At 44.2% G+C, this 138,043-nt stretch overlaps 6 protein-coding genes across 12 annotated transcripts; 1 reads left to right on the top strand and 5 right to left on the bottom strand.

Annotated features, from left to right (window-relative positions):
• Positions 1-19,235: 19,235 nt before the first annotated feature.
• B3GAT3 (beta-1,3-glucuronyltransferase 3) lies at positions 19,236-30,395 on the bottom strand. 3 transcript variants are annotated; one of them, XM_060758255.2, is made up of 6 exons: positions 30,292-30,395; positions 27,068-27,157; positions 26,559-26,736; positions 25,979-26,309; positions 22,309-22,599; positions 19,236-20,064 (listed from the first exon to the last, which is right to left on the bottom strand). In XM_060758255.2, the coding sequence occupies exons 2-6, from the start codon at positions 27,150-27,152 to the stop codon at positions 19,966-19,968; spliced, it is 984 nt and encodes a 327-aa protein (XP_060614238.2). In that variant the 5' UTR covers positions 27,153-27,157; positions 30,292-30,395; the 3' UTR covers positions 19,236-19,965. The 3 variants fall into 3 exon arrangements, with proteins under 3 accessions (XP_060614238.2, XP_060614239.2, XP_060614240.1); XM_060758256.2 differs by lacking the exon at positions 30,292-30,395 and adding an exon at positions 30,193-30,250; XM_060758257.2 differs by lacking the exon at positions 27,068-27,157 and having other exon boundaries at positions 30,292-30,360.
• Positions 30,396-32,257: 1,862 nt separating this feature from the next.
• On the bottom strand, positions 32,258-70,572 carry GANAB (glucosidase II alpha subunit). Of its 2 annotated transcripts, XM_060758258.2 has the most exons (25): positions 70,489-70,572; positions 66,368-66,463; positions 65,951-66,059; positions 65,088-65,215; positions 63,960-64,139; positions 62,204-62,269; positions 59,673-59,772; positions 58,590-58,683; positions 58,358-58,454; positions 56,932-57,112; positions 55,538-55,691; positions 55,153-55,388; positions 53,214-53,340; positions 47,273-47,352; positions 46,781-46,924; positions 45,998-46,094; positions 44,718-44,819; positions 43,985-44,228; positions 40,896-40,960; positions 40,560-40,636; positions 36,945-37,019; positions 36,633-36,746; positions 36,239-36,351; positions 34,059-34,159; positions 32,258-33,866 (listed from the first exon to the last, which is right to left on the bottom strand). In XM_060758258.2, the coding sequence occupies exons 1-25, from the start codon at positions 70,512-70,514 to the stop codon at positions 33,757-33,759; spliced, it is 2,916 nt and encodes a 971-aa protein (XP_060614241.2). In that variant the 5' UTR covers positions 70,515-70,572; the 3' UTR covers positions 32,258-33,756. The 2 variants fall into 2 exon arrangements, with proteins under 2 accessions (XP_060614241.2, XP_060614242.2); XM_060758259.2 differs by lacking the exon at positions 62,204-62,269.
• A 582-nt stretch (positions 70,573-71,154) lies between these two features.
• Positions 71,155-80,425, bottom strand: INTS5 (integrator complex subunit 5). The gene is made up of 2 exons (XM_060758260.2): positions 80,230-80,425; positions 71,155-76,810 (listed from the first exon to the last, which is right to left on the bottom strand). Exons 1-2 carry the CDS (start codon positions 80,316-80,318, stop codon positions 74,008-74,010), a joined length of 2,892 nt encoding a protein of 963 aa, XP_060614243.2. The 5' UTR covers positions 80,319-80,425; the 3' UTR covers positions 71,155-74,007.
• A 1,897-nt stretch (positions 80,426-82,322) lies between these two features.
• C12H11orf98 (chromosome 12 C11orf98 homolog) lies at positions 82,323-88,933 on the bottom strand. The gene is made up of 4 exons (XM_060758262.2): positions 88,836-88,933; positions 86,747-86,871; positions 85,327-85,424; positions 82,323-83,490 (listed from the first exon to the last, which is right to left on the bottom strand). Exons 1-4 carry the CDS (start codon positions 88,869-88,871, stop codon positions 83,351-83,353), a joined length of 399 nt encoding a protein of 132 aa, XP_060614245.2. The 5' UTR covers positions 88,872-88,933; the 3' UTR covers positions 82,323-83,350.
• Positions 88,934-92,147: 3,214 nt separating this feature from the next.
• On the bottom strand, positions 92,148-107,323 carry POLR2G (RNA polymerase II subunit G). Its single transcript, XM_060758266.2, has 8 exons — positions 107,193-107,323; positions 104,980-105,089; positions 99,391-99,550; positions 98,863-98,913; positions 94,858-94,923; positions 94,453-94,524; positions 93,024-93,057; positions 92,148-92,323 (listed from the first exon to the last, which is right to left on the bottom strand). The coding sequence occupies exons 1-8, from the start codon at positions 107,202-107,204 to the stop codon at positions 92,310-92,312; spliced, it is 519 nt and encodes a 172-aa protein (XP_060614249.1). The 5' UTR covers positions 107,205-107,323; the 3' UTR covers positions 92,148-92,309.
• A 190-nt stretch (positions 107,324-107,513) lies between these two features.
• ZBTB3 (zinc finger and BTB domain containing 3) lies at positions 107,514-113,306 on the top strand. 4 transcript variants are annotated; one of them, XM_060758264.2, is made up of 3 exons: positions 107,514-107,596; positions 109,204-110,641; positions 112,926-113,306. In XM_060758264.2, the coding sequence occupies exon 2, from the start codon at positions 109,255-109,257 to the stop codon at positions 110,614-110,616; it is 1,362 nt and encodes a 453-aa protein (XP_060614247.2). In that variant the 5' UTR covers positions 107,514-107,596; positions 109,204-109,254; the 3' UTR covers positions 110,617-110,641; positions 112,926-113,306. The 4 variants fall into 4 exon arrangements, with proteins under 4 accessions (XP_060614247.2, XP_067328543.1, XP_060614246.2 ...); XM_067472442.1 differs by having other exon boundaries at positions 109,204-113,306; XM_060758263.2 differs by having other exon boundaries at positions 107,530-107,592; positions 109,204-113,306.
• Positions 113,307-138,043: the final 24,737 nt, after the last annotated feature.

The following is a 138,043-nucleotide window of genomic DNA, read 5'->3' on the forward strand; positions in this document are numbered from 1 at the left end:
AAAAGTTTGCAATTCCAATGTAAACTCAATGGGAAATGATCAAATAGGCAAAAACTGACATTTTTGCAGGTACTTTGCTGTCTGGGAAAAAGTTTGCAATTCCAATGTAAACTCAATGGGAAATGATCAAATAGGAGAAAACTGACATTTTTGCAGGTACTTTACTCTCTGGGAAAAAGTTTGCAATTCCAATGTAAACTCAATGGGAAATGATCAAATAGGCAAAAACTGACATTTTTGCAGGTACTTTACTCTCTGGGAAAAAGTTTGCAATTCCAATGTAAACTCAATGGGAAATGATCAAATAGGCAAAAACTGACATTTTTGCAGTTACTTTGCTGTCTGGGAAAAAGTTTGCAATTCCAATGTAAACTTAATGGGAAATGATCAAATAGGCGAAAACTGACATTTTTGCAGGTACTTTACTCTCTGGGAAAAAGTTTGCAATTCCAATGTAAACTCAATGGGAAATGATCAAATAGGCCAAAACTGACATTTTTGCAGGTACTTTGGTGTCTGGGAAAAAGTTTGCAATTCCAATGTAAACTCAATGGGAAATGATCAAATAGGCCAAAACTGACATTTTTGCAGGTACTTTGCTGTCTGGGAAAAAGTTTGCAATTCCAATTTAAACTCAATGGGAAATGATCAAATAGGCGAAAACTGACATTTTTGCAGGTACTTTACTCTCTGGGAAAAAGTTTGCAATTCCAATGTAAACTCAATGGGAAATGATCAAATAGGCAAAAACTGACATTTTTGCAGGTACTTTACTCTCTGGGAAAAAGTTTGCAATTCCAATGTAAACTCAATGGGAAATGATCAAATAGGCAAAAACTGACATTTTTGCAGGTACTTTGCTGTCTGGGAAAAAGTTTGCAATTCCAATTTAAACTCAATGGGAAATGATCAAATAGGCAAAAACTGACATTTTTGCAGGTACTTTACTCTCTGGGAAAAAGTTTGCAATTCCAATGTAAACTCAATGGGAAATGATCAAATAGGCAAAAACTGACATTTTTGCAGGTACTTTACTCTCTGGGAAAAAGTTTGCAATTCCAATGTAAACTCAATGGGAAATGATCAAATAGGCAAAAACTGACATTTTTGCAGGTACTTTACTCTCTGGGAAAAAGTTTGCAATTCCAATGTAAACTCAATGGGAAATGATCAAATAGGCAAAAACTGACATTTTTGCAGGTACTTTGCTGTCTGGGAAAAAGTTTGCAATTCCAATGTAAACTTAATGGGAAATGATCAAATAGGCAAAAACTGACATTTTTGCAGGTACTTTACTCTCTGGGAAAAAGTTTGCAATTCCAATGTAAACTCAATGGGAAATGATCAAATAGGCAAAAACTGACATTTTTGCAGGTACTTTGCTGTCTGGGAAAAAGTTTGCAATTCCAATGTAAACTTAATGGGAAATGATCAAACAGGCAAAAACTGACATTTTTGCAGGTACTTTACTCTCTGGGAAAAAGTTTGCAATTCCAATGTAAACTCAATGGGAAATGATCAAATAGGCAAAAACTGACATTTTTGCAGGTACTTTGCTGTCTGGGAAAAAGTTTGCAATTCCAATGTAAACTCAATGGGAAATGATCAAATAGGAGAAAACTGACATTTTTGCAGGTACTTTACTCTCTGGGAAAAAGTTTGCAATTCCAATGTAAACTCAATGGGAAATGATCAAATAGGCAAAAACTGACATTTTTGCAGGTACTTTACTCTCTGGGAAAAAGTTTGCAATTCCAATGTAAACTCAATGGGAAATGATCAAATAGGCAAAAACTGACATTTTTGCAGTTACTTTGCTGTCTGGGAAAAAGTTTGCAATTCCAATGTAAACTTAATGGGAAATGATCAAATAGGCGAAAACTGACATTTTTGCAGGTACTTTACTCTCTGGGAAAAAGTTTGCAATTCCAATGTAAACTCAATGGGAAATGATCAAATAGGCCAAAACTGACATTTTTGCAGGTACTTTGGTGTCTGGGAAAAAGTTTGCAATTCCAATGTAAACTCAATGGGAAATGATCAAATAGGCCAAAACTGACATTTTTGCAGGTACTTTGCTGTCTGGGAAAAAGTTTGCAATTCCAATTTAAACTCAATGGGAAATGATCAAATAGGCGAAAACTGACATTTTTGCAGGTACTTTACTCTCTGGGAAAAAGTTTGCAATTCCAATGTAAACTCAATGGGAAATGATCAAATAGGCAAAAACTGACATTTTTGCAGGTACTTTACTCTCTGGGAAAAAGTTTGCAATTCCAATGTAAACTCAATGGGAAATGATCAAATAGGCAAAAACTGACATTTTTGCAGGTACTTTACTCTCTGGGAAAAAGTTTGCAATTCCAATGTAAACTCAATGGGAAATGATCAAATAGGCAAAAACTGACATTTTTGCAGGTACTTTGCTGTCTGGGAAAAAGTTTGCAATTCCAATGTAAACTTAATGGGAAATGATCAAATAGGCAAAAACTGACATTTTTGCAGGTACTTTACTCTCTGGGAAAAAGTTTGCAATTCCAATGTAAACTCAATGGGAAATGATCAAATAGGCAAAAACTGACATTTTTGCAGGTACTTTGCTGTCTGGGAAAAAGTTTGCAATTCCAATGTAAACTTAATGGGAAATGATCAAACAGGCAAAAACTGACATTTTTGCAGGTACTTTACTCTCTGGGAAAAAGTTTGCAATTCCAATGTAAACTCAATGGGAAATGATCAAATAGGCAAAAACTGACATTTTTGCAGGTACTTTACTCTCTGGGAAAAAGTTTGCAATTCCAATGTAAACTCAATGGGAAATGATCAAATAGGCGAAAACTGACATTTTTGCAGGTACTTTACTCTCTGGGAAAAAGTTTGCAATTCCAATGTAAACTCAATGGGAAATGATCAAATAGGCGAAAACTGACATTTTTGCAGGTACTTTGGTGTCTGGGAAAAAGTTTGCAATTCCAATGTAAACTTAATGGGAAATGATCAAATAGGCGAAAACGGACATTTTTGCAGGTACTTTACTCTCTGGGAAAAAGTTTGCAATTCCAATGTAAACTCAATGGGAAATGATCAAATAGGCGAAAACTGACATTTTTGCAGGTACTTTACTCTCTGGGAAAAAGTTTGCAATTCCAATGTAAACTCAATGGGAAATGATCAAATAGGCCAAAACTGACATTTTTGCAGGTACTTTGCTGTCTGGGAAAAAGTTTGCAAAATGTCAGTTTTTGCCTATTTGATCATTTCCCATTAAGTTTACATTGGAATCGCAAACTGTTTCCCAGAGAGTCAAGTAACTGCAAAAATGTCAGTTTTTGCCTATTTGATCATTTCCCATTAAGTTTACATTGGAAACGCAAACTGTTTCCCAGAGAGTAAAGTACCTGCAAAAATGTCAGTTTCCCCCTATTTGATCATTTCCCATTAAGTTTACATTGGAAACGCAAACTTTTTCCCAGAGAGTCAAGTACCTGCAAAAATGTCAGTTTTTGCCTATTTGATCATTTCCCATTAAGTTTACATTGGAATCGCAAACTGTTTCCCAGAGAGTCAAGTAACTGCAAAAATGTCAGTTTTCGCCTATTTGATCATTTCCCATTAAGTTTACATTGGAAACGCAAACTGTTTCCCAGAGAGTCAAGTACCTGCAAAAATGTCAGTTTTTGCCTATTTGATCATTTCCCATTAAGTTTACATTGGAATCGCAAACTGTTTCCCAGAGAGTCAAGTAACTGCAAAAATGTCAGTTTTTGCCTATTTGATCATTTCCCATTAAGTTTACATTGGAATCGCAAACTGTTTCCCAGAGAGTAAAGTACCTGCAAAAATGCCAGTTTTCGCCTATTTGATCATTTCCCATTAAGTTTACATTGGAATCGCAAACTGTTTCCCAGAGAGTAAAGTAACTGCAAAAATGTCAGTTTTCGCCTATTTGATCATTTCCCATTAAGTTTACATTGGAATCGCAAACTGTTTCCCAGAGAGTCAAGTAACTGCAAAAATGTCAGTTTTTGCCTATTTGATCATTTCCCATTAAGTTTACATTGGAATCGCAAACTGTTTCCCAGAGAGTAAAGTACCTGCAAAAATGTCAGTTTTCGCCTATTTGATCATTTCCCATTAAGTTTACATTGGAATTGCAAACTGTTTCCCAGAGAGTAAAGTACCTGCAAAAATGTCAGTTTTTGCCTATTTGAACATTTCCCATTAAGTTTACATTGGAATCGCAAACTGTTTCCCAGAGAGTAAAGTACCTGCAAAAATGTCAGTTTTTGCCTATTTGATCATTTCCCATTAAGTTTACATTGGAATCGCAAACTGTTTCCCAGAGAGTAAAGTACCTGCAAAAATGTCAGTTTTCGCCTATTTGATCATTTCCCATTAAGTTTACATTGGAATCGCAAACTGTTTCCCAGAGAGTAAAGTAACTGCATAAATGTCAGTTTTCGCCTATTTGATCATTTCCCATTAAGTTTACATTGGAATCGCAAACTGTTTCCCAGAGAGTCAAGTAACTGCAAAAATGTCAGTTTTTGCCTATTTGATCATTTCCCATTAAGTTTACATTGGAAACGCAAACTGTTTCCCAGAGAGTAAAGTACCTGCAAAAATGTCAGTTTTCCCCTATTTGATCATTTCCCATTAAGTTTACATTGGAAACGCAAACTTTTTCCCAGAGAGTCAAGTACCTGCAAAAATGTCAGTTTTTGCCTATTTGATCATTTCCCATTAAGTTTACATTGGAATCGCAAACTGTTTCCCAGAGAGTAAAGTACCTGCAAAAATGTCAGTTTTCGCCTATTTGATCATTTCCCATTAAGTTTACATTGGAATCGCAAACTGTTTCCCAGAGAGTCAAGTAACTGCAAAAATGTCAGTTTTTGCCTATTTGATCATTTCCCATTAAGTTTACATTGGAATCGCAAACTGTTTCCCAGAGAGTCAAGTAACTGCAAAAATGTCAGTTTTTGCCTATTTGATCATTTCCCATTAAGTTTACACTGGAATCGCAAACTGTTTCCCAGAGAGTAAAGTACCTGCAAAAATGTCAGTTTTCGCCTATTTGATCATTTCCCATTAAGTTTACATTGGAATCGCAAACTGTTTCCCAGAGAGTCAAGTAACTGCAAAAATGTCAGTTTTCGCCTATTTGATCATTTCCCATTAAGTTTACATTGGAAACGCAAACTGTTTCCCAGAGAGTCAAGTAACTGCAAAAATGTCAGTTTTTGCCTATTTGATCATTTCCCATTAAGTTTACATTGGAATCGCAAACTGTTTCCCAGAGAGTCAAGTAACTGCAAAAATGTCAGTTTTTGCCTATTTGATCATTTCCCATTAAGTTTACATTGGAAACGCAAACTGTTTCCCAGAGAGTAAAGTACCTGCAAAAATGTCAGTTTTCCCCTATTTGATCATTTCCCATTAAGTTTACATTGGAAACGCAAACTTTTTCCCAGAGAGTCAAGTACCTGCAAAAATGTCAGTTTTTGCCTATTTGATCATTTCCCATTAAGTTTACATTGGAATCGCAAACTGTTTCCCAGAGAGTAAAGTACCTGCAAAAATGTCAGTTTTCGCCTATTTGATCATTTCCCATTAAGTTTACATTGGAATCGCAAACTGTTTCCCAGAGAGTCAAGTAACTGCAAAAATGTCAGTTTTTGCCTATTTGATCATTTCCCATTAAGTTTACATTGGAATCGCAAACTGTTTCCCAGAGAGTAAAGTAACTGCAAAAATGTCAGTTTTTGCCTATTTGATCATTTCCCATTAAGTTTACACTGGAATCGCAAACTGTTTCCCAGAGAGTAAAGTACCTGCAAAAATGTCAGTTTTTGCCTATTTGATCATTTCCCATTAAGTTTACATTGGAATCGCAAACTGTTTCCCAGAGAGTCAAGTAACTGCAAAAATGTCAGTTTTCGCCTATTTGATCATTTCCCATTAAGTTTACATTGGAAACGCAAACTGTTTCCCAGAGAGTCAAGTACCTGCAAAAATGTCAGTTTTTGCCTATTTGATCATTTCCCATTAAGTTTACATTGGAATCGCAAACTGTTTCCCAGAGAGTCAAGTAACTGCAAAAATGTCAGTTTTTGCCTATTTGATCATTTCCCATTAAGTTTACATTGGAATCGCAAACTGTTTCCCAGAGAGTCAAGTAACTGCAAAAATGTCAGTTTTTGCCTATTTGATCATTTCCCATTAAGTTTACATTGGAATCGCAAACTGTTTCCCAGAGAGTAAAGTACCTGCAAAAATGCCAGTTTTCGCCTATTTGATCATTTCCCATTAAGTTTACATTGGAATCGCAAACTGTTTCCCAGAGAGTAAAGTAACTGCAAAAATGTCAGTTTTCGCCTATTTGATCATTTCCCATTAAGTTTACATTGGAATCGCAAACTGTTTCCCAGAGAGTCAAGTAACTGCAAAAATGTCAGTTTTTGCCTATTTGATCATTTCCCATTAAGTTTACATTGGAATCGCAAACTGTTTCCCAGAGAGTAAAGTACCTGCAAAAATGTCAGTTTTCGCCTATTTGATCATTTCCCATTAAGTTTACATTGGAATTGCAAACTGTTTCCCAGAGAGTAAAGTACCTGCAAAAATGTCAGTTTTTGCCTATTTGAACATTTCCCATTAAGTTTACATTGGAATCGCAAACTGTTTCCCAGAGAGTAAAGTACCTGCAAAAATGTCAGTTTTTGCCTATTTGATCATTTCCCATTAAGTTTACATTGGAATCGCAAACTGTTTCCCAGAGAGTAAAGTACCTGCAAAAATGTCAGTTTTCGCCTATTTGATCATTTCCCATTAAGTTTACATTGGAATCGCAAACTGTTTCCCAGAGAGTAAAGTACCTGCAAAAATGTCAGTTTTCGCCTATTTCGCATTTTCCAGTATTTATTTATTCTTTCACACGACCACCACAGATGGTAAAACGTTCCCTCTTGTCGCTTACATTTCCAACATTTATTATCAACCTGTTTATTCATAATGCTTAATTTTTGTGGCATCATGTACTACCTGTGTAGCATTTTTAGCCAGTTTTCTTGTAGGTCTGATGCGTAGGTGTATTTCAATCTCTTTGTCCATATTTCTTCCCATTCGCTAAGTTGTTCTCCCAATATTTTTAGCCCATCGAATCTGAGTCTTTTATCACTTCCCTTTCTGTCTCCCATTCTAATAATTTGCTATAAAGTTTTGTAATTATCTTTTTCCCCCACTTTGTATTTTGTCCCAAAAGTCTTCTTTATCTCCAAATCCTTTTTTATTGTCTAAACTATATACGTCCTTCACTTGCCTATACTGAAACCATGATACATTTTAAAATTGTCCCATGATATCTTCCTGCGTTTTCAGTTCATAAGTATTACCTTTTTTGTACAACAAATCCTTGTACGTCGGCCAACATGTCCAACCCAAAAGTCTTCTTTGGTTTGCCTCTAAGGGCGAAATCCATTGGGGGGTTTTCCCAAATATGTGTTTTTTATATTGTTCCCAGACTTATCAGCGACGATCTAATAAAATGGTTTCCAAAGTTCTTTTCCTTTTGCATCCCTTCATACCACATGTATGAATGCCATCCTTTTCTCAGATCAAAACCCTCTAACGTCAAAATTTTAATTTTAGATAATTTGCTCCATTCTCTAACCCACATTAGGGCTGCTGCTTCATGATATAGTTTCAGGTTCAGTAGGCCAAAGCCTCCTTTTTCTTTGGGGGTACTCATTATTGTTGCATTGATTCTTGGTTTTTTGTTTTTCCAAACAAATTTCATAATGTCCTTATTCCATTCTTTAAAGTATTTGTTGTTCCTTATTATAGGGAGATTTTGAAAAAGATAAAGCATTCTTGGTAGAATGTTCATTTTGACAGCAGCAATTCTCCCTAACATGGATAATTTTAGCTTCTCCCAACTCTCCATTTCTTTTTTGATTTCTTTCAATTTACTTATATAATTATTTACAAGTAGTTGAAGATTTCTAGCAGTTAGCCAAATACCCAAATATTTAATTTTAGGTGGTTTTAATTCCAGCTATTTCTTGTAACCTTTTTTGGTTTTCGCGTGTGATATTCTTGGTCAACATCATTGTTTTGCTTTTGTTTATTTTTAAGCCTGCCACTTCTCCATATTCCTCTAATTTTTTAATCCACTTTGATATATTGTCTCTTGGGTTTTCAATTATACCTATAAGATCGTCGGCGAAGGGCCTGATTTTATATTCTTGTTTGTCAATTTTGATGCCTTTTAAAGAGTCATCTTTTCTAATATCTTTTAATAAAATTTCCAGAGCAAATATAAAAATTAGAGGTGATAAAGGGCACCCCTGTCTTGTTCCTTTTTCTATCCTTATCTCCTCTGTCATATTTCCATTGATTACCAATTTGGCTTTCTGTCCCTCATATATCGCTTCGATGGCATTTTGAAAATGAAAACCTATATCTATCTCTTGGAATAGGAATTTTTAAAAGTCCCAGTTCATGATGTCGAACGCTTTCTCTGCGTCGACAGTTAATAATGTCATTTCCTTTTGGTGATGGGTTTCAAAGTATTCCAAAGTATCTATAATAATTCTTACATTGTCTTTTATATTTCTATTCGGTAAAAAACAATTTTGGTCCTCCCCAATCCAGTCTTTTAGAAAGTCCTTAAATCTATTGGCTAATATACTCATAAAGATTTTATAGTCTGAGTTCAGTAACAATATAGGACGATAGTTCTTCATTTCTCCTATGCCTGTTCCTTCTTTGTTAATCAAGATAATGTTTGCTACTTTCCAAGAGTCTGGTATCTCTCGATTTGTAAGTGCTCTGTTCATTACCTTTTGTAAAGTTATTAAGATTTCCTCTTGCATTGATTTATAGAAGCTAGCTGAATATCCGTCTGGTCCAGGTGCTTGTTCTTCTGAGGTTCGCTCTAGCTTTTGTTTGTTCAAGTACTGCATAATTTTCTCTCTATCTATCTCTCCTTTAGTATAAAGTTGCTGAAAATAGTTTTAAAATTCTCTTATAATCTCTTTTTCTTTGGTTAATACCATATCTCCTAGTCTTATTTTGTTTATATTCTGTTCTTGTTTCTTTTTCCTTAATTTCCTTGCTAGCCACCTTCTAATCTTATTAGCGTTTTCAAAAGTTGTTTGTTTGATATATTTTAAATGTTTCGCCATGTCTTCTATCTCCATATTGTGTTTCTCTTTTTTGAGTAATTCTAAATCTTTATTGATTTCATTATTTCCTGGATCACTTTTTAGGTCTTGTTCTTTTATATATATTTTTCTTTGTACTTCCATAATTTTGGAACTTTTAACTTTATTTCTTATCATATTATGTTGAATCAGATGTCCTCTCATAACTGCTTTGTATGCATCCCATACCGTTTGAATTCTAATGTCCTCTTTATCGTTTAATTCAAAATATTCTCTCTATTTCGCCTTATACTTATCTATATCATCTTGAGTTTTTAGTAAGTTTTTGTTTAATCTCCACCTCCTTGTTGGTTTTTTATAGTTTATACCCATTGTTATTGGACAATGGTCCAATATGTCTCTTGGAAGTATTTTTATCTCATCTACCTTCGTTGTTAACGACCTCGCTGTCCATATCATATCGATTCTAGACCAGACTGCATGTCTGCTAGAATAATATGTAAAGTCTTTCTCCTGAAAATTGTGTAGTCTCCATGTATCATCCAGATCGAATTCTTCCTTTAATGTAAGAAAACTTTTGGGCAGGTTACCTTGATTCTCTTTATTATATCTTCCCTGATGTCTTGTTCTGTCTATCTGCGTATCCATTATACCATTAAAGTCTCCCATTATAATCAAATGGTTAATTTGTTGGTTTAACACATTTTCCTTGAGTGCCGGACTTCCAGTGCAGGGAAATGGCGGAGAGCAGCATACACTGAGCGCTCTGCAAAAGTGTGTGCACGATGGGGAGATCGGGTAGAGCAGCAGCTCCCTTCCCCCCTTGGATCGAATTGGGGGGAACAGCGAAACCAAAGGGGATCAACCGATGGTCCAAAAGGGGGTCTTCTCCTCAAGAGGAGACTCCTGAAGGACCCGGTACATGGTCCCCCAGGTACGGCGGGTCACCCTGATCGTGGCGGGCAAAAACCCGCAAATCTCCAGCTGACTGCACTTTTAATTGAAGAAGAAAGGAGGAGGTAAGGAGGAAAGAAGAAAGAACAATAGATTCTAAGAAAAGGAGGGGTTGGAAGGAGGACTTAAGGCTCTTCTCGGAGAGAAGGAGAAGTGAAGGCTAAGGATCTCCTTAGAAGGGAGAAGGAAAAGGGGAGAGAAGGATTGGGACGCGGAAGGGATATAATCAACATCAACATAAACCATCATCTACCAATAATACCGATTATACCAATAATAGAGAATAATAGAGAATAAAGGAATTAAGGATTAAAGGAATAAAGGAATAGATGAATAGCAGAACAAAAGAAGAAAAGAATATAAAGAATATAAAGGAATAAAGGAATATAAGGGAATATAAGGAAATAATATTCAAAATATCAAGGAAAAGCAAGAGAAGGAATAAAGGAAAAAGGAATAAAATAATGCAATAAAATAGTAAAGTCACAAAGAGGAATATATAGAAGTATACAGAAGTTCGGGGGATAAAGAGATAAAGAGCGAAAATCCACCGGGGGCTCAAGATCAAGGACTCTTTGTGTATGTCTGTCGTTCTCTTTTTTCTATTATTGTAATATTAAAACTTAATTTAAAAAAAAAGATCAAGGACCTTAACAACAAATGGCAATAACTAATATTTTAACAAATAATAATATTTAATACTTAATAAATAACAACTAACAAGACAAGAAAGAGGGAGGAGGGAGGCAAAGATAAATAGAAGGAGCGGACTGACCTTGAGCTGGTTTGTTTTGTCTACAAAGAGCGTGCGGTGGGGTGGTTAGGATGCAGCGAGGGGGAGAAGGCGGAGAGCGAAGACGCACGTGGAGGGAGAAAGACAGGAAGTTAGAAAGGCAGGAAGTGACGAAAGTAGGAAGCGAACGCCAAAAAGCGCTGGAAATATCGCAAGAAACCTAGAGACGCTAGGAGAAGGGGAAATCCCGTGAGAACTGAGAAGACTAAATAGTGCGAGAAGAGAGCGGGAGAGCAGGAGAACATGAGAAAATAAAAGGAGGAGATAATCCCGCGAGAGTTAGAATAAAAACAGGAAGGAGGGCAAAAGAATATACAGGAAGAAGGTCAAAACAGCGAGAAAGGAAGGCGGAAGAGTAGCGCAAGAAGGGAAAAATGAGCAGAATCAAAAATAAATAATAAGAAATAGACGAAACAGACAGAGGAGGAACGAAGAAGAGGGGAAGCTGAGACAAGAGGGTCACCAAAACAAAATAAAGTAAGTGCGGAGGAGAAGGGGAGAAGGTGAAATAGGGGAAAAAATAAGATAAATATTAATAAATAATAATAAACAAGAAATAATAAGAAAAATAAGAAAAAAATAAATTAAAAAGAGAAGGGATTTGAAAGCAAAAGGTGCATTTATATATAATGGGAGGTGCATAAGACATTTAAATGGAGGATTGGAGGATTGGAAACAAGCTGGGAACAAAATGCAAATATGACAGATATTTAAATGCTTTAATAAACAGAGACAAGGAAGCAGAAGAAAATAAGCGGAAGGAAAAAGACACCAATATACCAAAGAGTGGAGAACTGACAGTAATAGGGGGGGGGGGGGGGAAACAATACATGAGAGAGTGGTTGGGCATAAAGAGAATATTGAAGACCACAATGGCAGCCAACAAACTAAAAGGAGAGAAAGAGGTAAAGGAAGCAAAAGGGACACCAAGGAGAATGTCAGTGACAGAAGAGATGAATTTAAAGGAAATGATGAAGGAAATGATGACGGAAGTACTGACAGAAATACAGACAATGAAAACCGAGGTCCAAACAATAAAAGAAAGACAGGATATATATCAGAAAATTGCACAGGAACAGATGTCAGACCTGAAAAAGGATATAAGAGAGGAAATGAATATAGAAAGAAAAAATACAAGGATGGAGGCGAAACAGGAAGAATTAGAAGCAAAAGAAATGGAATTTCAACTGAGGCTAAGGAATATTCAAGAAGACATGAATGAGAATATAAGAGAAAAAGTAATAGAAATATTGGCAGAGCTAATGGAATGTATGGGACAAGAAATGCAGGAACGGACAGATAGAATATATAGAGTAAATACAAATTTGCGAGAAGAAACAAGACGGCACGAGACGTGATTGTACATTTTGTGAAGAAGACAACGAGAGATGATATTCTGAGACTAAACAACAGAAGAACGATATACAGGGTTAGTCAAAACGCATAGGCCAATAAGCCATTCAATTGAATGGCTTATTGGCCTATGCATTTTGACTAACCCTGTACTATAAAGGAAAGAAGATAGCCATCCTAAAGGAATTCCCGGGAATAGTGTTGAAAAGAAGGAGGAAATACGCGTTGCTGACGGAAGAACTAAAGAGTCAGAAGATACGGTTTAGATGGGAAAGAGAAGAAGGGCTGATGCTGACATATAAAGAACAAAGATTCTGGATTAAGAGTGAAGAACGAGCAAAAGAATTTTTAAACAGAATAAAGATGGAAAAAGAGAGAGAGAAAGGGGAGCACACAAAGGGAGGGACAAAGAAGAAGAAATGCACGGACTCGTTAGAAGAAGAAGAGACAGAAAAGGAAGAACTGAGAAGAATTTCGGAAGAAGGAGCTGGATTACTGGACCTGAGTGACCCAGAGGAGGAAGAAATCGAGGAAGAAGGAATAAGAGAGGAAGAAGAGGAAGAACGAATAGAAGAGGAGGAGCAGATAACAAGAGAAAAAGAGGAAGCAAGGACAACATGTTGAATGACTTGAGAATCTACTCTAACAATGTTAATGGGATGAACTCTCTGAATAAAAGAAATAAAATTTTAATGGATTAAAGAAAAAAGGGTATCATATTATTGCATTGCAAGAAACACATATCATGAGCAGACACACAAAACACTTGGAAAATAAAAAAATTGATCAAGCATTTTATGCAGCTATACAAGAAAAAAAGAGAGGGCTAGTGACATATATAGATAAAAATATAAAGGAGGAACTAGCCTTTAAGGATGAAGAAGGAAGATTTTGAGGGGTGAATATTTGGTTACGAAATAAAAAAATACTTATATGCAATATATATGCGCCGAACAATGTGAAGACAAAATTTGTAGAGAGGCCGAGGAAGAGTATAGAAGAACAAGAGTTTGAGCAAATGATAATGCTAGGAGACTTTAATGGTGTTTTAAACAAGGCTCTAGACAGAAGTATAACAAAGAAAAAAGGAGGGAAGAACAACAACGAAAAGGGAGATTTGCCAAAGTTAATGATAGATATGATGCAGAAACTATATCTGGTCGATATATGGAGAAGTAGAAATGAAAGGAAGAAAGATTATACATACTATTCACCAAGACATCAAAATTGGTCTAGAATAGACATGATTTGGATAACATCATCACTACAAATAAATGTCTCAAAAGTACTAATCTTGCCCAGGATGAATTCGGACCACTGTGCGATGGAATTGGAGATAAAAATAACGGAGAAAACAAGAAGATGGAGGCTGGATGATAATCTTTTGAAGAGAGAGGAAGATATAGAAAGAAACAGAAAATTATTAAAAGAATATTTTGACATCAATGACGGACCGGAAACACAAATTTTTACACTTTGGGAGGCTGTCATGAGAGGGAATTTTATACAGCAAATGATAAGAAAGAGCAAAGAAAAAGCTGGAAAAATGAAGGATTTATTCAAAGGAATTGAAGAAGAGGAAGGAAAATTAAAAGTTAACCCAAAGGACAATGAGGCAAAACAAAGACTACAACATTTACATAAACAGAGAGAATTTCTGGAAACAGAAGACAGGGAAAAGGAGTTAAGATATATAAGAACTACTTTATGAATGCGAATAAACCCGGACGCTGGCTGGCAGATAAAATAAGAAAAAGAAAGGAGACAACATACATTAAGAAATTGAAAGACAAGGAAAGGTCTGTAACTCAAGAAGAGGAGATAAGAGAACAGTTCTTTGAATTTTATAAGAAATTATATCAGGAGGAATATATAGAAGAAGAGATTTACCAATATTTAACTAATCATAAGATTCAAAGGATTTCAGAGAAACAAAGAGAAAGTTTAAATAAAGAAATATCAGAGAAAGAAATCAAAGAAGCAATAAACAAATTGAAACCAAACAAAGCTCCGGGACCGGATGGAATATTGGTAATCTACTACAAGACCTTTCAACAGGAACTCTCACCTTACTTAAAGGAAATGATGAACAGAATAAGAATTTATAAGGAAATCCCAGAATCATGGAAACAAGTGAATATCTGTTTGATAAACAAAGAAAATTCGGATGAAGAGCAAGTTAAGAATTATAGACCAATCTCACTGTTGAATGTAGATTACAAGATTTTTAGTTTAATAATGGCGGAAAGATTTAAGTGGGTACTTAAACAGGCACCAAAATGAAAATGTGAGGACAATCGTGGATTTGATCGAATATTATGAAAGTAAGCATCAAAATAAAGTAATGTTATTAGCGCTGGACGCGGAGAAAGCGTTTGATAAAGTGAATTGGATTTTTTTTTAATTATAATGAAAGAAATGGATTTGGGTTTCTACTTTCAAAATGCAATTGAGGCCATATATGAAGAACAAAAAGCAAAAATCTTGGTAAATGGGAAAGAAACAGAGAACATTGAGATAAGAAAGGGAACAAGACAGGGATGCCCCCTATCACCTTTAATCTTTATTCTAACTCTAGAAGTATTACTAAATAAGATAAGAGAAGAAAAAAAATGGTAGGAGCAAAGATACAAGGCCAGGAATATAAAATCCGTGCATACGCAGATGATAGATAATAGCTAAGTTAAAATATTTAGGGATAATACTGACATCTAGGAACTTTCATTTATTACAAAACAACTATATAGAAAAGTGGAAGGAGATAAAGAAGGACCTGGGAAAGTGGAAAAACATCAACTTATTGCTACTCGGTAGGATAGCAACAGTGAAAATGGCAGTACTCCCAAAACTGGTTTTTCTTTTCCAAAATTTATCAATTATAAGGAATAAGAAAATTTTAAAGGATTGGAACAAAGACATCAAAAGATTTATCTGGAAAAATAAGAAACCGAGAATCAGTTATGACAATCTGACGGAAAAAAAGGAAAAAGGAGGATGGGCGGCACCTGATTTAGAGCTATATTTGGAAGCGAATACATTAATTTGGGCCAAAGATTGGGCAAAATTGAAAAAGAAGAAATTATTAATACTGGAAGGGTCGGAGCTGCGAGAAGGTTGGCATACTTACGTCTGGTACAAGGGGGAAAAGAAAGAAAAAAATTGGTAATCATTTTATAAGGTCGACAATTCTGAATATATGGGAAAAGTATAAAAAGAAATTGTACAACAAAACTCCGATGTGGGTATCTCCCTTAGAAGTGGGACAAAGACGTTGTACAGGCTGGCATGATTGGTTAAAATATAAGGACCTGTTAAAAACCGAGAGAGGTTTTTGAATCACAAGAGGTTTTGAAATCACAAGAGGTTTTGAAATCACAAGAGGAACTAAACACAGTGGACCAGAAAGTGTCATGGTTAGAATATTGGACGATAAAAAAAAAGTATAAAAATGACAAGAAGATTGGTTTTAATCAGGTTAAAAAATTTGGGGATAATATAATGGAGTCAAAAAAGAATTTAATAACAAAGATATATAAAAAGTTGTTAGAGTGGAAATTGGAATCTAAAGGGGGGGGGGAATTACAGAGAGGTGGAATGAAAACATTAGAAGAAATATAAAGCAAAAGGAATGGGAAAAAATTTGGAGAGAAAAAATAAAATATAGCTATGCTACTGATCTGAAGGAAAATTGGCTGAAGGCTGCACATCGCTGGTATATGACATCGAAAAAATTAGGGAAAAGCAATAGAAGTACCAGCACAAAGTGCTGGAATTGTAAAGAAAAGGAAGGCTCATACTTTCACATCTGGTGGACCTGTAAAAAGGCAAAAGAATACTGGAAAGAGGTTCAGAAAGAACTACAAAAAATCTTACAGATCAAAATACCATGGAAGGCAGAATTATTTCTCCTAGGGATGCACGAACTGAAAATAGAAAAAAATACAGACAAAATTCTTTTCCTGATAACAACGGCAGCAAGGATTTGCTATGCCAGAAGGTGGAAGCAAAAGGAAATACCAGACGAAAATGAGAGATTGACAAAAATTTTGGAAGTTAAGAATATGGACAGACTTACCTTTTTAATAAAAAGAAGTAAAGGAATGAACATGAAAGAAATGAATTGGAAAAAAGTGATGGAATACTTCAAGCAAAGGAACAAAAAGATCCTGACATAATTAAGGATGAGAAGGAGGGAAGAAGAAGAGAAAGAATACGAGGAGAGAGGAAGAAGAAGAAGGAAAGAAGGTCAGAAGAGTGGTAGAGAAGACCTCGAGAAGACCCCAGGAAGTCAAATGCAAAGTTTACTCTTTTCTTTTTAAAACTGGCTTCGGGCTCTAAATCTATATTCTCTTTTCCCCCCTCTCTTTTACTTTCTTTTTTCTTCTTCTCTCTGTCTTTTTTCACACATCTTTTCCTTTTCCTTTTCGAGGATATACTACTTATACAACCCTATATTTTCTGGTAGCATCGGCTACATGTCTATATTTTAAATGTAAATTGGAAACTGAATAACGATTATTTAAAAAAAAAACAAATTTTCCCTGAGTATTTTAACAAATTTTGATTTCGGGCCATTTGGAGCATATATATTGCATATTAAAATGGACTCCGTACCTAAAGTTATTTTGACCGCTACGATTCTGCATTCCTGGTCTCTAAAAGCCAGTTCTGATGGGATTCACTCATCGATATATAATACAACTAGGAAAATTCTATTATTCTTCAGCAGCAGAAAAGAATTGCTGCTGAAGAATAATAGAATTTTCCTAGTTGTTTTTGTTCTAAATGGGATATATGTTTTTGCAAGATATGTGTTTCCTGTAAGGCAATAGCGTTATATTTACCACATTTTAATTGGTTGAATAATCTTTTCCTTTTATTAGGGGAATTTAATCCATTTACATTGTTTGAGTAACAATTTATTTGATATGTGAACTCTGCCATTTTATTCTTCTATTGGTGCTACCTCCGACTCTTCTCCCTCTTCTTCGTCATCACCGTCCTCATTCGTGGATTGCATATTTGCCGTGGCTCCTTTTAGCTCCGGGGACCTGGATCTTTTTCTTTTTGGTTTTTTGCCCTTTTCCGCTGATTTGGGTGTTGTTTTTATCAGTTTCTCTTTTTCCAGTCTTTTGTAGAACTCCCTGGCCTTTTCCTGTGACGTGATCCAAAATTTCTCTCCCTTGTATGTTGTCATGATTCCTTCATGCTTCTCCCACCTAAATCTTATGTTGAGTCGCTTGAGCTCATCTGTCAAGAAGAAGTACTTTCTGCGTTTGTTCAGGACCGTAAGTGGGTATTCTTTGAGAATCATTATTTTAGTGTCCTTAAAAAATATTGGTTTTAGAGTGCTTTGTTTCAAGATGTCATTTTGGGTCTTTTTCTTTACGAATTTTATGATAGTATCCTTGGGAACTTTGTTTTTCTTAGCATAGCTCGTTTGGATTCTGAAGACTCTGTCATAGCTTGTTCTGAACAATCTAGTATTTTAGCCGTTAATTTTATCATTATTTCTCTTATATTTTCATTTTCAGTTTCGATAACGTTCCTAAACCTTAGCTGGTACTCCATTTCATTTTGCTCTAATTTCTCCTGAAGTTTTTCTAATTTTGTATTTTTATTATCTAATTGGTCTACTTTTTTTTGTATTTTAATTTGAGTTTTCTCTATTTTTACTTTGTCTTTTTTTTAAATCATTAATTTCTTTGCTCGTTTTTCCCAATTGGTATAAAGTAAAAATGGATGGCCATCTTTTGGGAGTGTTTTGATTCTGCCTTCCTGGACAGGCTTTGCTAACTCACAGAGCATGCCTTTTTGTCCCTTCTTTGAATACTGGACTTCATTTCCCAGAATGCCTTCCCATAACTCAGTATGGGTGAAGTTTGTGGGCACACAATCCCTGTGAGTTCCCAGCAGCCCAGCAGAGGCAGCGAGGGAAGAAGAAAAGGAACTCTCTCTCTCTCCCTTCCTCCCTCCCCCTCTCTCTCAATCCTTTGGGAAGAGAGAGGCAGGGGGTAGGCAGAGGGATAGACCAGCCACCTTTCCCTCTCTCTCTCTCTCTCTCTCAGCGGTTGGGTTTTTTCCCCTCGTGCAGGAGCGAGGGGCGAGGGAGAGTGTTCTTTTAACACAGGCTCTAAATAGGCATTTAGCCTTGTGGGGGTAAGTTCTTTCCAGTTAATTATTGTTTATTTTTTTTGAGTGGAGAACATAAATTGGGTTGTTAGGTGTATTGTGTCCAAATTTGGTGTCAATTCCCCAAGTGGTTTTTGAGTTCTGATGGTAGCACAAACGAACATTACATTTTAATTTATATAGATTACGGTCAATGTAGTTCAACTGCATCCAGAGAAACTGTGACCCCTAACGACAATGGACTGGGACCAAACTTGGCACAGAGAAGCCCCATGACCAACTGAACATACCACAGGGTTTTGTGGGAATTTACCATTTTGGGAATTGTAGTTCACCTGCATCCCAAGAGCACTGAACCCAGCCGACATTGGATCTGGACCAAACTTGGCACATTGACCCAACATGGCCCACTGTACATACAGGCTTGGTTTGGGAAGGATTACCCCATGATTCTGGGAGTTGTAGTCACCCACATCATTATGTATTTTCAAATGGGAGCATTCATAAACAACGGAATCAAAGACTGGCTTTTTTTTCCTAATTGTGTTACTAATAAACTAAATGATATTATTGAACACCCCAAAACAAACAATGTCATTTTCAAATAACCCGGACATTGCCGGGTCCCCAAGCTAGTGATAAACTGAAAATAGGAGATGACATATTTGCCTGATTTGCAAACTGGAGTTCTCAGTGATGCCTGCGATTCACCAGTTGCCTCGCTCTAGACGCTATATGTGGATAGGCCAAATCACTATTACCGCCAAAGATCTTTATCCAGAGTTGCAAATTCGTCAGAGAGGCCACAAGTAACAAAAGGTCCTCAAACAAAGCAGTGGGAGCAAATATGTTTATTGACCAATTTGCATGCATGTATGTTGCTATAACAGCCACTGCGGCATGCAGCTGGGGCACAGGGCAACCAACTCAAAACATGCTCTCATGGTTCAGGAGGAGAGAAACCAGCTCCTCCCTGAAACTGGATCCTAACTTTGGCCAAATGGTAAGGAATGCAATGTTTTGAAGCTGGCAAAGAGATGGGGAGCAGTACTTTATCACAGTAATCAATAGTTTCCCCACATTTTGAGCTCAGGCTACTTCAATTATGCGTATTGGCACTGTGCAATGCCATCCTTAGTCACCGTTGGGAGATGGATTGACTGAAAGCTAATTTCCATGTATGGGGCCCTACTTTCTTTTCTCTCGGTCCTTATAACTCTGCATTTCAAGAGGCAGCAGTCAAGATCGTCTTGGAAGTGACAAGGAAATAAAAGCATGCCTTAACCAGCTTTAAAGACTGCAGCACTCAAAAAAATTTTTTTAAAGGATGCATGGTGGTAAAATGGCACAGAGGAGGCCCCAGCAAAAGAGGATAGCAGAAATTATAGAAAGTCCTGTCTTCTCAACCAACACATTGCTCCCCTGTGGGACAGGAAGGGGCTCAATAAATAAATAGAAAATGTTCCAGTGCACCACAGAAAGATCTGTGGGCGATTGCATGAGTTCTGTCCATCCTGCGCACCCCAGAGAGGCTGTATTATCCTTTGCCAAACGCAGGATCTCTTCCTACACTTCGATGCTGGGGTCGGAGCCCAGGCCCTGCTTCTGCAAGAGCTCCTCTTGCTTCATCTTGGGCTTCTCTGTTCGCGTGTGCCAGACCAGGACCTGCAACAAGCCAGATACAAGAGAGGTTCTGTTTATTTATCTCAATTTGAGCACAGAAAGCCTTTCCACAAAGGAGGGCCAGGGTCTGCAGTGTGGTTTACGGAAAGTGAGGAGATGAGAGGCTTGAGAGGAACAGCCTTAGGTCTAGAGAGATTCATAGAAACTGGGAAATATCCTTAAGAGGTTGTGAAGTCAGTTGGAAACTAGGCAAGTGAGGTTTATACATCTCTGGAATGTCCAAGGTGGAAGAAAGAACTCTTGTCTGCTTGAGGCAGGTATAAATGTTGCAATTTGTCACCTTGATTAGCATTGAATAGCTTTGCAACTTCAAAGCCTAGCTGGTTGCTGTCTGGGGGAATCCTCTGGATCTGATGGAGCCCCCGGTGGCACAGTGGGTTAAACCCCTGTGCCGGCAGGACTGAAGACCGACAGGTCGCAGGTTCAAATCTGGCGAGAGCGCGGATGAGCTCCCTCTATCAGCTCCAGCTCCTCATGCGGGGACATGAGAGAAGCCTCCCACAAGGATGGTAACATATCAAAACATCCGGGCGTCCCCTGGGCAACGTCCTTGCAGACGGCCAATTCTCTCACACCAGAAGCGATTTGCAGTTTCTCAAGTCGCTCCTGACACGACAAAAAAAGAAGAAGAAGCTGGATCTGATTGATTCGTGCTTGGAATTATTCTGGTTACTTTTAGTGTTGCTCTTTATTTATTGTCCTGATTTTAGAATTTTATTTAATACTGATAGCCAGATTTTGCTCATTTTCATGGTTTCCTCCTTTCTGTTGAAGGTGTCCACATGCTTGTGGATTTCAGTGGCTTCTCTGTATAGTTTGACATGGGGATTCCAGACAGGATACAGTCAGGGCCAGCTAACATCTCTCAACAAATGATTTCTCCAGGCAGGAAGCAGCCAGGCTTTGGGGGTGCAAGGCTATTCAATGCTACTCATGCTGGCCAATAGCAACATTCACACTTGCCTCAAACAGACAAGAGTTCTTTCTTCCACCCTGAACATCATTCCACAGATATATAAACCTCACTTGCCTAGTTTCCAGCAGACCTCACAACCTCTGAGGATGCCTGACAGATGTGGATAAAACGTCAGAAGAAAATGCTTCTGGAAAATGGCCAGACAGCCTGGAAAACTCACAGAAACCCAGTGATTCCAGTCATGAACGCCTTCAAAAACTCATTGGGAACAGCTGTTCAACAGCAGAAGATGCTGCCTTGGAGTTTCTTTCTCTGGTGGTTTTGAAGCAGAGGCTGGATGGCCATCTGTCGGGAGTGCTGTGATTGTGTCTTCTTGCATGGCAAGGTGTTGGACTGGATGGCCTTTGGGATCCCTTCCCACTGTAGGGTTCAATCATTAGCATCTTTGGAGGTCTTTAAGCAGAGGCTGGATTTATTTATTTATTTAGAGCATTTCTACCGCGCCCTTCTCAACCCCCTAAGGGGGACTCAGGGCAGCTTCCAGCCGGCACATATTTGATGCCTACATTTAAACACAATACAATACATATCACAGTAATTATAAATAGTTAAAACATTAAATTATTACAATAAAATCTCATAGAAAAAGCCAGCTTGGTGGCCATTGTTTCACCGAGTTCCATAATTGGTGAGCCATTCAGCTTATCATAGTCCATTTCCAAAGCTCATTGTCGTCATTTTCCTTGTCAATCTGCCAGATTACCTAAAGGCCTGGTCCCATATCCATGTTTTAATTTCCTTTTAAAAGAGAAGTGGGATGACGATGATCTAATTTCCCCGGAGAGTGAATTCCACAAGCGTGGGGCCACCACCGAGAAGGCCCTGTCCCTTGTCCCCGCCAGTCTCATTTGTGGCAAGGGCAGAGCCAAGAGCAGGGCCCCTCCAGAAGATCTTACATTTCTAGGCAGGACGTAGAAGGAGATACGTTCGGACAGGTATGTTGGGCCAGAGCCATCTGTCAGGAGTGTTTTGATTGTGTCTTCTTGCATGGCAGATTGGGGTTGGACTGGAGGGCCGTTGGGATCTCTTCCAACTCTATGATTCTCTTAAAGCATTTGGGATCACGTTTTCCAGCCAAATAACATTTTTTAAAGTTCCTTAAGCTGTCTCCCATTAAAAGAAAATGTTTCTTCAGAGAATAGTGTTCCTGCCCCCTTTATTTTGAGCCAAGTCCCAACGACATGTGCTTTCTCCCCCCCCCCCCCCCCCGCTTCCCCTCAGGTCCTGAACATTGCCCTTTTGCCACTTGCCTTGGTGCAATTGTCAGCTTTGGGCTCCAGCTCCTCAATGGACACAAGTGACTGCAGCAGGCTGCTCTCCAAGTAGCCGCGCTCGGCCAGCAAGTCAAAGCGTGCCTCCGGATTGGCCAGGAGCAGCTGAAGGGCCACCGCAAAGCCGGCCATGTCTACCGGGAAGGGCCGGTTCGGTTTCCACGCCGTGTAGAAGCCCACAACGTGGCTGTTCTCCACAAGCGGGCGCTCAAAGCGGAGGCCACCCACAAGGCCAACTGGCCAGACGGAGACGCGTTTGGTGGCACGGATCTGGAGGGAAGGAAGGAGATAAGTTAGGAAATGCCCAAGAATAATGGTCAAAGTAGATGATAGTATATTTAAGAAGAAACTATGTTCAAGATGCTAACATTGCAAAAGTAAATTATAGAAGGAATGCCACTTAAGCATTTTAAGCCTTGGAATTTCAGGATATGGAATTCGAAGCTGAGAAGGCTCTTTTGGAATTTTTGAAGACTACATTATGTAACGGAGCCCCCAGTGGATTAAACTGCTGAGCTGCTGAACTTGTTAACCGAAAAGTCAGTGGTTCGAATCCAGAGAGCGGAATGAGATCCTGCCTGTTAGCCCCAGCTTCTGCCAACCTAGCAGTTCGAAAACATACAAATGTGAGTAGATCAATAGGTACTACTTCTGTGGGAAGGTACCAGCGCTGCATGCAGTCATACTGGCCACATGACCTTGGAGTTGTCTATGGACAATGCCAGCTCTTCGGTATAGAAATGGAGATAAGCACCAACCCTCAGACTTGGACACGACTAGAATTAATGTCAAGAGGAAACCTTTACCTCACACTATGTAACAAAATTTGAAAAAAAATCTGTTCCTGGTTTGAAAGCATTATTTCCTATTTAATTGTGTGGTCCTTAGTTTGAAAGTGGTTGCTATGCTCCAGAAACTTCCTTTTTGTGGCTGTCACAAACTGTGTTTTATTGGTTGTGACTCTAGGAGAGATTCACTGAAAAACTAGAGCGAAATGTGTTGCAAGATTTTCTGCAAAAACAAAGTTTTTGGAGTTTAATAAACCTTTTCCGTGTTTTTATGATAACATCAATTAGGAAATGACATTTATAACCAAGGAACAAAAAATGTGTTACATAGTCATATATATCGTAAGCATTAATTCATATATATGTGCACTGTATGTATGTGTGTGTATATATGTGTGTCTGTGTGTGTGTTGCTGATGTTTATTGTAAGAGATGGCACAGAAACTATCTCAAACATATCTGTAACTGACTGATAAGTTGTGTACCTGCTGAACACATGAAGGTCATGAGTAAACCAAATATGTTATTTTTTTTCACCAAAGTCTACTTTGTTTTGTCTCATGAGTGCATACTATAAAACAAATTATTATATGGGAGAGTAGATATATTTTGGGCACTGAAAAACACTTCTGAAGAACGTCTATTTTTTTATGCATTGGCATATTCTCTGCTTCTTAACAGATCAGAGACAATAGGTTACTCAATCTAACAACTGAAGCCAATTGCCTTGCATAATTACATTTGGTTGTACAATGTTCCCTCATTTATTGCAGGGGTTCCCTCACTTATTGCAGGGACCACCCGTGATAAGTGAAAATCTGTGATGTAGGGAAGCCCAGGCCCTACATCAGGCCTGGGCTTCCCTACAACGGTGCCCATTGGCACTGGCGTTAATGGCGCTCAAGGGGCCTCCGAGGAAGAGGAGGAGGAAAAGGCAGAGGATGAGGGAGCGATTGGTGGGGATGAGAGAGAGGGCCTTCTCTGTGGTGGCCCCCCATCTCCGGAACGCCTTTCCAAGTTCCCTTCCAAGTAAGACAGGCCTCATCCCTCCCCTCCTTTCATAAGAGCTTGAAAACCTGGTGGTTTCACCAAGCCTTTGAAAATGGCCAGTTCTAACTCAGCCCCACACATTGTAAAATACGGCCTTATTCTTCCTACCGATTACCCAGATTCTTTCCTCTAATCGGCCTCAGAATGAACAGCCACGGACCTGTACCTAATATTATTGTTGCCTGCCATAGCATTGCACTTAATTCCCGGGCCACCTAGAATTTTTGGGCTTGCACAAATCTTGGCCAGGCCTTTTAAATTTTTAATTGCCTTGAACAGGCAGGATTACTCTTAATATATGTGCGTTATGGCAACAATTTTTGTTTATATTTTGTTTGTTGATCTTATGGTTATGTTGTTTTTACTCTGTATGTTTTGTGATATTACTTGGGAACCACTCTGAGTCCCCTCGGGGAGATGGAGCAGTATATAAATAAAGTTTTATTATTATTATTAGTTGCTGCTGCTGCGTTGTTGCCGCCTGCTACAAGTGCTCCGGGGCACTCTTCTTTTCCTTTTCCTTCACTCTTCTTCTAACAGTAAGCCTGGGCTTACCCTCTTCCTCCTCCTAGCCCGAATGGAGCAAGGCCTCCTGGGGCTCCGGCATTCTCCGATCCCACCATTTGCCAGCACTTGGCTCCCTCTTCCTCCTCCAAGCCGCGAGGGGGGAGGGAGAAAAATCCATGAAACAGTGAGTCCACAATAGGTGAACGGCGAACTAGTGGGGGAACACTGTATAACACTTGAGAAGATTCTACTCAAACAGATTTTTGGCTCTTCTCTAAAAGGTTATGACCTCTAAAAGGTCATGCTTTTCTTTAAAAAACCTCTCTAGGGAGCAACACAGGCATGGCAAGATCTGGGTACTCAAGCTTCATTACATATCATTGTAAGACATCACTGATTTATATTACTGCATTTCAATTGTGAAATGCACCCTAATTTCAATACTGCCACCAAAAATACATAAGATATACCTGCATTTCTAAAATTTGCCCCATTTTAGGGACATTTACATAGGGGAAAATACCATATATTCCAGGGTACTAGATGACTTTTTAGGCATGTAAAACCTTATAAAATTTTGGGGGTTGTCTAGTACTCTGGGTATAAAATTAAAATAATAAAATTACATACTATGGCTGCCTTGGCCTTGGGCTCCCCTCCTCCTCCTCCTCCGCCTTGGCTCATGGCGGCCTCCCGGGCAGGTTCCCCATCCACCCTCCCTTCCTGGCTGCCTTCCTTGCTCAGGCCCAGGCCACTCCTTTGTTGGCGGCCGGGCCCCTGGGCTGCTTCCCGCGCTGCTCAGGCCGCTCTCCTTCCTGTCCAGGCCTCACGAGAAGAGTCTCTTCTCCCGAGAGACAACATTGTCTCGCGGGAGAAGAGGTGCTTCGCGTGAGTCCTAGCCAGGAAGGAGAGCAGCCTGAGCAGCGCCGGAGGCCCTTCTGGAGGCGGTGCAGGAAGCAGCCCAGAGGCCCGAGGACAGAAACCATCTAGCTGGTTTGGGGAGCCGTCTTAAACAGTGAGTATATCCCCAACTCTGTATTTTGTATGTAAAAGTTGGGGGATCGTCTTAGAGCCCCAGTCATCTAGTACGGTAAGTGAATCTTAGAACGAATGAAATACAGTGTATTATGGATGTTATATCAGACCCAGTGTAGGATATTCATTTCCTACTCTTAAGTTATATCAGCGGCAACATTTGGAAATCTTAAACCCAAAGACCCTATCCCAGAGTGACTCTCCACTGCATTTATTCTTTTCTCCTCCCCATCTCTAATTCTGTCGCATTTCTTTTTCCCCACACTGACTTCGTCAAAGAGTCGGAGGCTGTAAGTGTTGTCGTCGTCCGCAAAGTACACCGTCCCCTTATAGTGGAGCTCACGGTTCTTCCGGAGCCACTGCAGGGCCAAGTTCCGCTGCTCCACGCCTCGGGGCTTCAGCCAGTTGGGGTCCCCCTCCTTCAGTTTGTGGTTTTTGGGGGTCTCCACATAGAGGTGGGTGAAGCGCAGGCTGCTCTGGGACAGCAGCTCCGAGACCAGTGGGGTCTTTGCGGGAGCATCCTCTACCACGATCCAGTGCAAGTTCTTGACGTGCATGAGTGTCTGCGAGAGGCGCACGAGCTCGGCCTTTTGTACCAACCTATGGAGACAAGGAAAGAATCTATCACCAAAGGATCTATCACCAAAGGATCTATCACCAAAGATGGTGACAACATTTTACTATTGGTTTTCTGATTTAGAGAAATGCCTGAAGGCTTTTAAATAGAGGCCAGATGACCATCTTTTGGGCAGGCTTTGATTGTGCCTGGGTGAATGGGGTTGGACTAATTATATGGATCATTGAGTGAGAGCTAGGCAATCTCCAGTTACAGGGAATCGGCCAATATACCTTGCATATGTTGGGGTAATCACATAGATAAAAGGCACGGCTGGCTCTGCCGGCTCTGGTGCTTTTTCTCGTCCTTGCATCCGCTTCAGTTCATTCTGCATTTGGGAGAGCTTCTTCTCCTTGTCATGGATCAGGTTGTTGGCTGACTTCAGGTGCTGGGTGCAGTCACAGGGCTGTCCTGAGAGCAGAGAGAAGCAGCAAAGTATTGCAACAATAATATTCATGTACATAAGCTTTTCCCCATCCTGGGTCTTTGGATGCTGCAACTCTTGCCATTGCTAGCCATTAGCCATGATGGTTAATCATTAAGCTAGGACAGGTTGAAGCTATAATCAGAATACAGTTGTTAGATGCTGTTAGGGAGACTGTGTCCTGCCTTTAGCACTGTAAACATAAGATTATCCCAGGTGAAGTCTGACCAAAAACAGAGGAGAGTGGGATTATGACTTCCTACGATAGGGACACAATATATTCTTAACACAGCCAAAAATTGCCTTGTTAACACTCACCCAACTGCAGCAGTGCATACATCAGGCCGGACAGAGACACCAAGAAGTAGACGACAAAAACATTTTTCAACTTCACCTTCATCATGGCATCTAGGGAAATAAGGGGCTGCATAAAAACACTGCCCTAATAATGATTTAGGTGGCTTGAAGGTGGGCTCAGTGACACAAAAACATAGAATCCTAGAGTTGGATGAGACCCCAAGGGCCATTCAGTCCACCCCCTTCTGCCAGGCAGAGAGTCACCATCAAAGCCTCCCCCCCCCCCCCCCGCCCCCGGACAGATGACAATCGATCATCTAGACTCAGCTTAGAAGCCCCCGAGGAGACTCCACCACCATCATTATCATGAATGATAATTATTATTACTGCTATTATTATCAAATCCTAGAGTTGGAATAGCCCTCCTGATGAACAACCATCCAGCCTAGGCTTAAAAGCCCCTGAGAAGGAGACCCTGCTACCACCATCATCATGAATGATTATTATGGTTATTATGGAGCTTTGTTGGGCAAGAGAGACCCTGGGGCCTGAGTATTGCCATCTAGCTGACCCAGCAGCCTCCAAGGAGAGAACATAAAAGGTCTGACCTAGAGGCCTGGAAGAGCTTTGTTGGGCAAGAGGGACCCTGGGGCCTGAGTATTGCCATCCAGCTTTGCTGCCAGCTCAGCCCTGGGCTTACCCACGAGGATACCTACAGCCACACCCTCATTCCAGCCAGCTGACCCAGCAGGGAGGGAACATGGCCCCTGCAGCCTTGCCACGCTGCTACTTTAATGGCCGCGCCACCCATTGCCCGGCTGCCGGAACACCTGCGAAGGGGGGCCTCCATGGCCACGCTGCCCATCATTTGGACATTGGAACACCTGTGTGGGTGCTTGTTTTCCAGGTTCTCCTGCCTCTCCTGTTGCTTCTGACTACACATTGGACTAGGAAACTAGGAAACTATTCCAATGTGGGCTAGGCAAAACTACGGTGAGGTGGATCTGTAATTGGTTAAGTGGACGAACACAGAGAGTGCTCACTAATGCTTCCTCTTCATCCTGGAAAGAAGTGACAAGTGGAGTGCCGCAGGGTTCCGTCCTGGGCCCGGTCCTGTTCAACATCTTTATTAATGACTTAGATGAAGGGCTAGAAGGCAGGATCATCAAGTTTGCAGACGACACCAAATTGGGAGGGATAGCCAATAGTCCAGAGGACAGGAGCAGAATTCAAAACGATCTTGACAGACTAGAGAGATGGGCCAAAACTAACAAAATGAAGTTCAACAGTGACAAATGCAAGATACTCCACTTTGGCAGAAAAAATGAAATGCAAAGATACAGAATGGGGGACAATGCCTGGCTCAAGAGCAGTACGTGTGAAAAAGATCTTGGAGTCCTCGTGGACCACAAGTTAAACATGAGCCAACAATGTGATGTGGCGGCAAAAAAAGCCAATGGGATTTTGGCCTGCATCAAGAGGAGCATAGTGTCTAGATCTAAGGAAGTCATGCTCCCCATGCTCTATTCCGCTTTGGTTAGACCACACCTGGAATATTGTGTCCAATTCTGGGCACCACAATTCAAGAGAGATATTGACAAGCTGGAATGTGTCCAGAGGAGGGCGACTAAAATGATCAAGGGTCTGGAGAACAAGCCCTATGAGGAGCGGCTTAGGGAACTGGGCATGTTTAGCCTGAAGAAGAGAAGGCTGAGAGGAGATATGATAGCCATGTATAAATATGTGAGAGGAAGCCACAGGGAGGAGGGAGCAAGCTTGTTTTCTGCTTCCTTGGAGACTAGGACGTGGAACAATGGCTTCAAACTACATGAGAGGAGATTCCATCTGAACATTAGGAAGAACTTCCTGACGGTGAGAGCCGTTCAGCAGTGGAACTCTCTGCCCCGGAGTGTGGTGGAGGCTCCTTCTTTGGAAGCTTTTAAGCAGAGGCTGGATGGCCATCTGTCAGGGGTGATTTAAATGCAATATTCCTGCTTCTTGGCAGGATGGGGTTGGACTGGATGGCCCATGAGGTCTCTTCCAACTCTTTGATTCTATGATTCTACTTATTCCATCAGCCCACTTTGGATGGAATTGAATGTTTACTTCTAAGCTTTTTAATATTTATATTTGAATTACTTCTAAGCTTTTTATTGTATTTTTATTCAAATTATTATGTCATGTTTATTATTGTATGTTTGGATTGATATGTTAATTGTTTAAATTGATATGTTTATTATTATGTGTGTAATGCGGCATTGTATGCCATGGATTGTAAGCTGCCCTGAGTCCCCCACTGGGGTGAGAAGGGCGGGATATAAATGTAATAATAATACTTTATTTATACCCCACTACCATCTCCCCAAGGGACTTGGTGTGGCTTACATGAGGCCAAGCCCACAGCACATCAATAAACAAAGGCAATAACAAATAATCAATACAAGCAGTTAAAATAAAACTCAAAAACAAAAACACACAATAAGCAATAACAATAACATACAGCATTTAAAAACCTATGGCCGGGCCAAATGTAGTAATTAAAATTTAAAATGCTGGGCATGAACAAGAGAGGGGAAACTAGGGTAGGGTTTTCAAAGAAAGAGGAGGGCGCGCAGACAATCCTAATCAATATTAAAGTGCATTTGAGGACATATTGCTAAGAGTTTTCCTTATTCTGGGAAGGCACACTGAAAAAAACCACATAATAATATTATCGAATCCTAGAGTTGGAAGGCAGGAAGACACCTACAAAGCCCTCCCGACTGATGACCATCCAGCCTCGGCTTAAAAGCCCCTGAGAAGGAGACTCCACTGCCACCACCACCACCATTATTATTATTATCTAAGAGTATTATTATACATTTGCAGGGAGACCCCCATCATCATCATCATCAATGTGGAAGGTTATTAGAAGAGAATCCTGGAGCTGGAAGAGCCCCCAAGGGCCATCGCGCCCTTCTGCCAGGTAGGAAGACCCCGCCCAAGCCCTCCCACAGACGGCCAAGCCAGCCAGCAGGCCTCCTCTGCGGGGACGAGGCGGAGAGAGAGGCAGGGGCGCCCCTTCCTCGCCTTGGAGGCCAAGCCGGCTCCTCTCCCCGCTTTTCACGGCCCGAACCTAAAGCGGGGAGGCGGGGCGACGCTGTTACCGTGGGGACGGCGCCGGGGCCAATGCCTGCCGCCCTCTCCGCGACCCCGGCCGGGCCCTTCCCCCTCCCCCTCCCTCCCTCCCCCCCGTCCTGACCCACCCGGGCTCCGCGCAGCAGCGCCTCTTTCCCGCGATGCCAGCCATCGCGTCACTTCCGGTCCCTTGGCTTTCGCACTCCTCCCGCTGTCCCTCTTCTTAGGAGCGACTTCCGGTCTGGGCTGCTTCCCCTATTGCCGGTGGCTTGACTACAGGCACGAGCAAACTTGAGCCCTCCAGGTGTTTCGGACTTCAACTCCCACAATTCCTAACAGCCTCAGGCCGCTTAAGCTGAGGGAAAGGAAGGGGCCCGAGGGTGTTAGGAATTTTGGGAGTTGAAGTCCAAAACACTGGAGGGCCCAAGTTGGCCCATGCCTGCTTTAGAATGGACTACCATTCCTTCAACACTATTATTTCTTTTGCATGGACAAGGGAAGGATGGAAACTATAGAGACACCAAAGGCCACTCAGCCCAACCCCTTTCCTGCCATCAAGGAATAAACAGTTCAAGCCCTCCCGACAGATGGCCACCCAGCCTCTGCATACAAACTTCCAGAGAAGGAAACATTCCATCACCAAACAGCTCTTACCATCAGGAACTTCCTAATTTAAAGGGGGAACCTCCTCTTCCTACAATTTGAATCTATTGCACACTAGAGTCCTATTCATGCAACCTAGAATCACAAAAACCTAGATGTGAGAGCTGGACCATAGGGAAGGCTGAGCAAAGGAAGAGAGATGCTTTTGAACTGTGGTGCTGGAGGAAAGTTCTGAGAGTGCCTTGGACCGCGAGAAGATCCAACCAGTCCATACTTCAAGAAATAAAGCCTGACTGCTCATTGGAGGGAAGGAGAGTAGAGGCCAAGATGAAGTACTTTGGTCACATCATGAGAAGACAGGAAAGCTTAGAGAAGACAATGGTGCTGGGGAAAATGGAAGGAAAAAAGGAGAGGGGCCGACCAAGGGCAAGTTGGATGGTATCCTTGAAGTGACTGGATTGACCTTGAAGGAGCTGGGGGTGGTGACGACCGACTGGGAGCTCTGGCATGAAGTCCATGAAGTCACGAAGAGTCCGAAACGACTGAACAAATGAACAACAGAATCACATTGGTCTTTTTAGCTGCGGCATCACACTATTGCCTCATGTTCAGCTTGCAGCAAACTAAGATTTCTATATCCCTTTCATGTAGACTGTTCACAAGCTCAGTGTCCCCAATCTTATATCATTTTTATTTCCAAAGTTTCCTTTTATTTCCAAATACATTTATCCCAGTTGAAGTTCACTTTAATATGTAACTTTTTGAATTCTGATCCTGTCCTCCCAATCCGGTGTCATACTGGATCAGCTTGTGCTGGCAGGACTGTTGGCTGAAAGGTCGGTGACCCGAATCTGGGGAACGGTGTGAGTTCCTGTCTGTCAGCTAGTTTCGCATGCGGGGACATGAGAGTAGCTTCCCACATTCAACCATCCCCTGGCAATGGCCAATTCTCTCACACCAGAAGCAACTTGCAGTTTTTCAAGTCACTCAACACACACATGCATACAAAAAGAAACAAATGAAAAATTCTACATTTAGGTCACAAAAAACTGATATACGAGGGGCGCTCATTAAAGATTTCCCCTGACCCACTTCCTGTGGACTGAGAGCAATGAAACTTGGCAGTGATTAGTCCTTCTCTTCATCGGTACCACCGAGGGACACACACTTCTCCCATCTTTTAAAGTAGCTGTAAACACCACGCTTGGAGAAGTCAAAAGGTTGCTCCGAAAGCCATGTTGTGACTTTGGAAAGCAGTCTCATCATCTGAAAAATGCTGGTCCTTGCATCTGTAAAATCAAGACTGTTATCAGTTCTGAATTGTAAATTGGCACATAACTTATATGATTACACATGTGCAGTTTCAGCATCCTGTAATAAATAGAAGAGGGTCAGGGAAAATCTTTAATGAACACCCCTCATAGGACACATGACAAAACAAAGCAACCACCCTGCCTCTGATATTAGGAATATGCGCATTCAACAAGACACTTTTGTAGGGTTTTCTTTCTTTTTTATTCTTGTCCATCATTTATTTATCAAAACATTAAATCAGTAAAAGCTTTACCTGCAAATGAAGTAACAAACAATGAAGTGTGTGAAGGAGGAAGGTTGACTTTTAAAAATGCTGCCAAAAACATAAGGGAAAACCAGCCAGAAACAGGAATGTTAATTGGTGGACACATAAAAGATGGCCAAAAGAGCCACACAGCAATGAGAAATAGAAGCAGGAGGGAGGAGGGCAGAGGAAGTACTGCAACAGGGAAGTTTTTAAAAACAATCAAGCTAGTTATCCTTCCAGGATGGGCTTCCTCCTCCTTTTTTTCTAAGGAGAGGGGCAATTTACATAGCAGCTTGCTTCCTCCTTCACCGTGTTTTGTTTTTGGCTCTTTATAGAAATAACAACAACTTCAGTTCATCCCGATTAGAAAACCAAGCACAAACCTTTAAATCCTCACATGATTTCTGTTGTCCTGCATCAATTATATATAGAAGTGACAGTGATTCACTGACACCATGAAACCAAACCATTTTTCAAAATGAACAGAATATGGGATGAAGTGGTGAGAAAAAGAATGTTGGCTATAAAGTAAATCTTGGAGGCAGTGAGCAAAGAGATGATATGAGGGACATGATCAAACTATGGAATGGAGAAGGGCAAGCGACAACAACAAAAAATGGAATACATTCACCTTTTGTCAAGTAAAGGAGGCATGTCTGGATAAATTGTCTACCATTGCTGTAGAGCAGAGGTATCATGCTCATGGCCCTCCAGGTTTTTTGGGACTCCAACTCCCAGAAGTCCCAGCCAGCTTGTCCAATGGCCAGGGATTCTGGGAGTTGAAGTCCAAAATACCTGGAGGTTGAAGAGAGCTGGGCACAGTTCGGCCGTCCAGGTGTTTTGGACTTCAACTCCCACAATTCCTAACAGCCCACTGTTCAAAACAATTTCAAAACATCTGGAGGGCCAAAGTTTGCCCATGCGCTTGCTATGCAGATTGAGCAAAGAAACTCCTGTCAGGAAATAGTTCTGTAAAGGTAGAATTTAAAATAAAATTAACAAGACCACTGATAAGGCAGAGGAGGCGAGCAGATTAACTATTCCCAATTACTGCGGACATGTGACGTTTCTCAAAAAGCTGACCCTGATTTTGCATCTCTGGGAGGAGTATAGAGAAGGAAACCGAATCACAACAAACTCCCCAACCCGGAGCATTTTCACTTCTACAGCAAATATTGCTAAAAGTTAAATCTATGGAACCACCTGAAAAGATCAAGAGGTCAAACCGGGATCAGAGAAGGGAGCAATGGCTGTTCCTTCTCTGCGTGGCAGGAGACGTGGGGCTGGAGACACGACAGATGGGGAGCCACCAGCCTTCCCTAGCTATATTCCAGTGACAGGTGACTGCTTCAAAGCTCCCGCACGCTGCGTGTCTCTTTCTTCATCCATCTGGCCACTCATAACCCCCCACCCCTGCCCCATGGCATTATTATCGCAGAGAGATGCTCCAGTCTGCCCCGATGTTGACTGCAGGTTTGCGGATGGTTAAAACAGATGTTTCCGCCTCATGGATAAAGTCTAGGCGGGTCTCTGCTGCACCTGTTGGGGAGCAAGGATGGGAGTAAGATTTTATTTTATTACAAAACATGGTGTGTGTATATGTAATACTGGTTTTAAAGAGTGTTCTAGGAGGATTATATGTCCTTTTTAATAAAAAAAGGAGGAGTGGAACCACTTTTTTTTGCAAGGGAAGGGTTCTGTATGGGCTCTTAAGAGATTGCAATCACTCACCGTCTTCTTTGAGGAACACTGCTGCTGGTTTCCCGGCTCCCAGGATTACCACCCGTTCAATCCAAGCCGGTGTTTCAAAGTGACCCTTTGGATCAGCAGAGCTGGAGAATTTATTTATTTATTTATTTATTTATTGCATGTCTATGCCGCCTTTCTCAGGCGACTCAAGGCAGCATACACTGGCACAATTTGATGCCACAATGAACACAAACAAAATTAAAACAAAATTAACACACATTTATAACCCTGTAAAAAGCATTAAAAGCATAAAACACCAGTAGGAGGGGATGTGATGCCATGAACAAGAAGAAGGAGGAGGAGGAGAAGAAGGAGGAGGAAGAGGAGGAGGAGGAGGAGGAGACGACGAGGGCGACGACGAGGGCGACGACGATGACTACTCTGGCACAAGCTTTTAAATGTGGTCCCAGTGGTGATTGGGATACTGGGTGCAGTGCCTAAAGACCTTGGCCTGCACTTAAAAACAATCGGTGCTGACAAAATTACCATCTGTCAGCTGCAAAAGGCCACCCTACTTGGATCTACATGTATTATTCGCATCAGCATAGTAGACACTTGGAAAGTGTCCGAATAGTGATCATAGAGACAGCATAGTGATCTTATTTGCTGTGTACTAATCTTGTTATGGGTCAAATAATAATGATGATGATGATGATAATCTTTATTTATAGACTGCCCTATCTCCCCGAAGGGACTCCCTGAAGGGACCCCCTGGTGGTTTCCAACAAATATGGCAACCAATGAATGCCAAAAAGAACCTATACAAACAATTTACATCAAAACAATGCACATTAGACAATATAAAACAACCTAACTGTAACTTAATAAACAAAAATAAATAAATAAAGACATCATAAAATACAAAAAAACATGATAAGACACACTAAACAAAAAATGTAAAACCAATTTCACTGGAGCTCCATCAGGCGAGGTTCAGCAATACCAATTGTCAGGAGTACTAAAATAGATGTGATCAACTACAAAAGGGCTGGGTGAGGGATAGTGCAAACAATGTGTCGTAGGGCCGGGGAAGTGGATGAAGTGCAGAACAGAGTACTATCTGGCTACCTAGGGACTGGGCCTAGGGACTAGTCATTCTTGAAAGCTTGCTGGAACATTACAAAATCAGAAACAGTTAATGTCATTCTTTTCCAAACCATGGTCATCCAGATTGACTTGTCTGCATATACTGACTTTGCTGGCTAAACCCAATCTAAAAGAAGGCACAAAACTGGGGAAAGTCTGCCGTATCAGATTGCCAAGAGGAAATGCAAATTGATTGTCTGTGGGCAGTAGAAAGGGAGACATTGTCCCCAGTCCAGCAGGTTTGCAAAGTGATTTGGGGCTCAAAAAGCTTTCCAAGACGATTTACAAGTTTAAAAGCTCATACACATTTTATGGTTTTGGCACCTGATAGTTGAACAACCAATGAGTTTGGGTTGTTGTAGGTTTTTTTTGGGCTATATGGCCATGTTCTAGAGGCATTTTCTCCTGACGTTTCACCTGCATCTATGGCAAGCATCCTCAGAGGTAGTGAGGTCTATTGGAACTAGGAAAATGGATTTATATATCTGTGGAATTACCAGGGTGGGACAAAGGACTCTTGTCTGCTGGAGCTAGGTGTGAATGTTTCAACTGACCACCTTGATTAGCGTTTGATGGCCTGGCAGAGCCTGGGGCAATCTTTTGTTGAAAGGTGATTAGATGTTCCTGATTGTTTCCCCTCTGTTGTTTTGTTGTTGTAATTTTAACGTTTACTGGTAGCCAGATTTTGTTCATTTTCATGGCTTCCTCCTTTATGTTGAATGAGTTTATTAAGTTAATCAATTACTAAACACATTTGCATAAACTTGCATTTGTGAAAAATATTATCTAAAACGTTCAAGACAATACATACATAGCTGTCACCAGCAGATACTATGAGAATGCCCTAAGGTAGGCATAGGCAAACTTTGGCCCTCCGGGCTTTTTGAACTTCAACTTCCACAATTTCTAACAGCCAGTACGCTGTTGAAATCCAAATACCCAGAAGGCTGAAGTTTGCCCATGCCTGCCCTAACCTGAAGTGGTAATGCCCCCTCACAAGTTAATACTTCTAGAAAACTGGCAACAGTGAACACAATAAACAGAGAGGGATTGCAATTTACAAGCACACCCAGTACCTGGCTGTCAAGGTGTTTCCAGAGAAATTGAAGTGTCGATGCAAGTATTCTCCCTTTGTCTTGAAGTTAAATGTGTGCCCATCATCAAGGAAGAGGTTGCCTTGTGCTGTGCCCTATTTGAGGAATGTTATACATGGAAAACTCTGGCATCCCAGTAAATTAAACCCAGTCCCATGCTAACAGTAGAAACAGTAGTAGTAATAATAATAATAATAATAATAATAATAATAATAATAATTAATAACAACAATAATTAATTAACAACAATAAATGGTTATTACTGTTATTACCTGGCCCACCATTTTGAAAATTTTGAATTGTTAACAGGTGGCCCAAAATTATGAAATATAGGGAGCGACTCCTCAGTTGAATATGCGCCAATGTCCCCACTTACCTGTGGGCCCAGGGCCACATAGAGGGTATAGGGATCACTATGCATGCAATCAGAGGACCGCCGCACTCGCTCCTTCCTAGCCACGATACTCCCACCACGCTGATACACAGGGATCTGTAGAAAGAGCACCATAAAACCAAGCTGGCTTTCACTTGGAAAGCGGAGCCTGAGAATACCTTGCAGGCCACAGATGAAACAACTCTGACCTACATCCAGGGGTTGAATAGCAGAACTCCCATGGCCCTAACCAGCTTCTTTACAAGCCCTCAGGGAATAAAAATCCACACATTCAACATTCCCTTGCTAACTTACGCTGTTCATGGTAACAGCTAAATAATGGGTTTGGGGCGCATGGAGTTTCTGGTGCGTGTGGACGTCATACCAAACCTGCAAGAAAAAAAGGGAAGTTAACAGAGAGTAGCAATGTGTGTTGTCATCCTGGCTATACAAAGAATCTTAGAGAAGTATTGGGGATTTTGTTTTAAATAGAAAGGTGAGAAGACTGTGGCATATGTTTACACAAACTCCATAGATGGGTTGTTGTAGGTTTTTTCGGGCTATATGGCCATATTCTAGAGGCATTCTCTCCTGACGTTTCGCCTGCATCTATGGCAAGCATCCTCAGAGGTAGTGAGGTCTGTTGGGACTAGGAAAATGGGTTTATATATCTGTGGAATGACCAGGGTGGGACAAAGAACTCCTGTCTGTTGGAGCTAGGTGTGAGTGTTTCAACTGACCACCTTGATTAACATTTGATGGCCTGGCAGTGCCTGGGGCAATCTTTTGTTGAGAGGTGATTAGATGTCCCTGATTGTTTCTTCTCTATTGTTTTGCTGTTGTAATTTGAGAGTGTTTTAATACTGGTAGCCAGATTTTGTTCATTTTCATGGTTTCCTCCTTTCTGATGAAATTTATTATTATTTATTTACAGTATTTATATTCCGCCCTTCTCACTTCGCAGGGGACTCAGGGCGGATTACAATGTACACATATATGGCAAACATTCAACGCCAAAGACAAACAACAGATATAGATAAACAGAAGCTATTTAACTTTTTCTGGCCACCAGGGGAGCTGTCGCTTTCATCGTCCATCCGCGACACTGATGAAGTACTTCTGCATTCCCCGCATGCTTTTGCTGGAGTGCTTTGCTGGAGTCTTTTTATGGCCTCGCAAATTTTGTTAAATTAGCTTCCCCACACATAGGTGGTACCTAATTTTCCTACTTGGCAGATGCAACTTTTGTTGAGAGGTGATTAGATGTCCCTGGTTGCAAAGGTCGACAACAAGCTACACAACCCGGGCTGGCTTCGAACTCATGACCTTGTGGTCAGAAGTGATCCTAATGCAGATGACACTCAGACAGCTGTGCCACAGTCCCAGTGCCAATTGTCCACATGCTTGTGGATTTCAATGGCTTCTCTGTGTAGTCTAACATGGTGGTTGTTAGAGTGGTCCAGCATTTCTGTGTTCTCAACACTGCCAGGCCATCAAATGCTAATCAAGGTGGTCAGTTGAAACATTCACACCTAGCTCCAACAGACAAGAGTCCTTTGCCCCGCCCTGGTCATTCCACAGATATATAAACCCATTTTCCTGTTTCCAACAGACCTCACTACCTCTGAGGATGCTTGCCACAGATGCAGGCGAAACGTCAGGAGAGAATGCCTCTAGAACATGGCCATATAGCCCAAAAAAACCTACAACCCAGTGATTCCGGCTATGAAAGTCTTCGACAATACAAACTCCATAGAGTCTAAAAGATTCAGCCATTCCATTACCTACCTCCACCTAATGTCTAGGGTACTATTTTAACTGTGGTAGCACAGTGGTTAAAACAGCTAGCTACAGGAAAAACTTTCTCAGCAGTCCATGGTTGGAGTTTAGTGTTGGGCGAGTGGGATTATTAACAAAAGACCCTTCTCATAAATGTACAGCAGAGTAACTTATTAGCAGTAGCGTAACCCAGCACCAGTAGCCAAAAGGGATAAAAAAAAAACCACACAGACCAATGTTATCTCTTCCGTAGCAGGCTCTTTTATAGCAAAATAATATGGCTGTACTATTTACAAGAACAAAGTTTCCATAACACAAAGTCCTTTATACTTCCTTCTCTGCTTCCACGCTGGGCTTCTTTCTCACGCAGGTAAACAGCTTTGTTCTCACTGAGGCACTTACACCGAACTTACACACGAGCTTCACACAATAGCTTTTTACACACAGCAGCCTTCACACTGGAGCTCCACACACAAGGCCTTCAACCTGGGGCTTCTCTCATCGAAGCCTCTCACACCAGGTCATCCTCACACTAAGGCCTACTAACACTGGAACCTTCTCATACTGAGGCCTCTCACAGACTAAAGCCTTTTCATACTGAGGGCAACTAACACTGAGGCCTTCTCATACTGAGGCATACTAAGCTACAGGCACACTTGCTTAACTGCAGCTTCTGCTGAGTCATTCCATCCTTTTAGCCCTTTCAGTGCTTTTCACATTTTTGTAATTAAAAATACCTAATTTATTTTTAATATTTCTCACATTAAGCCTCACCTCCAGACGCCAGAGACAAAAAGGTGGAGGCCTTTACCTTATCTGTATATTACCTTTCATTTTGTAAAAAGGCATTGAATGTTATGTGTCTACTGTAAGCCGCTCTGAGTCTCTCCAGGGAGATAAAGGGGAATATAAATAAAGTGTCTTCAGAATCACAGAATAATATACTGTATATACTCGAGTATAAGCCTAGTTTTTCAGCCCCTTTTTTAGGCTGAAAAAGACCCCGACTTATACTCGAGTCAAGGTTATTTATTATTTTACTCTGTTGTTAGTATTATTATTTAATCTTTTACTCTATTTGTTATTATTATTACATTTACATTATTTTACTCTATTATTATTATTATTATTATCATTATTACATTTATTATTTTTCTCTATTATTAATTTATTTTTCTGTATTTATTATAATTTTATTACATGTATTATTTTACTCTATTATATTTACATTATATTACTCCATTATTATTTTATTACATTTATTATTTTACTCTATTATTACTATTATTATTGTTATTACATTTGTTATTTTACTCTATTAATACTGTTATTCTTACATTTCCATTATTTTATTATTTTTATGACATTTATTATTTTACTCTATTATTATTGGAAAGATACACAAGCACATTTACAATGAAGAAGGTTAGAATAATGGTTTAATCAGAGTTCGACATAAATTACAGTTTTATGTAAAAATTCATAAACATTTCACCTTTTGATGCCTCAATTAATTTAATTTCATTGATATCTATTTTTTATTTTGAAATTGGCCCATAGCTGCTGCATTTTCCACCCTCGGCTTATACTCGAGTTAATACCATTTCCCATTTTTTTGTGGTAAAATTAGGCACCTTGGCTTATATTCGGGTCGGCTTATACTTGAGTATATGCGGTAGTTGGAAGAGACCTACATGGGCTATCCAATCCAACCCCCTGCCATGCAGGAAAAGCACAATCAAAGCACCCTCAACAGATGCCCATCCAGCCTGTTCCACCACACCCCAAGGCAAAGAATTCCACTGATTACAATCTTTTGCACTGACACATGGAAATGGATCCACACTGAATATACCGTATATTCCGGCATATAAGACGACTGGGCGTATAAGACGACCCCCAACTTTTCCAGTTAAAATATAGAGTTAAGATTACTCCCATGCATAAGACTACACCTGCATATAAGACGACCCCTGACTTTTGAGAAGATTTTCTTGGGTTAAAAAGTAGTCTTATACGCCAGAATATACTGTATATATACACCAAATGCTAGGAAAGTGTTAACAACATATTCTCATTGGTTACCCTGAAACACAAGTGCCTTTTATCCTCCCTGCTTTTCCCACACTCTCTCATTTCTAACCTGCTTACCTCTCCTTTGCCAGGCAGGTAGACTTGCACTCCTCGGGAGCCCTGGGCTGTGACTGGGTGAACCAACAAGGCGTCACCTGCAAAGAAAACATCACTTTGCACTTTGTTTTTTTCACTTTTCTCTTTGGCATTTGGGGTAGTCTGTGCAGTTCCCAGAAGGTTCCAGGGCAGTAAACTCAGGGAGAGACTACACTCCCCATTCTTACTCTCAAAGTAAACAAACAAATCCTCAGTTATAAAGGTGAGGAATCACACAAGTTAACACACAACAGGCTCTTGCCAGATGCAATGGAACAATGGAACAGCCAAGCTTTGGGATTTGCCTGTTGAACTCACCAAGGAGATACTGGTCATCCATGCTGTATGTTATAGCATCCTCGGGATATTCTACCCAGAGAGGTCTGTGAAGAGGAAAGAAAGAGGCAGTGGTGAAGATATATTTTCCCTTTCTGCCTCTTTCTGTATAATTCAAGGTCATACAAAGCCTTAGTTAAGGAAATGCACAGATGTTATGATATGATCTCTGAACTAATGAAGCCTGTTTCTAATTAGTTCAAAAGGCAGCACAACTTAGATAGCAAATTCCCTAGAGATGCTTTCAGTTTCCATCTGTATCACACTCTTGGTGGAGAGGTCTCCAAGAAGCACAATAACTATACTGCAGTGTTTCTCAACCTTCCTAATGCCATAATACAGTCCCTATGTTGTGGTGACACCCAATTATTAAATTAGTTTGGTTGCTACTTCATAACTGTAATTTTGTATGTAAATATCTGATATGCAGGATGTATTTCCTATCACTGGACCAAATTTGGCACAAATATCCGATACACCCAAATTTGAATAATAGTGGGGTTGGGGGGGGGGTTGATTTTGTCATTTGAGAGTTATAGTTGCTCGGATTTATAGTTAACCTATAATCAAAGAGCATTCTGAACTCCATCAACAATGGAATTGAACCAAACTTGGCACACAGAACTCCCATGACCAACAGAAAATATTGGAAGGGTTTGGTGGGCATTGACCATTAGTTTTGGAATTTTAGTTCACCTACATCCAGAGAGCACTGTGGACTCAAACAATTATGGATCTGGATCAAAATTAGCATGAATACTCAGTATGCCCAAGTGTGAACACTGGTGGAGTTGGGGAAAATAGACCTTGACATTTGGGAGTTGTAGTTGCTGGGATTTATAGTTCACCTACAATCACAGAGCATTCTGAACCCCATCAATGATAGAATTGGGCCAAAGTTCCCACATGGAACCTCCCTCCAGCCTCGCACTCTCCCTCATCTGCACATGCGCACCACGCTGCCATGCACCAAGCATACTTGCTCTTCCCTTGGAGAGTCTCAAAAACAGCCCTCCCCTTGGCTGAGAGGCCGGTCAATCATGGCGGAGGAGGGCTTTTGGTGGGAGAATTTGCCATCTGTTTTCAAAAAGGAAGAGAAGGACAGGGAGAGATATTCAGCCATTTCTGCAAAGGTGTTCCTAAGACCATCAGAAAAATGTGTTTTCTCTTCATGCCTGGCCGAGGGAGATGGTTGACGTTCCTCATTTAGTCCCAATCACCTCCGTCGAGGCCACTGCTCCATGTCAGGGGGGGGCGGTGGAACTGCAGGAGTGGGGAGGCCTCTCTTGAGCCCTTGGTGACTCTTCCTTCCTTCCTTCCGTCCTTTCCACCCGCCTTTCTTTCCTTCTTCTTTTTCTTCCGCCGGCGCTGGCTGCGCTCGCCCCCATGCATCCTGCCCTCTACTCCCGGGCCAACATGATACGCGAGATCACCGCGGCTGTGGGCTTCATTGCCAAGTTCCTGCGCACCAAGGGGCTCATGAACGAGCAGCAGCTGCAGACCTTCAGCCAGAGCCTCCAGGAGCTGCTGGCAGAACACTATAAACACCACTGGTTCCCAGAAAAGCCATGCAAAGGATCATGCTACCGCTGTATCCAGATCAACCATAAAATGGATCCCCTGATTGGATAGGCGGTGCAGCGGATTGGGCTCAGCGGTCAGGAACTGTTCTGTCTCCTTCCAAGTGAACTCACTCTCTGAGTTGACCCCTTCGAGGTCTCCTATCGGATTGGAGAGGACGGCTCAATCTGTGTGCTGTATGAAGCCACGCCAACAGCACCTAGCCAAAGTAGCACCAGCATGCAAATGGTAGACACCAGCCCCTCCAAGAGCTACAACATGACAGTATCAGGTTAAGATGTGTATCCCATGGATGGATCATCTTATAATGAATGGATAAATTTGGTTTTTACTTTGGGTGGGCTCCTCTGGGGATAGATTATGGAATTTAAACCATGTCACAGCTGTGAAGACCTGGCACAATCTAAGAGTGGTAAACGTTATTTTATAGCGGCAGTGCCATAGTTTCGACAGTACCTTTCAGAGATTTAATAGCCTGTGAGTAAAGATGATCATTTTATTTCCAAAAGTGTGAAGTTGTCCCAGGAAGGCTGCAGGTTTCTCCCAGTTGTCTTGCTTAATGTTTTCTTCTTGAAAAAAGCAACAATTCTTTCAGCTGAAATCTATAGCTATAAAATTTATCTCTGCCGTAAAGGTTGCAGAGCAAATTTTCACTATACATTTTTAAAGGAAAAAAATGTTACCATTTTTGGCAGCTCAGTAACAAGACTCGTTCTGAACATGACAGTACTGGAAATTTTATCTGACAAGACTTTTTTCTAGCACTTAACAGTATGTGTAAACTGTTCACATTTAGTGGGCATGAACTGGGAAGAAATGGTCAGATCTCTGTTTGCATATTGGCCTTCAAGGTAGCAAGTGAACAGAATCTGCTATGCCAACAGGCTTGAGAGAGACCATACAAAGACACTGTCTGAACTGTGGTGTGTTTTACCAGCCAGCTATCTGTACATTTGCTAGCTTGTAGTTTTCTAAGATTGAGTAAACCTCTTATTTTTAGAAAGTGGAAATCTGGCTTGTAATTTCCTTCTCTTTTCCACAAACCACCATCTATTTTTGTGAACTTTGTTAGTCATCTTTTTTTTCCTTTTTGGTAAATTTGTACAGTTCATGTATATTGATTGTGGCGAAGTTGTACAGATTTCTATATTTTGGATGAGAAACTTTTCTTCTCTATATAATAAATTGTTTCCTATCTTGGCATTAAAAAAAATGTTTTCTCATAGTCTCTGGCAACCCCTCTGAAACCCCCTTGTGGCCCCCACCCCCAGAGGTCCCAACCCTCAGGTTGAGAAATGCTGCTATACTGTGATATAGTTTGACCCTTAAGAAGACTACAATTCCTGCATTACACCACATTAATGATCTAACACAGCAAACATAGCTTGGAAGATGATGCGCAAAGAGAGATTAGTTCTATTTCTTCCTTCCTTCCATCCAATCCAATACTGTTACTAAAGTTTGAATTCTCCCTGTCGACAGAACTTTACCGCATGGCAGGCTGGCCAGACTGGTAGCTGTGGTACATGATGGTATACCAAAAGGGCAGCAAAGCATAGCGCTGGCGGATGGCTTCCCGAATCAGCGCCTTATTCTCCTCCCCAAAGAGCCATGGCTCCCGGCGGATGGTGTCCACATGGGCATGGGCCCGGAAGAACGGCTGATACGCCCCGGCTTGGTACCAGCGCACCAGCAACTCGGGCTCAGGGTTTTTGAAGAAGCCACCTATGTCAGCTGAATAGGATGACAAAAGATGGAGAGGCGTCCTTTAAAATAACTGTCTTTGAAGGAAAACAACAATTAGGCCAAATCTAACATCATTACAGCCCAGAACCATTATGAAGAAGTGGAGAAGCCACAAAGTTGAATCTTGTCTTTCTAGGGTCTACATCTTTATCTCTGGGGTTCTTCAAGAGGCTGAGCCCATCACACCATCATTTGATGTTTTGTACATGCGTCCTCCCATTCTGAAAAGCTGATCTGCCTCTCCTAAACTGAGACAGATTTTGTAAGAGCTTGAAGATAAAATATATTGCTACATTTAATCGCACCCCATTACTTCCTGTTCTTCCCAACACGGGGACTCCTATCTACAAGAAGTACTCTGAAATTAAATGAAACCTCTGAATTACAAGAGGCTCTCTACTCTTGAGCAACAGCATATTGATTTATTTCTATGAAACCAGACCCAACCCCGCAATGAAAGAACCTGACAGCCCTTACCTCCACAAAAAGAAATACCCACAAGGCTCAAGCTCAGACACATGGGAATTGAGATCTTCAAATGGTCCCATTCTGCTGCATTGTCCCCTGTCCACACAGCCCCTAGAGAAGAAACACGATATATTTATACTTAAAGGTTTCCACTTGACATTAAGTCTGGTCATGTCTGACTCTGGGAGGTAGTGCTCATCTCCATTTCTAGGCCAAAGAGCCAGTGATGTCCGTAGACACCTCCAAGGTCATGTGGCCGGTCTGACTACATTACCTTCCCGCCGGAGTGGTACCTATTGATTTACATGTTTTTGAACTGCTAGGTTGGCAAGAGCTGAGGCTAACAGCGGGAACTCACCCCACTCCCTGGATCTGAACTGCCAACCTTTCAGTAAGCAAGTTCAGCAGCTCAGCGGTTTAACCTGATGCGCCACCAGGGGGGATCTTTATATATATATCTACACACACATGCGTATACACATAAAAAATCTCTTAATCTTTCTCTTTCCTGTGGTTACCCCTCAGATCTGAAAACTCCTTTTTTGCCTTAATCACAGTATTAAGAGCTTGTGTAGGAAAATATTAGTGTCCAGAGCAATAGTGGGGGACCTCTCTTTAAAATTACCAATCTCCTATTCCTTTTACCATTTACTTTGTTATTTCTAGTCTGAAAGACAAATTAGGATTGCATCCTCATGATCCAGAACAAAAGCATGTTTCAATAAGAACATAGGAAGCAATGTTACTGCAAGTCACAGAAATAGTCCATCTAAATCAGTGGTTCCCAACCTGTGACCCGTGGACCACCAGTGGTCTGCAAGAACGAAAAACATGGTCTGTGGCCTTAACATTACTACACTGTTGCCTCGAAACCAGTGTAGGGGAGAGGCTGACTACCCACAAAAGGGGAGAGGCTGACTACCCACAAAAGATTCCTACTACCACATCAGCTCTAAATCATTAAATATGGTTTTCTGTGGGCAAGCAGGTGGGAACTACTGGATGGCATATGTTCTGTATCAAAAACTAGAGCTGATGTGGTCTACCCAATGCAGTTTTCAGAATCAGCACCCCAATAACCACACTGAATCTAAAGTTGATCAAAACTGATTTGTAACCCTTTTGGTACTAATGTTGGACAGTTGTCCTGGTCAAAGTGGTCCGTGGACAAAAAAAGGTTGGGAACCACTGATCTAAATCAATATTGTCAATGCCGTAAATTCAAGCAAAAATCTTTCCAACTCTGTAAATGCCAGGGATTGAAATAAATGCACATACACACAACTAACCATAGCGTTGAGAGCCTGCAAAGAAACCGCGTGTCAATACAAACGGGCGCTCCATGCTGCCAGATCGTTGCACCTGCCCCTGTGCTGTTGCCATTTGCTGTGAGAGGAGGAAAAGAGCGCTAAGTTATATCGAAATCTGAAATTAAAATCAAACCCATCTGTCTGGGAGATAATCCCAAATATCTAAGTCCAGCATCCATGAGGCTTATGCCATGTCTACTTGTCTGAACGCATCTGCCTCTACGTCCCATCTCGTAACTTAAGATCATCCGGGGAGGCCCTGCTCTCGCTCCCGCCAACATTGCAAACGCGGCTGGCGGGGACGAGAGACAGGGCCTCCTTGGCTGTAGCCCCCTGCCTGTGGAATGCGATCGACCCCATCCCTCCTGGCGTTCAGGAAGAAATTAAAATCTTGGTTTTGGGACCAGGCTTTCGGACAATAAACATAAAACAGCACTTTGACTGGAAATGGATTGACAAGACAATACGTATGATACGGTTTTATGGTTCTATCAGTGGGTTTGTGGACTGAGTATTGTTTTAATGACATGATAATTTGCTTGTAATTAACTGCTATTGTTTTAACTCTGTATGTATTTATGGTTGTATACTGTGTTATTGATTGTGGCATCGAATTGCTGCCTTTGTTAGCCGCTCTGAGTCCCCCCCCCCCCCCGGGGGGGGTTGAGAAGTGTTGGGTAGAAATGCTGTAAATAAATAAATAAATAAATAAATACTCCATGGGACCCAGATTCTCTTAGAAAACACAGTTTTCGCACTCACCACATAGAAGGCATAGAGGTTGTGGATATCCCGGTGCTCCCACCCGCCCCAGTGCACAGCGTCCTTGTGCATCGTCACCTCAGGGCCATTAAAGACAGAGGGCTCATTCATATCATTCCAGGTGAAGAGGTTCTCCATGGAGCCCTGAAGACAATGGAAAGGGGGAAACAATTATAGGGCAGAGCAGGGGTGGATAGTCGCCTATGGCGACTTTAAGCTGCTCCTCATAGGGCTTGTTCTTCAGACCCTTGATCATTTTAGTCACCCTCCTCTGGACACATTCCAGCTTGTCAATCTCTCTCTTCAATTGTGGTTCCCAGAATTAGACACAGTATTCCAGGTGTGGTCTGACCAAGGCAGAATAGAGCATGGAGAACATGATTTCCCTGGATCTAGGCACTAGGTTCTTATTTATGCAGGCCAAACTCCTACTGGATTTTCTTGCCACCACATTACATTGTTGGCTCATGTAAAGGTGTGTTTTTCCCCTACCTCATACTGGTCATAGCCAAACATGCTGGACCACCAAGTACGCATCTCTGGATTGGTAAAGTCTGGATAGCCTGCAGAACCTGAATGGGAGGAAACAAAGAAGAGCTTAGGGCAGAATCAATTAAACAGCTGACCACCTCTTGCTGTCAAATAGCAATCTGAAGAAGAATATATATATATACTAGCTGTCCCCTGCCATGCGTTGCTGTGACCCAGTCTGTTGATCTGGCAAATAAAGTAATGAGAAAGTGTTGGTTTCTAATATATGTAATATCTTTCTGCTTGTGGGTAAACAGTATTTCTTGCTGTTTCTTTGTCAGCGTTGATGTGGAGAGTGTCTGGTTTGCCCACCCTGGAACATGGAACATATAGTTGTCCTTCTTGAAGGGTCCCTTTCAAATCTATGATACTATATCTCTGTACATGAATCATATCTATCTATCTATCTATCTATCTATCTATCTATCCTTCCTTCCTATCTATCTATCTATCTATCTATCTATCTTTCAATTGCTCCATTCATCCATCTATCCATTCATCTATTTATCCATTTGTCTCAAGAATCTATTTATCCATGCATCAATCAATCAATCAATCAATCAATCTATCTATCTATCTATCTATCTATCTATCTATCTATCTATCTATCTATGGCTGGATGGCTCTTTGTGAGGAGGACTTTGATTACATTTTCTTGCCCTGATGAAGGGAGCTGGATTGGATGGCCTGAAGTATTTTTTGTTGGTCATGGGGGTTCTGTGTGGGAAGTTTGCCCCGATTCTGTCATTCGTGGGGTTCAGAATGCTCTTTGATTGTAGGTGAACTGTGACTTCCAGTGACTACAACTCCCAAATGTCAAGGTCTATTTCCCCCAAACTCTATCTGTCTTCATATTTGGGTGTATTGAGTGCTTGTGCCAAATTTGGTCCAGATCCATCATTGTTTGAGTCTGCAGTGGTCTCTGGATGTAGGTGAGCTACAACTCCAAAACTCAAGGTCAGTGGCCACCAAACCCTTCCAATATTTTCTGTTAGTCAGGGGATTCCTGTGTGCCAAGTTTGATTCAATTCCATCGTTGGTGGAGTCCAGAATGTTCTTTGATTATAAATCCCAGCAATTACAACTCCCAAATGACAAAATCATAATTTTTTGAGTGATGGTCACTCCTTGCGTTGTGAGACATTTTGTTGCCAAATGTGGTGTGATTTCGTTGACTGTTCTTTTGTTTTTAAGCCACTCATTATGCTCACAGCATTTTTATTCAAGATTGTTTTGAATCCTGCTCCTGTCCTCTGGAGTATTGGCTATCCCTCCCAATTTGGTGTCGTCTGCAAACTTGCCTTCTAGCCCTGCATCTAAGTCATTAATAAAGATGTTGAACAGGACTGGGCCCAGGATGGAACCCTGCGGCACTCCACTCGTCACTTCTTTCCTAGATGAAGAGGAAGCATTGGTGAGCACCCTCTGGGTTCATCCATTTAAGCAATTATAGATCCACCTCACCGTAGTTTTGCCTAGCCCACATTGGATTAATCTGTTTGCCAGAAGGTCATGGGGGACCTTGTCGAAGGCCTTACTGAAATCCAGGTACGCCACATCCACGGCATTCCCTGCATCTATCCAGCTTGGAACTCTATCGAAAAAAGAGATCAGATTAGTCTGGCATGACTTGTTTTTGATAAATCCATGTTGACTATTAGCGATGACCGTATTTGTTTCTAAGTGTTTGCAGACCACTTCCTTAACAATCTTTTCCAGAATCTTGCCTGGTATTGACGTGAGGCTGACCGGACGGTAGTTGTTTGGGTCATCCTTTTTCCCCTTCTTGAAGATTGGGACCACATTAGCCCTCCTCCAATCTGCGGTAACTTCTCCTGTTCTCCAAGAACTCTCAAAGATGGTTGCCAATGGTTCCGAAATGACTTCCACTAGTTCCTTCAGTACTCTTGGGTGTAGTTGATCTGGCCCTGGGGACTTGAACTCATTTAGAGCAGCCAGGTATTCCTGGACGACTTGTTTCCCAATTTGGGGTTGGATGTCCTCCAATCCCTCATCCACTCCATCTTGCTGAGGTTGAAGATGACCTTCTTTTTGTGAGAAGACCGAGGCAAAGAAGGCATTAAGTAGTTCTGCCTTTTCCCTACCCCCTGTCAGCATTGCCCCATCTTCTCCTCGAAGAGGCCCTATCGCCTCCTTGTTTTTCCTTTTTCTACTGACATAAGAAAAGAAGCCCTTTTTATTGTTTTTAATGTCCCTGGCAAGCCTGAGCTCGTTTTGTGCTTTAGCCTTGCAGACCTTTTCCCTACAGATGTTGGCTATTTGTTTGAATTCTTCTTTGGTGATTTCTCCCTTTTTCCACTTCTTGTGCATGTCTCTTTTGTGTTTTAGTACAGTTAGAAGTTCTTTGGACATCCATTCTGGCTTCTTTGCACTTGACCTATTTTTTCTCTTTGTTGGCACAGTTTGCAATTGTGCCTTGAGTATTTCACTCTTGAGAAATTCCCATCCATCCGTAACTCCTTTATCTTTTAGTATCTGTGTCCACGGAATGCTGCTCAGCGTTTCCTTCATTTTTTGGAAATCGGCTCTCCTAAAGACCAAAATGCGGGTTTGACTTGTCTTAGTTTCGGCCTTCCTTTGTACCTCAAATTGCAGGAGCACATGGTCACTTGCCCCTAGGGATCTGACCACTTCAACCGCATCGATCAGGTCCTCCGCATTTGTTAGGATGAGATCAAGAGTAGCCAACCCCCTTGTTGCCTCTTCTACCTTCTGGACCATGAAATTGTCTGCAAGGCAAGCGAGGAATTTGTGGGACCTTGTACTCTTGGCCGAGTTTGTTTTCCAGCAAATATCGGGATAGTTGAAATCGCCCATGACTACTACATCTCTTCTCTGTGCCTGTTTGATCAACTGTTTGCAGAAGACTTCATCCAGTTCTTCCTCCTGGCTTGGAGGTCTGTAGTAGACGCCTACAACGAGATCTTTTTGAGTCCCAGTTCCCTTGATTCTTATCCAGATGCTTTCAAGCTGGCATAAGGGAAAAGCACAATTAAACCACTCCTGAGAGATGGCCATTCAGCCTCAGTATAATACTACTACTACTATTAATAATAATAATAATAATAATAGAAGAATCCTAGCATAGAAGAGACCTGAAGGGGCCATCCAGACCAGCCCCTTTTGGGAAATGGGAGAAGCACAATCTAAGCACTCCTGAGAGATAGCCAGCCTTAGATTAATAATAATAACAACAATAACAACAACAACAACAGTAATAATAATAGTAGTAGTAGTCCACTTACATCTGGAGAACACTGTGAACCAAAACAAAGATAGTCAAATTTGAACACGGTGGAGATTGGGGAAGACCTTGACATTTGGGAGTTGGGGGGGGGGGGCATGGGCCCTTCGCTCTTTCACCCCACGTAGGACAGAGGGGGAAAGAAGGGAGGGAAAGACAGATGATACGGATGTCCCGGTCTTCAAACACTCTCTGCTTCATTCAGAAAAATGTTGTGCTCGCAGAGCTCAGGCGGTGTTGTATTTCGGTGTCGATGTTGACTTTGGTGGAGAGGTGGCTGCCAAGGTAGCGGAAATGATCAACGTTTTCTAATGTTACACCATTAAGCTGTATCACTGGCATTGGAGAGGGATTGGCTGGTGTCTGCTGGAACAGCACCTTGGTTTTTTCAATGTTCAATGACATTCCGAGCTTCTCGTATGCTTCTGCAAAGGCGTTTAGAGTGGCTTGTAGATCGTCTTCTGAATGCGCTCAGACGACATTGTCATCAGCATACTGGAGTTCTATAACAGATGTTGTTGTAACCTTGGTTTTGGCTTTCAGTCTGCTGAGGTTGAATAGCTTGCCATCTGTCCGATAGATGATTTCCACTTTGGTGGGAAGCTTCCCATCCACAAGGTGAAGTATCATAGCGATGAAGATTGAGAATAAAGTTGGGGAAATAACACATCCCTGTTTGACACCAGATTCCACCTTAAATGGGTCACTTTGGGAGCCATTGCTGTCCAAAACTATTGCCATTACGTCATCATGGAGGAGCCGCAGGATGTTCACAAATTTGTTTGGGCACCCAATTTTTTGGAGGATGGTCCAGAGAGCGCTGCGGTTCACTGTGTCGAATGCCTTTGCAAAGTCGATGAATGCCATATACAGAGGTTGATATTGTTCTCTGCATTTTTCTTGGAGCTGTCGTGGACGTTTGTATATGTTGATGATGTATGATTTTTGGCTGAGAGTCAAACAGAAATTGACAAGTTTGCAGAAGAGTTAAGAAACCTTGGTCCAATACAATATTTTCTTGGTGTGCAGATTATGAGGACTGAACAAGGTTTTATGTTAAGCCAAAAAGGGAAGATTTTGGAAAAGCTAAACATGAAAGAGTGTAAAGGGGTTCAGTCACCCATGATTTTAGGTTTTCCAAACGAAGTGGAAAATGCTGAGCCATTTAAATGAGAAAGCCTTATACAAAAGCATTATTGGTCAATTGTTGTACATATGTAGTTATACCAGAGCAGACACTGCATTTGCTGTGAATTTTCTAAGCAGGTATGCAAGCAACCCAACTATTGCTGCATGGAATTGACTTATGAGAGTGGCAAGATATTTAAAACAAACATAAAATGTTTGTTTGGTATTAAGTCCAGATGATTCACTATCTTTGCAGGTATATGCAGTCAGTGATTTCGGCAACTGTACTGATAGGAATTCGACAACAGGGGTTTTAGTTAAGTTTTCTAATGCTGTAATTGACTGGAAGTCAAAGAAGCAAGGTTATGTAGCTTTAAGTTTCTGTGAGGCTGAGTTTGGTGCACTTAGCTTAGCATATACAGAAGTTTGTGTAACCAAGCAATTATTAAAGGACATACAGATACCTGTTAAAGATCCTACAATAATATATGAGGATAATCAGACATGCATTGCAATGCCAACACAGTACAGAGTGAAACAAAGGAGCAAGCATGTGGATATTAAGTACAGCTGTGTAAGGGATGCAGTGAAAAATGGTGAAATTGATTTGGTATATTGTAATACAGATCTAAATCTGGCTGATTTATTAACAAAGCCACTGAGTGTACAGAAACATCAGGATGTTCTGAATGATTTGGGAATTTTTGAGTGTACCATGTAATCTTGTAAATTTATTGTATTGTGAATTATGTATTGTGTTTTCCTCTACACACAAGGAGGAGTTTTACAGGATGTGCATATGTATGCTAAGTCTTTGCAAGAATCATCTCCTGTGTAGGTATGTGTTGAGGAAGAACACCTGGACAATTAAGCAATTAAGCCTGAGACACTCCCTGCATGGAGTATATCATGAGGAGTATTTAGATCATGAAGACTGTAGTTCATGGAGAGAGATTATGGGACTTCCATGCTGATGATAATTCTACCATGGATTTACTACAGGACTTGCTAAAGTTCTGGACTATTTAGTACAAGACTCCTTGCACCATTGAAGAAGCAGAGCAAGCATGGTTTTAATGCATTGGACTTTGAGTTATTTTCTGCAATGGACTAAGTTTATTTTCAAGACTGGTAATGTTGTAAAGCTGCATATTTATCTCTGACTACTCAAGAGTAAATTTTGTTTTTCCTTTTACTCTGACTCTGTGTGAATCAACAGAGGGCTGGGAAGACTGCTGGGTAGCTTCCGTATAGACTGATAAACTGCAACACCCCATTCTACTGCACGTTGGTATTGCATGTAGTTGTTGTTTATTCTCTTGTCCTTCCTATTCTATTGTCTTCTTCCAATTCCATGCATTGCTTGTTTAAGAATAATGCCTTATCTCTTCTGTTTAACTTCTAGAATTGTGCATTTAATCGGGCATATCCCATTTATCCCTGTATCACTGTAGTAGAAAGAGAATAACCAACATATCCCTCCTATGATCAATCAATTGTTCTCCTCACCTGGCCAGCACCAGCCTTCGTAGTCACTGCCATCCTTTGTCTTGACATAAAAGCCCTGGGAGCGGATCTCGTTGTGGATTCGGTAGCCAGTGTCTACCTTGATGTGTGGGTCCACAATGCTTACCATCTGGGGTGAAGGAAGGACAGATCAAATGAGGTGAGGTAAGTAAAAAAAGCTAGAACACTCAGCTAGAACAATCTCCTTCAAATGAACAAATGGACATCATCTCTGCAACTTTACACAATGTATAACCAGTTATGTGTGAGATAGAGCCTTCGTTGTGCTTCAGAATTGCAGTCAGCATTGAACCAAACCTTATCAAGGTTGTTTGGAGGGCTAGAATTTAGAGTGGCCATACTGGTCAAGACATTCACCTTCCAGAAGTAAATGTCTGCAGGATAGGAATCTGTCCTTACCAAGGTCAGGGCATTTTCTCTCCTGTTCTCAACCTGGTATATATTCGAGTATAAGCCGAGCCCAAATACAAGCCGAGGCACCCAATTTTACCACAGAAAACTGGGAAAATGTATTGATTTGAGTATAAGCCGAAGCTACTGGTAAATTTCAAAATAAAAATAGATACCAATAAAAATACATTAATAGTGGCATCAGTAGGTTCAATGTTTTTGAATCTATATAAATAAAAATGTAATCTATATAAATAAAAATGTAAAACCTCACTACCTCTGAGGATGCTTGCCACAGATGCAGGCGAAACGTCAGGAGAGAATGCCTCTAGACCATGGCCATATAGCCCGAAAAAACCTACAACAACCCAATGTAATGTTTGTTTGTGGGATTAACATAACTCAAAAACCACTGGGTGAATTGACACCAAATTTTGACAGCATACACCTAACAACCGAATGTATGTCCGTTACTCAAAAAAAAATTGATTTTATCTTTTGTGAGTTGTAGTTGCTGGGATTTATAGTTCACCTATTATCAAAGAGCATTCCAAACTCCACCAATGATGGAATTGAACCATATGTGGCACACATGACTCCCATGACCAATAGAAAACACTAGAAGGGTTTGGTGGGCATTGACCTTGGTGGGCATTGACCTACATCCAGAGAACACTGTGGACTCAAACAATGATGGATCTGGACCAAACTTGGCACGAATATTCCATATGCCCAAATATGAACACGGAGTTTGGGGGGAATAAATCTTGACATTTGGGAGTTGTAGTTACTGGGATTTATAGTTCACCTACAATCAAAGACCAATCTGAACCCCACAAATGACAGAATTGGGGCAAATTTCCCACACAGAACCCACATGACCAACAGAAAATACTTAAGGTCATCCAGTCCAACTCTCTTCCCCAGGGCAAGAAAATGTAATCAAAGCCCTCCTAACAAAGTGCCATCCAGTCATAAATATAGATAGATAGATATGATTCACACATACACATAGATTTGAAAGGGACCCCTGAAGAAGGATAATGATATGTTGCATGTTCCAGAGTGGGCAAACCAGACAATCTCCACATCAACACTGACAAAGAAACAAGAAGAAATACTGTTTACCCTCAAACATAAAGAAATTACATATATTAGAAACCATCACTTTCTCATTATTTTATTTTCCAGATCACCAGACTGGGCCACAGCAACGCGTGGCAGGGGACGGCTAGTATTTATATAAAACTGTAATTTAAGATAAGACTGTCCAACTCTGATTAAATCATTATTCTAACCTTCTTCAGTGTAAATGCGCTTATGTATCCTTCCAATAATAATGAAGAGAGTAAAATAATAAATGTAATAAAAATAATAATAGAGTAAAATAATAAATGTAATAATAAATATATAAAAAGAATAATAACAGAGTAAAATAATAAATAACCTTGAGTCGAGTATAAGCCAAGGGGGCCCTTTTCAGCCTTAAAAAGGGGCTGAAAAACGGCTTATACTTGAGTATATATTGTACCTTTCTCCCTTTGGTTGCCAAGCGCTGAAGCATTTCCTGAGGATGGGGGAACTTGTTTGGGTCCCAGGTAAAGTAGCGTTTCCCATCAGCATGTTCAATGTCTAGCCAGATGACATCGTATGGGATGTCGTGCTCATCGAAGCCATTGTCTACAGTATTCACATCCTCCTCATCATTGTAGTTCCAACGGCTCTGGTGATAAGCCAAAGCAAAGAGAGGAGGCAAGGCCTGAGTACCTGAAAGAAAGGGGAAACAACAACACTTAGTTCATGACTTTCAAAAATATTCAGAATCCACAAAACAGTCACAACTTTATCAGTCTGATTCCACTGCCCCAAATACTGTCTCCAATTCCCTCACCAGCCCTTCCCTTACAATCACTTGCCTGTGAGAGATGCGTATTGTCTGAAGACATCGTGGGGCTGTGGTCCGAGCAAGAGGAATGCATCTATGATGCCACTTTCTGACATCCAGCGGATATCAGTCTGCGGGGTCTCCCCGCCACCTTGCATATAGTCGAGCATCTTTCCAAAGAGGGTCTGTGAGAGAAGTTTGGGAAAGATCACATCAGTTCAGACAGGACGCCAAATTAGAAATCTGCATGACACAGTCAGCTTATGACTCATATGTTTCCCTCATCATCACCACCGCAGCTGTTACTGTCTTATGTTCACTTTCATAACAAATAACAAATCAGTAATAAAAGCCCTTTCTGAAACTATCAGGCCTTCTTCTTTGACCATCGGAGTCTGAACACACCATGAATTGGTGGAGAACAAATTAGGGAATCCATCTTTAAATATTTGAAAGGAAGAGGGAGCAGGCTTGTTTTCTGCTGCGCTGGAGACTAGGACACAATGGACCAATGGTTTAAATTACAGGAAAGAAGATTCCACCTGAACTTTAGGAAAAACAACAATGGAATTCTCTCCCACAGAGTGGAGTGGAAGCTCCTTCTTTGGAACCCTTTAAACAGAGGCTGGATGGCCATCTGTCGAGAAAACTTTTGACTGTGCCTTCCTGCCTGGCAGTATAGGGCTAGACTGGATGGCACCTGGGGTATCTTCCAACTTTAGGATTCTGCATTCAAAAAGCCAGCAGTGTTTGCACGTTGGTTATGTAGGAAGACACTCTCCTTCCATTCCTGGCAGAGCTGGAATAGAACAATCAGTTCCTCACTGGCCAGCCTCTTCAATTACCTGCATAGAATTCCTGGCAACCAAGTGAGTAAACTTTTGGAATTCGCTGCCTAAGGAGATCAGGCAAGCCCCCACTCTAGCTGGTTTTAAGAAAGACCTAAAAAGCTGGCCCTTCCGTTGTGCTTCTGGAGAATGACCATTCAACCCATCTGGTTGTCTTAGCTTACAGCTGCCCTCAGAATAAAGCATCTCTCCCCCCGCCCCCTAAAATGGCTAAATCCCATGGTTCCTCCCTGTTGGGCCCCTTTCCTACAAATACACTTTTATCCCTATCTCACCCAGGGTTTTAACTTTTTAAACATTTTACCTCACACATTTGGCCCGCCCTCCGTGTCTGGTTTTAATATGCTGTTTTATATTGTTGATTTTGTTATTTTATATTTTGTTATGATGTATTTTGTTACTGTGTGTTTATTATGTTGTATTATTTTGGGCTTGGCCTCATGTTAGCTGCACCGAGTCCCCTTTGGGGAGATGGTAGCGGGTTATAAATTAAGTGTATTATTAAACATAAAGATGGCTCACTTTGTCGGGGCTCATTTTAAAGACATTACATCTCTACATGTCAGAATAACAGTACCTTGCCGGCTGTGTTGGAGGTGATGTCCACCCAGGTCTCAGCCGCATTGAGCCAAAAAATCCCCAGCGTACGTCGAGCATTGTGAGCCAGAAGGACAGGGACAGAGCCATAGAGGGCCATTGGGTTGTAGAGCTCATACTGAAACACATCCAAGTTATAGAGGCGGTATGGGTCCCCTCCCCTGTCAAGGATTTTGGTGGTTAGAACAAAGCACACAAGAACCCATTGAGATGCTAACATTCCAATACATGAGGGATCAAATGCTCTTATGATATTTCTGTGGGATCAAAAACCATACAAATCATGCACCCAAATCCCAATGGTAGACACGTATATGTATGTATGTATGTGTGTATGTTTATGTATATTACTAGCTGTACCCACCACGTGTTGCTGTGGCCAACCTTCCCCCTTTCTCTCCTTCTTTCCCTCCTTCCTTCACTCCCTCTTTCCTTCCTTCCTTCCCATCTTTCCTTCTCTTCATCCTTCCTTCTCTATCTCTTTCCTTGCTTCCCCCTTTTTCTTTCTCTTCTGTCTCTCTTTTCTTCCTTCTCTCTTTCCTTCCCTCCCTCTTTCTCTACATCTTCCCCCTTCTTTCGCTCCCTCTTTCCTTCCTTCTTTCCCTTTTTTCTTTCCTTCTCTCCTTCCTTCTCTAACTTTCCTTCCTTCCCCCTTCTTTTTCCCTCCCCTTTTCTCTCCTTTCTTCCTTTTCTACCTCTTTCCTTCATTCTCTCTTTGCTTCCATGCTTCCTTCTCCCTTTCCTTCTTTCCCTCCCTCTTTCTTTTCTTTCTTTCTTTTTCTCCCCTTCCCTCCCTCTTTCTTCCTTTTTCTGTATTGTCATGTAACTTTTCGTCATTTAGCTTTTTGGGGCTTTTAAGTCCTTTCTGCTGTGTTTTTCAATGTTTTTATGAGTGAAGGACATACATTGGGTTTTTAGGTGTCTTGTGTCCAAATTTGGTGTCAATTCCCCCTGTGGTTTTTGAGTTCTCTTAATCCCAAAAACGAACATTACATTTTTATTTATATATACATACACATCTTAAAACTCCAACTACAGTAGAGTCTTGCTTATTCAACCTTCGCCCATCCAACATTCTGTATTATCCAACAGAGTCTGCCTCTCACTCAGATCCACAGCTGTCTCAATACATTGCAATATTTTGGTGCTAAATTCATAAATACAGTAATTGCTACATAATGATACCAGGTATTAAACTGCTGTTTCTGTCAATTTGTTGTAAAACATGATGTTTTGGTGCTTAGTTTGTAAAATCATAACACAATTTGACATTTAATAGGCTTTTCCTTAATCCAACATTTTCACTTATCCAACATTCTGCCGGCTCTGTTTATATTGGATAACCTGTACTGTACTTGGAATCAATCTTGAAAACCCAACATGTAACCAGGGGTCCTCAAGCTTACTCAGTTGTTCGCAGTCGGAGGTTGTCTGCGTGTTCTGGGATCCCATACACGTTCTCCATACCTGGGAGTGAGAAATCTAGCCCCACGGATGTTGGTCCTGTAAAATGAAAAATATACAGAAGGGGTCTGGGAAGAATCATGTCCCTATCTCAGCCACCCATTTAGACCATTTTGGATTTTGTCATAAATTGGGTTTCTGAATTCCAGATAAAGTCATGCTGACAGAACTTACCATTAGGTTTGCTGTCTGTGTGAGTCTTGAATGTTTCTTCCCAAAGCCCTGGCTCCTCTTCAGCCTCCTCTGCTCCTCTTGATGTTTCCTCATTCTGTAAGAAATAAAAAATGGTTAAGCTGATCCCTTATTTCAGAAATGGAAGGGGAAAATTCTTATTAAGAGCAACTTTAATTACACAGGCCAACAAAAGATAGTTCAAAAGCATCTATCTTCCTTTGCTCAGCCTTCTTTATGGCCCAGCTCTCGTATACACAGGTTACTACGGGGAATACCATTTGGCGACTGGTAGATGGTATAGATCTCAAAGCTAGAGTTGGCAGGAGAAAAAAGGTGGCATTTTTAGAATCAGCAGTTCAAATATACTCAGAGAGGTCCAACATCTGAGCCACCAAAATATGTGTTGGCCAGTGTTATTTATGCAATAACTGTAGCACACTATAATGAAGCTCTAATCTTTGCCTGCCATTTGGGCCCTTGATCTCTTAATACAGGAAATCTATGAAGAATGATTAACTGTGGACTATGTTAGATGGAGAGCAGAACCTGATAAGGCAGCAAGTGGAAACAAATGTGGACCAAGAGAGCCCAGACAAAAAACAGTTTATAGTACAGTCAGGTTGTGCAGCTCTTTCATTTTTCCCCCAGTGTGTTTGTTGTTGATTCATTCAGACACTTCTGACTCTTTGTGACCTTCTGGACAGCCCATGCCAGAGCTCCCAGTCTGTGGTTTCTACCCCCAGCTCCTTCAAGGTCAAGCCAGTCACTTCAAGAATAACATCCATCCATCTTGCCCTTGGTCAGCCCCTCTTCCTATTTCCTTCCCTTTTCAACAGCAACATTATTTTCTCTAAGCTTTCCTGTCTTCTCATGATGTGGCTAAAGTACTTCATGTTTGCCTCTAATATCATTCCCTCCAGTGAGCAGTCGGGCTTTATTTCCTGGAGTATGGTCTGGTTGGATCTTTTTGCAGGAGTTTTTTCAGTGTACAGTTTGAGAAATCAAACCAAGGATCTAAGCATCTCCTTTCTCACCCAACAACCGTTTTCTCAACATGGGAAACCCTGATTCTTTGCCATTCACCTGATTACTGTTCTCTGCAGACTCCTGCTCTGTGGACAAAGATGCATCCAGGCTCTCGACATCCCCCTCCTCTTGTGCTGCTGGCTCCTTTGGTGACTCTCTGGAAGAAAAAGGTGGTTTCAAATCTCCTCCTTTGGCAGACCCAAACAAAAGGGATCTAATTTCACACCCTCCCGCTCCTTGACACAAAGAAAGTGTTTGCACCCATTAGTCACTACGAGCAGCACACAAGGTCACAGCCCAGCCAGTTAGCAAGGAGAGGAAAAGTGAGGGGAGTAGCTATAGAGCTATTCAGCAAAGGATAACACAAGAACAAGCTCCGGTGTCCACCCTACTTTCCTGTTGGGCTCTTCAGATTGGTCCTTTAGTCCAGAAAATCATTTTCCTACATATAATTAATGTACATGAAAGAGGAAGTGGGTGCCCAAGTTCTGCTTGTGTTTAGCTAAATAAGCACATGAAATGTGTAACGACACAGGTGTTGCTAGACTCAAAGTCCTACTTGTTACCTAGGATAGATGTGAGTAAAAATACAACAACTGAAGGTTCACAGACCTTTGATCAAAAAGTAAAGGAAACTATCCAAATGTATATTCTGATATGAAAAGGGCAGCTTCTAGCTTCCACGGGATATAGTGGCTCAAACTATCCAAAGTTTCCCAAAGTTCTTCTCCCTCGACCCAATTAATAAAATGATTTCTGAGCATTCATTTGGAACATTTAAAAAGGAATCTGTGGATATCCCAAAACTCATTTCTTTTCTGATAATTCAGGAAGACACATTATCAATTTATAGCATGAAAGAACCAAATAACTTTACCCAACTGAATGCCCTCCAAATATATTTGACTAGGCACCCATCACTGCCAATGCTCACGAGATGACTGTAAACCAAAAGACTGAAGCAGTACTGGAAAGATTTACCGCATAATCATAGAATCATAGAGTTGGAAGAGATCTTGTGGGACATTCAATCCAACCCCCAGCAAAGAAGCAGGAAAATCTCATTCAAAACACCCGACAGATGGCCATCCAGCCTCTGTTTAAAAGCCTCCAAAGGAGGAGCCTCCACCACAATCTGGAGCAGAAAGTTCCACTGCTGAACAGCTCTCTCACACAGTTAGGAAGTTTTTCTGCAAGTTCAGATGGAATCTCCTTTCCTGTAGTTTGAAGCTATTGCTCCATTGCGTCTTAGTCTCCAGAGCAGCAGAAAAGCTTCCTCCTTCCTATGACTTCCCCTCACATATTTATACATGACCATTACCGTGTCTCCTCTCAGCTTTCTCAACCGCAGGCTCTTTAAGCCCCTCCTCATAAGGCTAGTTCTCCAGACCTTTGATCCTTTGAGTCGCCCTCCTCTGGACACATTCCAGGTATGGTTGGACCAAGGCAGAATAGAGGGGTAGCATGGACTTCCCTGGATCTAGACACTAGACTCCTCTTGATGCAGGTCAAAATACCATTGGCTTTTTAAGCTGTTGCATGACATTGTTGGCTCATGTTCACCTTCCTGTCCACGAGGACCCCAAAATCTTTTTCACATGTCCTGCTGTCGAGCCAGGAATTGTCCCCCTTTCTGTATCTTTGCATTTCCTTTTTTTCTGCATAAGTGGTCTGTCTTGCACTTGTCCCTGTGGAACTTAGTTTTGGCCAATGATCTCTCTAATCTGTGAAGATCATTTTGAATTCTGCTCCTGTCTTCTGGACTATTGGCTCTTCCTCCCAATTTGGTGTTGTCTGCAAACTTGATGATCATGTCATCTTACCCTACATCTAAGTCATTAACAAAGTTGTTGAACGGAACCAGGTCCAGGACAGAACCCTGCTGATGCCACTCCACTTGTCACTGCTTTCCAGGATGAAGAGGAAGCATTGGAGAGAATCACCCTCTGGGTTCATTCACTTAACCAATTACAGATCCACCTAACCGTAGTTTTGCCTAGCCCACATTTGACTAATCCAAGCTTGAAGTTTCAGTTTCTAATATCTTTTACAAGCCAGGAAGCAAAAACATTCTATTTTGCGTAGGCTAAAAGTTTTGGGAACAAGAAGGGCCCTTACATTCAGGTAATATACTAAGTTTCAAACTTGTTTAATATGTAGCCCCTCAAATAAAAGGGAAAGCCAAGAGGATGAAAAGGGTAAACCAAGAAAACCAAGCCACCAGCATATCCTTGCCGTATCTATCCATCCATCAGAAAACCATTCATTTGGTGCTCACAACACTAAATTGGCACTGTCCCCAAATGAAATAGGCAACAGATGAACCCATGTTTCTGCAAGGAAAAAAGCATTAGACAGAATAAGAGGTGGAACCGCTTGTGAAATGTGTATGCTTTGATTTGAAAGACAAAATATGGGCATATTACTCTCTATCCTCTTTTTATTTCGGTTTTTCTCAAGGGCAGAAGAAAACAGATCAGAAAAGTGTAACTTATATCCCAAGCTACATATATGGGGAGGGCAGAGCCACTGTCTAGGCAGCAGAGGGAAGGGGGTTTGAGAAACGGTAGCAGAAGCTGCAGATTTACCTAGAGAAAAGATTCTTGACGCTATCCCAAATGCTAACGACCGTGCTACTAACTTTTTCCGAGAAACTGAGGGGGCCGAGCAGGAGGGGGAGGCACGAACCAACAAAAACAGAAAACACAATGAGAGTCAGTGCATGGAATCTCAGATGGCACAGCCCCTACTTTGGCCCTGCTCCAACCTAGCTTTGTGAGGACAATGGGAAGCAAGTTAGGAACGAAGGGACGGATGGGTGAACTAGCATCTCCCATATACAAAAAGCCTGTTGCTTTTCCTACACCAGACTCCACAAATCTGGTGCCTTTCCACATATGTTGGACCACAAGCCATATTATCTAGGCAGCCTGACTGTTGGCTGGTTGATCGTGGTTGTACTCCAACACAACTGAAAGGCATCAGATGGGGGAATCTGGTCTATCTTTTTCGAAACCTTATTTTGTGCCCCCAAATAGGAAAAAAAATTGTCATCTATATTAGCTTTCAAAAATACACTGAAATGGACTATGATGATGATGTAATAATAATAATAATAATAATGCTTTATTTCTAACCCATCCTCTCTTCCCAAGGGGACTCAGGGTGGCTTCCATGACGACTTATTGGTGAGAGACTGAGACTAAAAGAGGCCCCTTTCAGAAAAGATATCCCTTCTAGGGTTCAACGAATGATGCCTCCAAATAAAACAGGCAGATTGTCATAGCCAAAAGCTTTCAGTTCCATAGAGCATTATTTATTATTATTTACTGTATTTATATACCACCTTTCTCACCCATGGGGGGACTCAAGGCAGTTTATAACATATTAATGGCAAAACTTCAATGCCAACATACAGTAACACAAAGAAATCATAATAACTAATTGCTGCATATAACTTTGACTTAAAATAATTAAAACCATTAAGCATAAGACATAAACAAAATTTAAACATTCAGACAAAGCATTAAAATCATCCTAGTATAAATATTGAAATCACATTTTAAAAAACTGTAAGCATATAAGGAATCTTGATGTGCAACATTGGTACCGCTCATCGTGACAGTCTCTCCCAGGATTAAAAGAAGGACTGGAACAAAAAGAAAATATAACCCTCACCTCCCAAAAATTACTAATCTCACTTTAGGTATCCAGTGGCTTTCTCTGCAGAAATGACAAGGCTGGCTCATAAAAAAGAGAAAAGAAACTGAGGCGAATTGAAACTAGCACCCCGCTCTCTGCCTTTATTTCACCAAGTCAACAATTTAAATATTTGAAATCCATAATCACCAACCCAAACAGTCCCATCCTTTCTCAACAAACAGTCCCACCCTTTCTCAGCAGGCTCCCATCTGGTTTCGTTGCAGTCTTCTCTCCTAGGAGATCCCATTCATTCTGCTGAAGGAAATCAGCATCTGGGAATTCTAAGACCCGCCGCAAACTAGGTTCCTGCGGGAGAAAACCTTGCCAGCACGTCCCTGATGTCATGAGACTCCGCCTCTCGCCCCGCCCCTTTCTCCGCCCCTTTCTCCGTGCCAGCGTGGTTTTCCTTTGCTAGGGCAGCATTGCCAGCGTACTCTCTCAGTTGGCAGAATTCAACTGAGAGAAAATGCGGTCAATGCTGCCCTAGCAAAGGAAAAATCACGCTGGCAAAGAGAAAGGGGCGGGGAGAGAGGCGCAGGCTCATGACGTCAGGGACGTGCTGGCAAGGTTTTCTCCTGCAGGAACCTAGTTTGCGGCGGCTCTAAGCAGGAAGAGAGGACACTGGATTGCCCCAGTACTCACGAGTCCTTCCTCTGGCGCAGATGCTCAAAGACCAGAAGCCCCCGGGAGTTGACACTCAGCACCAGCTCCCGGCCCTCCAGCAAATCCATGCGGAACGGTTTAGCCGTCAGGATGAGCTTGTGGCTCTCATCTCCCAGGGACAACTCCACACTCTCATCGTCACGACCTGTCACAGATAATCTTGGGGATGAGAAAAGGGTACCGGGAGAGGGGGAGGGGGAGAGAGAAGGGGGGAGAGAGAGGGGGAGAGAGAAGAACGCCATGGCTGAAATCAGTAGGCAGTAAACACACTTCTAGAGAGGTGGGATATAGGATAGAGAGGGAGGGGTCAGGCTCATTGCAACATTCTAATTCAGTGAGGATCAAGGATCCCAACAGGAGACATTTCAGGGTCAGACGTCATCTATGCCTCCTCCTAAGGTTTCATATGTCCTCTGACTTTTCCTTCACTTGCTAAACTAACTACATAAGTAACTAACATAAGATTGAGAACTAGGCTGAGATTGTCAGAAGCTGGAGCCCAGTACCATATAGAGAGCCAAAGATGTCCAGCTTTGGCTAAAGCATTTGAGATTTCTCAGTTAGGACAGCTGAGGGAAAACATGAGAGGTTTCCACAAGAATTATGTCACAGAGGAGAGGTTCCTCCTCACCTCTTTCTTTGTACCATTAGAACTTGGAACTGAGCATTTGAAGAATTTTTCTCAATCAGTCCAATTGTTCTTTTAATTAATGCCCTTTCCCAGATCCTCTACCGCTGCTGCCTAACACCTTCACTTTAGGAGCAGACAGCCTCTGAATATAATATTAGCTTATTATAGTACATTTTAAGTCTGTCCTTCCTCCAGTATAAGGAGGCCACTAAGAGACGTATCATTCTCCAGGAATTTCTCTGAAAGCTCTCCTAAAGCAAACTAAAAATGGCATGACGCTTTAGGGCAATTCCATAAATTCAGTACACAAAATACTCCCTTTTGAAACATTTACCATTTACTTGGATGCAGCTGTGCTTTAATGTTATACGACAGAGAATTTTAAAAACAAAAGGGTCTTACCAAACTCCCGCCCCCAACACAACCCACACAATGATGGCTGCTGCGTTGGGCTATGCAGCCTTCCTTCCATATACCTTGAGGTAGGTGGGTCCTGGATTAACACATCGGGTACCTCATAGCGAGGTTTGAGTGGATTCAGCTCATTGATCCGGATCCGGGTGATATTCCCTTTCAAGCCATAGAGCTCAAGGAGGAGAGGAACCTGGAAGGGGAGACGACGGTCAAGATAGTTTGTAGTCCTTCAAATGCTACACCCCTTGTTGTCAATTGGACTGGCTGAAGCTGATGGAAGTTTCGTGTGGGATTTTCCTTTCAAGGAAAGTTTATGCAGACTCCCTTTCTATTCCCCTTCAGTCAGAAGATTAAAAAAAAGACTTGGGCAGAAACTGTTGCTTTCGGTTAGGATCTTGGTAATTAAGATGAATGTTCTACCAAATATGTTCTTTTAACTTCAATCTTTCCTAATCACACAGATGACATTCCATTTAAAACAATGGCAAAAAGACCTGTCATCTTTTATTTGGCAAGGAAAGAGATTCAGGGTCAAATTCAAGACTCTGCAAAATGATAAGAAAGGAAAAATTAGATGACACTGAATAACAATGACTACTACAACTAGGGGACTCCAGTTTTAAATGTGGTGTACATGCTTACTTTGATACGATGAAATAAAAGCAGACTCAAGTTTTAACAGCCACTTCATAAAGGCACCACTACTGTTAGTTTGGAATAGATATCAGAACAGACCTCAAACAAAAATGACAATACAACAACAAAAAGGTGCTAGTATTAATTTTGTTACCAGTGTTTTTAACTGTCTTAAACTTGTTCTATGTTTTAATTATGGTTTTCTTTCGTTGACTAGTATTAGTTATTTTGAGGATCGATCTGTGTCCAAAAAGCGAGATATAAATTTAAAAAGTCTCTTTTAATTTACCTTGTTAACTTCATTGATCAGCTGGATTTTCATAGAATCTTGGCTGAGCTGCAGTGATTCCAGCAAAGCCCTGTAAGGGGAACTCCTGGCCTTCATGTTCCTCTGGCGCCTAAAGGGCAAGGATAATTAGTTACCACAGTTGCATCTACACTGCTGTCTTACCTCAGCTTAAGAGAACAACAGACTACTCCCAAACATCATAACTGAAAGCAATTTACATCCTGACTTCATCCAGTCTGGAAGTTTACAAAATACAGCTAAAAAGTATACTTCAGCCACAAGTAGAAAAGATGACATTTACCACTTTAGAAAAGATGACATTTACCTAAATTCTTCCTCACTATCCCAAAAATGTGAATTGTGATAGAGAAATTAATCTCAACCTGTTTTCCTGTTTTCAGGAGATCCATGACTTACTTGCAAAAGCCACTCTGATCACAGGTCTTGAAATTGCTTCTGTCCACAGCAGAGATGACTGCTAGGAAAAGAGTGAACCAAACAACGGCTGCCATCCTAAGCAAAGTGGAACATAAAACGTTGCAGACAACATATGAGTTCATGGATCTTGTTTCCACATGATGTGTCAAAGGCTGCTGAGCTTTTTGAAAACACAAGTCCTGTGTAGTAGCTCAAGACTTGGTGGTGCCCTTCCAGAACACGTAAGACCCCATCTATATACTGCCACATAATGCAGTTTCATAATACAGTTCAATTGCATTGAACTGCATTATATAGTAGTGTAAATGGAGCCTTAGTCTCACAGCTAGAGCAATACTAAGCTGGGTAGAAATCAGAACTCTACATGCTTTGGGTCTTTTCAAACCTTATCTAAACATGGGACTTCAGCAAGGAAAACATGCACTTAACTACTGGTATGTCTCTTTCCTAAGTTGTGGTAGTTGATCAACAAGAATTTACATTTCCCTATGATCTAACATCTGGAGCCCTCGGTGGCACAGTGAGTTAAACCCTTGTGCCGGCAGGACTGAAGACCAACAGGTCGCAGGTTCAAATCCGGGGAGAGCGTGGATGAGCTCCCTCTGTCATGTGGGGACATGAGAGAAGTCTCCCACAAGGATGGTAAAACATCAAAAACCTCCTGGTGTCCCTTGGGCAACGTCCTTGCAGACAGCCAATTTTCTCACACCTGACACACACACACACAAACAGCTGAAAGCGGAACTGCCCATTCTACACAAGACAATTTTTTTATATAGGGCAAATTGCAGGGTTTGTATATGTAGACTATTCAAGTTTAGAAATCTTCCACAGGATTTGGAAACTTTAATTCTTTAGACCACAAGTTTGAGTGGCAAAAATGTTTTCCAAAGTAACATTTTTAGCATGTAAATGACTTGCTAAGCAAAGAGCAAAGAGTAGACATTAACTATCAGAGCAAAGGTTATTTCCAAATGTGCCTATGCTGAAACCAGGTATCTAAGAAATGTAGCAGGACCAGCGCAGCAATGGCATGGACAATTCAAAATAGTCAATTTCAATGGCATGCATTAAAACTTTCCTTTGCATCCTAAGCATTTCAAAACATAAACTATAAGTTCTCTAATACACCTTCACTCTTCTATATTTCTTTCTTACCTCTTTTTGTCCCTTTCCCTTTCCTTCTCTTTCTTTCATCCCCTCCCCTTATACCTTTTTCTCTTCCTTCTTTTTTTTGTCCTTCCTTCTTTTTTCCACTTTTTTTCCAATTTAGGAAGGTGCTAAAACCTGGTTTTTAAAGCAAGCCTCCAATAATGGCTAGGATATTATTTAACAATTTGACAGGATTGGAAAGAGGGAGCAGGATATAAATAAAATGTATTTATTCTCTTTCTTTCCTCCCCTTACACTTTTCCCCTTTTTCTCTTCCTCCTTCTTTCTTCCTTCTCATTTCCTTCTTTTCCATTTTTTCTCTTTCTTTCCATCTTTCCTTCGTTCCTCATGTCATCAGCAACAGCCAATCTGTTTTGAGAACTTTCTTTCTCTCACCTCTTGACCCAAAAAGGGGTGGTTCTCTTAGTTCAAACCTTCTACTATTTAAAGTTGGATCATGAAGTTTGCCAAATTTGGTCCAGATCCATCAAGCCACTGAGCATTGTAGTACAAACCAACAGACAAACATACATACATCTATATGATCAGATCAACATGCACCCAACCATAATATGAAATCTAAAGCAATTCAAATTCTTTGGCTTCTATGAATCACATCTTTTATTTTCAGACAAAAACATTAATAGCACCCTTGAATATATAACACTATTTTAATAATAATAATAATAAAAACCTTATTTATAGACCACCCTACCTCCTCGAAGGGAATCAGAGGGTTCCAACAAATATGGCAAACATTCAATGCCCACCCCCCAAAAAGCCATACAAATAGTCTACACCAGGACAAAACACATTAGACAATAGAAAACAGAACTATAAATTAATTAAAAAATAGCAAAAAAAAGAAATAAAATAAAAATAAAGTAAATAAATCATAAAATACAAAAAACCCTGATAAATAACACAAAAAATAATAAATAAAACTGAATACATTGAATACACCAGGAGAGGTTCAACAATAGCAATGGCCAGGAGTGCTAAAAATGAACAGTAATGTAGACAGCTTCGAGTCTCCTTGTGGAAAGAAAAAGCAGTGTATAAATAAATTTAATAATAATAGAAAAATGAACGCTCAACAGGTAAAAATGGAAAGTGGTCAGTGTTGAGCTTTTTAGTGATCGCAGAACACAGTGAACTAGATTTCAAAATAGCAGGTCAACTATGTGTATGTCTACACTAGGCATGGGCAAACTTCAGCCCTCTGGGGGTTTTAAACTTCAACTCCTGCAATTCCTAGCAGCCTACCGGCTATTAGAAATTGTGGGAGTTGAAGTCCAAAGCCCCTGGAGGGCCGAAGTTTGCCCATCCTGGTCAACACTGTGGAAATAATGCAGTTCGACACCGTTTTAACTGTGCTATGGATTACAGACGTAGTTTTACAAGCTCTTTTGCCTTCTCTGTTGAAGTCTGCTCGTGTCTCAATAAACTATAATTTCCAGGATTCCGTAGCATTGAGGCACTGCAATTAAATTGATTTAATTCTGGATTAATTTGGCAGTAAAGAGATGCATTCCATGACTTTATGGAGGTGGGGATAGTCACAGGTCTGCAGTCTGGGTGTCCTCCTGGACTCATCACTTACACCTGAAGCTCAGTCGTCGGCTGGGAAGGCCTTCGCACAATTAAGACTCGTGCGCCAGCTGCAACCGTACCTCGTGAAGTCAGATCTGGCCAGGGTGATCCATGCCTTAGTCACCTCCAGATTGGATTACTGTAATGCACTGTACGTGGGGCTGCCCTTGAAAATGGCCTGGAAATTTCAATTGGTACAACGGGCAGCAGCCAGGTTACTAACTGGTGCTTCTTACAGACAGCGGTCAACCCTCCTGTTTAAGGAGCTCCACTGGCTGCTGTTCATTTTCCGGTCCCAATTCAAGGTGCAGGTTCTTAACTAGAAAGCCCTGAACCGTTTGGGATCCGCCCAACTGCGTGACCGCATTTCTGTGTATGAACCCACACAATCTCTTCACTCATCTGGAGGGACCCTACTCGTGCTCCTGCCTCCTTTGCAGGCGTGATTGGTGGGGATGAGGGAGAGGGCCTTCTCGGTGATGGCCCCCGTGACTCTGGAACTCACTTCCCAAGGACATCAGACATGCCCCAACGCTGGCAGTCTTTAGGAGCCTGAAAACGTGGCTGTTCCAGTGTGTCTTCCCAGAATATGGAATTTGTCCTCAAAATGCACTTTACCATTGATTTAGGATTGCCTGCGTGCCCTCATCTTTCTTTGAAAACCCTATCCCAGTTATATCCTACCTTGTTCATGCTCAGCATTATTTTTTAAATTTTAAATTATTACATTTGGCCCGGCCATAGGTTTTTAAATGCTTGTGTGTTGTTATTGTTTATTTTTTGTTTATGAGATTTATATTAACTGTTTTGTATTGATTATTGTTATTGCTTTTGTTTATTGATGTACTGTGGGCTCGGCCTCATGTAAGCCGCACCGAGTTCCTTGGGGAGATGGTAGCGGGGTATAAATAAAGTTTTATTATTATTATTATTATTATTATTATTATAAGATAGTAAGACAAGAAAGCAAACCAAAAGCCTGACTTAGGAAAAGTAAGCAGCATTATTTGGGTAAAGCGATTACAGAAACGTGAGAGGAGAGGAGCCAAGGAGCCATGTTTACAGGAGCCAAGTCCAACTTCCCCAGGGAAAGAGGGACATATTCATTCATTTCTTGCTCTGCTCACGAACTTGGCAGGGCCGGAAGTGACGTGGGCACATCGAGGGAAGGCCCAGGCAGGCACCTGTGGGAAGGCAGAGGGCCAGCGGAGGGGGAAACGGCGAGGGCAGCAAGCGGACAACATTGGGAGGTACTGTCCCAGATATTTGGTGGTGACTCCCGGCCTTTGGTTAAACGAGAGCCTCGCCCGAACACTTCCTTCGCCCGCAAACCTCCCCGGTCAGCTTCGCCTTACCTCCTCAGAGCTGCCGCCGGCGCCATCTTGGATCTCGATTGGCCACGCCCCACCGCGAGCCTCGACCGAGGGATCTCATTGGCTCGTGCTGAAGAAGCCCCGCCCACCGCTCCTCGCGCCCGAGGAAGGAGGGACACAAACGCTGCGCTTGCGATTGGTTGGAAGAGGTGATGTGCATGCGCTGTAGGATCCTAGCCTTGGAAGAGGTCTACAGGGATATCCCTTCTTTAAAAAACCCCCTTCTTTAAAAAACTCTTGCTTAAAAACTCCCATCACCATCATTGTCATCATCATCAAATATTATTACAGAATCCTAGACTTGGAAGAGACCAAAGGGCAAAGCCCTCCCAATAGATGGACATCCAGCCTGTACTTAAAAACTTCTCCAAAACTTCCAGAGGAGATTCCATCATCATCATCATCAAAGATTATTATTATAGAATCCTAGAGTTGCACAACAGCCATCCAGTCCAACACCCTTCTGCCTAGTAGGTAGGCACAATCAAAGCCCTCCCAGAAGATGGCCATCCAGCCTCTGCTTAAAAATCTCAAGAAGAGACTCAATTGGACTCCGAGGCACCATATAGACAGCTCTTACCATCAGTTCTTCCTAATATTTAGATGAAATCTCTAGTGTCCAGAGAAGCAGAAAACAAGCTTAGCCCCTTTCCTCAATGTGACATTATTTATTTATTTACTTACTTCATTTATATACCGCTTTTCTCAGCCCCTGGGCAACTCAAAGTAGCAAAATTCAATGCTCCACATCATAAAAACAGTTAAAAACAATTAAAATAATAATAAACAGTTAAACATCAATATAACATGTCAATATGACATCCTTTCAAATATTTCAATCTCCTTCTCTTGCAGCTAGGGCAAACTGGATGGCCATCTGTCAGGAGTGCTTTCACTGTGTCTTTCTGCCTGGCCGAATAGGGTTGGACTGGATGGCCCTAGAGGTCTCTTCCAACCCTAATAGTCTGTGCCTTTTAATGATACAGCCAAAGTGTGACAATTTCTGTTATCTTAGGTTCTGGGAAGATTTCTTTATTCAGCCATCATCCAGTTGAAGTGCTTTTCAGTGAAGACTGAAGTGACATAAACATGACTGGCAGAAGACCTCTGTGTAATAATCCCCAATAGGCCTGTTTCAAATATTCCTTTCCTGAGCAAGATTTCAGAATGTGTGCTTTTATTTAATACTAGATTGGGTCCCCGGCGCTGCCTGGGCTATTTAAAAAAAGTCAATTTTTAATTGTACAAAATTCATAAAGTTGTGGGTGAACTACAACTCACATCATGCATGGTTAACCCCAAAAAACTCAATTAGTACTTAGTTTATGTTGGGCAAGTTTGCTTTAGACTCATCACCAGTGGGGTTCAGTGTGCTCTCTGGCTGTAGGGTAAACTACAACTCCCACTATGGTGAGTCAATCTCCTCAAACTCCTCCAGTAGGTTGAATTAATCATCGGTGGAGGTCACCATTTCTCTGGCTGTGGGTGACCTACAACTCCCAGAAAGGAAGGTCAGTTCTCCCAAACCCCTCCAGTAATTACATTTCAGCATATCAGGTATGTGTGCCAAGTTTGGTCCAGGTTCATCAGTGTTTGGGTTCACAGTGCTCTCTGAATGTAACTGAACTACAATTCCACCAAATCAAGGTGAATTTTCCCCAAAAACCTCCAGTATTTTTTGCTGGTCATGGGGGTTTTGTGTGCCAAGTTTGGTCAAATTCCATCTTTAGTGGGGTTTAGAGTGTTCATTGATTTGCAGGTGAACTGTAAATCTCAGTACCTACAACTCCTACAATTCATGGTGAATTTTCCCCAAACTTCTAGTATGTTCAGTTGCTGATAAATTCCTCTGTTTGCTGTGCGACACAGAAGAGTAGAAAAGGGTTAAGGGAGAGGCAGTGGGTAGGGTGAGGCAAATTCCACACCAATGGAGAGAGAAAGAAACACTGAGATGTCTGTGGTGGAGGAAAAACAGAAAATCTAGAAGGAAAGCCTTCACTTGGATGGTGGGCAGTATGGTGTTTTGGGGGACTTCGGTAGGGCTCCTGTACAGTCTTTAGGAGGAGCCTGAAAACGTGGTTGTTCCAGTGTGCCTTCCCAGAATAAGGATAACTCTCAGCAATATGCCCTCATAATGCACTTTAATACTGACTTAGGATGGACTGTGTTCCCTCGTTTCTCTCTAAAAACTCCTATCCGTTATATTTTACCTTGTTCGTGTCAGCATATTTTCAATTTTAATCTATTACATTTGGCCCGGCCATTTTTAAAATTGTTTATATGTCACTATTGATTGTTGTTTTTTGTTTATGTGATTTATATGATTTGTATTTTATTGACTGTTTTATTTATGTTGTGTTTATTGATGTTTTGTTTGATGTACTTTGGACTTGGCCTCATGTAAGCCGCGCCGAGTCCCTTGGGTAGATGGTAGCAGGGTACAAATAAAGATTATTATTATTATTATTATTATTATTATTATTATTATGTTTGCAGCACTCATTGTAACCTACAATGTGACTGGAGGGAGGCCTTTGGTGTCACCTGAGTAGTGGGAGCTATGGCTATGGTGGGAGGCGGGAGGCTGCCTATGTAAGCAGGAGGTTGTCAGTCACATACACACACATATATTTTCACTTTTATTGTGGATATAGATAAGATAGAGATAGATAGATAGATAGAGAGAGAGAGAGAGAGAGATTGTATGCTTTTGGATGATTTTATATTGTCATGATGTCAGGTGTTTTAACTGTGAATTATTTCACATTGTTGGGATGATTTTTCATTATGTTCAAAATTTTCATGTCCAGTTTCAACCGAACATTTAGTTGCCTTGAGGAAATGGGGAGAGAAAATAGGCATATAAACTGAATAAATAACCTGCAACACATGAGGTTACATTTTGAAAATTCCTTTGGAGCTAATGAAAGTATTTAGTATGCAGTATATATAGCCAATACTGTGGCTTGCTTTTTTGCAAGGCCTTGCATTGTCTTTCAAAACCAAACCCATCTATTGCTTATTATTACATTTACATTTATTTATTTTAAAGGTATTTTCAACCATTTTCAATCTTGCTTTCAAAGACCCTCCCTCGGATCAACTGCAGACACCATTTGGGGTTGTTTTTCAACAAATAAGGGGCACAAAACCACCTAAAACAGACATGGGCAACCTTGGGCCCTCCCGGGGTTTTAGACTTCAACTCCCACAATTCCTAACAGCCTCAGGCCCTTTCCTTTTCACCCTCATCCACTTAAGCTGAGGAAAAGGAAAGGGGCCTGAGGCTTTAGGAATTGTGGAATTCCTTGGGCCCTCTAAAACACCTGGAGGGCCCAAGTTTGCCCATGCCTGACCTACAACTTCTACTCCATTTCTGTGATACTCCTTTTGGGGGCAAATCTAAATAAATGTCACAATTGCTTTTAAAAGGCAGGGCAACCATGCCTTAAGACCTGCAAAAGAGGTTCAATTCTTGACGTTAGAACTGCAAGGACGCCGTTAAGTATGGAACCGCCCCGAAAGCAGCCCGAGACGGTCAATGTTCTTATGCAGGACGCTGTGTAAAACACAAAGGTATTTCCCAGCATCAGCGTCTCTGGAAAAGTCCCGGAAGAAGCGCCCGGTGCTGGCATTGAAGGTGAACTTCTGTGGCAAAGGGCTGTTGTCATGCATGTAGTCCCAAACGCTGAGCAGCAAAAGGTGGACTTCAAAGGGGGCCAGTTGGTCAAAGATCTCATGCATGTTGCTCAAAACGGCGGGAAGGAGATGGCCTTCCCCCATGCAGGCCACCAAGTCACAAGAAGCCTGCAGGTGCCAAGGGGAGCTGGTGGTGTCGTTCTCCCGCGAAGCCTCCCAGTGGGCCATGAGGGTGGCCATCAGGCCGCGGAGCAGCACTGAGCAGTAGCACAAGGCCGGTCGGCCCACCGCCACCAGATGCAGAAGCTGGAATAGGAGAGGGTTGTCCCGGAAAGCACGCCCAATTTGTATGTCCCGCTCCACAGTGTTGCGTGTGTGATCCTCGGGAGGCCAGGCCAGTTCACTGTTGGTGACATCTGGACATACCGTCTCCACTAGAACCACCGCCACTGTCTTTGCTGCCTCCGGGTTTACAGAAACATGCTGGGCAGGCTCTTGGCCATAGCGGCCCATCCCACAACACTGAAGCAACAAGGTTAAAAAGTTCTGGATGTTGTGAGATATCTCCTCCAGTTCCCGCTGATGCGGGGCATGTGGTGGTTTTAAGCCCCGGCCAATAACTCCGGCGTGGAACACCGACCACACGCTTCCGGAGAAGTTCACCGCGGTCATGAAGCGCCGGTTGATGTCCAGCAGAGACAGCTTGGCTCCTTCCAAAAAGATGTCATTCGCCATCAATGGCGGCTCAGAGACTCCACCAAAGAGCTCAGCTTTGCTGGGATGCAGGGCTCCCTCCACCAAGTACTGGAGGATAGCCTTGCTGGCTGTGAGAGATGCCCCACTGAGGCAGCAAAGGAGGCGGCTTGCATAGCTGATGCCGGTGGGACACTGGGTGTGCAGAACGAGGAAGAAGTGGTGCACGGCGGAGCGGATGAGGAAGAGAAGGTGGGCGGGTCGAATGGCCTTTGGGATGGGGCAGACAGAAAGAAGTAAGGCGGCCGCTTGGGCCACCTCAGGATTGTGGTGCAACAGGAGCTGGCCAAAGTCATAGATGTGGAAGGAGACAGCTTGACCCAGATGGTGGCCCATAGAGGTAGGGCCCTCTCCCTCCCATTGTATGATCATTGCCAGGTTTTGGAGCAACTGGGCCGTGTGCTGCTCAGAGAGGCCCACGGAATGAATCTGGCAGACAGACTTCTTGACGGTGGCTGGCAGCAGGTCACTCATGCAAGAGCTAAGCACAGCATAGAGCTGCATGGCCAAACTTAGTTCTTCCTGGCCTTTGGCTAGAGTCAGCAGATAGAAGAGAGCCTCACTGGCACAGCTTGGAGTGCAGTGAACAGAAAGGAGGACAAGCAGCTGGTGCTGCCACAAAAAGCGCTTCCTTTCCAGCCGCAGTGTCTCCATACAAAGCTCCTGCACATGGCCCTTCAGCTCATCTAAGAAAGGTATAACGCGGGGAGGGGCTTCTGCCAAGTTGGCTGAACCTCTGTTGTACACCAGCTTCTGAAGGTTCAGGAGGAGGAGCTGGATGATGCGGTCACAAGCCTCTCGTACGCTATCGTGAACGGCCAAGCATGGGGTGGTGATGACAGACGCTGGCATAGCTGTGTTGATGAGGAATTGCAGGGTCTGGTACGCACCTTCCGATGTCTGGCAGATGAGGTGCACCACGATGCTGACCATGTTTTCTAGATCCTCCCGAGGCAGCAGAACAAAGTGCTGGTGCAATTGGTTGAGGATGGCTGGCTTGAGAGAATCCACCAGTTCAACGGAGATGGTGCCCAGCAGAGTAGGGGACATAATGGCCAACTGGAGCAAGAAAGGTACCGTGGCTTTCTGCTGCTGGTCCCATGTGGGACCCAGGCTCCCGTGAAACATTTTCAACAGCTCCTGCTTGATGCTCTCTGAGTGCCGAGAGGCCAGGTGGCCCAGGATGCCCACCACTGAAGCAATCTTGGGTACTCTCTTATCAGAGGATGTGGCGCTCGGGAAAAGGAGGTCCACTGAAGCCGTCCCATGCATGCAGAAGTCCTTCAGGCCACAGGACAGCACACGGTTGATAATCGTGTTGGGGAAGGATGAGCCAATATGGGCTACTACCCAATCAAAGTGAGGCGAATGCTGGACGGAGGTATCCAAAAGGGCATCAACACAGGCATCCGGGCAGGTATTAATCATAGAGGAAAGGCACTGGGTGTAGATCTCCATCAAGGTCCGTGTGGCCTTGCAAGACATCCAGAGTTGAAGGAGCTCATTAAGGCTGCTGGCATGGGGCACGCCATGTCGGCCAGCATACTTACTACTCAGTTGCCCCATGAGATCAATGGACCAGGCTGAGACCAAGGCAGCCCATGCCTTGGGGTTCATGCGGACAAAGTCAGACAGCACGGCTTGGATCTCCTGCACCACGTCATCCAGATTGGGACCCTGGGTGTGAATAGAGACTATCCCACTCTCGCCACTTTCCAGATCCAGCAAGTACGTGCACACATACTCATCGAAGACGCCCCGTAAGTGGTCCAGGACAGCACTGCGGGCAGGTGGCAGGCTGCGCAGCAGCAAAATTCCACAGCGGGCATGTTCTTTAAGTGTGAGTTTGTTGCCATGGACAGGGTCTATGCCACTGAGGAAGGCTTTGATCTCCTGGGCCAGTTCTTGTGAACTGCAAGAAGAGAAACGAAACACATCATCAGTTTTGAGTGAGTAGAACTCTGAGAGAGATGTAAGAACTCGAGGGGAAAGTTCATTGTCTTTGTTATTCTGCCCCAAGAAAAGTTTCCTGTGAAGGAGTCCCCTTAACTAGATTCAGACTATTTAAACAAGGGGTTTGTTACATTTACAGCAGAATCTCACTTATCCAACATAAACGTGCCAGCAGAATGTTGGATAAGCGAAAATGTTAGATAATAAGAAGTGTTTAAGGATTAGGGTTACGCTATGATTACGTTATGATTTTATAAATTAAGTACCAAAACATCATGTTTTACAAAAAAATCGAGAGAAAAAGCAGTTCAATACATGCTAACATTATGTAGTAATTACTGTATTTACAAATTTATAACAGACAAGGATTCTTTCTTTCTCCTACCCTGGACTGCGTTGGAGAAGCAAAAGTTGGATAAGTGAGACTATTGTATATCCAAAGTATCTTCCAATGAGCTCAAAGTTCATACTCATATGTATAAAGGTAAATGTTTCCCCTTGACATTAAGGCTAGTCGTGTTTGATTTTGGGATGGTGCTCATCTCCATTTCTAAGCCAATGAGTTGGCATTGTCCGTAGACCCCTCCAAGATCATGTGGCCAGGATGAATGCATGGAGCGCTGTTATCTTCCCACTGGAGCACTACCTACTGATCCACTCACATTTGCATGTTTTTGAACTACTAGGTTGGCAAACATTGAAGCTACCAGTGGGAGCTCACCCTGCTCCCCGAAGTTGAACTGCCGACCTTTTGGTTTAACTCGCTGCGCCACCGAGGGCTCCACCACTATACACAGACAAACACACACACACACACATATCTCATAACAGCACTCCATGCAGTCATACTAGCCACATAACTTTGGAGGTGTCTATGGACAACGCTGGCTCTTTGGCTTAGAAATTGAGACTAGCACCAATGCCCAGAGTCGGACATGACTGGACTTAATGTCAGGGGAAAACATTTATCTTTATATACACAGAGGTCTGTGGGAGAGAGGTCTGTGGGAGACAAAGTGTGCAGGAGGCCAATGTTGTCAATGAGTTTCAGTTGTGACTTGAACTTGGCTCTCCCGATTCTTTGACAGCACCACACTGTTGGCATTCTGACAATATATACATTATGAATGCCTTCTATTCTTCAAAATGGTCTTCCTTCCATTTTATTTTGTATTTTACACAATATCTGCAAACTCTATGAAATGCGACAACATGTTTTCCCTGTGACTAGAATATTAGAATCAGTTCATTTTGTTGTTTTTTATTCATTCAGTTCCTTCCGACTCTTCGTGACCACCCCCAGCTCCTTCAAGGTCAAGCCAGTCACTTCAAGGATCCATCTTGCCCTTGGTTGGCCCCTCTTCCTTTTTCCCCAGCATCATTGTCTTCTATAAGCTTTCCTGTCTCCTCATGATGTGGCCAAAGTACTTCATCTTTGCCTCTAATATCCTTCCCTCCAGGGAGCAGAACGGCTTTCTTTCCTGGAGGACGGACTGGTTGGAAGGCACTCTCAGGACTTTCCTCCAGCACCACACTTCCAAATCTTCCTTCGCTAAGCCTTCCTTATGGTCCAGCTCTCGCATCCATAGGGGATACAATTGCTTTAACTATGCGGATCTTAGTTGCCAGTGTGATATTTTATTGAGATTGGTCATTGCTTTCCTCCCAAGAAAGAAATGTCTTCTGATTTCCTGACGGCAGTCTGCGCCTGCAGGAATCTTTGCACCTAGAAATACAAAGTCTGTCACTGCCTTCACGTCTTTTCTCTCTATTTGCCCGTTCTCAATCAGTCTGGTTGCCATAATTTTTGTTTTCTTTCTGTTTAGCTGCAACCCAGCTTTTGCCCTTCCTTCTTTCACCTTGGTTAGAAGGCTCCTCAGCTCCTCCTCGCTTTCAGCCATAAAAGTGGTACCATCTGCATATCTCCAAGTAGCAACAGTAAGAACTGACCATGGAACAACAGACTGGTTCAAAATTGGGAAAGGCATACGGCAGGGTTGTATACTCTCACCCAACCTATTCAACTTGTATGCAGAACACATCATGTGATGTGCAGGGCTTGAGGAATGCAAGGCTGGGGTGAAAATTGCTGGAAGAAACATTAACAACCTTAGATATGCAGATGTCACCACTTTGATGGCTGAAAGCGAGGAGGAGCTGAGGAGCCTTCTAATCAAGGTGAAAGAAGAAAGCGCAAAAGCCGGGTTGCAGCTAAACATAACACCCCCCCCCCCCCCAAGATTATGGCAAAAAGAATGATTGACAACTGGGAAATAGAGGAAGAAAATGTGGAGGCAGTGACAGACTTTGTATTTCTAGGTGCAAAGATTACTGCAGATGCAGACTGCGGCCAGGAAATCAGGAGATGCTTACTTCTTGGGAGGAGAGCAATGTCCAATCTTGATAAGATAGTGAAGAGTAGAGACATCACACTGGCAACAAAGATCCATGTAGTTAAAGCAATGGTATTCCCCGTAGTCACCTACGGATGTGAGAGCTGGACCATAGGGAAGGCTGAGCGAAGGAAGAGAGATGCTTTTGAGCTGTGGTGTTGGAGGAAAGTTCTGAGAGTGCCTTCCATACTTCAAGAAATAAAGCCTGACTTTTCATTGGAGGGAAGGATAGTAGAGGCCAAGATGAAGTACTTTGCCCACATTATGAGAAGAAAGGAAAGCCTAGAGAAGACAATGATGCTGGGGAAAATGGAAGGAAAAAGGAAGAGGGGCCGACCAAGGGCAAAATGGATGGATGGCATCCTTGAAGTGACTGGCTTGACCTTGAAGGAGCTGGGGATGGTGACGGCCGACAGGGAGCTCTGGATTTTTTACACTATGTCTTGTAATTTGCACTGGTTTCCATGTTGTACACCGCAATGAGTCACCCTTGGGCTGAGAATTGCGGTCTATAAGCGCAGTAAATAAATAAATAAATAAATAAATAAGTCATGAAGAGTTGGAAACGACTGAACGAATGAACAACAACAACAATCTGCATATCTAAGGTTCAGTTAACTGAAAAGCTCCAACTGCGCCTATGCAAGCTGTTACAAACACAATCTAACCCAGGCCTGGGCCTTCCCTCCAGGTGTTTTGGACTTCAACTCCCACAATTCCCCACAGCCTCAGGGCCCTTCCTTTCCCCCCTCAGCCGCTTATGCTTGTGTGGCTGAGGGGGGAAAGGAAACGGGTGGAGGCTGTGGGGAATTGTGGGAGTTGAAGTCCAAAACACCTGGAGGGAAGGCCCAAGATGGCCCAGGCCTGATCTAACCGAGCTTGCTTTCAAATCCAGGCTCCATCCTCGTTGAGAGAGCCGATCATGGGCGCCCCTCCAGGAGGCCATGTCCTTCCCTCCCCTTCTGAATAGCCTTCAACATATTACCTAAGCGACGAGGGGCCAGGCATTGGTCTGGGGCTGGAAGAGGGCCCCGCGGGGCCCACGACCCCCGGAGGGTCGCACAGGACCGACATGGTGGCCTCGCAGCCAAGACAAAGTGCCTTCCTCTTCGCGGCGACGGCTTTCGACCGCGCGTGCGGGGGGAAGATTAAAAATAGAACACAGCGGCGTCACCGTCAAAACGGTCCGTGCGGCTTCTGCGACCTCCGTCCCTAAAGTTCCGCTTTGTTTTGATCACCTCCAGGTGGTTTCCTGCCCGGGGTGGGGGGTGGGGGGTGTCTTTTATTGGGTAGGGTTAGCATGTTTATAACTCCCCTGTTTTCAGAGTGTTTTTTCTGGCTATCAGCTTTTTAATACTGATAGCCAGAAACAATCATGGGCAGCTTTTTTTTTGTCATGTCAGGAGCGACTTGAGAATCTGCAATTCACTTCTGGTGTGAGAGAATTGGCCATCTGCAAGGACGTTGCCCAGGGGACGCCCGGATGAATTGATGTTTTTATCATCCTTGTGGGAGGCTTCTCTCATGTCCCCGCATGTAGAGCTGGAGCTGATAGAGGGAGCTCATCTGCCTCTCCCCTGATTCGAACCTGTGATTTGTCAATCTTCAGTCTTGCTGGTATAGGGGTTTAACCCACTGCGCCATGGGCAGCTAACTCCTCCCAACAAAAGATTCCCACAGGCAGGAATTAGCCAGGCCTCAAAGCTGCAAGGTTTTTCAACGCTAATCAAGTTTCAAGGCTTGCTGCTTCTGCTTGGGAGAATTGTTTGCAGGGAGTGATTAGCTGGCCCTGATAGTTTCTTGTTTGGAATTCCCCAGCTTTTTGAGTGTTCTCTTCATTTACTGTGCTGGTTTTAGAGTTTTTAAAATACTGGTAGCCAGATTTTGTTTATTTTCATGGTTTCCTTTTTGTTGTCCATATGCTTTCGGATTGCAATGCTTCTCTGTGTCTGACATGGTGGTCGTTAGTGGTCGAGCATTTCTGTGTTCTCCAATAATCTGCTGTGCCCAGGTTGGTTCATCAGGTGCTCTGCTGAGGCTGTCTTCGCTGGTTGAATCAGTCTGCATCGCCTTTCCTATTCCTTGATTCGTGTGGGCAATGCTGCTCAGCCGCCCTGAGTCCCCCTCCCAGGAGTTGAGAAGGGTGGGGTACAAATGTTTGAAATAAATATAATAATTGGTGGTCCCTATGTATGCTGCACGGTATTCTATAGGTTCCTGCAGAGGTGAGAGGATCCCTCTTGTCCCTTGCTGAATGGAGCATTTGTTGGATTTTCTTAGTGGGTCTGTAGATAGTGTGCAGGTTGTGTTTCTTCATCAGCTTGCCTATGCGGTCAGTAGTTTCTTTAATGTATGGTAAGGTAACCACTTGAAAGAACACTTTTCCTCTTGGTGGCTCTTTGTCTTGACTCTCGTGACTTGTTCTTGGTTTTGTAGCTCTCTGATGTCTGTGGTGGAGTCTCCATTGACCTGTAGAAACCAATTTGGGTGGCTGAAGCCAAACAATGCTAAACAAGACGGCCAATTGCAGTATTCACACTTGCCTGAAACAGACAAGAGTTCTTTCTCCCAACCTGGACATTGTTCCACAGATATATAAACCCCACTTGTCTTTGTTTTCAACAGGCTTCACAATCTCTGAGGATGCCTGCCATAGATGTGGGTGAAATGTCCAGAGAGAATGCTTGTGGAACATGGCCATACAACTCACAGGAGCCCTATATTGCTAATGTTTTATACATCTTATGTTTACCTTCCATTCCTTCCATCAATTTGAGAGTGCAGATTTCTTGGAATAGGGATCTGTGATTTCATCAAGTACTTGCCGCCACAGCAATGCAAGTTGCAAACATTCCATTGTCAACTTCTCCAAAACTTTATGTTCAGTTCCAATGGCCAATGTATAATTTGGTTACAATTTTCTCTGAATTTCACAGGTACTCTGTTTCTGAGGCTATATTTGAAGCCTTATAGGCTTGAAAGAGTACAACAAATATAATCCTAATCCCCTATCCTTACAATAGCCTAGAAACACCTTCCTGTCCTCAGCCAGTCAGGAAAAACACTAAATCCAGGATATGGAATGGTTTCTTGCCATTTTATTGAGACAAAATTTGGGACCTCAGAACACACAAAGCTTCAATACATAGAAACAGAAATTTTTGATTATCTCAGTTTTACAATACAGAGTTTCTTTCTCTCCAATTGTATTCTGGTGTTGGAAATTCTTGCTCTATGAGCATGTATATGCACATGCACACAAACTGTATCAATGTGGGTTGCTATGAGTTTTCTGGGCTGTATGACCATGTTCCAGAAGCATTCCCTCCTGGCATTTTCCCCACATCTATGGCAGGCATCCTCAGAGGTTGTGAGGTCTTTTGGAAACTAGGCAAGTGGGGTTTATATATATGTGGAATTTCCAGGGTGGGAGAAAGAACTCTTGTCTCCTGGAGGAAAGTGTGGATGTTGCAATTGGCCAGCTTGATTAGCATGAATGAACCAGTCAGGTTTTGAAGCTGCAAGGCCATTCAATGCTAATCAAGCTGGCCAATGGCAACATTCACACCTGCCTCAAGCAGAGAAGAGTTCTTTTTCACACACTGGATATTATTTCATAGATATATAAACCCCACTTGCCTAGTTGCCAACAGACCTCACAACCTCTGAGAATGCCTGCTATAGATGTGGGTGAAACGTCAGGAGAGAATGCTCCTGAAACATGGCCAGACAGTCCAGAACTCATGGCAACCCAGTGATTCCAGCCATGAAAGCCTTCGACAACACATTGTATCAATGTGGTTTTTATGGAAATCATTAAGACTGGAAGTCGAGTTGTAGTACCCATGTACTAGCAAGCATGCAGTGTTTTAAAGATAAGGCACCAAAAACAACTTGCGAAGGGAAGCAGTAACTAGGCTGACATTCAATTTGTTCCCCCAAAGTCTTTGTGTTTTAAGGAATTTGTTGTATCAAAGTCTAAGGGTCAAAATCCGCTGGCTTTTCTGGGTTTTGCAATCTGCGCATCCCTGTCACCCCCACTTTCAGTCCCATCGTGCTACAATCTCAGGCAGCAAAGAGGAGCAAGAAAACTGAGCTTGAAGGCATTACAGGGAGATTTCTGGTCTTGGTGTGGGCTCAGTTTCCACCATTTCTACATCAGAGCAGCCCTCCAGTTTTTCCTTCTTCTTCTTCTTCTTTTCCGTTCTGTTTTGACCCTTTGTACTTGGAGCTGGAGAAGCATCAACTGCAATAAGGAGAGAAAGAAGGGATTGAACAGCCATTTTCCCATGCACTTTTTAATAAATCCCAATCTGTGATGCATATAGTCAATTTTCATTAATTACACCAGGAGTCCACAAACTTTTTAAACAGAGGGCCAGGTCACAGTCCCTCAAACTGTTGGAGGGCCGGATTATAATTTGAAAAAAACATGAATTCCTATGCACACTGCACATATCTTATTTGTAGAGCAAAAAACACTTTAAAACAATACAATAATTAACATGAAGAACAATTTTAATAAATATAAACTTATTAGTATTTCAATGGGGTGTGGGTCTGCTTTTGGCTGATGAGATAGGATTGTTGTTGTGTTCTTTCAAGTCATTTCTGACTTAGGTTGACCCTGATCGAGGGCTGGGTAAATGACCTTATCCAGGGCCGTATCCAGCTCTCGGGCCTTAGTTTGAGGACCCCTGGGTTACACAAAAGATGATCCTTCATCAGAGATTTTTAAGATAAGGCTGGATGACAATTATTAAGGGTGTTATAGTATCTGATGTCCTATCAAATGACCTTTGAGGTTCCTTCCAACTCTGACTGGAAGTGGTTTGCTGTGAGTTTTCTGGGCTGTATGGCCATGTTCCAGAAGCATTCTCTCCTGACATTTCACCCACATCTATGCCAGGCATCCTCAGTGGTTGTGAAGTCTGTTGGAAACTAGGCAAGTGGGGTTTATATATCTGTGGAACAATGTCCAGGGTGGGAGAAAAAACTCTTGTCTGTTGGAGGCAAGTGTGAATGCTGCAATTGGCCACCTTATTAGCATTGGATGGTGTTGCAGCTTCAAAGCCTGACTGCTTCCTGCCTGGGGGAATCTTTTGTTGGGGAGTGTTAGGACATTCCACAGATCTAAAAACCTCACTTGTCTAGTTTCCAACAGACCTCACAACCCCTGAGGATGTCTGCCATAGATGTGAGCAAAACATCTTCTATGAACTTGATGTATTATGTTATTTTACATTTTATGTCTCATATGTTCATTATACATGGAAATATTTAACTTTTGGAATGTTTTCTAGCCACCTGTGTATATTCCCTATAGGTCCACTTCATCGTTGTAATTTCATACTTTTTCACCAGAGGAATATTTGATGTCCATTGCATTCTGTGATTCTGAGGAAGACTTAATATAGCTGAAACCGGTCTGGGATTTGGAAATCCTCTATGTGGAAATTCTCTACAAGCAAGTGGAAGCTCCATATAACAGTTTCATTAGAGAATTATCTTTTCATAGATTTTTGGATTTATAACCTTCTACTTACAAGAGAGCAAGGAATCCACGCCTTCAAGGAGAAGTCGTCTCTAAAGTATTTATGGTTTTATTTATTTTTATTTATTTATTTATTTGACTTGTATACTGCCACTCCCAATTTGGCTCAGAGCGGTTTACAGCAGTAGATTAAAACAATACAACCAACTTTAAAATACAATAAAAGTGTATGATTTTTTTAATCACCTTTACAAAATGAAGGGAATCATTTTGACAAGATTCTGTGTTGACAACAGCTCTATGTTCTTTGTATATGTCCATTATTGTAGCATATAAGTTGTTAAAAACAAATACTATTGTGATTGGTGTGCTACTGTTTGTTGTGGCTTTTTGTCTTTGCGATTCAGGGAATCCATTTTCTGTCTAGCTTTAAGCTTTTCTGCCACAGAGTGCTGGTTCTAATGGTTTAAAAATCCCTCTTCCCTTAATTCGATCCCATTCCTTCAGCTCTTAACCTATGGACCACTACTCCTCAAAATGGCTCCTTTCAAATACATTGGATTCCCAATGTCAGAGAAGCAACTTTACCCTGCATAACTATTTTTTCTTTGGTGGCATGGCTGATTTGCTTCAGCAGTTTTCTCCTCTTCTTCCCAGAGAGAGTAATATTTGCTCGTGCGCTGGATCTGAAAAGGAAAACAAGAAGTGCATAAAGGAAATTACCAATGGCCCATTCATAGAATTCAGTGGAAACCTACATCATTCATATGTAGTTCAACATTTTGAGAAAGCAAACATTGCTCTCCCCAAACTTGAGAAAGGCCTGCCATAGTTTAGCTCTCTTTTCCTTTTACTAGGAAAGGGAACAGGCTGTGCTCTGGCACCACGAGGTGCAGAGCCAACCTTAAGAAATGGGGCTACAAAGTGGAATCCATGACATGCGAGTGTGGGGAAGAGTAAATCACAAACTGCTTACTACAAGGCAATCTGAGCCCTGCCACATGCACAATGGAGGACCTTCTCACAGCGACACCAGAGGCACTGTAAGTGGCCAGCTTCTGGTCAAAAGACACAACTTTGCTTGTGTTTTGAAATGCATTATAACTGTACCCTCAATTTGCTTCTGACATGATAGATAAATAAATAAATGAAATTTCCGGAAAGTAGGATATAATATATAATAATAAATATAACTATTGATTGATTGATTGATTTGAAACATTTATATTCCGCCCTTCTCACCCCGCAGGGGACTCAGGGCTTAGCACAGTGGTTCTCAACCTGGGGTCCCCAGATGTTTTTGGCCTTCAACTCCCAGAAATCCTAACAGCTGGTAAACTGGCTGGGATTTCTGGGAGTTGCAGGCTAAAAACATATGGGGACTTAGCACAACATATATACAGCAAACATTCAATGCCGGGACATAAAACCATAAATATACACAAACATTAAAATCACTTATATCCACTTTAAAATCAGTTGCTTAAAAACCATCTCAGGACACCATTGCTTCATTGCACTGCCAGGTCTTCACCAATCTTCAGAAGGACAGGAGGGAAGGGGGCCGATCTAATATTGCCAGGAAGGGAATTCCATAGCTGGGGGGCAATCACTGAGAAGGCCCTGTCTCTCATCCCGGTGGTGGGACCAAAAGCAGGGCCTCCGCTGAAGATCTTAATCTTTGTGGTGGTTCATAAAGGGAGATGCATTCGGACAGGTAAACTGGGCTGGGGCCATTTAGGGCTTTATAGGTCAAAGGCAGAACTTTGAATTGTGCCCAGTAGGAAACGGGCAGCCAGTGGAGCTGATGTAGCATGGGAGTTGTGCGCTCCCTGTATGCCACCTCACTGCTTCTCGTTGGACTATTTGAAGATTCTGAACAGTGTTCAAAGGCAACCCCACATAGAGCATGTTGTAGTAGTCTATCCTGGGTGTAACGAAAGCTAAACTATAATAACAGAGATAAATTATAATAATAACAATAAACATAATAATAAATATAACTCACGATTGCTTCTTCAGGTGGTGAGAAATGATGAGCTCCTTGTCCACTATGGCTGCAACAATCCGGTGTTTTTTCCTCTTCTGTTTGCTCAAGACACGTCGCCTCTTACAAACGTTTTTCCGAAGTTCCTAAAAAAAGGCACACAAAGGGGCAAAAAGCTTTTCCAATATTGCAAACCTTTCCTGGAACAGATTATTTCACTTTCTTTCCTTACACAAGTGCTGCTTCTTAGAAGAAGTCAAATACAACTTTTGCTGCTACACTATAAAATTCGGTGCAGCTTGACGCCACCTACACACACACTGATAGATACCTACATAAAAAGTAATTACCCAGGTCAAAAAAGAAGCACAACTAAAGCCCTGACAGACTGTGCAAAAAGAATCTGCAAAGCCCACCTCCTCTGAAGTGACCTGAGCCACCTCAATTGGCTCTACAGGCTCAGAAGAGCTGCTAGACCGAGAGCAAGCCATGGCAGTTAAGACAAAGATCCACACAGAGGAAAAGTGTTCAAGGGACCCTCCGAGCACTTAGGGAAGCTGGTGAAGAAACACAATGTACAAACTACCTACTGATGCACTAATAAAATTCAACAAATGCTACACTCAGTAAAGGACAAGAGGATCTTCTCACCTCTGCAGGAGTCTACCATATACCATGCAGATGTGGACAAGTCTCCATAGGGACCATGAAATGCAGCATTGCACAGACACAAATCAAGGAACATGAAAGGCACTGGAGACTAACTCAACCTGAGAAGTCAGTCATTGCAGAGCACCTGATGAACCAACCTGGACATAGCATATTATTTGAGAAGACAGAAATGCTGGACCACACCAACAACCACCATGTCAGACTATGCAGAGAAGCCACTGAAATCCACAAGCATGTGGACAATTTCAACAAAAAGGAGAAAACCATGAAAATGAACAAAATCTGGCTACCGGTATTAAAAAAACAAAACTAAAAAATCAGGACAGTAAATAAGGAACAACACAAAAAAAGGGGGGGGGGGAGAGATTTTAGACAAGAATCAATCAGGGCAAGCTAACACCAGGATTGCCCCAGGCAGCAAGTGGCCAGGCTTTGAAGCTGCAAGGCCATTCAATGCTGATCAAGTTGGCCAATTGCAACATTCACACTTACCTCCAGCAGACAAGAGTTCTTTCTCCCACCCTGGACATTATTCCAGATATACAAGGTGAGGCAGCATAACTTCCTTTTTTAAAATGCGTGCCATTCAGTCGGTAGAAGACGTAGCAGAGTGCTACTGGTCTCGTTTGAGAGGCGGGAGTATAAAGATTTGTCCTGACACAGTTCAGTCGCCATCATGCGCTGGAACAGCAAGGAGCGTGCTTTTGCCGTTGAGGCCTACTTTTCAAGAGGATTTGGAGTGGCCGGTCCGCTCTCCAGATTTGGCCCCTTATGATTTTTTTTTTTTAAATCCCGTGTTTATGTGAACTGTCCAAGGACCTTACAAGGTTTGAAGACCAACATCCAGGAAGAAATTGCCAACATAACGCCCAATATGCTGGCAAGAATCGTGACAAACGCCAGAAATCAGTTAACTTAGTGTATGGAGAAGGGGGGGCGTCACCTACCTAATTTGATCTTCAAAACTACATAAAACAAAACTTTAGGTATGTGCCTACATTATTAAAAAAATCTGATTCATACAATGGGTTTTATTAAGTTTTGAAAAAAGGAAGTTATGCTGCCTCACCCTGTATATAAACCCCACTTGCCTAGTTTCCAACAGACCTCACAACCTCTAAGGATGCCTGCCATAGATGTGGGCGAAACGTCAGGAGAGAATGCTTCTGGAACTTGGCCAGACTGCCTGGAAAACTCAAAGCAACCCAGGTATTCCGGTCATGAAAGCCTTCGACAAGACATAGTTTTATTGAGGTCTTCAGCCTTCTCTACCAAAGAGTGCTGAGGCCTCCGCCAAACTACAAATCCCACCCATCAATATTGTAACCACACTGACAATAGTTTAACATATTTTCTGTTGGGAAAGAGGACAACTCTGAAAATCCGGAGAAAGGATTCCTATTCAAAACTTAGAAGACTGAAAGAGAGTCTCAATTACTGTCCGAGGTCGGTTGATTTTCCCCGAGGGAGCCATCCTGCACCAAGATCTCCTCCACCCCGTAACTTCCGGATTGGGAACCACGTGCCCATCCGCAGCAGGAAAAGGCACGCGCGTAAATCGTCACTGCTGCACTCTGATTGGCCAATAGGGGCGCGACTGAGCAGAACCGGAACTGACGTTGACTCCTCTTTCGTTCCCCAACCCAAATAACCGCTTGGTGGCGCCTGAGAGCACAAATGGGAAAAAGTAGGAGGTTTCTCCTCGTTTGGAAGGAAGGGATGGCCTGGTAAATGGAACAGGCTGGAAACTAGGGCAGAATGGAGGCATGGATTCAAATGGCAGGAAAGAGATTCCATCCAAACGTTGTTGTTGTTGTTGTGTTGTCGAAGGCTTTCATGGCCGGAATCACTGGGTTGTTGTAGGTTTTTTCGGGCTATGTGGCCATGTTCTAAAGGCATTTTCTCCTGACGTTTCGCCTGCATCTATGGCAAGCATCCTCAGAGGTAGTGAGTTCTGTTGGAACTAGGAAAAAGGGTTTATATATCTGTGGAATGACCAGGGTGGGACAAAGGACTCTTGTCTGTTGGAGCTAGGTGTGAATGTTTCAACTGACCACCTTGATTAGCATTTGATGGCCTGGGGCAATCTTTTGTTGAGAGGTGATTAGATGTCCTTGTTTGTTTCATCTCTGTTGTTGTGCTGTTCTAATTTTAGAGTTCTTGAATACTGGTAACCAGATTTTGTTCATTTTCATGTTTTCCTCCTTTCTGTTCAAATTGTCCACATGCTTGTGGATTTCAGTGGCTTCTCTGTGTAGTCTGACATGGTGGTTGTTGGTGTGGTCCAGCATTTCTGTGTTCTCAAATAATATGTTGTGTCCAGGCTGGTCCATCAGGTGCTCTGCTATGGCTGGCTTCTCTGGTTGACGTAGTCTGCAGTGCCTTTCATGTTCCTTGATGCGTGTCTGGGCAATGCTGCGTTTGGTGGTCCCTCTGTAGACTTGTCCACAGCTGCATGGAATACGGTAGACTCCTGCAGAGGTGAGAGGATCCCTCTTGTCCTTTGCTGAACAGAGCATTTGTTGGATTTTCTTGGTGGGTTTGTAGATAGTTTGTATGTTGTGTTTCCCCATCAGCTTCCCTATGTGGTCGGTGGTTCCCTTGATGTCTGGCAAGAACACTTTTCCTCTGGGTGGATCTTCATCTTTACTCTCGTGGCTTGTTCTTGGTCTTGCAGCTCTTCTGATGTCTGAGGTGGAGTCTCCATTAGCCTGCAGAGCCCAGTTGAGGTGGTTCAGTTCATCTTGGAGGTGGGATTCGCTGATTCTTTTTGCACAGTCTGCCAAGGCTTTAATGGTGCTTCTTTTTTGACTTGGGTGATGGTTGGAGTTTTTATGTAGATATCTATCTGTGTTTGTGGGTTTTCTGTAAACGGTGTGACCCAATTGTTGATCTGGTTTACGGATGACTAGGACATCTAGAAAAGGCACTCTTCCTTCATTTTCTTTTTCCATGGTGAATTGGATGTTTGGGTGGATGCTGTTAAAATGGTCCAGGAACTTGTCAAGTTCTTCTTCTCCATGGCTCTAAATGGTGAAAGTGTCATCCACATATCTGAACCATATAGTGGGCTTTTTTGTTGCTGTTTCCAGGGCTTGTTTTTCAAAGTGTTCCATGTAGAAATTAGCAAAACAACAGAGGGAAAACAATCTGGGACATCAAATCACCTCTCAATAAATGATTGCCCCAGGCACTGCCAGGCAATCAAATGCTAATCAAGGTGGTCAGTTGAAACATTCACACCTAGCTCCAACAGACAAGAGTCCTTTGCCCCACCCTGGTCATTCCACTGTCAGCTCTAGCTTCTGCCAACCTAGCAGTTCGAAAACATGCAAATGTGAGTAGATCAATAGGTACCGCTCCGGTGGGAAGGTAACGGCACTCCATGCAGTCATGCCGGCCACATGACCTTGGAGATCATGTGGCCGGCTTAGAAATGGAGATGAGCACCACACCCCAGAGTCAGACATGACTGGACTTAATGTCAAGGGACAACCTTTACCTAAGCAATCTGTACATCAGCCTGGCATCTCTGTGAGTGATACACTTACATCCATGGCAAGAGATTATTCTAACCATCTCTTAGGGGCCCCCGTGGCACAGTGGGTTAAACTGCTGAGCTGCTGAACTTGCTTACTGAAAGGTTGATGGTTCAAATCCAGGGAGTGGCGTGAACTGTTAGCCCCAACTTCTGCCAACCTAGCAGTTCAAAAACATGCAAATGTGAGTAAATCAATAAATCTGGCGGGAAGGTAATGGCGTTCCATGCAGTCATGCCAGCCACATGACCTTGGAGGAGTCTAAGGGCAGCCCCAGCTCTTCAGCTTAGAAATGGAGATGAGCACCAACCCCCAGAGTCGGACACGACTGGACTTAATGTCAGGAGAAAATCAGACTTGGCACAGAGTCCTCATGACAAGCAAACAATACTGGGGATTTTGGGAAATTCACCTTGATTTGGGGGAGTTATAGTTCACTACATCCAGAGAGCATGTGAACCCAAACATGGATGGATGTGGACCAAACTTGGTACACATACCTGATATGCCGAAATTTGATTACTGAAAGGGTTTGAGGGGGAACTGACCTTCCTTTCTAGGAGTTGTAGTTCACCCACAATCAGGGAACTGGTGGAGCCCCCGGTGGTGCAGTGGACTGAAGACCAACAGGTCGCAGGTTCGAATCCGGGGAGAGCGTGGATGAGCTCCCTCTGTCAGCTCCAGCTCCTCATGCGGGGACATGAGAGAAGCCTCCCACAAGGATGGTAAAAACATCAAAACATCCGGGCGTCCCCTGGGCAACATCCTTGCAGATGGCCAATTCTCTCACACCAGAGGCAACTTGCAGTTTCTCAAGTCACTTCTGATACGACAAAAAAAAGAAAGAAAAGGAACTGATGACTTCCACCTATGATAGACCGGGACCAAACTTGGCACACAGAACCCCCATGACTAACTCAACCTACTGGAGGGGTTTTAGGGGACTAACTCACCACAGTGGGAGTTGTAGTTTACCCTGTAGCCAGAGAGCACACTACCCCACCGATAAGGCATCTAGAGCAAACTTGCCCAATGTAACAAACTTAACAAAAGTACTGATGGAGTTTTTTGGGGTTCATCTGGCATGATGTGCATTTTGAGCAATGAAAAATTTGAATTTTTCAAATAACACGGGCAACACCCGGGACTCAATCTAGCAATATATAAACTAAGCAGTAGTCTGCAAGGGACAAAAAATGAGACGGATCAAATGCAAAACAAGAACAGTTTAATGAAAAAAGGAATCAGCCGACATGTGCCAATTATGAGGAAAATAAGACACATTCTATAAATACAGCCATAGGTGGTGATTCCACGCAAGGATGACATCTGGTTTTTGGAAGAAAAGGGAACAGTGGCAAAGAAGTGGTTCTTCAGCTGACAAGACCTGGAGGAAAGGCAAGACAGGAAAGGGAAGCATTGAAGACAAAACTCAAGAAAGCAACCTGGCTCAAACCAGGTCCATTGAACTGTTGCCCCTCCAGTTATTTTGGACTACAACTCCCAACACTCCCTGCCATTGCTCTTGCTGAGAGGGATCTGAAGTCCCATGAACAGAACTATGCGTACTATTCCAAGAGTAAAATATTCATACATTTCTAGAAAGTCACTATGACTGTAACAGTTTTATTTCAAATTTATTTTCTAAAGACCCCTAAAATATATTGTTGCACTGCTGAATTAACATAGAAATTATCAGGCTTATCTATATTAGTATTCTCTAGACAGAGAACAGCCAGATAGAAAACAAGCGGGGCAGGCTCGCTGTTGGATTACCCCCATAGGAAACTGAACCTGGACAGTCTTTTCTATGGCTAACACCAGAAGAATGTGGCAGAGGTCATTTCCAAGCATAGGCTTTTCTTAAGAAAAGACAGCTTTGGGATTAGGTTTCACATAGACTCAATGTGACCACATCCCTGTATATATATATATTTAAGGCAATACAGTTCTTATGGCATAAAAACGACCCCTTCCTTTTAAAAATCCTGTTTTATGTATTTTATTCTTGCAAAGCAAAATAGGGTCCTGGAGACAAAGTATGGATTTTCCCATTGATTGCCATTATAAGAGAAAGAAAAACATACCCAAGTAGTCATCCATGAGTGACCCAATGGCAAACTGCAAAACAGGGAAAGAATAAGTTAAAATATAATTCATATCTATAACTTTAATGTTGAGTACTCTTATTCACTTCACTTCACTTTATTTCTTAATTAGTCGCTCTCCACCAAGGTGCTCTGAGCGACTTACAATTTAAAATAGCATTTACACAATATAAAAACATTCAACATAAAAACATTCAACAGTGACTATTTGGCAAATTAGATCTGATCACTTTACTTAAATGCACAACCAAACGGCAAAGTCTTGAGCGCCTTTACTAAAGGTCGCAACTCCGACATTGCTCTAATATATGGAGGCAATGAGTTCCACAGAATTGGAGCATAGGTCAAAAAAGCTCAGTACTGTTTAAATTAAAGGAGGGCTACTGCAGCTCTCCAGATGTTACTGGACTACAACATCCATCTTCTCGGTTCACATTAGCAAAATTACCATATATACTTGAGTATACGCTGGGTTTTTTAGCCCTTTTTAAAGGCTGAAACCACTCCTTGGCTTACACTTGAGTCAAAGTTATTTATTATTTTACTCTGTTATTATTTTTATTATGTTTATTATTATACTCTATTACTATTATTACATTTACATTGTTTTACTGTATTATTACATTTATTATTTTATTATTATTATTGCATTTATTTACTCTATTTTTATTATTACATTGTTTTACTCTATTGTTCTTATGACATTTCCCTTATTTTATTCTATTTATTATTATTATTATTACATTTATTATTTTATTCTATTATTATTGGAAGGATACATGAGCACATTTACATTGAAGAAGGTTAGAATAATGGTTTAATCAGATTTCATAGAATCATAGAGTTGGAAGAGACCTCATGGGCCATCCAGTCCAACCCCCTGCCAAGAAGCAGGAATATTGCATTCAAAGCACCCCTGACAGATGGCCATCCAGCCTCTGTTTAAAAGCTTCCAAAGAAGGAGCCTCCACCACACTCCGGAGCAGAGAGTTCCACTGCTGAATGGCTCTCACCGTCAGGAAGTTCTTCCTAATGTACAGATGGACAGTCTTATCTTAAATTACAGTTTTATGTACAGTAAATATTCAAAAATGTTTAACCTACGGATGCCTCAATTCATGTAATTTTATTGGTATCTATTTTTATTTTAAAATTTACCAGTAGCTGCTGCATTTCCCACCCTTGGCTTATACTCGAGTCAATACGTTTTCCTGGGGTTTTTTGTGGTAAAATTAGATATTTGGCTCATATTTGGGTTGGCTTATACTTGAGTATATACGGTAATATGATTTGAAGAGTACAGGTCCTCCCTCTCTGACCATCTATGGGGGATTGTGAGGTGCAAAACCTTGTGCCCCAGACTGGTTTGGCAGCATCTCCCCTTATTCCATTGCACACATCAACTCACTATATCATTCTTGTCTACGCGGGTCCCCACAATCTTCAGTCTGATCTCATCATCTTGCTGGATGACAACATCCTGTTTGGGGTCGAAGCAGAAACACACAGCAGCATTAGGTGGGAGAGTTAATATTGTTCCTTTGATTTCTGAGATCTGGATTGAGAATCATTGTTCGTATTGTCAAATCTTTGAGATTTATCTGTCTCAATAAGAAAATATACTAAAACACACATGACATATGGCTGAGATATGTGTCATTTGTTATGTTGATTGGAATGTAAACACAAAAAGTCAAATTTACTCTTTGCTCAGCCCTGCCATACAAGAAAGTCAAACAATGTCATTATATGGGCTCTCATTCTTCAAACAGTTTGCTTCTTCCACCGTCCTTTTGCATATGGATATACTCACCTCATCAATGGTCTTGTAGCACGGTGGATTGGAGTTGGGGTCAAATTCCATTTCAGAAGGAATAGACTGTAAAGACAATTGGGACTGATCATGAGTGAAATTGAAGAGCAGATACTTTGCATACAAAAACTTCCAAAATCAAACCCCAGTTGGAAATAGTCCAAATAGTCCCTTGTAACAAACATGGAGTCAGTCCTGTATACCAAGGCATATAAAATAGGCATAAAACCTTAACTGAATTCCCCAAACTAGTTGTTCACATTTGTCCAAAGTGTTAACATTGGCCAACACGAGAACAGCAAGCTCCCCAACAGCACGGCCTTTTGTGCTTAGCTGGCTGGTGTTCAGGGAATCAGTTACAAAACCGTTTAGAGCAATGTTATCCATGGGCATGTTTCTTACAGTAGGGTCACATTGAAGGTAGAGATATAATTACTAAAGTGGTTGTTGTCCTGTTTATTTGCCCAGCCCACAATGTTCCAGGAGATAACCCTTAGAAGAGAATACTTCTAGGGGTTACTCACATCAATCATCACGGCTAATCTGATCTAAGAGACCCTTTGGGTCTTCTTAATAATACACCCATTTGCCTTGGGCACAACCAGACACAAACAGACACTATGAAGACATCTGCCCTTGCACTATGCTACTCTGCTGCTGAGTACACATGCCCAGGGTGGAACCCATCTCACCACGCTAAACAGTGGATGTGGCTCTTAACATGCTGCATTATCACGAGGTGTCTGTGCCCTACACCACTGGAGAAATTACACTGTATAGCCAGTATTGCACCACCTGACATCAGCCGGGAAGTAGCAACCAATAGTGAAAGGACCAAGGCAGTGACATCTCCTGCTCATCCCTTGTTTGGGTATCAGCCAGCACGTCAATGACTTAAATCAAGAAATAATTTTCTAAGATCTACAGAGACACTCGCTAGAACACCTCAGCAAGCGAGAGTCCAAAAGTGGCAGGCTCAAACCCAGAACCTCAACCAATGGCTGATACCAAATGAGAGACTCCCCCCTGGGCACACAGAAGACTGGGCGACTTGGAAGGCGCTGAACAGACTGCACTCTGTTGCACCATGAGATGCAGAGCCAACCTTAAGAAATGAGGCTACAAAGTGGAATCCACGACATGCGAGTGTAGAGAAGAGCAAACCACTGACCACCTGCTGCAATGCAACCTGAGCCCTGCTACATGCAAAATGGAGGACCTTCTTGCGGCAACACCAGAGGCACTCCAAGTGGCCAGAGACTGGTCAAAGGACATTTAATCAACTACCAAGCTTGCAAACTTTGTGTTCTGTTTGTTTGTTTGTTAAAAAATGCAATGCACTTGTTTGGTCTGCCCCTGACACAATAAATAAATAAATATTTGCCTTGGGCTTAGGTCTGGGGATCATCAGGGAGAAAACAGGGTCTGGAACTTGAGGATCTAAGGAAGGAATTTCCATTTGGGAGACAGCAGGTTTCAGGGTACATTGACATTGGTGGGGTAGAGTTTAGGAGGGGATACAATTAAAGCTGATGTGGGGATTCTGGAAAACTGTACAGGGTGGACACAGGGTTCGAGTAAGATAGGAGTGGAATTCCCTGGAGTATCGTGGACGCAGGTGATTACTGTATATACTCAAGTATTAGCCTAGTTTTTCAGCCCTTTTTTAAGGCTGAAAAAGTCCCCCTCGGCTTATATTCGAGTTAAGGTTATTTATTATTTTACTCTGTTATTATTATTGTTATTATTTTACTCGATTATTCTTAGTATTAGTATTATTACATTTATTATTTTACTCAATTATTATTAGTATTATTACATTTATTATTCAATTATTACTGTTATTATTACATTCCCATTATGTTATATTTATTATTGTTATTATTACATTTATTATTCTACTAGCTTGGGGATCCGGCGCTGCCCGGGTTATTTGAGAAAGGAATTGTGTATCAAGGTTGGTCTTTATCAGTTATTTATATGACTCGCAGTTGTCTCAGGAAGTTAGTGAAGGTACTGTGAGTCCCATTATCTCCTCCCTCCTCCATTATGGTCCACCCTCCTCCAAACTGCTCCAGGATGGAGAGTGGGTCATGGGGGTTTTGTGTGCCAAGTTTGGTCTTGATCGGTCATTAAATGAGAGTTGCAGAGGTCTTGGGAAGTGAGTAGAGGTACTTGAAGTCTCATCATCCATAGTCTGTACTCCCACAAACCTCACCAGAATGTTGAGTTGGCCATGGGGGCTCTATGCTCAAAGTTTGGTCTATATTGGTTTTTGAATGAGTGTCACTATGGTTTCAGGAAGTGAGTGAACGTACTGCAAGTCCCATCATCCATCGTCCATCCTTCAAACAGCACCAGGATGGAGGGTTGGTTATGGGGGCTGTGTGTGCCAAGTTTGGTCTTGATTGGTTATTAGATGAGGGTTGCAGCAATCTTGGGAAAAGAGTGGAGGTACTTGAAGTCCCATCATCCATGGTCTGTCCTCCAAACTGCACCAGGGTGTAGAGTGGTTCATTGGGGCTCCGTGTGCCAAGTTTGGTCTTGATTAGTCATTGGCGAGGGTCTCAGTGGTCTCAGAAAGTGAGTGAGATTACTGCAAGTCCCATCATCCATCTCCAATTTTTTCCAACACCAGGACGTAAAGTGGGTCATGAGAGGTCTATGTGCCAAGTTTGGTCTTGATCAGTCATTGCATGAGGTTTGCAGAGGCCTCAGAATGTGAGTGAAGGTACTGGAAGTCACATCATCCATCATCTGTCCTCCTCGAAAGTGCACCAGGATGTAGAGTGGGTCATGGGGACTCTGTGTGCCAAGTTTGGTCTTGATCAGTCATTGGCGAGGGTCTCAGTGGTCTCAGGAAGTGAGTGAAGTGACCGCAAGTCCCATCATCCATTGTCAAATTCTTCCAAACCGCACCAGGATGTAGAGTGGGTCATGCGGACTCTCTGTGTAAATTGTGGTCCTGATCCATCATTGTTGGCAGTTGTAATGGTCTTAGGAAGGGACTGCAGGTATTGCGAGTCCCATCGTCCATGGTGCATCCTCCTCCAAACTGCACCAGGATGTAGAGTGCATCATGGAGACTCAATGTGCCAAGTTTGGTCTTTATCGGTAATTGGATGAGGGTTGCAGTGGTCTCAGGAATTGAGCAAAGGTACTGCAAGTCCCATAATCCATGGTCCATCCCCGGCCAAACCACACCAGGACATAAGCTGGGTCATGAGAGGTCTATGTGCCAAGTTTGGTCCTGATCAGTCATTGGATGAGGTTAACAGCGGTCTCAGAATGTGAGTGATGGTACTGCAAGTCCCATCATCCATGGTTCATCCTCCTCCAAACTGCAGTAGGATGTCGAGTGGGCCATGGGGGCTTTGTGTGCCAAGTTTGGTCTGTATTGGTAATTTTCTGACTCAGCTCCTGGCCTTTTCCTTTCCTCTCTTTGTCATCTTGGAATCTTGGAATTGAGGCTGGCCAATCAGAAACCATATGCAAATATCTTTCTCTCATGTCTCCGTTTCTGTCATGAACCCTTTTCTCCACCAGGGGCTCCTGTAAAGCTGGCCAATCAGAGACCATATGCAAATAGCACCACAGCAGCAGCCAATCAGAATCTTGGAACTTTCAGGCTGGCCAATCAGAATGCTGGCACATACCGCCACACTTTTGTCCTTTGCATACAAACTTTGACTTTTATTATATACATATAGATTATTACTGTTATTACATTTCCATTATTTTACTCTATTATTGTTGTTATTACATTTATTATTTTACTCTATTATTATTGGAAGGATACGTAAGCACATTGACATTAAAGAAGTTTAGAATAATGGTTTAATCAGAGCTGGGTGGTCTTATCTTAAATTACAGTTTTTATGTAAATATTCAAAAACATTTAACCCACTGATGCCTCAATTAATGTTATTGTATTGGTATCTAATTTTAATTTTAATTTTACCAGTAGCTGCTGCATTTCAAGCGTATTGCTATCCCAGCACTTACATGTCGTGAAATGAAGCAAGACATGGGTCCAATTTCAGTGAAGAGTCCAACCTGGTCGGAAATGGGTGAAAGAATAAGAAGATTGTCAAAGGCTTTCATGGCCGGAATCATTAGGTTGCTATGGATGTTCCGGGCTAAATGGCCATGTTCCAGAAGCATTCTCTCCTGACATTTTCCCCACATGCATGGCAGGCATCCTCAGAGGCCTGCCACAGATGTGGGTGAAACATCAGAAGAGAATGCTTCTGGAACATGGCCATATAGCCCGGAAAACTCAGAGCAACCCAATAAGATTATTATTAACAAATGAGGCTGTAGTATTCAGATCCCTTCAAAGCTTGTATTCAGTTATCCTTATTTGCAGAAAGAAATCTTGTACCTAAAAAAGGTAGCAAATGAAGAATAAGCCCTCCCACAAACAGCCCCTCCACGTCAACCTCACTGCATAGATGGAACTGGAACAGCAGGGTCCAAATATATGAGATCCAACTTTGGGAATCTTCTCCACAATCTCTGTTGCTACCTTACCTTGTTCACTTGAGTCACAACAGCATCAACCACCTCTCCCTTGAATGGCCTGAATACAATGGCCTTGTATTTGACAGGGTAAAGGACGAAACCCCGGCCGGGTTGGATCACCCCTGCACCGATGTTGTCAATCGTGGTCACGGCAATGACAAAGCCATATCTAGAAAACAGCATGTGAAGTGTACAAGTCAGATATACACTGGCAAGCATTAACTGAGGTTATTTGAGGAGATGCCTACCCAAAATGATGCCATTCAGATGTAGTGGACTACAAATACTGCAGCAGCAAATGGAAGAAGATCACACAAGTTATGGCAATGAATTGACCCGGTCTGGTTTTTGGATTTCGATTTTAATGGATGTGTCTTAATTAATTGTTTTAATTGTTGTTTTAATTTTTAATATTTTGATTGTACTGTGGTTGTTTCTATGATACTAGCATCGTATGATGCTTTTGTTAGGCTGCCCTGAGTCCCCCTTCGGGGGTATAAATATAGGAAATAAATAAATAAATAATCACATTGGTCCCAATAAGCAATATTGAGGGATTACAGAAGTGGCAGTCCAAAAACAGTTAAAGTTCCATACTTTTGTCAGCCCTGCTTTTAAAATGACCAGAATGGTTTTATTTGTGTTGTCGAATCACTGGGTTGCTGTGAGTTTTCCGGTCTGTCTGGCCATGTTCCCGAAGCATTCTCGTCTGATGTTTCACCCACGTCTATGGCAGTCATCCTCAGAGATTGTGAGGTCTGTTGGAAACTATGCAGCTGAGATTTATATATCTGTGGAATAATGTCCAGGGTGGGAGAAAGAACTCTTGTCTGCTTGAGGCAAGTGTGAGTGTTTCAATTGGTCAGCTTGATCAGCATTGCAGCTTCAAAGCCTGGCTGGTTGCTATCTGGGGAAATCCTTTGTTGCAATATGTTAGCAGGCCCCAATTGTTTTATGTCTGGAATTCTCCTGTTTTTTTTTTAGTGTTGCTCTTTATTTACTGTCCTGTTTTTAAAACTAGTAACCAGATTTTGTTCATTTTCATGGTTTTTTCCTTTTTGTTGAAATTGTCCAGAGAAGCCATTGAAATCCACATGCATGTGGCCAATTTCAACAGAAAGGAGAAAACCATGAAAATGAAGAAAATCTAGCTACCAGTATTTTAAAAACTCTAAAATCAGGACAGTAAAGAAAGAGCAACACTCCAAAACACCATACTGCCCACCACCCAAATGAAAGTTTCCATATTATTTCCATGTTATTTAACATCTACATGAAGCCGCTGGGAGAGATCATTCGGAGTTTCGGACTAAGATGCTATCTCTATGCAGATGACGTCCCACCTGTCACCAAGGAGGCTGTCCAGACCTTGAATCAGTGCTTGGCTGCTGTGTCGGACTGGATGAGAGCTAACAAATTGAAACTGAATCCAGACAAGACAGAGGTCCTACTGGTCAATCGTAAGGCCGAACAGGGTATAGGGTTACAGCCTGTGTTAGACAGGGTTACACTCCCCCTGAAGACGCAGGTTCGCAGCTTGGGAGTGATCCTGGACTCATCGCTGAGCCTGGAACCCCAGGTCTCAGCGGTGGCCGGGAAAGCTTTTGCACAATTAAAACTTGTGCGCCAGCTGCGACCGTACCTTGGGAAGTCGGATCTGGCCACGGTGGTCCATGCTCTTGTCACATCCCGGTTGGATTACTGCAACGCACTCTACGTGGGGTTGCCTTTGAAGACTGCTCGGAAACTCCAACTAGTCCAGCGGGAGGCAGCCAGATTGCTCACCGGAGCGGCATACAGGGAGCATACCACCCCCCTGTTATGCCAGCTCCACTGGCTGCCGATCCAATTCCGAGCACAATTCAAGGTGCTGGTTTTGACCTATAAAACCCTATACGGTTCCGGCCCAGTGTATCTGTCCGAACGGATCTCCCTCCACATCCCACCTCGGAGTTTAAGATCTTCTGGGGAGGCCCTGCTCTCGACCCCGCCTTTATCACAAGTGAGACTGGCGGGGACGAGGAGCAGGGCCTTCTCAGTGGTGGCCCCCCACCTGTGGAACTCACTCCCCGGGGAGATTAGATCAGCAACTTCCCTTCTCTCATTTAGGAAAAAGCTGAAAACTTGGATGTGGGACCAGGCTTTTGGAAACTCTGGCAGCTAAAAAGAAAGACCATAATGATGGGCAAATAATGACGAAACCTATTGGACCTATGGAACTCGAGACACTGACCATGAGACTGTTTATTGTTGTGTTATTGTGTTATATACTGATGTTTTTAATTCGTTAATTGTTTAACTATTGTAATTGTTTTTATAATTGTATGTATTTGGATAAGGCATCGAATTGTGCCTTCTTTTTGTAAGCCGCCCTGAGTCCCCCCTTGGGGGTGAGAAGGGCGGGGTATAAGCAACAGAAATAAATAAAAAATAAATAAATATTATTTATTTATGTATTTGCGACATTTATATGCTGCCCTGAAGGGGACTCAGAGCGGCCTGAGATATATATATATATATATATATATATACACACACACACACACACACACACACATACACTTACATACATACATACAATACATTACTATATTGTTCTATACAAATATATTGTAATATTATTAGTAATCTTACATGTAATATAAATATATAATTATAATGTCATATTATTATTAATATTATACTGTATTACATTATAATATTATAAATATTCTATGTATATACAATATATTATATTATATTATATTATATTAGCTGTACCCGCCACGCGTTGCTGTGGCAAACCTTCCCTCCCTTTTTCTCCTCCTTCTTTTTCTCTCTCCTTCCTTCCCTCCCTCTTTCCTTCTTTCCCTCTTTTTCTTTCTCTTCTTCTTTCTTCCTTCGCTACCTGTTTCTTTTCTCGCTTCCTTTGCTGTTTGGTTTCATCCTTCCTTGTCTCCTTCCTTCCTTCCTTCCTTCCCTCTTTCCTTACTTCTCTCCTTCCTTCCTTCTTTCACTTTTTAATTTCCTTCTCTCTTTCCTTCCTTCTCTACCTTTCTTTCTTTCCTTCTCTTCTTTTTTCCCTCCTCCTCTCTTTTCTTCCTTCTCTATCTTCCTTTCTTTCCTTCTCTCCTTCTTTCCCTCCTCTCTCCTTCCTTCCTTCTCTACCCTGCTTTCTTTCTTTCCTTCCCTCCTTCTTTCCCTCTTTCTCTCCCCTTCCTTCTCTATCTTCCTTTCTTTCCTTCTTTCTCTCCTTCCCTCCTTCTTTCCCTCTTTATTTCACTATTTCTCTCCTTCCTTCTTCCTCTACCTTTCTTTCTTTCCCTCCTTCCTTCCCCCTTTCTGTGTATGTGTTTTGTGTGTGTATATGCATATATGTGTGTTTGTGTCTCTATATGTGGTTTTGCACATGCGTTGTAATTTTGGGTGTTTTGTTTTGGCTTTTTAAGTCCCTTCTGCTATGTTTTTCTGTGTCTTTTTGAGTGGAGGACATACATTGAGTTGTTAGGTGTCTTGTGTCCAAATTTGGTGTCAATTCCCCCAGTGGTTTTTGAGTTGTGTTCATCCCACAAACGAAGGTGACATTTGTGTTTCTCTAGATTGTGCTCTGGCTGTGTGGGAGGGCCCAGTAAGCCACCCCAATAATGGGAAGGCGTGCCCAAAGGCATCCATTGCCATGCCAAAGGTTGGCCTTGAGGCGAGCAGACCCAAAGGCCTTGTGGGGGGGGGGGGGGGGGAGAGAGCGAGGGGCAGGCCTCGAAGCCTCCAGCATCACAATCCCTGCTCCTCACGTCAAGGCTCACCCGCGCCCACCTCCGAAGCTGCTGTAGGCCCGGTCGTCGTAGGAGTCGAAATCTGCCAGAGCACGGGAGCGATGGGATAGAGGGAGGCAGGCAGGCGGCAGTGCGCATGCGGAGGGTGACTTGGGCGCGGGGGAAGCTGGGAAATGGAGTCCTTCCTCCTCAGCATATTCCTCCCAAGGCCTCTGCGCATGCTTCATGTTTTTAGGGTACTGTGCATTTGTGTTGTTGCGTATTCGTGTTTTGAGAGTTGTTGGTCATTCCTTGGGGGAAGAGGTATTAGCAGGCCAAATTTGGTGAGATTTCGTCCGGTGGTTTCTCCGTTTTTGACCGCCTAATTACGCCCTTAAGGTTCTTATATATATAGATTATATTATAAATTAGCAAAGCACAGTAGACAAGGTGGAACAGCCCCCTGGCCTCCCGTGTCTTCACTCTGGCTCAGAGCGGCGGTTGGTGCTGGGGGGAGGGGTCTCCAACTGATGGCATATGCAGGCATATGGGGGGAGGAGCCCCTGGTGATGCAGTGGGTTAAACCACTGAGCTGCTGAACTTGCTGACCGAAAGGTCAGCAGTTTAAACCCAGGGAACATAGTGCATTCCTGCTGTTAGCTCTGGCTTCTGCCAACCTAGCAGTTTTAAAACATGCAGATGTGGGTAGATCAATAGGTACTGCTCTTTGGCTTAGAAATTGAGATGTGCACTACCCCCCAGAGTTGGATATGACTAGACTTAATGTCAAAGGGAAACCTTTACCATATATATAAGTATATATATATATATATAAGTAAAGGTTTTCCTCTAACATGAAATCCAGGGGTGTGGTGCTCATCTCCATTTCTAAGCTGAAGAGCTGGTTGTCCGTAGACACCTCCAAGATCATGTGGCCAGCATGACTGCATGGAGCGCCGTTACCTTCCCACTCACATTTGCATGTTTTCGAACTGCTAGGTTGGCAGAAGCTGGGGCTGACAGCAAAAGCTCACGCTGCTCCCCGGATTCGAACCTGTGGCCTTTCGGTCAACAAGCTCAGCACTTTAACCCACTGTGCCACTGGTGGCTCCACACACACACACACACACACACACACATATATATATGGCTGGAGTTACACTTTAACTTACATAGAAATTCAACTTAAGAACAAACCTACAGAATTTTCTTTGTAACTTGGGAACTATCTGTGTTGGTATTTGTGTTTTAATTTTCGTCCTATGTATTTTAATGTATGTATTTAAATGCTGTTGTGTTTTACCTGTGTGCTTTAATTACAGGTAACAAATAATAATAATAGAATTCATGAGAAACAACTGGAAAAGTTTACACAGAACAAGGATTTAAAGATCAAACTGCAAAGACTCTGGCACAAATCAGTCAAGGTGGTCCCAGTGTTGATCAGCACATTGAGTGCAGTGCCTAAAGACCTTGACCTGCACTTAAAAACAATCGGGAGCTGACAAAATTGCCATCTGTCAGCTGCAAAAGGCCACCCAACTAGGATCTGCACACATAATTCACTGATACATCACACAGTCGTAGACACTTGGGAAGTGTACAACATGTGATTGAATACAAAAGCCAGCATAGTGATTTTGTATGTTGTGTACAGATCTTGTTGTGTATCAAATAATACTAATAATAATTATAGGAGAGGGCATAATGATTTAATGCCGTTCTACTTGAAAACCCAAGTAGTGGCCTTGGAGATAACCCACACACAAAACTGTTCAATTATCTGGGCAGAGCTGTCAATAATAATAATAATAATAATACAAGCAAGTTCAATGGGAAAAGATAATCTCTAGCCACTTTTACTTACTTTCCAGTGCAGGTCCCCTCCACTTCGGTGAACAGCTTTTGCTTCACAGTGTTGAGGAGGTTAGGCCCAAAGTAACGTGGATGCAGCAAAATTTCATGCTCCAAAGATATCTGGAGGAAGAGAATACAGGGGTTAGCGCCCACTAAATAAATAACAAGAACTTTAAACAGTTCAGAGAAAACTCCAACTACTTCAGGGCATAAGGAAGAGCCAGTCACATTCTCCTGGAGACTCACAAACATCATCCCCTGATGTTTCCCTATAGCAATTGGCATTCAGATGCTTACACAATACCTGTGAATATGTAGGCAGCATATTTAATGGGCAGTCTTCCTTTTGACTCCATGAAACCAGGTGAAAACCTTTCTTTTCTTTAATGATAAATATAATAATATTTATTTGTTATAGAAGGCTTTCATGGCCGGAATCCTAGCTTGATGTGTGTTTTTCGGGCTGTATGGCCATGTTCCAGAAGCATTCTCTTCTGATGTTTTGCCTGGATCTATAGCAGGCATCCTCAGAGGTTGTGAGCTCCTCTGGATGTCTGCCACAGATGCAGGTGAAATGTCAGGAGAGAATGCTTCTGGAACATGGCCATATACCCCGGAAAACATGCAACAACCCAATATTTATTTATTATTTATTTATGATGGGGTTGTAGTGGTGGTGGGATTGGGGAAAATACTGGTATTTTGAATGTTAATTTCAAAGATGGCACGTTTCTATGTATTATACAATAATTATTTTTTTAAAATGCCCACCAAAAATTATTATTTATTTATGACATTTATATCCCACCCTTCTCACTGCAAAAGGGATTAAGAGCGACTTACAAAGTATATGTACATACAATATATTATATTATTAGCATAGCACAATATTAGTATTATATATTACTATTTTGTACTGTATGACTATACTGTAATATTGTTAGTAATATTAAATGTAATATATAATACATTATTATTATATTATTATATTGTATTACAATATTACAATCAATATTATATGAGCATACAATTTATTACATTATAATAGTCGTATCAAGATAATCATAGAATCATAGAATCAAAGAGTTGGAAGAGACCTCTTGGGCCATCCAGTCCAACCCTCTGCCAAGAAGCAGGAATATTGCATTCAAATCACCCCTGACAAATGGCCATCCAGCCTCTGCTTAAAAGCTTCCAAAGAAGGAGCCTCCACCACACTCCGGGGCAGAGAGTTCCACTGCTGAACAGCTCTCGCAGTCAGGAAGTTCTTCCTCATGTTCAGATGGAATTTCCTCTCTTGTAGTTTGAAGCCATTGTTCCGCGTCCTAGTCTCCAAGGAAGCAGAAAACAAGCTTTCTCCCTCCTCCCTGTGGCTTCTTCTCATGTATGTATACATAGCTTTCATATCTCCTCTCAGCCTTCTCTTCTTCAGGCTAAACATGCCCAGCTCCTTTAGCCGCTCCTCATAGGGCTTGTTCGCCAGACCTTTTATCATTTTAGTCACTCTCCTCTGGACACATTCCAGCTTGTCAATATCTCTCTTGAATTGTGGTGCCCAGAATTGGACACAATATTCCAGGTGTGGTCTAACCAAAGCAGAATAGAGCATGGGGAGCATGACTTCCTGGGTCAAGTAGGGTCATGCTGATCATGCAGCTTGACCCTACTTTATCTGCCTGCGCTCAATGCAGGGAAAAGTAAAGGCCTTGGGAAACTACAACTTCCAGGATTCCATATCATTGAGCCATTGCAGCAAAAGTGGGGTCAAACTGGGTTAATTCTGCAATGTAGATGCACCCAATTTCACTCCTAATAAGCATGCAGCCAGCTTGCCATATTCTTGTCGAATTCAAAACAGCAGAGAGGAAACAACCAGGCACATCTTAACACCTCTCAACAGAACATTTTCCCAGGCTCAGCCAGGCCGTCAAATGCTAATAAAGGTGGTCAGCTGAAACATTCACACCTAGCTTCAGCAGAGAAGAGCTCTTTGCCCCAGCCATTCCACAGATATATAAACGCATTGTCCTAATTCTAAGAGACCTCACTACCTCTGAGGATGCTTGCCATACATGCAGGCGAAACGTCAGGAGAGAATGCCTCTAGAACATGGCCCTATAGCCCGAAAAAACCTACAAGAACCTAGTGATTCCAGCCATGAAAGCCTTCGACAATACATTAGTCGTTTAGATGCTTTAAATACAGCTCCGGCCATTAACTTACATGATAAAACATGCTCCCAGCTCCAACAGCCACCTTTTCCCTTCCTGTAAACCAGCTTCCTCCTGATTGGCTGCGCCGGTCGGAGCGCCCTCCTCCTTAAAGGAACAGCACCTTCTCCCGTGATCCCTTCGTATTTGAACCGTTGCAAACTCACAGTGAGTGACGTTTCACCTCGCTAGGAGGCTTCTCCAATCGGAATGTAGGACACAGATGGTGATATTTCTTGACCAATGGCGAGACAGAACGCAGCAAGTTCCTTCCCCTTCAAGAGCGACAGATGGAGGAGAAAACATTCCCGCGAAGGGGGCGGGGGGGAGGAAGAGAGGCTGTCGCGGAGAGTGACAGAGAGTGCCAGCCAATCAGGCGAAAGGGGCGTGTCCCTCGGGGCCTCTGCTTTGTGGTGGGTAAGTGGGGGGAATCGAGGGGCTCCCTCTCCGCCCGGCGCGCCCCGTCGGAAGAGAGGGAAGCGCTGCTGGCACCGTGTCGGGGCTGGGAAGGGGGCCTCTTCCTTCTGGGGCGAGGGAGGTCTCGGGCAGGGCGGGGGCGGGGGGAGCCGGCTGGGGGTGCTCGTGGGGGCTGAGAGATGGGGGGAAATGGGGGCCCACGACGCCACAAAAGCATCGGAAGTGACTGGACGGACGAACCACAGGCCGCTGCTGAGAGAAATTGTGGGAGTTGGAGGCCGAGACCCCTGGAGGGCCAAAGTGTGCCCATGCCTGGGTCAGGCCCTTCAAACGGCCTGTTTCTGTGTCCGAACCCACAGGATCTCTTCGCTCCCCTGGAGAGGCCCTACTCGCGCTCCCACCGCCCTCGCAGGCGCCCTTGGGGGGGGACGAGGGAGAGGGCCTTCCCGGTGGTGGCCCCTCCACTCTGGCACTCACTCCCCAGGGACATTAGGCATGCCCCAACCCTGGCAGTCTTTAGGAGGAGCCTGAAAACGTGGTTGTTCCGGCGTGCCTTCCCAGAATAAGGAGAACTCTCAGCAATATGTCCTCACAATGCACTTTAATTTATTTATTTATCGTGTCATCAGCAACCATTGTATTACAATTCTAACAGAGCAAAACAAACACAGAGATTAAAAAGGGAAAAGGGAAAAAAACACACAGATTTTGCAAATTTGGTATTTGGCTAAATGTCCTTTGACCAGTATCTGGCCATTTGGAGTGCCTCTGGTGTTGCTGCAAGAAGGTCCTCCATTGTGCATGTGGCAGGGCTCAGGTTGCATTGCAGCAGGTGGTCAGTGGTTTGCTCTTCTCCGCACTCGCATGCCAAGGATTCCACCCTGTAGCCCCATTTCTGAAGGTTGGCTCTGCATCTCTTGGTGCCAGTGCGCAGTCTGTTCAGTGCCTTCCAAGTCGCCCAGTCCTCTGTGTGCCCAGAAGGGAGTCTCTCATCTGGTATCAGCCATGAATTGAGGTGCTGGGTTTGGGCCTGCCACTTTTGGACTCTCGCTTGCTGGGGTGTTCCAGCGAGTGTCTCTGTAGATCTAAGAAAACTATGTCTTGATTTGAGTCGTTGACGTGCTGGCTGATATCCAAACAGGGGATGAGCTGGAGATGTCTCTGCCTTGGTCCTTTCACTATTGGCTGCTACTTCCCGGCGGATGTCAGGTGGTGCAATACCGGCTAAGCAGTGTAATTTCTTAAATACTGACTTAGGATGGATTGCGTTCCCTCGTTTCTCTCTGAAAAATCCGACCCCAGTTACATTTTACCTGTTCACATCAGCATATTCTCAATTTTAATCTATTACATTTGGCCCGACCATTTTTAATATGTCATTATTGATTGTTGTTTTTGTTATGTGATTTATATGATTTGTATTTTATTGATTGTTGATTAATGTTGTGCTATTGATGTTTGTTTGATGTACTTCGGGCTTGGCCTCATGTAAGCCGCACCTTGGGGAGATGGTAGCGGGGTACAAATAAAGTTTATTATTTATTATTATTATTATTATTATTATTATTATTTAAAGTTACCAAGTGTCTTCTCTTGCTGTCCCAAAGGAGGCTGAGCTATGCCACTGAACGCCCAACGACCGTGAGAGAGGCCTCGGCATGGAGTTCCCCAACCACAGCCAGAACGTGCTGCGGAGCTTGTGGGAGCAGCAGCATGATGGCTTCCTGTGCGACTGCACCGTCCTGGTGGGCAGTACCCAGTTCCTGGCCCACCGAGCTGTGTTGGCCTCCTGCAGCACTTTCTTCCACATGTTCTACAAGGAGCGCCTGGACAAGCGGGACGTGGTGTCCATCAACAACGAGATCGTCACTGCCCCGGCATTCGAACTCTTGCTGGAATTCATGTACAAAGGCAGCCTGTCTTTCAACGACATGCCAGTCGAGGATGTCTTGGCAGCGGCCAGCTACCTGCACATGAATGACATTGTTAAGGTGTGCAAAAAGAAGCTTCAGGCCCGAGCGTTGACTGAAGCGGACAGCACCAAGCGGGAAGAGGAGGCCCCGGGCAATTCAGAACTTCTGCCCAGTACCTCCAAGTTTCAGCCTCCGATGCCTGAGCCTCAGCCCTTCCCATTGCCATCCCTGTGTCAGAAAGACAGTGACAAAAAAGAGGAGTGGAAAGGAGGAGAGAAGGTTGCTTTGGAGGAAACTGCGGCCTCTACTTTGGATGTGGCAGATACAACGCAGCCAGGCATGGAAATCACGCTGCCAACAAAGCCACCACAAGCACCCGTGATTGACATTTCTTTCTCTAGTCCCAGCAGTTCCACTGAAACAATCCCACACAATAGCTTTTCTCTAGCAAATGAAGGTTCTTCTAACACAGACCACGCTCCAGAGGGGTATTTGGAGCAAAGGACAGACACATTTTGTCAGAAGGAAACAAACCGGCCGTCTGTCAAGGTCAAAGTGGAAGCCATTGTGATTTCCGACGAGGAGTCTGATGCGACAGAGCAACTGGAGGGACAGGGCGCAGAGTTCAGATTGGAAAGCATCTTCCAAAGGTCTGCCTCAGAGACAGCGCTCCCTGGAAGATGTGGGCGCCATTTGGACACGTTTGAAGACCCTGCTGGGATAGACGAAGTGACGTCGGAAAGCGGCTTCCTGTCCCAAGAGCACCTCCCGTATCACATGATCCCCATGCCTGGCGGGCAGAGCTTCTCGAACATGGTGACGCCGCCCCTCCATGAACAGATGTACCTGCCGGATTTCGAGTCCCACTCCAGCTTCGGCATCTTTACCGACGATGTGCCCACCTGCAAGACGTGCGGGAAGACCTTCTCGTGCTCCTACACACTCCGGCGCCACGCCACCGTCCACACACGGGAACGGCCCTACGAATGCCGCTACTGCATGCGGAGCTACACGCAGTCCGGCGACCTTTACCGGCACATTCGCAAAGCCCACAATGAGGACCTGGCAGCCAAGCGTTGCAAACAGGACATGGAGAACCCTTCATAGGTCTCAGGTCCCAGCAGAGAACAAGGTTATTTCTGATTATTTCCTGTAGATACCATGCGATTTAGGACTTCTTTGAAGGTGGTGATTGGTCTGCATCCAACTTTTTCTCCTCTCCTCCAGTCACTCTCACAACCAGAGCTTTCCAAATGATTCATCATTGTGTTGCTGGAGGCTTTCATGGCCAGAATCTCTGGGTTGTGGTGAGTTTTCTGAGCTGTAGGGTAATGTTGCAGAAGCATTCTTTCCTGACATTTCACCTACATCTACAGCAGGCATTTTCAGAGGTTGTGAGGTCTGTTGGAAACTAGGTAATTGGAGTTTATACAGGGTGAGGCAGCATAACTTCCTTTTTTCAAAACTTAATAAAACCCATTGTATGAATCAGATTTTTTTTATTTTTTTTATAGTGTAGGCACATACCTAAAGTGTTGTTTTACGTAGTTTTGAAGATCAAATTAGGTAGGTGACATCCCCCATTCTCCAAACACTGAGTAAACCGATTTCTAGTGTTGCTGACTCTTGCCACCATAGCAGGCGTTCTGTTGGCAGTTTCTTCCTGGATGTTGGTCTTCAAATCTTGGAGGGTCCTTGGACGGTTCACATAAACACGGGATTTCAAAAAACCCCACAGAAAAAAATCACAATGGGCCAAATCTGGAGAGCGGGCCGGCCACTCCAAATCCGCTCGAAAAGTAGGCCTCAACGACAAAAGCACGCTCCTCACTGTTCCAATGCATGATAGCAACTGAACTGTGTCAGGACAAAACTTTATACTCCCGCCTCTCGAACGAGACCACTAGCGCTCCACTACGTCTTCAACCGACTGAATGGCACGCATTTTAAAAAAGGAAGTTATGCTGCCGCACCCTGTATATCTGTGGAATGCTCAGGGTGGGAGAAAGAACTCTTGTCTGTTGGAGGCAGGTGTGAATGTTGCCATTAGCCACCCTGTTTAGCATTGAAAAGCCTTTCGGCTTCAAGGTCTGGCTGCTTCCTGCCTGGGGGAATCCTTTGTTGGAAGATGTTAGCTGGCCCTGATTGATTCATGTCTGGAATTCCTCTGTTTTCTGAGTGTTGTTCTTTATTTACTGTCCTGATTTTAGAGTTTTTTTTAATACTAGTAGCCAGTTTTTGTTCATTTTCATGGTTTCCTCCTTTTTGTTGAAATTTTCCACATGCTTGTGAATTTCAATGGCTGTATAATCTGACATGATGGTTGTGAGAGTGGTCCAGCATTTCTGTGTTCTCAAATAATATGTTGTGTCCAGGTTGGTTCATCAGGTGCTCTGCTATGGTTGACACCTCTCAACAAAGGATCCATCCCCCAGGCAGGAAGCAGCCAGGCTTTGAAGCTGCAAGGCCATTCAATGCTAAGGATTCCCCAGGCAGGAAGCAGATATGCTTGGAGGTTGCAAGGCCATTCAATGCTAAGGATTCCCCCAGACAGAAAGCACCCAGGTTTTGAAGCTGCAATGCCATTCAATGCTAATCATGGTGGCCAATTGCAACATACACACTTGCCTCCAACAGGCAAGAGTTCTTTCTTTCACCCTGGACATTCCACAGATATGTAGGCCTCAGTTACCCAGTTTCCAACAGACCTCACAATCTCTGAGGACAGCTGCCGTAGGTACAGGCAAAATGTCAGGAAATAATGCTTCTGGAACATGGCCATACAGCCCGGAAAACTCGCAGAAATCCAGTTTCACAATTGTTTTTGTTCATGGACCATTTTGCAACAGAGTCATTTAGTTTTACAAGCAAACCAGAAGTTTAAACTAGCAAACCAACCCCTGAGAAATGATATGGAGACAGACTAAACGGCAATAATGGCCATCTGTCAGGGGTGCTTTGAATGCAATATTCCTGCTTCTTGGCAGCGGGTGGACTGGATGGCCCATGAGGTCTCTTCCAACTCTTTGATTATATGATTCTATGTATGCAGAAACAACCTATCTCATGAAAACCTTTTGTTTATATGTTTTTAAAGTATATGATTCGTTGCCTAACGCATAAAGACTCATGACGTGAGTGCAGCATGCCTAAACACTGCCACTGACACACACAAATGTGTTGCAACACTCAGTTTGAAAGCTCTGAAATAGATTTGGATTTGAGTCTGATTTTTCAAAGGTTTTTCAATGCGGCTTCACATCCGAAGCCATTCCTTGTACAAAGCTTAGAAGGAGACACATAAAAGTAACCAAGGCAAGATTTTAAAATTGTTTTCTTCCCCTGTATTTTTTATGTTCAAGCTCACTTGGGCACAAATAATATGATGTTGTGACAGGTTATTTTTGCTCCCACAGGAGGTCAGTGCTGTTGAGCTGACAGAATATATTCTGGACCAGGAAAAGGTCTGAAAACATTGTGCTCTTTATCTCTTGATGTGCATGGTCTGCAAATAGACCAACTTAGTGTTTCCAAATACATTTATTTCACGTAAATAAAGGAACTTGTGCCTTACCAAAGTTGCACTGCCGCCTCCTTCCGTTTTATGCACCTGGGATTTGATCCCTTTTCCACATCTTATTCCTTTCTTGAGCCGATCCAGCAAAAACTGCCAGCTGCCTCTCTCTCATTCATGGGACTCTTGTAGTGAAATGTGTGTTTCCAAATGTTTTCGTTCTGTAAAGGGGCTTCACTGCCAAGGAAACATGTTTGAAATTAAAAGTGGTGCCCTAAATGTTTCTGTGTGGTCTGCTTTTCTTGTGGTGGATGTGTTCTTTCCATTCCCCTTTGAAATTATTATTAAAGCCTTATTATTATTATTATTATTATTATTATTATTGGAAACACAGCAAGATGAGTCCACAGCAAACAAGATAACTCTGCTGCCTGTTGTATTGGATCACACGCCAGACACTTCTCCGCGATCGCATCTCCTTCTATGAACCAGCACGAGCTCTAAGATCTTCCGGGGAGGCCTCTCGGTCCAACTACCGTCTCAAGCACGGTTGGTAGGGACAAGAGAGAGGGCCTTCTCATTGGTGGCCCCCCGCCTCTGGAACGTCCTTCCAAGGGAAATAAGACAGGCCCCATCCCTCCACTCCATTCGTAAGAGCTTGAAGACCTGGTGGTTTCACCAAGCCTTTGAAAATGACCAGTTCTAACTCAGCCCCACACATTGTCTAATACGGCCTTATTCTTCCTACTAGTTACCCAGATTCTTTCCTCTAATCAGCCCCAGAATGAACAGCCACAGACCCGTACCTAATATTATTGTTGCCTGCCATAGCATTGCACTTAAATCCCGGGCCCCCTAGAATTTTTGGGCTTGCACATATCTTGGCCCAGCCTTTAAAATTTTTAAATTGCCTTGAACAGGCAGGATTACTTTTAATATATGTGTGTTATGGTGACCATTTTTATGCTTATATTTTGTTAATCTTATGGTTATGTGTTTTTACTCTGTATGTTTTGTAATGTTACTTGGGAACTGCTCTGAGCCCCCTCGGGGAGATGTCGCGGTATATAAATAAAGTTTTATTTTTATTTTTATTATTATGATTAAGTGCCTAGGACTGTGTGATGTATCGGCAAATGATGCGTGCAGTATGGTGGTCTTTTGCCAGGGGTGGCTCAACCCATTACGCAAAGTAAACATTTGCAGTATAGTTGATTTTGCCCAGGGGCACTCTTGAGGCACGCTTTTGGGGGAAAATAGACCTTGACATATGCGAGTTGTAGTTACTGGGATGTATAGTTCACCTACAATCAAAGAGCATTCTGAACTCCACCAATGATGGAATTGAACCAAATATGGCACACAGAACTCCCACGACGAACAGAAAATATATATCAGTGATTGGTTGGGGGAGGGGGGGGGGCGCCAAAATACTGTTTGCTTACCATTGAAAATTACCTAGGGCTGCCTCTCCTGCAGCTGGCAGGTGGTAATCTTGTAGGCGCCAATTGTGTTTAAGTGCAGGCCAAGGTCTTTAGGCACTGCACCCAGTGTGCCCATCACCACTGGGACCCCCTTGACTGGTTTGTGCAGTTCGATCTTTAAATCCTCATTCTGTGTCAGCTTTTCCAGTTATTTCTCTTCAATCCTGCATTCACCTGGGATTCCAATATCTACAATCCATACTTGTTTTTTTAACACGATCATGAAGTCAGGAGTCTTGTGCTCCAAAATTCTGTCAGTCTGAATTTGGAAGTCTCAGAGTAGTTTGACGTGTTCATTTTCAGGCTTGTGATCCCACCAGTTCTTTGATATTTGCAGCACAAGTTCCAGCGAATCATCTGAGCAACGTTGTTGTGCCTCTGCTTGTAGTCTGTATGACCTCCTTGCAGCAGCTGAGGATGTGATCTAGTGTTTTGTCTGCTTCCTTGCAGAGTCTACACTTGGGATCTGTTGTTGACTTTTAAATTCTGACTTTGATAGCATTTGGTCTAATTGCCTGTTCTTGGCTGCCAGAATCAGGCCCTCTGTCCATGGAGAGCCTTCTTTAACCTATTATTATTATTATTATTATTATTATTATTATTATTATTATTATTTTACTGACACAAAGGCACAGTATGTCACAGCAAACGAGATCTATATGCTGTATTTCGTATCACAAAATCACAAGTCGAACCCTTCCCAAGCGTCTAGGACTGTATGATGTATTTTTGAATGATGCGCGCAGATCAAGTCAGGTGGCCTTTTGCAGTTGACAGATTGTGATTTTGTCGATGTTTATTGTTTCCAAATGCCGGCTGAGATCTTTTGGCACGGCACCCAGTGCGCCAATGACCACTGGGACCACCTGGACTGGTTTATGCCAGAGCCTTTGCAGTTTGATTTTGAGGTCTTGATAGCGGCTTGGGTTTTTCCTGTTGTTTTTTCTCAATGCGACTGTCACCTGGAATGGCGACATCAATAATCCAGACTTTTTTCTTTTCCACAATCGTGATGTCTGGTATATTGTGTTCCAAAACTTTGTCAGTCTGGATTCGAAAGTTCCACAGTACTTATTTATTATTTGTTTATATATTATTGTTATTTATTATTGTTACACAGTATTTATTATTATTATTATTATTATTATTATTATTATTATTGGAGCCCCCAGTGGCACAGTGGGTTAAACTGCTGAGCTGCTGAACTTGCTAACCGAAAGGTTACAGGTTTGAATCTAGGGAGTGGGGTGAGTTCCCGCTGTTAGCCCCAGCTTCTGCCAACCTAGCAGTTCGAAAACATGCAAATGTGAGTAGATCAATAGGCACTGCTCCAGCGGGAAGGTAACGGTGCTCCATGTACTTCTGGCCACGTGACCTTGGAGGTGTCTATGGACAATGCCAGCTCTTCGCCTTGGAAATGGAGATGAGTCGGACATGACTGGACTGCATGTCAGGGGAAAACATTTATCTATTACTAGCCATCCCCTGCCACGCATTGCTGTGGCCCACATGGGGGTTCTGTGTGGGAGGTTTGACCCAGTTCTATGTTGGTGGGGTTCAGAATGTTGGTGAACTACACATCTTGGCAACTACAACTTCCAAATGTCAAGATTCTATTTTCTCCAAACTCCACCAGTGCTCACATTTGGGCATATTGAGTATTTGTGTAGAGTTTGGTCCAGATCCGTCATTGTTTGAGTCCATAGTCATCTTTGGATGTAGGTGAACTGCCCACCAAACCCTTCCAGTATTTTCTACTGGTCATGGGAGTTCTGTGTGCCAAGTTTGGTTCAATTCCATCATTGGAGGAGTTCAGAATGCTCTTTGATTGTAGCTGAATTATAAATCCCAGCAACTACAACTCCCAAATGACAAAATCAAATTTTTTGAGTGAAGGATACATTGGGTTGTTTGGTGTCTTGTGTCCAAATTTGGTGTCTATTTTTCCAGTGGATTTTGAGTTCTGTTAATCCCACAAATGAACATTACATTTTTATTTATATAGATTATTATTATTATTATTATTATTATTATTACATTTGACACAGTTAATCACAGTGCACTGTGGACTATCCTAAAAAAAAATCAGATGCCCTGACAAATATATGCACCTGAAAGCTGCAAGGCCATTAAATGCTAAGAATTCCCCCCTGGCAGGAAGCAGCCAGACTTTGAAGCTGCAAGGCCATTTAATGCTAAGAATTCCCCCCAGGCAGGAAGCAGCCAGTCTTTGAAGCTGCCAGGCCATTCAATGCTAAGAATTCCCCCTGGAAGGAAGCAGCCAGGCTTTGAAGCTGCAAGGCCATTCAATGCTTAGATTTCCCCCCCCCAGCAGGAAGCAGCCAGGCTTTGAAGCTGCAAGGCCATTCAATGCTAAGAATTTCCCCCAGGCAGGAAGCAGCCAGGCTTTGAAGCTGCCAGGCCATTCAATGATAAGAATTTCCCCCAGGCAGGAAGCAGCCAGGCTTTGAAGCTGCAAGGCCATTCAATGCTAAGAATTTCCCCCAGGCAGGAAGCAGCCAGGATTTGAAGCTGCAAGGCCATTCAATGCTAAGAATTTCCCCCAGGCAGGAAACAGCCAGGCTTTGAAGCTGCAAGGCCATTCAATGCTAAGAATTTCCCCCAGGCGGGAAGCAGCCAGGCTTTGAAGCTGCAAGGCCATTCAATGCTAAGAATTTCCCCCAGGCAGGAAGCAGCCAGGCTTTGAAGCTGCAAGGCCATTCATTGCGAAGCATTCCCCCCGGCAGGAAGCAGCCAGGCTTTGAAGCTGCCAGGCCATTCAATGCTAAGAATTCCCCCTGGCAGGAAGCAGCCAGGCTTTGAAGCTGCAAGGCCATTCAATGCTAAGAATTCCCCCTGGCAGGAAGCAGCCAGGCTTTGAAGCTGCAAGGCCATTCAATGCTAAGCGTTCTCCCCCCGGCAGGAAGCAGCCAGGCTTTGAAGCTGCCAGGCCATTCAATGCTAAGAATTTCCCCCAGGCAGGAAGCAGCCAGGCTTTGAAGCTGCAAGGCGATTCATTGCGAAGCATTCCCCCCCGGCAGGAAGCAGCCAGGCTTTGAAGCTGCCAGGCCATTCAATGCTAAGAATTCCCCCTGGCAGGAAGCAGCCAGGCTTTGAAGCTGAAAGGCCATTCAATGCTAAGAATTCCCCCTGGCAGGAAGCAGCCAGGCTTTGAAGCTGCCAGGCCATTCAATGCTAAGCGTTCTCCCCCCGGCAGGAAGCAGCCAGGCTTTGAAGCTGCCAGGCCATTCAATGCTAAGAATTCCCCCTGGCAGGAAGCAGCCAGGCTTTGAAGCTGCAAGGCCATTCAATGCTAAGAATTCCCCCTGGAAGGAAGCAGCCAGGCTTTGAAGCTGCAAGGCCATTCAATGCTTAGATTCCCCCCCCCCCGGGCAGGAAGCAGCCAGGGTTTGAAGCTGCAAGGCCATACAATGCTAAGAATTTCCCCCAGGCAGGAAGCAGCCAGGGTTTGAAGCTGCCAGGCCATTCAATGCTAAGAATTTCCCCAAGGCAGGAAGCAGCCAGGCTTTGAAGCTGCAAGGCCATTCAATGCTAAGAATTTCCCCCAGGCAGGAAGCAGCCAGGCTTTGAAGCTGCCAGGCTATTCAATCCTAAGAATTTCCCCCTGGCAGGAAGCAGCCAGGCTTTGAAGCTGCAAGGCCATTCAATGCTTAGATTTCCCCCCCCCCGGCAGGAAGCAGCCAGGCTTTGAAGCTGCAAGGCCATTCAATGCTAAGAATTTCCCCCAGGCAGGAAGCAGCCAGGCTTTGAAGCTGCCAGGCCATTCAATGCTAAGAATTTCCCCCAGGCAGGAAGCAGCCAGGCTTTGAAGCTGCAAGGCCATTCAATGCTAAGAATTTCCCCCAGGCAGGAAGCAGCCAGGCTTTGAAGCTGCAAGGCCATTCAATGCTAAGAATTTCCCCCAGGCAGGAAACAGCCAGGCTTTGAAGCTGCAAGGCCATTCAATGCTAAGAAATTCCCCCAGGCAGGAAGCAGCCAGGCTTTGAAGCTGCAAGGCCATTCAATGCTAAGAATTTCCCCCAGGCAGGAAGCAGCCAGGCTTTGAAGCTGCAAGGCCATTCATTGCGAAGCATTCCCCCCCGGCAGGAAGCAGCCACGCTTTGAAGCTGCCAGGCCATTCAATGCTAAGAATTCCCCCTGGCAGGAAGCAGCCAGGCTTTGAAGCTGCAAGGCCATTCAATGCTAAGAATTCCCCCTGGCAGGAAGCAGGCAGGCTTTGAAGCTGCAAGGACATTAAATGCTAAGCGTTCTCCCCCCGGCAGGAAGCAGCCAGGCTTTGAAGCTGCCAGGCCATTCAATGCTAAGAATTTCCCCCAGGCAGGAAGCAGCCAGGCTTTGAAGCTGCAAGGCCATTCATTGCGAAGCATTCCCCCCGGCAGGAAGCAGCCAGGCTTTGAAGCTGCCAGGCCATTCAATGCTAAGAATTCCCCCTGGCAGGAAGCAGCCAGGCTTTGAAGCTGCAAGGCCATTCAATGCTAAGAATTCCCCCTGGCAGGAAGCAGCCAGGCTTTGAAGCTGCAAGGCCATTCAATGCTAAGCGTTCTCCCCCCGGCAGGAAGCAGCCAGGCTTTGAAGCTGCCAGGCCATTCAATGCTAAGAATTCCCCCTGGCAGGAAGCAGCCAGGCTTTGAAGCTGCAAGGCCATTCAATGCTAAGAATTCCCCCTGGCAGGAAGCAGCCAGGCTTTGAAGCTGCAAGGCCATTCAATGCTTAGATTCCCCCTGGCAGGAAGCAGCCAGGCTTTGAAGCTGCAAGGCCATTCATTGCGAAGCATTCCCCCCCGACAGGAAGCAGCCAGGCTTTGAAGCTGCAAGGCCATTCAATGCTAAGAATTCCCCCTGGCAGGAAGCAGCCAGGCTTTGAAGCTGCCAGGCCATTCAATGCTAAGAATTTCCCCCTGGCAGGAAGCAGCCAGGCTTTGAAGCTGCAAGGCCATTCAATGCTTAGATTCCCCCCCCCGACAGGAAGCAGCCAGGCTTTGAAGCTGCAAGGCCATTCAATGCTAAGAATTCCCCCTGGCAGGAACCAGCCAGGCTTTGAAGCTGCCAGGCCATTCAATGCTAAGAATTTCCCCCTGGCAGGAAGCAGCCAGGCTTTGAAGCTGCAAGGCCATTCAATGCTTAGATTCCCCCCCCGGCACGAAGCAGCCAGGCTTTGAAGCTGCAAGGCCATTCAATGCTAAGAATTTCCCCCAGGCAGGAAGCAGCCAGGCTTTGAAGCTGCCAGGCCATTCAATGCTAAGAATTTCCCCCAGGCAGGAAGCAGCCAGGCTTTGAAGCTGCAAGGCCATTCAATGCTAAGAATTTCCCCCAGGCAGGAAGCAGCCAGGCTTTGAAGCTGCCAGGCCATTCAATGCTAAGAATTTCCCCCTGGCAGGAAGCAGCCAGGCTTTGAAGCTGCAAGGCCATTCAATGCTAAGCGTTCTCCCCCCGGCAGGAAGCAGCCAGGCTTTGAAGCTGCCAGGCCATTCAATGCTAAGAATTCCCCCTGGCAGGAAGCAGCCAGGCTTTGAAGCTGCAAGGCCATTCAATGCTAAGAATTCCCCCTGGCAGGAAGCAGCCAGGCTTTGAAGCTGCAAGGCCATTCAATGCTTAGATTCCCCCTGGCAGGAAGCAGCCAGGCTTTGAAGCTGCAAGGCCATTCATTGCGAAGCATTCCCCCCCGAAAGGAAGCAGCCAGGCTTTGAAGCTGCCAGGCCATTCAATGCTAAGAATTTCCCCCAGGCAGGAAGCAGCCAGGCTTTGAAGCTGCCAGGCCATTCAATGCTAAGAATTTCCCCCTGGCAGGAAGCAGCCAGGCTTTGAAGCTGCAAGGCCATTCAATGCTTAGATTCCCACCCCCCCCCCCGGCAGGAAGCAGCCAGGCTTTGAAGCTGCAAGGCCATTCAATGCTAAGAATTTCCCCCAGGCAGGAAGCAGCCAGGCTTTGAAGCTGCCAGGCCATTCAATGCTAAGAATTTCCCCCAGGCAGGAAGCAGCCAGGCTTTGAAGCTGCCAGGCCATTCAATGCTAAGAATTTCCCCCAGGCAGGAAGCAGCCAGGGTTTGAAGCTGCCAGGCCATTCAATGCTAAGAATTTCCCCCAGGCAGGAAGCAGCCAGGCTTTGAAGCTGCCAGGCCATTCAATGCTAAGAATTCCCCCCAGGCAGGAAGCAGCCAGGCTTTGAAGCTGCCAGGCCATTCAATGCTAAGAATTTCCCCCAGGCAGGAAGCAGCCAGGCTTTGAAGCTGCCAGGCGATTCAATGCTAAGAATTCCCCCTGGCAGGAAGCAGCCAGGCTTTGAAGCTGCAAGGCCATTCAATGCTTAGATTTCCCCCCCCACCCCCGGCAGGAAGCAGCCAGGGTTTGAAGCTGCCAGGCCATTCAATGCTAAGAATTTCCCCCAGGCAGGAAGCAGCCAGGCTTTGAAGCTGCCAGGCCATTCAATGCTAAGAATTCCCCCCAGGCAGGAAGCAGCCAGGCTTTGAAGCTGCCAGGCCATTCAATGCTAAGAATTTTCCCCAGGCAGGAAGCAGCCAGGCTTTGAAGCTGCCAGGCCATTCAATGCTAAGAATTTCCCCCTGGCAGGAAGCAGCCAGGCTTTGAAGCTGCAAGGCCATTCAATGCTAAGCGTTCTCCCCCCGGCAGGAAGCAGCCAGGCTTTGAAGCTGCCAGGCCATTCAATGCTAAGAATTCCCCCTGGCAGGAAGCAGCCAGGCTTTGAAGCTGCAAGGCCATTCAATGCTAAGAATTCCCCCTGGCAGGAAGCAGCCAGGCTTTGAAGCTGCAAGGCCATTCAATGCTTAGATTCCCCCTGGCAGGAAGCAGCCAGGCTTTGAAGCTGCAAGGCCATTCATTGCGAAGCATTCCCCCCCGACAGGAAGCAGCCAGGCTTTGAAGCTGCCAGGCCATTCAATGCTAAGAATTTCCCCCAGGCAGGAAGCAGCCAGGCTTTGAAGCTGCCAGGCCATTCAATGCTAAGAATTTCCCCCTGGCAGGAAGCAGCCAGGCTTTGAAGCTGCAAGGCCATTCAATGCTTAGATTCCCACCCCCCCCCCGGCAGGAAGCAGCCAGGCTTTGAAGCTGCAAGGCCATTCAATGCTAAGAATTTCCCCCAGGCAGGAAGCAGCCAGGCTTTGAAGCTGCCAGGCCATTCAATGCTAAGAATTTCCCCCAGGCAGGAAGCAGCCAGGCTTTGAAGCTGCCAGGCCATTCAATGCTAAGAATTTCCCCCAGGCAGGAAGCAGCCAGGCTTTGAAGCTGCCAGGCCATTCAATGCTAAGAATTTCCCCCAGGCAGGAAGCAGCCAGGCTTTGAAGCTGCCAGGCCATTCAATGCTAAGAATTCCCCCCAGGCAGGAAGCAGCCAGGCTTTGAAGCTGCCAGGCCATTCAATGCTAAGAATTTCCCCCAGGCAGGAAGCAGCCAGGCTTTGAAGCTGCCAGGCGATTCAATGCTAAGAATTCCCCCTGGCAGGAAGCAGCCAGGCTTTGAAGCTGCAAGGCCATTCAATGCTTAGATTTCCCCCCCCCCCCCGGCAGGAAGCAGCCAGGGTTTGAAGCTGCCAGGCCATTCAATGCTAAGAATTTCCCCCAGGCAGGAAGCAGCCAGGCTTTGAAGCTGCCAGGCCATTCAATGCTAAGAATTCCCCCCAGGCAGGAAGCAGCCAGGCTTTGAAGCTGCCAGGCCATTCAATGCTAAGAATTTCCCCCAGGCAGGAAGCAGCCAGGCTTTGAAGCTGCCAGGCGATTCAATGCTAATAATTCCCCCTGGCAGGAAGCAGCCAGGCTTTGAAGCTGCAAGGCCATTCAATGCTTAGATTTCCCCCCCCCCGGCAGGAAGCAGCCAGGCTTTGAAGGTGCAAGGCCATTCAATGCTAAGAATTTCCCCCAGGCAGGAAGCAGCCAGGCTTTGAAGCTGCCAGGCCATTCAATGCTAAGAATTTTCCCCAGGCAGGAAGCAGCCAGGCTTTGAAGCTGCCAGGCCATTCAATGCTAAGAATTTCCCCCTGGCAGAAAGCAGCCAGGCTTTGAAGCTGCAAGTCCTTTCATTGCGAAGCATTCCCCCCCGACAGGAAGCAGCCAGGCTTTGAAGCTGCCAGGCCATTCAATGCTAAGAATTTCCCCCAGGCAGGAAGCAGCCAGGCTTTGAAGCAGCCAGGCCATTCAATGCTAAGAATTTCCCCCTGGCAGGAAGCAGCCAGGCTTTGAAGCTGCAAGGCCATTCAATGCTAAGAATTCCCCCTGGCAGGAAGCAGCCAGGCTTTGAAGCTGCAAGGCCATTCAATGCTTAGATTCCTCCCCCCCCGGCAGGAAGCAGCCAGGCTTTGAAGCTGCAAGGCCATTCAATGCTAAGAATTTCCCCCAGGCAGGAAGCAGCCAGGCTTTGAAGCTGCCAGGCCATTCAATGCTAAGAATTTCCCCCAGGCAGGAAGCAGCCAGGGTTTGAAGCTGCCAGGCCATTCAATGCTAAGAATTTTCCCCAGGCAGGAAGCAGCCAGGCTTTGAAGCTGCCAGGCCATTCAATGCTAAGAATTTCCCCCAGGCAGGAAGCAGCCAGGGTTTGAAGCTGCCAGGCCATTCAATGCTAAGAATTTTCCCCAGGCAGGAAGCAGCCAGGCTTTGAAGCTGCCAGGCCATTCAATGCTAAGAATTTCCCCCAGGCAGGAAGCAGCCAGGGTTTGAAGCTGCCAGGCCATTCAATGCTAAGAATTTTCCCCAGGCAGGAAGCAGCCAGGCTTTGAAGCTGCCAGGCCATTCAATGCTAAGAATTTCCCCCAGGCAGGAAGCAGCCAGGCTTTGAAGCTGCCAGGCCATTCAATGCTAAGAATTTCCCCCAGGCAGGAAGCAGCCAGGCTTTGAAGCTGTGAGGCCATTCAATGCTTAGATTCCCCCCCCCGGGCAGGAAGCAGCCAGGCTTTGAAGCTGCCAGGCCATTCAATGCTAAGAATTCCACCCAGGCAGGAAGCAGCCAGGCTTTGAAGCTGCAAGGCCATTCAATGCTAAGAATTCCCCCCGGCAGGAAGCAGCCAGGCTTTGACGCTGCAAGGCCATTCAATGCTAAGAATTCCACCCAGGCAGGAAGCAGCCAAGCTTTGAAGCTGCCAGGCCATTCAATGCTAAGAATTTCCCCCTGGCAGAAAGCAGCCAGGCTTTGAAGCTGCAAGTCCTTTCATTGCGAAGCATTCCCCCCCGACAGGAAGCAGCCAGGCTTTGAAGCTGCCAGGCCATTCAATGCTAAGAATTTCCCCCAGGCAGGAAGCAGCCAGGCTTTGAAGCAGCCAGGCCATTCAATGCTAAGAATTTCCCCCTGGCAGGAAGCAGCCAGGCTTTGAAGCTGCAAGGCCATTCAATGCTAAGAATTCCCCCTGGCAGGAAGCAGCCAGGCTTTGAAGCTGCAAGGCCATTCAATGCTTAGATTCCTCCCCCCCGGCAGGAAGCAGCCAGGCTTTGAAGCTGCAAGGCCATTCAATGCTAAGAATTTCCCCCAGGCAGGAAGCAGCCAGGCTTTGAAGCTGCCAGGCCATTCAATGCTAAGAATTTCCCCCAGGCAGGAAGCAGCCAGGGTTTGAAGCTGCCAGGCCATTCAATGCTAAGAATTTTCCCCAGGCAGGAAGCAGCCAGGCTTTGAAGCTGCCAGGCCATTCAATGCTAAGAATTTTCCCCAGGCAGGAAGCAGCCAGGCTTTGAAGCTGCCAGGCCATTCAATGCTAAGAATTTCCCCCTGGCAGAAAGCAGCCAGGCTTTGAAGCTGCAAGTCCTTTCATTGCGAAGCATTCCCCCCCGACAGGAAGCAGCCAGGCTTTGAAGCTGCCAGGCCATTCAATGCTAAGAATTTCCCCCAGGCAGGAAGCAGCCAGGCTTTGAAGCAGCCAGGCCATTCAATGCTAAGAATTTCCCCCTGGCAGGAAGCAGCCAGGCTTTGAAGCTGCAAGGCCATTCAATGCTAAGAATTCCCCCTGGCAGGAAGCAGCCAGGCTTTGAAGCTGCAAGGCCATTCAATGCTTAGATTCCTCCCCCCCGGCAGGAAGCAGCCAGGCTTTGAAGCTGCAAGGCCATTCAATGCTAAGAATTTCCCCCAGGCAGGAAGCAGCCAGGCTTTGAAGCTGCCAGGCCATTCAATGCTAAGAATTTCCCCCAGGCAGGAAGCAGCCAGGGTTTGAAGCTGCCAGGCCATTCAATGCTAAGAATTTTCCCCAGGCAGGAAGCAGCCAGGCTTTGAAGCTGCCAGGCCATTCAATGCTAAGAATTTCCCCCAGGCAGGAAGCAGCCAGGCTTTGAAGCTGCCAGGCCATTCAATGCTAAGAATTTCCCCCAGGCAGGAAGCAGCCAGGCTTTGAAGCTGTGAGGCCATTCAATGCTTAGATTCCCCCCCCCCGGGCAGGAAGCAGCCAGGCTTTGAAGCTGCCAGGCCATTCAATGCTAAGAATTCCACCCAGGCAGGAAGCAGCCAGGCTTTGAAGCTGCAAGGCCATTCAATGCTAAGAATTCCCCCCGGCAGGAAGCAGCCAGGCTTTGACGCTGCAAGGCCATTCAATGCTAAGAATTCCACCCAGGCAGGAAGCAGCCAAGCTTTGAAGCTGCCAGGCCATTCAATGCTAAGAATTTCCCCCAGGCAGGAAGCAGCCAGGTTTTGAAGCTGCAAGGCCATTCAATGCTAAGAATTCCCCCCCGGCAGGAAGCAGCCAGGCTTTGACGCTGCAAGGCCATTCAATGCTAAGAATTCCACCCAGGCAGGAAGCAGCCAGGCTTTGAAGCTACAAAGCCATTCAATGCTAAGAATTTCCCCAGGCAGGAAGCAGCCAGGCTTTGAAGCTGCCAGGCCATTCAATGCTAAGAATTTCCCTCTGGCAGGAAGCAGCCAGGCTTTGAAGCTGCAAGGCCATTCAATGCTAAGAATTTCCCCCAGGCAGGAAGCAGCCAGGCTTTGAAGCTGCCAGGCCATTCAATGCTAAGAATTCCCCCCCCCCCCCGGCATGAAGCAGCCAGGTTTTGAAGCTGCAAGGCCATTCCATGCTAAGAATTCCCCCTGGCAGGAAGCAGCCAGGCTTGGACGCTGCAAGGCCATTCAATGCTAAGAATTCCCCCTGGCAGGAAGCAGCCAGGCTTTGAAGCTGCAAAGCCATTCAATGCTAAGAATTTCCCCAGGCAGGAAGCAGCCAGGCTTTGAAGCTGCAAGGCCATTCAATGCTAAGAATTTCCCCAGGCAGGAAGCAGCCAGGCTTTGAAGCTGCCAGGACATTCAATGCTAAGAATTTCCCCAGGCAGGAAGCAGCCAGGGTTTGAAGCTGCAAGGCCATTCAATGCTAAGAATTTCCCCAGGCAGGAAGCAGCCAGGCTTTGAAGCTGCAAGGCCATTCAATGCTAAGAATTTCCCCAGGCAGGAAGCAGCCTGGCTTTGAAGCTGCAAAGCCATTCAATGCTAAGAATTCCCCCCTGGCAGGAAGCAGCCAGGCTTTGAAGCTGCAAGGCCATTCAATGCTAAGAATTCCCCCAGGCAGGAAGCAGCCAGGCTTTGAAGCTGCAAGGACATTCAATGCTAATAATTTCCCCAGGCAGGAAGCAGACAGGCTTTGAAGCTGCAAGGACATTCAATGCTAAAAATTTCCCCAGGCAGGAAGCAGCCAGGCTTTGACGCTGCAAGGCCATTCAATGCTAAGAATTCCACCCAGGCAGGAAGCAGCCAGGCTTTGAAGCTGCAAAGCCATTCAATGCTAAGAATTTCCCCCTGGCAGGAAGCAGCCAGGCTTTGAAGCTGCCAGGCCATTCAATGCTAAGAATTTCCCCAGGCAGGAAGCAGCCAGGGTTTGAAGCTGCAAGGCCATTCAATGCTAAGAATTTCCCCAGGCAGGAAGCAGCCAGGCTTTGAAGCTGCAAGGCCATTCAATGCTAAGAATTTCCCCAGGCAGGAAGCAGCCAGGCTTTGAAGCTGCAAGGCCATTCAATGCTAAGAATTTCCCCAGGCAGGAAGCAGCCAGGCTTTGAAGCTGCAAGGCCATTCAATGCTAAGAATTTCCCTCTGGCAGGAAGCAGCCAGGCTTTGAAGCTGCAAGGCCATTCAATGCTAATAATTTCCCCAGGCAGGAAGCAGACAGGCTTTTAAGCTGCAAGGACATTCAGTGCTAAGAATTTCCCCTGGCAGGAAGCAGCCAGGCTTTCACGCTGTAAGGCCATTCAATGCTAAGAATTCCACCCAGGCAGGAAGCAGCCAGGCTTTGAAGCTGCAAAGCCATTCAATGCTAAGAATTTCCCCAGGCAGGAAGCAGCCAGGCTTTGAAGCTGCAAGGCCATTCAATGCTAAGAATTTCCCCAGGCAGGAAGCAGCCAGGCTTTGAAGCTGTAAGGCCATTCAATGCTAAGAATTCCACCCAGGCAGGAAGCAGCCAGGCTTTGAAGCTGCAAGGCCATTCAATGCAAAGAATTTTCCCCAGGCAGGAAGCAGCCAGGTTTTGAAGCTGCAAGGCCATTCAATGCTAAGAATTCCCCCCAGTAGGAAGCAGCCAGGCTTTGACGCTGCAAGGCCATTCAATGCTAAGAATTCCACCCAGGCAGGAAGCAGCCAGGCTTTGAAGCTGCAAAGCCATTCAATGCTAAGAATTTCCCCAGGCAGGAAGCAGCCAGGCTTTGAAGCTGCCAGGCCATTCAATGCTAAGAATTTCCCTCTGGCAGGAAGCAGCCAGGCTTTGAAGCTGCAAGGCCATTCAATGCTAATAATTTCCCCCACGCAGGAAGCAGCCAGGCTTTGAAGCTGCCAGGCCATTCAATGCTAATTATTCCCCCACCCCGGCATGAAGCAGCCAGGTTTTGAAGCTGCAAGGCCATTCAATGCTAAGAATTCCCCCCGGCAGGAAGCAGCCAGGCTTTGAAGCTGCAAGGCCATTCAATGCTAAGAATTCCACGCAGGCAGGAAGCAGCCAGGCTTTGAAGCTGCCAGGCCATTCAATGCTAAGAATTTCCCCCAGGCAGGAAGCAGCCAGGTTTTGAAGCTGCAAGGCCATTCAATGCTAAGAATTCCCCCCGGCAGGAAGCAGCCAGGCTTTGACGCTGCAAGGCCATTCAATGCTAAGAATTCCACCCAGGCAGGAAGCAGCCAGGCTTTGAAGCTGCAAAGCCATTCAATGCTAAGAATTTCCCCAGGCAGGAAGCAGCCAGGGTTTGAAGCTGCCAGGCCATTCAATGCTAAGAATTTCCCTCTGGCAGGAAGCAGCCAGGCTTTGAAGCTGCAAGGCCATTCAATGCTAAGAATTTCCCCCAGGTAGGAAGCAGCCAGGCTTTGAAGCTGCCAGGCCATTCAATGCTAAGAATTCCCCCCCCCCCCCGGCATGAAGCAGCCAGGTTTTGAAGCTGCCAGGCCATTCAATGCTAAGAATTTCCCCCAGGCAGGAAGCAGCCAGGTTTTGAAGCTGCAAGGCCATTCAATGCTAAGAATTCCCCCCGGCAGGAAGCAGCCAGGCTTTGACGCTGCAAGGCCATTCAATGCTAAGAATTCCACCCAGGCAGGAAGCAGCCAGGCTTTGAAGCTGCAAAGCCATTCAATGCTAAGAATTTCCCCAGGCAGGAAGCAGCCAGGTTTTGAAGCTGCCAGGACATTCAATGCTAAGAATTTCCCTCTGGCAGGAAGCAGCCGGGCTTTGAAGCTGCAAGGCCATTCAATGCTAAGAATTTCCCCCAGGGAGGAAGCAGCCAGGCTTTGAAGCTGCCAGGCCATTCAATGCTAAGAATTCCCCCCCCCCCCCGGCATGAAGCAGCCAGGTTTTGAAGCTGCAAGGCCATTCAATGGTAAGAATTCCACCCAGGCAGGAAGCAGCCAGGCTTTGAAGCTGCCAGGCCATTCAATGCTAAGAATTCCCCCCGGCAGGAAGCAGCCAGGCTTTGACGCTGCAAGGCCATTCAATGCTAAGAATTCCACCCAGGCAGGAAGCAGCCAGGCTTTGAAGCTGCAAAGCCATTCAATGCTAAGAATTTCCCCAGGCAGGAAGCAGCCAGGGTTTGAAGCTGCCAGGCCATTCAATGCTAAGAATTTCCCCCAGGCAGGAAGCAGCCAGGTTTTGAAGCTGCAAGGCCATTCAATGCTAAGAATTTCCCCCAGGCAGGAAGCAGCCAGGTTTTGAAGCTGCAAGGCCATTCAATGCTAAGAATTCCCCCCGGCAGGAAGCAGCCAGGCTTTGACGCTGCAAGGCCATTCAATGCTAAGAATTCCACCCAGGCAGGAAGCAGCCAGGCTTTGAAGCTGCCAGGCCATTCAATGCTAAGAATTTCCCTCTGGCAGGAAGCAGCCAGGCTTTGAAGCTGCAAGGCCATTCAATGCTAAGAATTTCCCCCAGGGAGGAAGCAGCCAGGCTTTGAAGCTGCCAGGCCATTCAATGCTAAGAATTCCCCCCCCCCGGCATGAAGCAGCCAGGTTTTGAAGCTGCAAGGCCATTCAATGCTAAGAATTCCACCCAGGCAGGAAGCAGCCAGGCTTTGAAGCTGCCAGGCCATTCAATGCTAAGAATTCCCCCCGGCAGGAAGCAGCCAGGCTTTGACGCTGCAAGGCCATTCAATGCTAAGAATTCCACCCAGGCAGGAAGCAGCCAGGCTTTGAAGCTGCAAAGCCATTCAATGCTAAGAATTTCCCCAGGCAGGAAGCAGCCAGGGTTTGAAGCTGCCAGGACATTCAATGCTAAGAATTTCCCTCTGGCAGGAAGCAGCCAGGCTTTGAAGCTGCAAGGCCATTCAATGCTAAGAATTTCCCCCAGGGAGGAAGCAGCCAGGCTTTGAAGCTGCCAGGCCATTCAATGCTAAGAATTCCCCCCCCCCGGCATGAAGCAGCCAGGTTTTGAAGCTGCAAGGCCATTCAATGCTAAGAATTCCCCCCGGCAGGAAGCAGCCAGGCTTTGAAGCTGCAAGGCCATTCAATGCTAAGAATTCCACCCAGGCAGGAAGCAGCCAGGCTTTGAAGCTGCCAGGCCATTCAATGCTAAGAATTTCCCCCAGGCAGGAAGCAGCCAGGTTTTGAAGCTGCAAGGCCATTCAATGCTAAGAATTCCCCCCGGCAGGAAGCAGCCAGGCTTTGACGCTGCAAGGCCATTCAATGCTAAGAATTCCACCCAGGCAGGAAGCAGCCAGGCTTTGAAGCTGCCAGGCCATTCAATGCTAAGAATTTCCCTCTGGCAGGAAGCAGCCAGGCTTTGAAGCTGCAAGGCCATTCAATGCTAAGAATTTCCCCCAGGCAGGAAGCAGCCAGGCTTTGAAGCTGCCAGGCCATTCAATGCTAAGAATTCCCCCCCCCCCCGGCATGAAGCAGCCAGGTTTTGAAGCTGCAAGCCCATTCAATGCTAAGAATTCCACCCAGGCAGGAAGCAGCCAGGCTTTGAAGCTGCCAGGCCATTCAATGCTAAGAATTTCCCCCAGGCAGGAAGCAGCCAGGTTTTGAAGCTGCAAGGCCATTCAATGCTAAGAATTCCCCCCGGCAGGAAGCAGCCAGGCTTTGACGCTGGAAGGCCATTCAATGCTAAGAATTCCCCCTGGCAGGAAGCAGCCAGGCTTTGAAGCTGCAAGGCCATTCAATGCTAAGAATTCCACCCAGGCAGGAAGCAGCCAGGCTTTGAAGCTGCCAGGCCATTCAATGCTAAGAATTTCCCCCAGGCAGGAAGCAGCCAGGTTTTGAAGCTGCAAGGCCATTCAATGCTAAGAATTCCCCCCGGCAGGAAGCAGCCAGGCTTTGACGCTGCAAGGCCATTCAATGCTAAGAATTCCACCCAGGCAGGAAGCAGCCAGGCTTTGAAGCTGCCAGGCCATTCAATGCTAAGAATTCCCCCCCCCCCCCCGGCATGATGCAGCCAGGTTTTGAAGCTGCAAGGCCATTCAATGCTAAGAATTCCACCCAGGCAGGAAGCAGCCAGGCTTTGAAGCTGCCAGGCCATTCAATGCTAAGAATTTCCCCCAGGCAGGAAGCAGCCAGGTTTTGAAGCTGCAAGGCCATTCAATGCTAAGAATTCCCCCCGGCAGGAAGCAGCCAGGCTTTGACGCTGCAAGGCCATTCAATGCTAAGAATTCCCCCTGGCAGGTAGCAGCCAGGCTTTGAAGCTGCAAAGCCATTCAATGCTAAGAATTTCCCCAGGCAGGAAGCAGACAGGCTTTGAACCTGCAAGGACATTCAATGCTAAGAATTTCCCCAGGCAGGAAGCAGCCAGGCTTTGACGCTGCAAGGCCATTCAATGCTAAGATTTCCACCCAGGCAGGAAGCAGCCAGGCTTTGAAGCTGCAAAGCCATTCAATGCTAAGAATTTCCCCAGGCAGGAAGCAGCCAGGCTTTGAAGTTGCCAGGCCATTCAATGCTAAGAATTTCCCTCTGGCAGGAAGCAGCCAGGCTTTGAAGCTGCCAGGCCATTCAATGCTAAGAATTTCCCCCAGGCAGGAAGCAGCCAGGGTTTGAAGCTGCAAGGCCATTCAATGCTTAGAATTCCACCCAGGCAGGAAGCAGCCAGGCTTTGAAGCTGCCAGGCCATTCAATGCTAAGAATTTCCCCAGGCAGGAAGCAGCCAGGCTTTGAAGCTGCAAAGCCATTCAATGCTAAGAATTCCCCCCTGGCAGGAAGCAGCCAGGCTTTGAAGCTGCAAGGCCATTCAATGCTAAGAATTCCCCCCGGCAGGAAGCAGCCAGGTTTTGAAGCTGCAAGGCCATTCAATGCTAATAATTTCCCCAGGCAGGAAGCAGCCAGGCTTTGAAGCTGCAAAGCCATTCAATGCTAAGAATTTCCCCAGGCAGGAAGCAGCCAGGCTTTGAAGCTGCCAGGCCATTCAATGCTAAGAATTTCCCTCTGGCAGGAAGCAGCCAGGCTTTGAAGCTGCAAGGCCATTCAATGCTACGAATTTCCCCAGGCAGGAAGCAGCCAGGCTTTGAAGCTGCCAGGCCATTCAATGCTAAGAATTTCCCCAGGCAGGAAGCAGCCAGGGTTTGAAGCTGCAAGGCCATTCAATGCTAAGAATTTCCCCAGGCAGGAAGCAGCCAGGCTTTGAAGCTGCAAGGCCATTCAATGCTAAGAATTTCCCCAGGCAGGAAGCAGCCAGGCTTTGAAGCTGCAAAGCCATTCAATGCTAAGAATTCCCCCCTGGCAGGAAGCAGCCAGGCTTTGAAGCTGCAAGGCCATTCAATGCTAAGAATTCCCCCAGGCAGGAAGCAGCCAGGCTTTGAAGCTGCAAGGACATTCAATGCTAATAATTTCCCCAGGCAGGAAGCAGACAGGCTTTGAAGCTGCAAGGACATTCAATGCTAAGAATTTCCCCAGGCAGGAAGCAGCCAGGCTTTGACGCTGCAAGGCCATTCAATGCTAAGAATTCCACCCAGGCAGGAAGCAGCCAGGCTTTGAAGCTGCAAAGCCATTCAATGCTAAGAATTTCCCCAGGCAGGAAGCAGCCAGGCTTTGAAGCTGCAAGGCCATTCAATGCTAAGAATTTCCCCAGGCAGGAAGCAGCCAGGCTTTGAAGCTGCCAGGCCATTCAATGCTAAGAATTTCCCCAGGCAGGAAGCAGCCAGGCTTTGAAGCTGCCAGGCCATTCAATGCTAAGAATTTCCTCAGGCAGGAAGCAGCCAGGGTTTGAAGCTGCAAGGCCATTCAATGCTTAGAATTTCCCCAGGCAGGAAGCAGCCAGGCTTTGAAGCTGCAAGGCCATTCAATGCTAAGAATTTCCCCAGGCAGGAAGCAGCCAGGCTTTGAAGCTGCAAAGCCATTCAATGCTAAGAATTTCCCCCTGGCAGGAAGCAGCCAGGCTTTGAAGCTGCAAAGCCATTCAATGCTAAGAATTCCCCCCTGGCAGGAAGCAGCCAGGCTTTGAAGGTGCAAGGCCATTCAATGCTAAGAATTTCCCCCATGCAGGAAGCAGCCAGGCTTTGAAGCTGCAAGGCCATTCAATGCTACGAATTCCCCCCGGCAGGAAGCAGCCAGGCTTTGAAGCTGCAAGGCCATTCAATGCTAAGAATTCCACCCAGGCAGGAAGCAGCCAGGCTTTGAAGCTGCCAGGCCATTCAATGCTAAGAATTTCCCCCAGGCAGGAAGCAGCCAGGTTTTGAAGCTGCAAGGCCATTCAATGCTAAGAATTCCCCCCGGCAGGAAGCAGCCAGGCTTTGACGCTGCAAGGCCATTCAATGCTAAGAATTCCACCCAGGCAGGAAGCAGCCAGGCTTTGAAGCTGCAAAGCCATTCAATGCTAAGAATTTCCCCAGGCAGGAAGCAGCCAGGTTTTGAAGCTGCCAGGACATTCAATGCTAAGAATTTCCCTCTGGCAGGAAGCAGCCAGGCTTTGAAGCTGCAAGGCCATTCAATGCTAAGAATTTCCCCCAGGGAGGAAGCAGCCAGGCTTTGAAGCTGCCAGGCCATTCAATGCTAAGAATTCCCCCCCCCCCCCGGCATGAAGCAGCCAGGTTTTGAAGCTGCAAGGCCATTCAATGCTAAGAATTCCCCCCGGCAGGAAGCAGCCAGGCTTTGAAGCTGCAAGGCCATTCAATGCTAAGAATTCCACCTAGGCAGGAAGCAGCCAGGCTTTGAAGCTGCCAGGCCATTCAATGCTAAGAATTTCCCCCAGGCAGGAAGCAGCCAGGTTTTGAAGCTGCAAGGCCATTCAATGCTAAGAATTCCCCCCGGCAGGAAGCAGCCAGGCTTTGACGCTGCAAGGCCATTCAATGCTAAGAATTCCACCCAGGCAGGAAGCAGCCAGGCTTTGAAGCTGCCAGGCCATTCAATGCTAAGAATTTCCCTCTGGCAGGAAGCAGCCAGGCTTTGAAGCTGCAAGGCCATTCAATGCTAAGAATTTCCCCCAGGCAGGAAGCAGCCAGGCTTTGAAGCTGCCAGGCCATTCAATGCTAAGAATTCCCCCCCCCCCCCGGCATGAAGCAGCCAGGTTTTGAAGCTGCAAGGCCATTCAATGCTAAGAATTCCACCCAGGCAGGAAGCAGCCAGGCTTTGAAGCTGCCAGGCCATTCAATGCTAAGAATTTCCCCCAGGCAGGAAGAAGCCAGGTTTTGAAGCTGCAAGGCCATTCAATGCTAAGAATTCCCCCCGGCAGGAAGCAGCCAGGCTTTGACGCTGCAAGGCCATTCAATGCTAAGAATTCCCCCTGGCAGGAAGCAGCCAGGCTTTGAAGCTGCAAAGCCATTCAATGCTAAGAATTTCCCCAGGCAGGAAGCAGCCAGGCTTTGAAGCTGCCAGGCCATTCAATGCTAAGAATTTCCCTCTGGCAGGAAGCAGCCAGGCTTTGAAGCTGCAAGGCCATTCAATGCTAGGAATTTCCCCAGGCAGGAAGCAGCCAGGCTTTGAAGCTGCCAGGCCATTCAATGCTAAGAATTTCCCCAGGCAGGAAGCAGCCAGGGTTTCAAGCTGCAAGGCCATTCAATGCTAAGAATTTCCCCAGGCAGGAAGCAGCCAGGCTTTGAAGCTGCAAGGCCATTCAATGCTAAGAATTTCCCCAGGCAGGAAGCAGCCAGGCTTTGAAGCTGCAAAGCCATTCAATGCTAAGAATACCCCCCTGGCAGGAAGCAGCCAGGCTTTGAAGCTGCAAGGCCATTCAATGCTAAGAATTCCCCCAGGCAGGAAGCAGCCAGGCTTTGAAGCTGCAAGGCCATTCAATGCTAATAATTTCCCCCAGGGAGGAAGCAGCCAGGCTTTGAAGCTGCCAGGCCATTCAATGCTAAGAATTCCCCCAGGCAGGAAGCAGCCAGGCTTTGAAGCTGCCAGGCCATTCAATGCTAAGAATTCCCCCCCCCCCCGGCATGAAGCAGCCAGGTTTTGAAGCTGCAAGGCCATTCAATGCTAAGAATTCCACCCAGGCAGGAAGCAGCCAGGCTTTGAAGCTGCCAGGCCATTCAATGCTAAGAATTTCCCCCAGGCAGGAAGAAGCCAGGTTTTGAAGCTGCAAGGCCATTCAATGCTAAGAATTCCCCCCGGCAGGAAGCAGCCAGGCTTTGACGCTGCAAGGCCATTCAATGCTAAGAATTCCCCCTGGCAGGAAGCAGCCAGGCTTTGAAGCTGCAAAGCCATTCAATGCTAAGAATTTCCCCAGGCAGGAAGCAGCCAGGCTTTGAAGCTGCCAGGCCATTCAATGCTAAGAATTTCCCTCTGGCAGGAAGCAGCCAGGCTTTGAAGCTGCAAGGCCATTCAATGCTAGGAATTTCCCCAGGCAGGAAGCAGCCAGGCTTTGAAGCTGCCAGGCCATTCAATGCTAAGAATTTCCCCAGGCAGGAAGCAGCCAGGGTTTCAAGCTGCAAGGCCATTCAATGCTAAGAATTTCCCCAGGCAGGAAGCAGCCAGGCTTTGAAGCTGCCAGGCCATTCAATGCTAAGAATTTCCCTCTGGCAGGAAGCAGCCAGGCTTTGAAGCTGCAAAGCCATTCAATGCTAAGAATACCCCCCTGGCAGGAAGCAGCCAGGCTTTGAAGCTGCAAGGCCATTCAATGCTAAGAATTCCCCCAGGCAGGAAGCAGCCAGGCTTTGAAGCTGCAAGGCCATTCAATGCTAATAATTTCCCCCAGGGAGGAAGCAGCCAGGCTTTGAAGCTGCCAGGCCATTCAATGCTAAGAATTCCCCCAGGCAGGAAGCAGCCAGGCTTTGACGCTGCAAGGCCATTCAATGCTAAGAATTCCACCCAGGCAGGAAGCAGCCAGGCTTTGAAGCTGCAAAGCCATTCAATGCTAAGAATTTCCCCAGGCAGGAAGCAGCCAGGGTTTGAAGCTGCCAGGACATTCAATGCTAAGAATTTCCCTCTGGCAGGAAGCAGCCAGGCTTTGAAGCTGCAAGGCCATTCAATGCTAAGAATTTCCCCCAGGCAGGAAGCAGCCAGGCTTTGAAGCTGCCAGGCCATTCAATGCTAAGAATTCCCCCCCCCCCCGGCATGAAGCAGCCAGGTTTTGAAGCTGCAAGGCCATTCAATGCTAAGAATTCCACCCAGGCAGGAAGCAGCCAGGCTTTGAAGCTGCCAGGCCATTCAATGCTAAGAATTTCCCCCAGGCAGGAAGCAGCCAGGTTTTGAAGCTGCAAGGCCATTCAATGCTAAGAATTCCCCCCGGCAGGAAGCAGCCAGGCTTTGACGCTGCAAGGCCATTCAATGCTAAGAATTCCACCCAGGCAGGAAGCAGCCAGGCTTTGATGCTGCAAAGCCATTCAATGCTAAGAATTTCCCCAGGCAGGAAGCAGCCAGGGTTTGAAGCTGCCAGGACATTCAATGCTAAGAATTTCCCTCTGGCAGGAAGCAACCGGGCTTTGAAGCTGCAAGGCCATTCAATGCTAAGAATTTCCCCCAGGGAGGAAGCAGCCAGGCTTTGAAGCTGCCAGGCCATTCAATGCTAAGAATTCCCCCCCCCCCCCGGCATGAAGCAGCCAGGTTTTGAAGCTGCAAGGCCATTCAATGCTAAGAATTCCCCCCGGCAGGAAGCAGCCAGGCTTTGAAGCTGCAAGGCCATTCAATGCTAAGAATTCCACCCAGGCAGGAAGCAGCCAGGCTTTGAAGCTGCCAGGCCATTCAATGCTAAGAATTTCCCTCTGGCAGGAAGCAGCCAGGTTTTGAAGCTGCAAGGCCATTCAATGCTAAGAATTCCCCCCGGCAGGAAGCAGCCAGGCTTTGACGCTGCAAGGCCATTCAATGCTAAGAATTCCACCCAGGCAGGAAGCAGCCAGGCTTTGAAGCTGCCAGGCCATTCAATGCTAAGAATTTCCCTCTGGCAGGAAGCAGCCAGGCTTTGAAGCTGCAAGGCCATTCAATGCTTAGAATTTCCCCCAGGGAGGAAGCAGCCAGGCTTTGAAGCTGCCAGGCCATTCAATGCTAAGAATTCCCCCCCCCCCGGCATGAAGCAGCCAGGTTTTGAAGCTGCAAGGCCATTCAATGCTAAGAATTCCACCCAGGCAGGAAGCAGCCAGGCTTTGAAGCTGCCAGGCCATTCAATGCTAAGAATTCCCCCCGGCAGGAAGCAGCCAGGCTTTGACGCTGCAAGGCCATTCAATGCTAAGAATTCCACCCAGGCATGAAGCAGCCAGGCTTTGAAGCTGCAAAGCCATTCAATGCTAAGAATTTCCCCAGGCAGGAAGCAGCCAGGGTTTGAAGCTGCCAGGACATTCAATGCTAAGAATTTCCCTCTGGCAGGAAGCAGCCAGGCTTTGAAGCTGCAAGGCCATTCAATGCTAAGAATTTCCCCCAGGGAGGAAGCAGCCAGGCTTTGAAGCTGCCAGGCCATTCAATGCTAAGAATTTCCCCCAGGCAGGAAGCAGCCAGGTTTTGAAGCTGCAAGGCCATTCAATGCTAAGAATTCCCCCCGGCAGGAAGCAGCCAGGCTTTGACGCTGCAAGGCCATTCAATGCTAAGAATTCCACCCAGGCAGGAAGCAGCCAGGCTTTGAAGCTGCCAGGCCATTCAATGCTAAGAATTTCCCTCTGGCAGGAAGCAGCCAGGCTTTGAAGGTGCAAGGCCATTCAATGCTAAGAATTTCCCCCAGGCAGGAAGCAGCCAGGCTTTGAAGCTGCCAGGCCATTCAATGCTAAGAATTCCCCCCCCCCCCGGCATGAAGCAGCCAGGTTTTGAAGCTGCAAGGCCATTCAATGCTAAGAATTCCACCCAGGCAGGAAGCAGCCAGGCTTTGAAGCTGCCAGGCCATTCAATGCTAAGAATTTCCCCCAGGCAGGAAGCAGCCAGGTTTTGAAGCTGCAAGGCCATTCAATGCTAAGAATTCCCCCCGGCAGGAAGCAGCCAGGCTTTGACGCTGCAAGGCCATTCAATGCTAAGAATTCCCCCTGGCAGGAAGCAGCCAGGCTTTGAAGCTGCAAGGCCATTCAATGCTAAGAATTTCCCCCAGGCAGGAAGCAGCCAGGCTTTGAAGCTGCAAGGCCATTCAATGCTAAGAATTTCCCCAGGCAGGAAGCAGCCAGGCTTTGAAGCTGCCAGGCCATTCAATGCTAAGAATTTCCCCAGGCAGGAAGCAGCCAGGGTTTGAAGCTGCAAGGCCATTCAATGCTAAGAATTTCCCCAGGCAGGAAGCAGCCAGGCTTTGAAGCTGCAAGGCCATTCAATGCTAAGAATTTCCCCAGGCAGGAAGCAGCCAGGCTTTGAAGCTGCAAAGCCATTCAATGCTAAGAATTCCCCCCTGGCAGGAAGCAGCCAGGCTTTGAAGCTGCAAGGCCATTCAATGCTAAGAATTCCCCCAGGCAGGAAGCAGCCAGGCTTTGAAGCTGCAAGGACATTCAATGCTAATAATTTCCCCAGGCAGGAAGCAGACAGGCTTTGAAGCTGCAAGGACATTCAATGCTAAGAATTTCCCCAGGCAGGAAGCAGCCAGGCTTTGACGCTGCAAGGCCATTCAATGCTAAGAATTCCACCCAGGCAGGAAGCAGCCAGGCTTTGAAGCTGCAAAGCCATTCAATGCTAACAATTTCCCCAGGCAGGAAGCAGCCAGGCTTTGAAGCTGCCAGGCCATTCAATGCTAAGAATTTCCCTCTGGCAGGAAGCAGCCAGGCTTTGAAGCTGCAAGGCCATTCAATGCTAAGAATTTCCCCAGGCAGGAAGCAGCCAGGCTTTGAAGCT

The sequence above is a fragment of the Anolis sagrei genome, chromosome 12 (assembly GCF_037176765.1).
Source record: "Anolis sagrei isolate rAnoSag1 chromosome 12, rAnoSag1.mat, whole genome shotgun sequence".
NCBI lineage: Eukaryota > Metazoa > Chordata > Lepidosauria > Squamata > Dactyloidae > Anolis > Anolis sagrei.

Coding starts and splice junctions, on each gene's coding strand:
- GANAB (XM_060758258.2), bottom strand. CDS start 70,514: ATGGCGCCGGCGGCAGCTCTGAGGAG. Junction 66,464..70,488: donor CCGGCGGCAGCTCTGAGGAG/GTAAGGCGAAGC, acceptor CACTTTGCTTAG/GATGGCAGCCGTTGTTTGGT. Junction 40,961..43,984: donor TCTGGCCAGCCTGCCATGCG/GTAAAGTTCTGT, acceptor TCCTCTTCACAG/ACCTCTCTGGGTAGAATATC.
- B3GAT3 (XM_060758255.2), bottom strand. CDS start 27,152: ATGATGAAGGTGAAGTTGAAAAATGTTTTTGTCGTCTACTTCTTGGTG. Junction 26,737..27,067: donor GTATGCACTGCTGCAGTTGG/GTGAGTGTTAAC, acceptor CTCTGCTCTCAG/GACAGCCCTGTGACTGCACC. Junction 22,600..25,978: donor GCCTCCGACTCTTTGACGAA/GTCAGTGTGGGG, acceptor CCTTCCCTCCAG/ATCCGTGCCACCAAACGCGT.
- ZBTB3 (XM_067472442.1), top strand. CDS start 109,255: ATGGAGTTCCCCAACCACAGCCAGAACGTGCTGCGGAGCTTGTGGGAG.
- POLR2G (XM_060758266.2), bottom strand. Junction 99,551..104,979: donor GAGGGGACCTGCACTGGAAA/GTAAGTAAAAGT, acceptor GCTGTTTTCTAG/ATATGGCTTTGTCATTGCCG. Junction 93,058..94,452: donor GCGTAGACAAGAATGATATA/GTGAGTTGATGT, acceptor CCTGTTTTGCAG/TTTGCCATTGGGTCACTCAT.
- C12H11orf98 (XM_060758262.2), bottom strand. CDS start 88,871: ATGGCTCCCTCGGGGAAAATCAACCGACCTCGGACA. Junction 86,872..88,835: donor AAATCAACCGACCTCGGACA/GTAATTGAGACT, acceptor GCCTTTTTTTAG/GAACTTCGGAAAAACGTTTG. Junction 85,425..86,746: donor CACCACCTGAAGAAGCAATC/GTGAGTTATATT, acceptor TTTCCTTTTCAG/ATCCAGCGCACGAGCAAATA.
- INTS5 (XM_060758260.2), bottom strand. CDS start 80,318: ATGTCGGTCCTGTGCGACCCTCCGGGGGTCGTGGGCCCCGCGGGGCCC. Junction 76,811..80,229: donor CCTGGCCCCTCGTCGCTTAG/GTAATATGTTGA, acceptor CTCTTCTTGCAG/TTCACAAGAACTGGCCCAGG.